This window comes from Aphelocoma coerulescens, chromosome 13, assembly GCF_041296385.1.
Source record: "Aphelocoma coerulescens isolate FSJ_1873_10779 chromosome 13, UR_Acoe_1.0, whole genome shotgun sequence".
Classification (NCBI taxonomy): domain Eukaryota; kingdom Metazoa; phylum Chordata; class Aves; order Passeriformes; family Corvidae; genus Aphelocoma; species Aphelocoma coerulescens.
The window spans coordinates 13,689,571-13,833,749 of NC_091027.1; positions in this window are offsets into that span (position 1 = coordinate 13,689,571).

Genomic DNA, 144,179 nt, shown 5'->3' on the forward strand with positions numbered 1-144,179 from the left:
TTCTGAATCTTTTAAGACAATCCAGCTTATTGTGATCCTCTGTCCATTCTCCCTTCTCAAGAGATAATAGTGGGCTCACTACAATGGCTTCAGAGAGACTGTTACATAAAGTATGAGTGGCTTTATGTAATGGCTTCAGCATTCTGGTCTGTAACATCATCCCTCAAGGCCATTGCAAACACATGGGTTGGGGAGAGGCTCTTACCTGCTTCAGTTTCTAATTTTTTTTGTCTTCTTTAATTCATTTTTTGTACTTTGCCCAGTTAGCCATGTTTCCAGTCACAGGTTAATGCTTTATTTGTGTTTTTGTACACTTCAATCAAATGTCCTGTCCTTTATGTCTGATACTTTATATTTCTCAGTGTCACTTTACCTGTGGGAGTTTTTTGTAAGCTGTTTAACACTTTGGATCCAGGTTTGCCATTACTTTTATGTTCTGTTTAATCTCAGTTTTCCTATTTGCTTCGCTAGCAAACACAGCTTAATTTGTCAGGTCTGTTTTTCCTCTGTTGTTCTGACCTATGAGTGCAGAGGTGATCTTGACTGCAGCTCAGTCTCTACTCCAAAGTAAGCATTGCTGGATTCCTAACTCAGTTTTGTTCCTGTTGCTGGTAGCTCTCCTCCCATTAGTTTTGTTACTTTCCTGTGGATTTGAATTAAACCCATACATTTTAAAACCTGTAACATTCTAAATAGACTTTATTTTAAACATCCAAAGAGCTTAGCTTTTCCAGTGCTTCTCTAGTTTTCCATGTATAGCTGTTGGACTAATTAAAAATACTATTTCTAAGTGGAAGTGTGATCTGCCTACTTACAAAACACAATGTCAAAGCACACTGTGGTATAAATGTACAGCACTAGATCCAATTTTGGTAGTGTGATTAAATATATTTAAGGGAATATATGAGTCCTTATTTTTAACTTTTTTTGCATCAAATTTCTAAAATTATTGCACTTATATTGATAAGATTGCACTTTCAGTGCAGTAAGTGAAAAAAGGAATATGTGACGATGTATTTTACATACATTTAATGGGAGAAGCTAAAGTGTGAATGAGTTTATTTGCTGCAACTTGTGAAAGCAGAATGGTATAGAAGAAAAAAAGGAAAACGCCTTACTTAGGAAGATAATTCTTTGAAGGGATTACATTTTAAAGAGGAGAATATGTAACATAATACAGAAGGATTAAAAAATGCTGCATGAAAGGTAGCTTTGCATGCCTATTTCCACATATATGCCTGGGCAAAGTGAATGAATTTAAAGGTAACCCTGTGCTACAAAGCAGTTAATTGTGGAGGCTGGATAAATGGGGAAATACTAACTACTTTTAAATTCATAGATTGATAAGTGGGTTTTGAAGTTTACAGTTTCCAAAAGGGAAGTAATTTTGGAAACAGTCTTGTGTAAGGCAGGTATTACAGACCTTAAGTGGATGTCTGGATGGCATGTCTGTGCACACTGCAGAGTGTGGGTTGTCTGCGTTTGCTGAAGCCTCAAGAAAGAATTGACTGAGTGTACTGGTTTGAAGGCAAACCACTGGGAGGAAGTAACTCCACACAAATATCTTGCCAGAGACTCCAAGACAGAACTATAATTTAAAAGGAAAATTAAAATGAAGGCAATAGTACAGAAACACTGGTTTAAACTGACAAAGTCAGAATACAGCCTGACACCCTGTTGGTTTGGGTGGTGGTAGCAGTCCAATTAAATGGTGGCTACAGTCCTGTTGGAATGATGGATGTGGTTTTGTCAAAGCAGTGGTCCTGTAGAAAGATCTGGTCCTTCTCTGGAGGCCCAGTGATGCTTATCGAGCTCTTGTCCTCTGGGAATCCAGTGGTAGTGCTCTCATGGTGTTCCAGACCTCAGATTATATAAAGGTAGGAATGTTCAGTTCCTCCCCCTGGGCGAGGCATCTCACAATGGGATGATGTAATTCTGTGAGTCAGTCTGTGAGACTTTGATGGCTCATTAGTGGAAAGGGCCCCCTCAGGGTGGCTGCTGCTTCCCTGGAGGGAGTTACCAGGGCTGAGTCATGGAGAAGATAAGGAACGCGGCCCCAGCCATTTTAACAGCTTTTGTAGATGGTTGTAGAATACATACTTTGGTTACACCTTACACTGTAACCCAAACACTGACTACATGCACTTCAATGCAGTTGTATCACCTTACCAACAGACAAATAACTTAGTCTATATAAAATAATAAAATTATTTAACTATGAAAAGGATACAAAATTGTTGCTGTTAAACCTGAAGTAACTTCTATACATGTTTCTTCTCTGTGCTTGTTGTTTAGCTGCTTTGTTTCAGGAAAAAGAATTCTAAAGTGCTATAGATATCTAATTGTTATTTAATCAGGAGGTAATCAGCAATCTGAACTTCATGACCTTGACTTTTGATGGAAAATTTTATTGTCAGGTTTTATGTAGAAGTTCAGATATCACTAAGAAAACCACATGCAGTGGAGCTTTAGAATACCCTTTTCAAGTGCTTGTTTCCAAGCTATTGCTTACCAGGTAGCTTTTCCTGCCATCAACACCTTCACAATGTTTTTGTTTGTTGCTTTTCTTTGCATCATTTATCTATTTTAAAAAATCATGTGTGGCAGGAGGCCACCTGTAAAACTTTAAAACATTAAGATGATGTGATAGGGACCTCACTCCTGAAATTTTAGGTAACATGTGCAATGGTAACATATTTCATACATAATTTTGACTATTGTCCCTCTCCTTTCTGTTACTTTCCTTTCTCAGGGAAACGTAGCTTTCTGTAAGTGCTTGTGTGTCAGAGAAACTGTAATGTCTGGTAGGAATAGTCGTTTTGTTGGTACAAGAATAGAATAGCCAGGAATAAACTCCTAGCCTAAAGTAAAAGATTTGTTACAGGTACCAGAAAAGGCACCGTGTACCAAGGTACGGAGAAAACAACAAACATTAGGAAAAAGAAGGTCATTTTTGTTCGTCATTTTGTGGTGTGAAGGATTATATTCTGAAGGCTTTGTGTAATGCAGTAAGATGCTTTTATTGTTTATTTGTCATATTTGGTGCTGCTGGAGACTGCACACTGCTATAATTTGGGAGCCTTTTATAATTTGAGACTGTTTCTCATGGATAATTGTTCTTTGTAAGGAGTCTACTTCTTTGAATGTTATGTACAGCTTCACACTCTTCCTTTCAGCATCTGCTGTTTGGGGTTTTTTTTAACTACATGCCCCTTCCCACTTGAATCACTGTGGAATGCAGAATATTCCAAGGTTTCTTTGGAATAAATTTCCAACTTATATCTAATGATATTGTGGACTTGTTTTATTTTATTTTGTAGCTATAAAATAATCTTAACTCTTCTGGCTTGTGAGGTTTATAACCTCATATGATTCCTTGTTGCTGTTATCTATAAATGCTTCTCAAAAGTTTAAGGATCATAAGTCTTATTAAATAAACATGCACAGAATCTATTTTATTTAATTGGCAAGCTGTCTAGGTGGCTTAAAACTGTAGATGCTGTGTTTCTCAGTATGTCTGTAACGACAATGAGAGAAAAATGAAACTCCACAGTATTTAATCTATTTTTTTATATGGGCTCTGCCTGCAGTTATAAGAAAAGCTTCATCTTGGGGGTAAAACATATCTAAGGAAATACTGGCTCTGTAGATCATTCTTTAAAGAATTTAAAATACCACTGAGAAATATGAAAACTAATTCAAAATATGACATTATCTATGGTTTAACATGGGAACTTTGTGATGGGAATTTCCCTTTAGCAGGATAATTTAAGTTTTTTCAAATAAATTAATCCTGTGGGAATTTCTGTTAATTATAACTATATTTTTGTATCATTATATTAATTGCTGGATCAAATATAAATATTTAGAATAATGTTAGTCTTAATATTGTTTTATTTTCCTTAAAATTGTGTAGCTTTTTATTATTATTTTCATGTGTACAGTATTATGAATATTCTGGAAGCTTGATGTTCATGCACACACTTATTCAGCAAAGATTTTGTGTGCTGATAAGGTAGTCTAGGTCAAAGTAACATGGAGAGCTTACCCATTTAAAACTGATCTGTATCTGAATTACCTCATGGGCTGACCTAGAGCTTGCTTCGGAGCTTGTTTGAATACGGCTGCATTTGTGGTGAAATAAAAAGCTATGAGGTTTGGGTTTTACTTAATTTTTTCCTGAATAAATCCAAAGAAATTGTGTGATGTTTCCTCTGCATGTTGGGCATGGAGAAGTGGAAGGCAAACTAAAAAGGGCTTTTAAGGAGCCAGTCAAATCTGCAGCAGTGAGGCTCTCCATCCTTTCGCTTGTGCTGGTAGCATAGACTGCACTGAGACTTGGAATTGAGGAAGAACTACAGGATTGTTTCGCTCAACTGTTGATGCAATTGTAAACATGGAATGGGAAAAATTAAAATGCAAGTTAGTATCTTTTAACTTGAAAAGAGGGGCATATTGTGCTCTTTATTTTATTTTGGGGGTTTGTGCACTGGATTTTTATTTTTATATATATGTACATGTATATATGGGGTTTTTTTTAGCAACAACTAAATATTTTTTGCATTTCTGTAAATTTGGGAAATTTGGAACTTAAACTTTTGCATTTCAAGATATGTAAAGTGCTACATGTCTGTCTTGACAGTGAAATTATTGGAAATTATTAACAGTCATGTTAAAGACTTTTTCCCCTTTTAGAGTGTTGGTGGAATTTTGAAGGGGGGTTGGCATAGCTGATTTAAGTTATTCTTGCAACACTTACTGCTTATGTAGTTATTTATCAGGCCATCTTTTTAACAGGAGGTGCAAACAGTGGTTGAAAACAGCCCTAAACACAGGCAAATTGTAATAGACATTTTCTAGAATAAAAATTTTATATAAATTTAAAAAAAAATATGGGAAAATATAGAAAAATACAAAGAGAGGTGCCTTGCTCTGTTCTTGTCAGTACTTTCTTGCTATTTCTGGGTTTTGTTTGTTTGCAGTGTTTAATTTATTGATTATTTTTACAGGATGGTCTTGCAAAAATTTGAACAAACAGGGGCAGTGAGTCATAGTCTGGAGCAGCAACATTTCTCAGGCAGTTTGCTCTAATTAGAAATGTACTGTCTATTTATTTTACTTCTTTAATATATATTGTAACCGAAGGTGTAGGGTTGTGGTGTCTGCCCCTGGTTCCCTACGCTGTGAGCTGAGTTTTACCCATCTGCAGCTGCTGCTGTGATTTTGCTTCCTCAGGGTGCTGTCAGTGCACCAGATTACATTGTTCCTCCTCCCAGCAAGTAACAGACCAAGTGACCCTTGTAATCCTGGTCTTAGGACGAGATAAATCAGTCTTTGGTGGTTTTCTAATTGCTCCACTGGTGCCCAGTGTTAACCACCCCACCCGTTCATCACTTAAGAGCTCTCCTGTGGCTGATGGAACTTTCCTGCCTAGTTCAGCATTCGGAGTTGCTCCTCTCTTTCTGTAAGTCCAGATTTGGCTCAAACTTTGTGAGATGCATAAATGTACTTTTTTAAAATAGTTCCTTCTGTCTTCTGTGTCTCAAGAGCTTTACTTTCCACAGAGTTTAAACTGTATTACACTTTCATGCAGATATTTTAGAGGAAAAAAAAGCTGTGTCTCTGTAGGAGCTATGAGCAGCTCATTTAGGTGGCCTCTGTCAAGAGCAGACACATCTCATTGTCTGGTTGGACTGAGAGCTCTGCAGAGCAGAAATCTCCTCGGGTTCTATCTATCTCTGCAATATCTTTTCTGTGATAAATAAGCTAATTTACCCAATGATATGAAGCTAAGCCAAAGCCGCCGCCCCCCCAAACAACAGCCCCTACACTTCATTTGAGAGAGATGGGTGGGATTAGTGGAGTTGTGACCTCATATAATATTGGTTTGTAAGGTCAGTTCTTATCACCAAAAGCAGATTTGTTCCATGCTTTGCAGCTGCACTGGATAAAAGATTCATAGTTTTATTACTTCATAATTTGGCAATTTCTCTATCTCCTTCCTGCTGAGGGTTAATGGTCATCTGATGTGTCCAAGGTCACAGAAACTTCAATTGCATATATTCAGGGCTGGTGTGTGTGTGTATATATGTATGTATATATGTATGTATATATGTGTATATATATATTTCTGGATGATTCTTTCTCATAAATTTGGAATAGATGGTAATCACTGATCTGTGAAATTCTATATGCATCTGTGACTATAGTTTTATAAATAAAAATTCCTCACCAGGGGAGTTACATTATAGTAAAGTGGTGACTTGTACCATGTGCCAAGAAATAGCCTGGTGTATGCAAATTAGTTCTCCCAGAACATATTAATTTTCAACTCCTTTGACATTATTCATGTTATTTCACAGAAAACACTTCAGAATCTGAGCTGGTATTTTTTTCCTTGAACATATAGCTGAAGGGGCAATAATTTAAGATAAATATAATTTTTCTTGAAGTGGACATAATGCAACTCAGCTGTTAATGAGCAGATCTTTTATAAAAAAATATTTTTAAAAATCCAAAGGAAAATGAATATTAATGTAAAAAGTTAAGGACCAAGAAAGGAATTAGAGAAAACTAACTGTATAGAATGTGAACATGATTTAAAAAGAAGGGTTTCAGGAGGAAAAGAAAAATTCTTTTTATATCATGTGGCCTGATGTGCAGTGAAAGGGATTAAATTGAATATTGATTTTTGGAAAGGTATGACTATGCTGTTAAAATTATAAAGAAAAAAAACCCAAAACACTATACAAGAAAACAATGAGAGAATTGATCCCCAAGGAAAGTTGCAACTGAGGGCCATATTCCAGTTGCCATGTCCTCAAGGGAGAGTCATGGATTCTCTAAGTGGCAGAAATGCTTTGGGGTGATGATGGCAATCAAATAAAAGGTATCCAAGTAATTGATAGTGAGGGTGAGAATGTGAAGCTAATGATGAAGAATTCTCACCTAAAAAACCCTCAGCAGTAATAAAGAACTGATGTCCAGTGTGATGAAGGATGAAATGCAAGGTAGTAAAGAGTGTAGAGAGATGAGGTCATTTTTTCAAGATGGCCAAAAATAAGATAGATGAAAGAATTAATCCCTCATAATTAAAGTTGTGCAGATTACTTGACTAGGCTGAAGCTTAAGCAGTTGAAGTGATTCTTTTCAAAAACATAATTGAGCTTTGAAGGTGTTACAGAGAACTAACTGGCTAATGAGATTTGTACTGGCCATGTCATGGAGTCTCAAAAATGTTTCAAAGAAGGAGATCTGCTTTCTTCACATATATAGAGAGATAGTTTAGCTTCTTCATTCCAAGTGGGAGATTTGGTCTAGATATGCATTAGTCAAGGTTTATGTAATAGTGTCTTTTCACTTCTAGGAGTGAGAAATCCACTTTATAAGGATAAGAAGGGAAGATGGGATTTGAGTGCTAGAAAGTGGAAGAGTGATGAAATAAAATATGTGGCCAAATATGCAGTCCTATGTCTCTTCTACATACATCTCTGTCATCAGAATTCATAGGTATGTGATGAGGAATTAAAAAAGAAAAAAAAAGGATTTTTTTGCTAATTTATATTGCTTTTCAAAAGCCTTTTCTTGAAAGGACTGAACAGCTTGGATCTTTCCTGTGTCACGCACAAAGTACAGGTCATCAGCTACTGTTTTGCTTTCTTGGCACAAGAAATTATTGTGTCCTCCTGCTGTACTATGGTTGAAGTGCAGCTTTTGTTTCAGTGTCTTCTCCCTTTCAAGATATTTATATCCACATCAGTTGTATTTTCAGCCAGCTGTAGGTTAAAAAAAGGAGTTTGCAACACTTAACTTTTCTTTTTATAGACTGTTATGAGGCAGAAGTTGCTTTTGGTTCAGTAGACCAGAAGAGAGTGTATTAGGGAGCATGGTTTTACCATTGAGACTAGATCTATATTCTGTTCTTCCCAGTGGGAATACTTCATGGAAGAACAGAGAGACAGTTTTTCAGACCGTTTTCAAAGACCTGTTAAAAACCCCACCCAAAGCAACTCTGAAATTGCCCCAGATTCCAAGTCAGAGTATCAACTCTACCAGATAAGACTCTCATCAGTGTTCATGTATTTATTCATACAGTAATGATTTTCTCTGGGTGCTTTGTTACCATCTCACCCTGTCGTACAAAGTATCAGGGAACATCAGAAATCCTTGGTGGCATAAGGAAGGAAGATGCTGGTATGTCTAAATGCAGGTGCTCACACATTATTGCACCTCACCCCAACTTGTCAATTCTGTGCACAAATGAACATGTTCTTGTTTTGAGGACACATTCTAGTAGTGTGAAAGGCAGATAACAGTTTGTAGCTGCAAGTGGAGAAACTAGATGTGGTCATGGCTATGAAGTGTTGCAAAGCCCAGGAATGGACTGTACTGTTGTGCTTATGGATTTCCCTTCAGAAACCTAGAGAATAGAAAGTACTATTACCTTCACAAACCTACAGAATAAAAAGTACTATTGCTTCGCTCATCAGCTGCTGGCAAGCAAGTGTTCAGTAGCAGATACCCTGGAAATTCAATTGAATAGATTTAAGAGTGGGATTTGGAAGCCACTATGGACAATACCAATAAGTTAATATCTGTGTAGTTGTGAAAAGTGGAAAAAATATGTTGTGGCATAAATCAAGAGACAATAACGCATTTTGTCTCCTTGCTATCCATCCAAGTTTTGCTTGACAAATAATGCTGCTTGTTTCTCTGTGTTGCTTTTGGCATTCTACCTTTTGCCTGTTTGGTGGCTGTACTGATTCTGCTTCTAAAGCTTATTGCTATCTGCAGTATTTGATAACTTCAGTGTTTTCCTCACGGGCTCCAGATAGTTTGTTTTACTTTGTTATTAAATAAATTATGTCAGCTCTGCCAGTGCAAAATCTTAAATAGAAGCAGGGTTCTTTGATTCCTCTGAGGTTGCTATAAAGAGCAGCAAGATAAACTGCATTCCTCTGGATGTGTTCATTTCATGTTGCTTAGCTTTGTGTAAAATGCTTTGACTCCACTGTTCTCAGGCATGGGTAAGTTTTTAGGTATTAGTTATCCCATCATGAAAACAAGTTTTCCTTTGACAGCAAAAGTAGTCTTAGAACTGCTCATCCATTTCAACACTTGCTCCATGGACAGCCATCATATAATATGAGGCTGTCCTTTATTTCTTAGAGGGAACAGAAAGAAACCCTTTTACTATATTGAATTCTTGAGTTATGAATAATGCTGCTTTCCCTAATGGAAAAGTGAATTAGTTGGTTTGCAATTTTAACTATGTAGCTATATTACTATTAAAGATTAAAATGCCTTAAAAGTAGAAATAACCTAGTGATGATACCTTGATGCTTCTTAATACAGATTGTCTTCCTTACCTGGGGAGTGTTTGCATCCTTCATTCTGCTGTTCCTGGCCACCTGTCTGGTCCTGTGGTGCTCCCAGCATCCATCAGACCTGAGCATGGGCTGGGTTAGCCAAAATCTGAGCAGGATGGGCCTTTTTTATTGTCTTTGTGGAACTTCAGATTAGAGAGCATGTAGAGCATAGTTCTGTGTTCAGAGCAGAGCGCAGTCCAAGAACCAGTGGGATTGTTTTTCCTTCGAGCAGTGAAAGCACAGCATCTTCTGCCCTGCTCCTTGTTGTCTTTCCTTTTCCAGTATATTTAGGGTTTGCATAAGGACAGTAAATCATGTGCCTTTACACGTGCTAAGGAACATCTTTGAAGATTACAGGTAATCATGTGGGTTCTTTACTGTCTTATAACATACCCTGTATACAGGCAAAAAGTGCAGAGTGCAGGGGGAAAAAAAAAGCAGCAAATACTGCAGCATATGTTGTTTCTGTTACATCAACACTAAGGCTAAGGATTAAAAAAATGTAAGTGGAACATGAGATCTGTCATGTGAAGCAGTAACTGCAAAGAAAGACACTTCTGTCTAGATCATAATGTGGCAAACTTGTAGCAATTTAAATATTTATAGTAGTTTAAAGAATGACAGCTAATGCTTAAGTCTTGCTACAGCTGTCACAAATTATATTCCCTGGGTGTTTATTGTTCTTGGGGTTTCTTTTGTTTGCTTGTTCTTAAATGATGTTTTTTGAGTCTCACATTCTGGAAGAGAATTCAATCAAATTAGATAACATAAATTTAAGTATAGAATCACTTTCTATTTTCTGTTGGTATTACAAAATTGTATTCTAACTGTCCTGTGAAGCCTTTGCTTTAGAAACTCAGCCTTTCTGAGTTTTTAAAGAAGTTTCTTCAGAATTTCTCTGAGGAAATGTATCCCTTCCCCCTCTCTGTTCTCTGAATTGTATTTAAACAATCCTGCCTACTGACTGGAAAAGCAAATTTGCTTTGTCCTTTATGAGCTGTATTTATCCTTCATGAATATCCAAGAAATTCAGCAGGGATTTGGCCAAGAAAGTTGAATCATTCCTCCCAGAGAAGAAATTTGTAAATCTGGGAGGGTGGTACTTCTTGTACAAGATCTAAAAGCAGCTTTCAGAATTTGCTAGAGAGGCTTGTGTAGCTTTAAGTAAGGAGATTATGTAAAATGCTGACTAAAGCTGAGAGCTTGCAAAGGCTCTGCCTAGCAGAAAATTAATAAATAGCTTTTGAGTTCTCCCAGGGCAAGGACTTCTCACTATGACATATTCTGGTTTCCTTGTTTGGCCATTAGTCAACCCAACTTTCCTCATTTCATCTGTGTCAGTCCTGTGCTCATCTTTCACTAATACATTAATGATGTGCTTTCTTTTGGCTTGAATAATTTTTTCTGGGTATTCATTTTATTCTCAAAGCACTAGAGCAGAACATCCTTACCCTTATATCAATCCCACTTAATGAAAAATAAAAGTATTTGAAATTGTATTTAGATGTTAATTTGAAAATTTATATGAAAGCAACCACTAATGATGGGTTGGGTTTGCTTTGCATTTTTTCTTGGGATGCTTTTACTGTTTGAAAAACTGATTGTATTTTTTATCTCAATACAAGGAGATAATAAAAACGAAATCAACTTGAAGTAAAAAAGTTGGAGGATAAACTGAAGGATTTTCCCAAGGGGCATAAATTGCAGAGATCCCATTCTATTTCTTTGCTTTAAAAGATCATTTCGGACTTCAGGGAGTATGATTTGAATAAACAACTGCATGCTAGCTTTGAGGATTTTTGTCCCATAACTTCACTGATATGTTTGAGTAGGATCAATGAACAGGTGATGACCTGGGATACCTCAGTTTATACCTGCTTTGCACTGTGAGGATCTGATTCCCACATTTCATTACTATATTTTAGATATCTTGTTAATAAGGTACTGTACAAACTTCTGTTTTGTTGAATGCAGTGGCTTGAAAAACATACTGACTACAAAAATCAAATTGGGCCCAATTCTGTCTTCAATAAAGCTTAAAAAAAGAAAAGTTCTCTTGAAGTAAATGGGTATCATAAGCATTCTCCATTCATTATTGAATGCAGTATGTTAGAGAAGCATAGATATAAGAACTACCTTTTGATCATACTTCTTGAATAGCAGCTTAGTTTGAGTGTACAGTCCCTTTTTTATTAGCTTTCCTGACAAACATCAAAGAAACTAATGTTTCTATAAACTTCTGTTTGTAGAAAGTGTATAGAAAGCATCCCTTATTAATTCAGAGCCACTGAATCAGTTGTCATAGAGAGCAGCTGTGAATTCTGATAATTGCCTAATTAATCTAATGATACATTTTTCCTATCATGATCCATCTAATACATTTCTGCATGGATTTAAATTCTGCAGCTGAGTTGTTTTGATGCTGGTTTTGGATAGTGACTTTTAAAATTGAAATATGCCTAGGTGCATTAATAAAGCTGAGGAGGTAAAAGCCATTTTCCAATAACTCAATTATTCTCAGTAAATGTATGGTAATAAATGGTCTCAAGGATGTGGGGGGTTTATTATTCATCTGGTAGATTTCTAATTAACTGCCAGAACTTGGTTAACTGGTATTTCTCCTCTCCATCGTTTTTCTACCTGGGTAGAGAATATACTGGAGTACTGAAATGGGAGGTGGCAGTCTTGGGAAATTAAGTATTCTTCCAGCTCCAAGGGTGGCCAAACTACATAGTGCTGTTTTGGGATAATTAGCCTACTTTGTATAGTTATTCTGATATATTTTTCCTAAGCTTTGATTCCAGGCAGTTCTGTAGTCACGCAAATCACAAAACAGAGCCTCAAATGTATCTCCCCAAAAGAGCTCAGAACAAATTAGTCTGCCAAGCATACATGTGTGGATAATCAATTAAACTAATATAGTCTTGATTTAAAACAAAACAAATAATTAAACACATACAGCATGTTACTGCTAAAATACAGGCTAAAGGAAAACAGTGCAGTTAAAATACACTACCAATAGATAGCTACTGTCATTTTGTAGAGTTCATTTGATACCAATTTCAATTTTATTATCGGGTCTGTGAGCAGTAGAAAATTTCACAGACTAAAAGGGAATTGGGAAACAGTTGGCAGCAATTTGGAATTTCCTTTTTTTTCTTTTTGCAAAATTCCTTTTTTTTCTCTATACGGTCTGTAAACCTTTGAGTGGAACCAAATATTATATAGTAGATCCCCTTGTTTGAGGGAAAAAAATTACTAGCCATGCTCTATCCAGAGAATTTACAAAAAAGAATGATTTTACACATTGAGCAGACTCCGTCACTTGAAAAGGTTTTCAATTCCCCATAGTACCAGTGTTACAACATTTGTTTCATTTCAACATAAGCAGTGTCTTTCTGAGAAGACACATAGCTTTGGAATCTGTAATCTCATATGCTATTTGAGTCTTTTCACCTTGTCCACTGTTAGTCAATCTCTGCTGACAGATTTTGTGACTTATGCCATATATTAATTTGGAAAATACCTTACTACAGCAGAGGTTAGGATGATAGAGAGACTGACAGGAGAAAAGGCATGTTTGGGGACAGGGAATCCAAGACCCCAGTTTTGGATTGTTCTCTTTCAATTAACCCCTTGTGCTTCAGGTGTTTGGAATTTAAGCAAATGTGATGGGTATTTAATAATAATTTCAACTTGTACTGCAATTTAATTTTTTTTTAGCTTGCATTAAATTCAGATGAAATGTAAGTTAGATTAATCTTAGCTTGTACAATTATGGTAGAAAAGTTGAAAGTGGTATCTTTCAATATAGTGATTAAAGAGCAGGAAACTGGCATAATACTTCAATGATACTGAATTGTAAAAAGATTGACTCATCTAAGTGGCTAGAGGCAATGAAAAAAATCCATATGCAACTCACTCCTACTGTTTCTGTGGAAATGAATGGAGTTGTTTCTATGACAAGAGCAAATGCTGATAAAAATTTTCTTTTTCCAAGAAGAATAAGTCATTTGTTTCATGAAGGATTTTCCATGCTAAATTACTGTTCATGCCATATAGTACTCTACTTTATAGCTAAGATACAAATATGCTAAAATTATTTTGTGTTGTTAAATGATGGAAGCTGTTAAGCCATAATGACAAGATTGGTTTAAGCAACTGGTACTTTAGTGAAATGAGAATATTTTGGAGTAGAGTAGTCTGCAGTCAAGATTACATCATACTATTTCCTTCTTTGTCACCAAAGAGCTATAAATGTGTTAGGTCTGAATGATTTCAATGAAGCAATGAAGCTTCTATTAAATTTCTATAACATAACCAGCAGTAGTGGTTCGGTTTTGCAGGTTTTCTGAAGGGAAGCAGAATATGCTTATAACTAAATGCAACTACAAAGCTGCACTTCACTGTCACAGTTTTCTTCCCCTTAAAAATAGTTTGTAAGGTATGTTGAAGGCTATGGTGCATTTTGGCCCCTCCCAACATTTTTTTGTGTGAAGTTTCCAACAATTATCTACCAACTTCGATTTCAAAACACAAAGCTGATTTTTCTGTACTTTAACTTCCTGACTTGTTTATTCAGAGTATATACTCACAGGAGAATGGTTTTGTTGGTTTTTTTTTTTCACTTTATCTTCCAAAGGGTGTAGTTTAATGATGTGCTGAACTTGGTATAACTGTAAAATATTTCTGTTGTTGTAATGCTTAAAATTTGAAAAAGACCAAAATTTTATCTATAGTGAGGCTGTTGACTTTTTCACCACTTTGGGAATCTTTTCTCCTCTTTTAAGGAGGAGGAAAATAAAATGCTTTTTTAGTCTTAAGTAATCTTTTTTTCTGCATCTTGCATGGTAGATGAGTAGGTCTTTGGGCTTTTTAAAACTTTTTTTGCTGTATTTGGTAACATGCTCAGTTAGCATTGTCCTCTTTGTGATTTCTGATGCATCTGGGTTAAGGTTGCCTAGCTTATTTTAGCTAAGTGCTCTTAAAAGGAGCAGCAAAAGGAACTCTCTAGGGCTTTTTCAAACAATCTAAAAACCTGTACTCAGTACAGCTCCTGAAATCCCATTCCTTATTTGACCATGGGTCAGAAAACTCTTGGCCTTAAAAACTCAAGTGGCTTCTGTAATTGAAGTCAGTGCAGTCTGCAACAACCCCCTTAATTCAGGTATTAAAATAACACCTTACTGTTTATATTAATAATAAAATGCTGTATTTAATATATTTATTCGTTGATTTCTGAACTTTAGAAAGTAATTTCACTCAGTTTTTCAGGATTACTCTTTGTCCAGAGCTACATTGCTAGGAATGTTTATTGAATCTATTTCTTACATGGAAACAAAAAATTCTATTTCCCCAGTTGTTTCCAGATGCTGTACTTTAATAAGAAGGCTGCTTACCATGTCAGCTAAACTAAATTTGACACTAGAAAACTCTTTCTTCTTCTTTGTCAGGCAGAACATGGCATTGGAGAAAATTTAAAACTTATCTTGAATGAGATTGAAGAATTAGTTATTAGCTATATTTTGGAGCTCTGAGCAAAAACATACAGAGAGCAATATAAATGGAGCTGTTCAGAGAATAATCTGTTCTCTGCAGGAACAAAGACATGCAGGGAGTTGTCCAAGGAAGAAACTGCTGATTGAAGTGTTGGCTGATAATCACTTTTGTGTATGCTTAAGTTATGCCACTAAAACTCCTTTCTGTTCAAAACCATCTGCAGGGATTGTATATTTGTAAACAAATACAGATTAAGATAATTTATTAATTCTTTGTCTGCCATCCACTCATTATTTCTACTAGAAGTATCCACTTCTAAGCTCCCAACCATGTTAACCTCTGAGCACTGAGACAACATTTTAATTGGCTTACAAGTATGATTTGGCTTTTATCCTTATATAAAACACGAGTGTTTTGAAATCTGATTCATGCCAGGAAGTGTAGTACCCACATGCTTTCAGGATTAAGTACGGTGTGTTAACTTCACTGAGTGCAGATGTGCACGGAGTCCTGTAAATTAGGCACACTCCTTATTCCAGGCACCGTGGACAAAAACTTCCACAGGGACAGGACAAGAAGCTGCTGTGAAAAGTTATTCAGGTTATCTGTGCCAGCTCTTTGCAGTAGTGAACATGCTTAATGCTCCCAAGTGAACGGCCAAGCTTTACAATTGCAGAGGCAGTAAGTACTCTGGGCTTAGCAATTAGCACAGGAAAGTAAGGCTGTATTTTATGTGAAAAGACAGATGAAAGGTTGGTTAATTGAACTTCTCCTAAGTGCCAAACATAGAGCAGCACAGAGAGGCATCCTGTCAATACGTTTAACACTATCAGAGAAAAAAAGTAGAGAACATCCTTGCTACCAATTACCTGTTAAGCTGGAGCACTGCATCTACCAAATCTGTCTAGGTCTCTATGAATTAGAGCTGAATGGTTTTATTAGACCTATGTCTAGAGTTGAAAAGATTAGGTGCTTTACATATGAACTAGAAAAAAATGGTTGCAGCAAAAAAAAAAAAATCTTAGTAAGGTTTTTGTCTGTTTCCTTTGCTTTCTTAAATGGAATCAGTTTTCTGTACTTTCTTTTCCTTTCAGTCTAGGCTCATTATATAGCTTTTATTTCCTAATCCTCAATGTTATTAGAAACTTTTTTTTGAATATCTATTTAAATATACTTGTCTATCTAACAGATTTTTGTAATAAAGCCTACAGCCATAAATATCCCACTACTCTTTTTAATGTGAAAAAAAAAAAAATTCTTCCAGTGTATCATGATGTATATATAATGTGTGTGTAAATAATCTGGATAATGCTGATAGTCAGGAGGTGTATATATATTACAAAAAAGGTCTATACTGCTGTATGAACCCTGCCCACACAGGCTCCCTATTCCGTGTCAGCTCACACCCGTTCCCCACCTAAGAGCATGAGACTGTGCATTTCAGAGGTAAAGACAGTTCCTGAAAATTACCCACTGGAGGTGGGGAAGTCCCTCCAAGAGCCTCCAGTTCAAGAGCTTTGTGTTGTTCCAGTCCACAGAGCTTGAACAGAAAATTATAAAATTGGCAGAAAAGGCATCTCCCAAGGTCTGTTGGGATGAAAAATACTGACATGAGACAGGGTTGGATGGGAAAGCTCTGACTTTCCTGGTGTATCCCCAACCTAAGGTAGCAGAACTGGGTAATGAAGAGCCTGTGGCTTATTGAACTGTGAATCTCCATCTGTAGTGAAGTGACACGGGAGAGTTGATGTCACTTGCCTGCAAGCTTTGAGCAGCAGGAATTCTGTTTCTTCCCTTCCCAGGATCTCTGAAAAATGAAAATTCAATTCATTACAAGCTGCTGGTTCCAATACATGTAGGAGATTCAAAGCAAGTTCGAGTAATAACTCTAGAAAAATAATCAGAACCTTGTGATTAGATGCACATGAAATTAGGTCTTTTTTTGGTACTCATTTCCTACAAATCAAAAGACTGCTCTGAAAAATACTTTGTTTTGTGTTAAGATTACACTGTAATTTTATGTTCTCATTTTGACATTTAATTTCATGCTTCCTATTTTTTTAATATTTGAAAGTCTTTGTGCTTTCTTGCCCATACTTTCCTCAGTATGTATTACAGTCCATACAACCAATACAACTCATACAACCAATTGAAAACTCTCTGTGTGACTGAGGATATATTTACTTGAAGTTGTAATGCTAATGTATCCTAAGCAAGAAAAAGCACAACAGTCATACCCTTCAGATTCTTAGGTCTGTACTTGACTATTTAGGTTGTTAGTGGTACTGCGGGGGGGAAAAAAAAGAAAATCAATGGCATTAAAAAAGTTTGCTCGGGGTACAAGCAGCAAGTTCTATGAAGATGATTTTGGTACTGCCAGTATTTTTCAGTTTTTCATCTCTTAAATCCTACTGTGTATTGTTAAAATAAAAATACATTGGGGTTTTTTCCCCCATGAAGCAGATATGACTGCTGGCAGTCTGCAGCAGTGATAGAGGATAAGAGAATATACTGAGTGTGCAGAGGCTATGGATCCACTTCTTCCACGTGGGAAATCAATCAGGTGTTAGATGCTCTGTGATACCTTGTATGTCATTTGTGTTTTGCCTGGAGAGCACTATGACACGTGCATAATCTCAATAAAATATCATCTCTGGAACTCGGCTCATGCACTGCACCACCAGTCTTGGTGCCAGTGGGCAAACAATGAACTGCTGAATCTATCACCAATTCCTACATTACAGGGGCCACCTTCACAGGTAATGCGTGTGCTTTGCATGTAGAATTAGCAAATTAGTACCCGTGCAATGACTACTGACACGTTCATGCCTCTTTCTGGGGTTGTTACCAGAGGATTTGTGCTACTGTCCCGCTCCCGGCTCTGCACTGTGTGCACGCACAAACGCGCATGGCTTCGGTAAAAGGTCGGCGGCAGAGAGGCAGGAAGGGTCTTTGCACGGGTTCCCACGGGAGCTTTTATCGCCTCCACACTGGTCAGAGGCAAAAGACCGAGAGCAATGGAGAACTCAGGGGTTGGGGGGGGGCGGGGCAGAGGCGGGACTAGGGAATGAGAACCAATGGAGGACCTGGGAGCGGTGATGGGCAAGGGCCAACAGCCAACCACGAACACAGAACTGGGGTAGATTATCGTAACAAAACCATGCACCCCGGGAGAAGCGTTTCTGGGCACCCTAACCTGGGGGGTTCTTGTGGTACTAGGGACTTGTCTTACTGAGAACTCTTTGTCCCTTGTAACTGGGACAGATTCACCGGTCACCACAGGTTTGCAATCTCTTTCAGTTGCAGTGCGTCTGAAAATTAAATAATCTCTGTATTTTGTCATCCGTCTTGCTTGGGAGCCATACACATAATATTCTTCTTTGCTGATAGATAAATACTCTTTGATTTTCAGGGCTTGCATTCATTTTTCAGTATGCACATATATTTCACAACACTATCCTCACCAGACATATGTGCTGAAACTCGTGCTCTAAACTTCACTGACACAGCAACATCTCCAGAAACCAGTTCAATAAAAAGTTCCTTTCCCAAATTAACCACTATGTTTTGAAGGTGCAGGTGGTTCAAGGGGATTGCTTGGAAAGCATAGTGTTCGTGCTCTCTCCTGCCCTCCTGTGGGAATACTGTCTCCATCCTCTCCTGCTTGCCTTCAATTTTATTTCTCAATACCTCTTTTAACACAGCAGATACTCTCTCTAAAATACCTTTTGAAAGCTAATGGAAGGATCACCAATGGAATGAGAAGATGTTAGCTTTATCAGACATCCAGTTGACTTTAAAGAGAGAAAATAGCAATGGTGTGGATGGTGGCTGTGAAACTGCTGCCAGACCAAGTGGTTTTGGTTTGAGACAGTGTTTTACTCTATGAGCTGGATGAGTAAGAAGGCTAGTCTGCAGTGCTGTCATCAAACTCCTTTTCCCTTTACATTGCAACTCATCCCATAAAGTACAACTGGTACTGCATAACAAATGCAGTTATTTAATGTTCTGTAATAGTAGTTTTGAGTTGTGGGAAAGGTACCTTCAGATCAGCTCAGCTGGTTAGAGCATGGTGATAATAACCACAGTTGTGGGGTAGATCCCTGTATGGGCCATTCAGTTAAGGGCTGGAGTTAATGATCCTTATGGGTCCCTTCCAACTCAGAGTATTCCGTGATCTCTCAATTTTTCCTTTGTGCAAGCTCAGTTTCTTCCAAATCATGTACAAGGACTAGGTAGCAACTGCACATACTTTACAGCATCTTATATAATTAGGACTTGTACTTATCAGTGTGAAGATCCCCAGTCAGAGGATGACTTTAGCACTGTGCTTTACTTGATTGCGGTGAAGGGAAGTGAGAGGGAGTTGTGTTAAGAAACATACTCCCATTCCAGTTTAACTTTAATTACAGATAATGTTGAACAGCCAGGGGTTTTGTATTAGGCTTGATTTACTTGGTTTGTTCATTATCAACAAAGTGTTACTCTCTGTTCTGGGGCTGGGAGGAGATGCAGAGGGGATTGAAGCAATTTCCTGCATGCAAACTTTTTCTTTAACTACTTTTTTTTTTTTTTTTTCATTATGTGTAGCAGGCACTGGTTTGACATCAAATATATTCAGCTTACTGTGATGTGTGGTTTCAATATATACACTACTCCAGTGGGCCCTATTTGTACATGATGTCATCACAAATTATGGCAACTGAGTGTGGCTCCAGTCAGTCTGTGCCAAATGAGGAGGTAGATAAATTTCCAAAGACCATATTGGATAGATTTTTTATCAGCCATGATTTTATGTCAGTGTTGGCCACTGAAATCTGTGTTGAAGTGAATGATAAGTTTCAGTATTTATTTTGGAAAAGGGTTACCAAAATAAAATGTAATCTGAAATTACAAACAGCTTTTCTCTGCTGTCTGAGTGCTATGGACTGGTTGTGTTATCATTTTAAGAAACTGTTCTGTGTTCTTGCCTGTGGAGCTTTGGCTGAGGGTGTGTTCTTATGGAGAAGGCTGGGTTGACTTCTTTATTGCTTTGTTTCTTTCTCATGGTGATGCTTATAGAATTTTTTATTATCAATCATTGTGGGTTTAAATATTAAATTATAGGGATTTTGCTGAGACTTGAGAGGCTGTTAAATACCTGAGGTAGTAATAGGATATGTGAGCTTGTAGGTGTGCACTGTTGTCAAGACAGACAGCAAATGCCGATACAGACTGTTAGAAAACTGATTGTGTTGTGGTTTGCTATATTTTTTTTCCTTAAGGGAGAAAACACTTCTTAAGTGGACACTTTCCTTCAAAATGAAGCTGTTAGATTAATATACAGACATTGTTTCATAAATACTGAAAACTGGAAAAGGTTCCCTCTATGGCCAGCTAATGGAAAAGACTGAAAACAGCAAATATCTCTTCCTCCCCTGATTATTCTTCTGTACTGAAGCTGGCTCCTGAGCTTCTAGAATAAAGCAGCCCATGTACTCAGAAAAATAAAGTGCTATTGATGTGCCTCATCTCTGTAAGGTTAAGGTGGAAATGAGGCTTTTTGTAGGTTGGGGTTTTTTAATTACTTCATTGTGTTCATTATAGGGACTGACCAATATTTGCTTCAAAGGATATACATCAGGCTAAGAAGTGTCTTTATTCTGTGCTCATACTGTTGTTTGTATAGCTGAATGTCTGCTCTACACCAGGAAGCTCACAAAATTAATTTACTTTTCCTGTTATGACCTACTGTGCAAGGTTGTGCGATATTGTCAAGTGGCTTGTGTACAATTTTTATTCATCCAGGCTCATCCCTTACACTGTATACTAATAAAATCAAAAGATTTCACTGTGGGAGACCACAGTCTATTGGGCAGTTTTGAAATGGTAGCTCACTGAAAAAAAATAAAACTTAAGACTTGGTGATAAAAAGCAAAAAATACTGTTGGCCTGATTGACAGGGAGGTGAATGATTAGAGAGCTGGAATGAGACAAAACTCTTCCTATGTATTCTGAATGAAACCTAAGGCAGAGAGGTCCAGCAGAAACCTCTGACACCACATATGGGTTTCCATCACAGGAACTTGCCCGGAAATGTTCTTGCCATTTGAACATGCGCAAGTACCACTCTCCCCTTCCTCAGGAATGAAGGCAAATTCAGCCTAAAGAGTCCTGCATGCTGACAGATGATGTTAGAAGGCAGGTTGATTGTGTATAATAGAAGAATGTGAAGATGCCATTTGTTACAATGACTTTCTCTTTATTTCTCCTTTTTATGTTTGGAACCATTTGCAGGTAGTAAAAGCATGTTAACATGATAAACACTTGTTTTGGCCTATCCATGATACTCCAAGTGACTGCTTAGTGCCATTCTGTGTACTTCCCAATGGAATAGCCCTGGTCAGCTCTCACACTGTCTCCTGATGTGTTTGTCCTCCTCTGTGAGGACTGGAAATAGTCCATGGGTCTGCTACTGTGGCTCTGGCCTCACTGACCATGATGATTGTAAATGCAGTTCAGGAGGCTGCACAACTGTAAAAAACCCGTTGACTCAATATGTGTCTCTAGGAAAATCCATCACTCCCTGTAGGCTTATTATCAGTCAACACACGCTGCTAGCAGAAAGAAAGATGATATTTCTAGTAGCTAAAAAGCAGGTTTATTTCTTTAAAGTCTACCGTGTCATTAAATTTAAAATACCCCTATCTAATCATAAGTGTGTATGTTGTAACAACTGCTTCTGTCTTTCTGCTAAGAACAGTGGGAATCTGGGATAGGATGCTCCCAGGTCACTGTTCAAGGACCTGTCTTACATAGGTGCACAACACAGTTCTCACAAATGATAAAGCTCCAACTTCCCTGAGAGCTGTTCTTCCCTACAGCAATTGCCATGGATATCAAGTAGTTGGTCTGCAATAAACTCTGCTTTTGAATGTCAAGCTGTTTAAATGCTATATAACCATCATTTGGGAGGTAACAAACTTTCTTTCATAAGTATCAATTGTGACATGTTAATTTTGAAAGTGATAATAACCACCGAGTGAGTGTGTAAATTATCAATTTGCAGACGCAGTTTTTGCAGTTAAGACAATTGTTCAAAGCCAAAATAGCAGATGAATTAGCAGATATTTAAGCCCTCAGTTAAATGCTACATGGTTCTATTTTTTGTTTAAGGAAATATGCTTTTAGTGCTTATAGCTCCAGAGACTATTCAGCTTTATATTGTTTGGGTTTTTTGTAAATCTTACTAATAAAGGAGTTTGGGTTGTTTAACATATTCTCGGGAATCTGTGCTTCAAACTTTGCCCTCCAGTTGGGATTACAGTATCAGTAATTGCTGCCTCATGTTAACATTTATTTAAAGCTGCTGATTTAACATTTAAAAATTCTGAGGTTAATGGATCTGTATTCACAGATCCATTAACCTCAATAAAAACAAATGGGACCTTTAGTGAACTAAAATAAGTGCAGATCAAGGATACACTTTCACTAATACTTACTGATAGCATTTAGATTGTACTGTTAAAATGTCAGGTCATAAAAAGGGCTAGTAATGTACTAATATTCAAGGTGAATTTCAGTGTTTCAGTCTCTCATGTGACCCAAGATAGGATAGTTTAAGATTAAGCAAGTTCAGTGTTCTAATTGCAGGATATTCTGGGTGGATTGCTCTATAAATGGTGTATTATTTGGGCTGAGCTGGGTTTGCATAAGAATGAATTTGGTTTAAATACATATTCATCTAATGAGCATATTTGTCTAATTATTATAGTGTAATTAAATTACAAACATTTATCTTATGATATAGAAAAATTGAGTTCTAGCTTGCAGCACAGAAGAAAACTCTAATATTTAAGAAATTAATTAATAAATAATCCAATATATCTTCTTAGAGTTTCTTTCATTTAGTCCTCATATTTAATCTAACATTGCCATAAAAAAAAAAAAAATGGAGATCTAGAAACATGGTTTAGAAAGTAAGGTCTCTTCCCCAGTTCATCTCCTGCATTGTAATACAGCAAATTGGCTTTTACAGTAGGTGTATACAGAAATACGAAGTGTAAATCCTGACTGGAATTCACTGACACAGACATATTTGCTTTTGTGGGAATGAGTTGATTCTGCAATAAACATGTGATTATATCTCTGTTCATCTTTAGATCTTGTTTATCAAAATTATGTTTTCTGTCAAGGTCTTAAATATGTATTAGATACACTAGTGCACCATTCAGGAAGCTGTAAATTGCTCAGTGCTAACTCCACACTTGTACTTGAAGAGCAAGATCATAAAATACAGACAAATGTGTGTTTGTGCTCTGTCCTGTGTATAGTGAAAGACTGCTTGTACCGGTTAATAAAGTAGCTTATATACTAAAAAGATATTGTTATTTTAATCATGCAGAAAGGACAGATGGGAAATCACCCAGCAGAGAACTTTGAAGAGTCATATATTAGGGAGTTTAGAGCTATGTTAAGCTGAACCCAGAGTAGATGGGTCAATATAAAGGCAATTTAGTTATATGGGCATGCAAAGTTTTAGTGGATGGTTATTAAAAATTGTAATATTTTCTACATGGCAAACACTCAGAGGAAGAAAGTGCAAAGGCACCTAAGTCTTTAGAAGCCAAAGTCCCATAAAAAATCCACATTATGAACATTCTTCAAAAGAGCTTTACTGGTTTCATTTGCTGTATCAAATAAGAATGTGATGTATTCTTCCATGGTACACCATAAATAAAAATGGGTTTGAATGCTTTTTTCAGAAAATCAAGTTAAAAATGAGAAGAACTAAGAGGGCAGTTTGAGTCCAGTTCCAAGAATGTGCTACTTTTACTTCAGGTTTCTTCTAATACTATTAAAGTCTTCACAGTATTACACAGGCAGAACTGTAACTTAAACTGGGATTCTCCTAGAGTTTGTTACAATTCAAAGCAACCCACTATTTATGTTTGTGCTTTCTAATATGAATACTGATGATCCTGTATAAATCACAACAAACAAGTATGTATTAAAATCTAGTAAGAAAGAAAACGAAAAAAAAAAAAAACCTCAGTGACAAGTCCACAGAGTAACAGCTTTCCAAGGTGTAAGTGTGGAACAAACCTGACTATAGTTGTCAAACAAAAGAGGTGAATAGCTTAGATCTACCACCATAATATGTGTTTAGATAAATAGAGCCCAACACTATTTAAGTAAAACAGAGAAAAGCCATTTTTAAGGTACTTCTCTATATAGCAAAATAGACAATGTCAGTTTTCTGCTATTGTGATTTCATTTCAACTTGGCTACACATCAGGTAGATTGGATTCTCATGTTGGAAACCAGGATGCATTACTCTGTGAATTAGAATGAATTAGGAACACTCCAGTGCCCTGTTGTCCTGTCATATTTCTGCCATTCTAAGAATAGTCTTGTGAGAATTTAATATTACATCTAGGACAACACTTGAAGCAAAATTTAATGGAGTTTTTAATCTGTTAAATTTTAGCAGTAGTAATATTAAGGGGGGTTTAGCAGTGGAAATACTTTTGTTATCTCTGAAAATTGCACTTAAATCATTCTCCACTTTGGCTGATGTGAATGAACTTCAGAAATGTTTTCTTTAATCAATATTAGGTGGCATTAAAATCTTCACTGCACTCTCAAATCTTCTTGAAATGTAGAAGTTTTTTTTCTTATTACCAGGGTATTCTTGTATTTCTGTTGAGCTGGATATCCAGCTTCCAGGTTCTTTTATAAATGCCATTCTAAAGTCTTAATTGAGGAGCCATCAGCGGTTTCCAAATCTATTGTTAGAGCTATATTATCCCTAAGAATATTTGAGGCATCAGCTAAATCTTCTTCATTAGCTTGGAATCAAGCCTCATGAGTATCTACTTTGCGTTTAAAATTCAGTCTTCTTACACATACCTCTTTATTTAATGATATGGCCATAACAAGGACTTTTTGAAAAGACCGTTATAGAGTGCCCATGCTGTGGAATTTTAGCCAGAATGGTGAACTGTTTAAAGAGAAGGGATGCTTTCTGGCAGGTAGCCTGCAGTGTTTTCTCCCTGGATCTTTATCTAGGCTGTAGCCAAGTTTATGCTGTTTCATTTTCCAGGAGTCTTTCCTGTGACCTGAATCTGCTAATGACACAAGGCAGCAGGGTAATATACTTAACCTTCCTCCTTTGGTACTCTTCTATTAATGGACTGTACTGATGAGAAGATCTGTTATTGATTATTGTATATTGGCCCAGTTCAGCTAAGTGCTTCAGCACTCCTCTGACTTTGAGAGGAAAACTGTATTAAGTACCATTAGAGTATTGGCACAGCCAGATTGAGGTACAGTCTGAGAATCATAGTGAACTGCTTTTTTTTAAATAAATTTAAGAGTGAAAGAAGACAAACATTAGTCTTTCATCTTACAAAATGTGTGAATCATTAATTTGGGGATCTCTCCAGGTTACCCTGTGTTACATGTATATAGTCTATTTTAAGATAGAATGAAGGAATTTACTTCTGGTGCTGCATTTACATTTGGTGCTATGTGTCAATGATTCTCAGAATGGTTAAGATTTGAAGGGACCACTGAGGTCATCTAGTCCAACCTCCCTGCTCAAGCACACCTTCATTTATTTCATGTTAAAAATAATGATAAGACTGGGAGATACTTTACATTAAAAAGAAAAAAAAACAGCTGAAATCTCTTATTATTCCTATTAGTCTATAGCAAAGCATAATAGAGAAGGAACAGCCACGCTTTCTTCCATGTGTCTGAATAAGTGAAACTTGAAAGTGTAATTCCACAAAATGTAAATAATCATTATTAATATAGGCTGGTAAAGAATTTGTCATTTGTGAAACAGATGGATATTAGAAATAAGTGTATCTGCCCCATATAATGCTTTAAGAGATCTAGCTTTTTTTTCATTCAAAATGAGGGTCTCCTTGCTTGTCTCTGACTCATAATCCACCAAAAGGTGGGAACTCCAAAAAAAGTGGATGTGCAACTCTTTCTGAAAATGCCTGTTTCCCTTTTTTAGTTTCATTCAATTCAGACTGTGCATATTCAAATAAATTGAAAGCAATCTTTGCTTTGTGCAAACGAGCGACCAGAGAGTCCCATTTGTCTGACTCCCAAAGCAGCCTGTAGTTCCCATTTGTCCCACTGGTGCTGGTGCTGTACTGCCTGTGAGGTGTGGCCATATCTCTGGGGCACCAGCATCGCCATGAACTGCTCTCTGTGGCCTTGTGTGTAGAGTTTTTAGATAGATTAAACAACTTTGGAAGCCCAGCAGAAAGCTTTGAATGCTCCTCTGCACACCTGGCAGCGGCATCGTCAGCATGAAAACAGGACAGTGGTGCCTGCAGAGACTTTGGAGCCCCTCTGGGAGTGTTCACCACAGCAGCTGGAGCTTGTCAGGGAATTGCTGCTCTTGGTATTTGGAGATTCGCTTCTTTTGGCATCGCCTGGTTAGGTTTAGTTCTCTTATTGGGTTTGAAGGGCTTTCTAGTTTGAAGGGCCCATCTCCAAGCAGCACCTTCCCAGCTATTTCATTGAATGGGAGCTTGGGTTTGCAATAACTGAGGCTTCATTTAGGACCCATGTATTTTATTCTCTTTATTTACCTGTTGTTTTGGATTGTAATGACTGTAATTGAAGCACCTAATTCCAAAAGAGGTTATTAAGTAAATAAATTAATCAGATTGCATTTCATGATAATATAATCAAGATGATATTTCCCTAGTAAAGTATTACCATTTTATAAATAGTTCAAGATATCTGACTGTTTACATATATATTCATGAATATATTAACATTCAGGAAAAGTATTGCAACAGAATTCTAAAGTAGTCTATTTTAAATTCTTATTTTTTTTTAATTTGTGTAGCATAACAATAACACATTATTTTACATACTTTTATTTGTCTTCCACAACACATGAATGCACTGTAAACAGTTACAGAAAAGTGAAAGTATGTTCTTTAAAAAAGCCTCTTTTGATATTATATCTTCTGGGGTTTGTATTTCACAGCTCACTGAACATCCTGGGCTTCACTATCTTATGTAAAGAGAATAGCAGATTATAAGCTTATTACCATTTCAGTTTTTATGATCTCACAAACAAGCTCAGCAGCCTTCCTTCCTACCCTCGACAAGTTGTGGTAACTAAACAAAATTAAGCTTGTAATTCATCCCCTTGTATATAAAATACTTCAGAAGAAATAACTGTATTAGCCTTCTCTCTGCCATACAACATAAGCAGAACAGAAGATTGGGTAGAATGTAAATGACATCCTAATCATGAAAAAAAAAAACCAAGAAAAACTGAAATTCAGTGCTGGTTCTTCCCCCATATAATAAGAGCAATTCATTGTCAAAACTGAATGCTGACACGTTGAGAACAATTAAGCAATAGAAGCAGTTGGTTATGGTAGACATTATATTAGAAGGCTTTTCAGACATGACTGGCTAAGTGTGTACTGACATAGAGGAGTAGTGGTATCCCTGATCTGTCTTGGTTAAAATGCATAACTGTCCTCATTTTAATCTGACAAGAGGATATGGCTCTTCAGCTTCAGCTGGGAAGAATCAGGATGGCTTCTCCAAAGTCACCAGCTGAATTGACTGTAAACAGAGCAGCTAGGTACGTACACCCACTGACAATTTTTCCCTAGTATCTCTTTTCCATAAACAAGGAGAACACAGCACTGTTTGGAGAAATGTAAACCACAGCTGTAAACAGGGTGCAGTTATTATTATCTTTTGCTCATAACAGTCTGAGTGCCATCTTATTCTTCCCAGTGTTGGTAAGGAGACACACTGGATAGTTGGTGCTGGTAATGTTTGCAAATCTTTCTTTGGTAATTCATCCTCAGATGCGTTATTTGACATAAGCTGAGCAGCTCAAGGAACCAGAGACAGATAGGTTTTCGTGGGAAACACCTCTGTTCTGGAATTGAAGAACAAGGCTGACTGTGAAGACCTTCAGGCCAGCAGTGCCTCACATGTTTGTTCAGCTTTTACTGCTAAATGAGCTAAAACACTAAACATGGCTTTACACAAACCTGTATTAAAATGTATTTCTTGTGGAAAATCTGTGTGAAAATGCTGAGCAGGGGCTGTTTCAGTGTTCTCTATGTAGAAGATTCTCAGAAATTTCAAATGAACTCTACTTGATTTTTATCTCAATGGTAATTCTTTGACTCTTTCTAAGCAGCAGAGGGTAACCTGATTACAAAGGCCCAGCTGTCCTGAAATATGAATGCTGCTGAAGAGATGATATACAATTAGGGCTCGTCTCCTGGATGGGAGAATGAATGAAGAATATTATAGCTAGCCTTTGTCTTATTTGAATAATGAAGAAAAGAAAAAAAAAAACAGCCAAAGAAAACCAAAACCAAACAAACAAAAAAAAGGCAAAACCAAACCACCACTGAATTTGTGAATTCACAGTGTTTCACCATAGATAATGGACAGTGAAGAATTGTGGGTTTTTAAAGATAACTAGATATTTAAAATTACCCCAAAACTCTATCTACTAAAATGTATTAATTATCTATCTAGCTATGCAAGTACGTAGATGCTTAAGCCCATGGAATTTTGTGGAAATTAATAGCTAGGAATTTTGAAAATTTTACTCATCTGGTAGCTGTCTGATTGCATCATAATATTCAAAGATGAAAAGTATATTAAATAATCGCAGGCTAAATTTTAAATGAAAGCTAATTGTTTCCAATACTTCTCTTTTTTTTTTCATTTCAGTTGCTTTTTGTTATATTATGTAGACTGTTGTTTTTATAATAGTCAAATAATGTAAAAGTTAAAATGCCCGGTAGTGTCACACATTTACAGAGAAATCTGGAGTTCAGGATTCTCTCTCCCCTTTAAAGAACTTTCAGTCATTCCAGTAGTAGAGAAATTATTTTAATATTGACCTAAAACCTCAAAAAATAAAAAAGCTGGGACAACACCAAGCAATTAACCCTGGGACACTTCCATTCTGATGAGCATTCTGCATAGGACAGGTACTTCTCCCCTTCTAATCCACACATCTTGTGTGCTGCATCCTTCACATATTTTCAGTCCTTTCAGTGCAGCTGATGTGGAGTGAACATTCAATCCATTTTGCTATTACCTTTATGAAAGCTACAGTGCACCTTGAGAAGAGCATGTCTGACCCAATTTGATCTTTCATTTCTAACACCATTGCTTGCTGACTTTCTAAAGGATACTCAAGAAAGGCTTATTAGCAGATGTTATCACTGGAATCACCTTTTCTGAAATAAGGAATGACAGGACCATCTGTTCATTTGTTGCTTGATAACCTAAGCTTCCGTGTTGTCCTGGAAATCCTGCTGATAGATCTATCTCCATGTGGTCACATAGCATTGATCTGTTTGGAGTGGATTTTTGTGGAGCAGAACAGAAAAAAACGGAAAACAGAAATGCTATTTTAAAGAGCAAATAGCAAAGGCTCCTGTAGGACATGGGTAGAATTTTCAGTGGAACATAAGTGAAATAATACCACAAATCCCATTGCCCTGAAATGAGGGACAGTGAAGCAGTGAACCTGTACCTGATGCTTATGGAAATTATATCTCATATTGGTTTCTATAGCTGGAGGATGTGTGCACTGCTGATTAGTGAAGAACTTAAGTGCTGCTCATAAGTGTAGAGGAAAACAAGCAGTGAGGCTTAGAAATTCTCTGAAAATACAAAACAAATGACGAAATCTCTTTAGGGAAGTAATTGACCTTTTTAAATTATAAGCTCTAGAGGAGAAAGATTTAAGAGTACTAATTTGCAGTGAGCCAGGTGTGACAGCTTAAGTGATACTGTTTTACTGATATGGTGTGTGAAGTCTAAGCAGTCTATAATGTTTAATAATGGATATATAACAGACATCTTAATAATCCATGATGTCTAGAAAAAAGTAAGTGTTGTTTAAAATTACTGCAATGTCCTTTGTAGTTATCTAAATCTTCAGTGACTCGCACAGTCATTGATTATAGTTGTATACAGTTTTGATCAAAAGTCACTTAAAATAGTTCTATACAGTTTTCACTTTTAAAAAAGTGACAAATTACATCTACTTGATATGACTGACAGGTTTATGTTAATTTTTTCAGCAGAGTACAAAGTGATATAAAAGTAGCTCATGAACAGAGATGCTTTGTTGGATGTTTATTGTTTGGGGAGGATTTATATTGCCAATGAGGGAGTTGTGTGGACTTTTCCCTTTTTACTGAGTCAAGGAACTCTGGGTTAATCCATCAAAGACAACAAATGACAACTAGTCTAACAGAGCTTCAGTTGTTTCTTCAAGGAAGCGGAAAGGGAAGTAAGGAAGAACTGAAATCTGGGGATAAACTCCAGATAGAATATGTATTGGTCTTAAGAGTATAGCAGTTCAGTAGTTGGAATCAGAGAAAAAATATCCTGTGGGATATAATATTGATACAAGTTGATAAATTTCAGGTTTTCTTTCATCTGATCACTTATGCATTTTTAAACATGGTGTTGGGGAGCATATTAATAGATGTACAAGCCCTCAATACATTTTCCAAGCTATTCAAAAAGTAGCAAAATTCCATCGAAGTGGAGCTACACAGGCTAAGCTGGCGATGCACAAATCCTTGTGGGAGAGCAGTGCCCCAGGGTTTGCATTTTAAGCAAGAAAACCGTCTGGCAGAGTGGGGAGAGTGCCTGAACTCTTAATAGTCCATGCAAGATATAGCACAAAAGCAACTACACGCTACTGCTTTTGGGGCATTACAGCTCATTTTGGATTCCTTCATTAAATGCTGACTTAGTGTAAGAAGGTTGTTCAGAACCCAACCTGTAACAGGGGAAAAAAGTCTGTCTTAAGGTTTTTTTTTTTCATTCCACTGTTTGCTCCAGAGAGATACTTTAAATGATTGTGAATGCACATAGCTGAAGCTATACAAACATGGAGGTGTTGGGGATATGGCCATGTGCATAGTGAACACACAGAATGTATCTGAAGGTAAGAGACCTGTGTTACAATTAATTATTTTACAGGTTAATTTTTGTAACACGTGACCGAAGGAGTATCTGCTTGGCCTGCTTATGACTAATTAGTACGATTAACTCTTGTTTTAAAATGTTGCCTGAAAATACACAACAGTATGCATAGAGACTTGTAATGAAATTCTGAGAGGAAAGTTAACTCAGTTCTTCATCTAGGATTCTTCTCAGTACTCGTGTCAGGGCAGAGGGAGAGGAAGGAAATTTCTTTGTCCAGTAGGAGTTTCTTTTCTGCCTGGGCTTTAAAATTGCACTTTAAATCCTGCATTTGTTTCTTTGTTTTCTGTAAGCTTTTTAAATTATCAGCCAATAAATATGAATGGCAGTATTCAAGTTCGCTTACTGCAGGATATGCAGAGCTAATGAGTCCCCTTCTCTTACAGGGTCCTGTGGGAAAGCAAAAGAGTCATCATGAAATAAACAACTGTGCATCAGGTTGTGTAAATATGCTACCTGTTCTGTTTCTCCAAACAGTGAATCTCTAAAAATAAATACAATAAATTGTTTTCATTACAGCTATTATCACTGTATAACTATCCAGTCTGTCAGGTTTTATTTGTACATTTCTAGTTAAAGCATTTGAAGGTGTTCTCTGCCCTCTTTAAAAATCAAGATTGGCAAAGTTAGTCTCTATTTCCAGTTCTTCAGAACAGGGTACACTTCGTGGGGTTTTTAGTTTGGTTGGGTTTGGGTTTTTTCCTAATGAAAAAAAAAAAAGGTTTTGAAGGAAGTCTTTCAAAAAATGGGCATATTTCCCAGGTTAGACATTTAGTTTGTACTTCATGTGTGTCATAAATAGTATCTTATAGCTATAAAGGTGATGAATGCAAGGAAAAACTTCTGTGAAAGTGCTTTATTGTATGAACTGTCATAGCTTGTTTTTAATCTTTCAACATTTCCAGTTTTCATTTGCTATGATTGGGGAAATAAGCTTTAAGAGAAGCACTGCCATTCTGTGAGGAATACTATATCCAGTCTGCATTACTCCCAAGAAAAAAAGCTTTCTCATTTGTTACACTCTTAGTTTGTCATACTTTGGATCTCCTTCTCTGAGTGTGTCTTGTGCTCTTACTGCCATGATAAGAGTTGGGGATGTTGGGGTTTTGTTGTTTAGTTCAGGCTGTGCTCATTTGCTTTGCCTGTGTATCCTTGAGCTTAATGCTCCTATTTAATTTTAAATTCTTGTGGCAATGTCAGCTAATAGCATTAGCTAAAAGCATGAGCAAATGGATTTATTTGATGTCCTCCTGTAGAATGGAGGAACAATATCTCCAAAAAGCAACAGTTGTCATGTACAACATCTGCTTCTTTGTAAACTTCTGACACGTGACTCATAGTTGGAGCTAGATTTACTGCACTGCAGCAGGTAGGAAATTAAAAGTAGTATTTGGAGGAAAGGATAAGTTTTCATGGTTTCTATTTCAGAAAAAAACTTTTGAAATATGTAGGAATATCCCTTTTGAATACTTGTAATTAAAATACTTCTATATTTTGATTGAGGCAACTTTGTATTAAATTAAGATAATCTGCAGTATTAGAAATAATCTGGAAATGAAAATTAAGTTTTCTAAATCACTCAGATGATTTTAATTTTTATTTTTTAGTTTTCTTATTTCTTCTCTGAATTCAAGGTGAAGAAGTGTTTGATATGTCAGAAATCTTCAGAGACAGAAAAATATTTCTTTTTGGCCTTTATTAATAAACATGATAATTTCCAGCGCTGAACATAAGATATAATGTGGCTGAAAATACTGTGGCAAGCAACATCAAAGAAAGCTTGTTACACAGCAATTACTTTCAGTTAAAATGATCTCTGCATATCTACTTTTCAGTTAATATGCTGTTTTGCAAAGTATCAGCATGTAAATGGTTTCTCTAAACTGACCTGGAATTTCTAGTAAGATGCAAAGAACATTAGGATAACTCCCTTGATTAATCCTCATTTTAAGGATGAAGAATTCCTACAGTTAGTAGGATAAAATTATATCAGCCATATATATACAGCCAACAGAGCCTTGCCAAATGCCTTGCCTGGCCTTTAATGCAGAACTGAGAATGCAGGAATATGAGCAAAACTTGTTTAGAGGAAGATGTCCAAGTGTCACCGAAATGATAGCTTGGGGTTTGGGTGTACTTACCTGTGCCCTGTCCCACAGGTGGCTGTAGATGGCAGGCCATGGTTGGGTCTCTACATAGATTTCTTTTTCAAGGTTTATATCAAAATGTTGGAGGTGATAGATTGGAAGGAAGCGTGTGATACATTTATGTTATGCTCTGTTGCTTATCTGTCTGCGAATGTCAGAAAAGTGCAGTCCTCTCTATGGAATTAAGTTCTTAGGGTCTTCTCCCACCAGAGCAATGTCTGTGTGTGTCCATGGGTGCTGAGCATTCCTGCTGGAGCAGGGAGTACAGGCAGGCCATGGCAGGCAGTCCCATCCCCTGGCCCCTTAGCCAGGATAACAGACCAGGGATGTGTTCCCCACCCTTGTGCTCTAAAGCAGGAATTGTCCATGGACACTGTCTTAGCATAAATTCAAGCCTTTTGCCTTGGCTGTGAGACATGTGAATGTGGTTTCATGGAGTCCAAGTGTATGTTCAAAATACATTGTTCCATCACTTCTGTGAGTGCCCAGAAAGCTTTTTGGTTTGATGTCATAAACCTTCCATGGGCAAAAAGGTGTATAATTCATATCAGTAAGAAGGGGATGATGTTTAACAGTAATAAACTCAGCAGTACAGTATTCTGCTTGTTTTCTGACAAAGTAACCTGCCATGCTTTATATTAGAGGACAATGCTTCTCTGTTTTGACAGACTGGTAGGTGAATGCCTTTTGCTCAAAACCTGGCATATTCTTTCTGCACATGGACTGTACACATGCTACACGTTTATTTACTGTCATTGTTCCACTCAGCTTTGCTTTTTTTTTTGTACAGGTTGTTTCCCATGTTGTTGTTTGTCAATCCAATTTTGGATTTTCTTGATTTATCTGGTTTCATTTTATTTCTTTATGTATTTGGAGAAGAACTCCTCAAACAGAATGGGGTACTTTCCTAGCAGTACTAAAGCTTTTAATTGCCACTTTATTTGTAAAATAGCTTTCTTGCCTTCAGTTCTGTGAGGGCTAATATTGTAAAAATAGTGTATGCTGTTGTTGCTGGGAGTATTTTATTTACCAAAGTGTTCTGAGGCAAATCTGCCTTCACTCATACAGGAATCCTATTAGGTGACTCAGGTGTGCATCCCCAGCTTTGTCCATCTGAGCTCTTGGATTCCTTAACAGTCTGAAAAATAAGACAGTGAGCATCTTACTGAATTTAAGAAAAAGAATTTACCTTTGAATAGTTTCTGTGGCTCACTGAAACCAGACAAAAATCCTATCTTCTGCAGTATCTGTAACCACAACTAAAACACAGGGCAGCTTTGTCCTCAGGTTTTGAAATGAGCAATGTCCTTAATTCATTTACTCATAAGGGAATTGTGTTTTTAAGTCTGTAAATTGTGCTGTTAATTGACTGCACAGAAAATACGCAGTTAATGCCATTTTTTCAACAAACTGAATGACTCTATCTACTGTCCCTTCTTTTATTACAAATAGCAGGCACCATAAATTCAGTGTTGGGCTGTGGAACAGTGGCTATCAAGTACAGCACTAGAGCACACAGCAAAGGTCAAGGAGACTTCGAAATCATGTTCTTGCTTTTCACATTTAATTTTTCATTTGGAGCTTTAAAAGGCATTTCAGACAGTAGGTATTCTCAGGGGCTTGTTGGATTCCTCAGCTGGTTTAATAGCGATCGTGACTCTTGTAGAAGTGTGGCACTGAGAGAATTAGTGAACTCATCAGAGGGAAGGAAGGAATGATCAATTATTCACCACACGCCACCAACTACAAGAACCATGACTGCCTCTTGTCTTTCTCCTTTTCTTTCTTGTGCACATGCACACACTCAGCTTATGCTATTTGTGCAATTACATTATTTTCATTCAAACAATCTCTAGAGAAACTTGTTTATTTGAGTATGCTGGAATGTTCATCATTAGGGTGTTGCATCAAGTGTTCTTGACATTCACTGCTCTGTGCCTCCTGCATCTTCTTCTTTAATTATTTTAATATTTAGAATAAATAAAACAGAAAAGATCTGGCTGATTTACCTAGATAAAACAGAATGCATAGAGACATTTCATAATTAAATCAGTCATGGATTATTTTTGGACTATGTTTATTCCTTTCTTCCTAAACTTTTGTGCTTGAACCTGGGTTTCAAGGGGAGGAGTCTAACAGCCTTCAGGTTTTTACATGTAAGAAAGACTTTTGTTCTGCATCTCTAAATATTCATAATGCACACAAAAGAAGATTACTGGGTTCTTTATTCACTTTGAAATGTTAGTAAGAATATTTTTTCAAAACTCAGAAGTTGTAACAAAAAATTCATTAATCCTTGATCATGGCTTTATATGCTAGAGGGATATTAGTGTTAAAATAGCATATATGCTCTTTTAAATATTCAAGATCACAGCATCTTTGAAATAATTTTGATTTTTTTAAGTTTGATTATCATAAAATTGCACTAGGATATTTCAAAAGTACATTAGTCTGCAAAATCAATAAATTGCTGATAGTTGCAAAGAGCTTGTAGATTCTGCCAAAGTTTCATGAGAAGCTAGAAAATGAGAGACAAGAACTCTTGCTGGGATTTAGAACTGAGAGAAACCTGAAGGCAGAGCCAGAGGATGGAATTGATCCTTCTTTTCTTGGCTATATGCAGGAATGTCCATTTAAGTCTTTATTATAGAGTGAGTTCTATATGAGCTCCTGAGTCAATAGGGTAGAATATTTCAGCTGTTGATGAGAATATCATGGAGGAGAGCCCTATAGAATGAGCAGTGCAGAAAATGCCATCATGATGAGCTTAACAGAGTTGTTTGAAAAGCAAAGCTCCAAAATTTTGGCTGGCTGTGACAATGCATATATATTTAAATCTTCATTACTAATACTCATTGTGTAACCTTGTTACTACATTCAAGGTAGTTTGCAAGTATTGAACAGGTCCTTTGTGTGTAAATATACTCCCCTCTGTGACAGCCCCACATGCAGCTTCAGCCATGCCACTTGCTCTGCTCCCCACACAGCCATGTGCTGGATGTATTCTCAGCTGTCAGTGTGCTCCTGACCTCTTCAAGAAGCATTCAGGGCTTTTCATATTTCAGCTTTAAACTCTTGTCTGTTTTGCTTTTACACAGTTTTATATTCAGGTGCTCATAACAGATGTGCAGAAGTGCAGGCTGGGTGTGGCTGTACCCGGTGCCAGCCCTGCTGGTTGTTGGCCCTATGGCTGCAGGGAGTAGAGGAAAAAACGATCACTGCGGAATGGTTCCAAGCCCAGCAGCACAAAGTTACTAAATCTGATAAACTTCAAACTCTCTCAATAGCTAAGACAGAAAGCTGAAGTGCAGTGTCTCAGGCAGAGATTATATTCTGTATTTATGTTCAATGTGATCATCAGATACAACATTGTCTTGGTTTGAAAGACAGGTGTCTGCCAAGGAAGGCAGGAGTCTCCCCTGAAATGAAAAAGAAAATGCAATCCCCTTCCCTCCGAATTACTACAATTTTGAAATTAAGGGGCTTTCAGGCAAAGGTATGAGGAATAGAAATAACAGTTCTTTACTTTTATATATATATATAAATAACAAGGCAAACAAACACTGATTCAAACTGACAGAGTCAGGACACAACCTGACACCCTGTTAGTCAGGGTGGTGGTAGCAGTCTGGTAGAATGGTGGCTGCCATCCTCCTGAAGTGATGGATGTGGTTCTGTTGAAGCAGGGATCCTGTAGAAGGGCCTGCTCTTCCTCAGAAGGTCCAGTAGTAGCTACATAGCTCCCCTCCTGTGGGAATCCAGTGGAAAGGGTGTCTGTGGTGTTGGGAATCCCAGATTATATCCAGGATGGAATGCTTGGTTCCTCCTTCAGGGTGGAGCATCTCACAATGAGATGATGAGTCATGAGGCCAAGTGTTGATTAGGCTCATTAACAGAAGATAGTCCAGAGGGAGTTATCTCTGAGTCATGCAGCAGGACAATGATGGGCCATTAACAGAAGATAGCCCAGGGGGAGGAGGCAATGAAACACTGCCCCACCTGATTTCAAGAGCTCATGAGGATGGTAATAGAATACACTGCAACCCAGGACTAACACAGGTATGACCTTCTCTGTGAAGAAACATCTAAAGCCCTGTTAGAGCTGAAGAGCTGATGCAGGACTAAGTGCCTAAAAGTGCTGTTTCACAGCCTGTGGTTTACCCTGCATACTCCTGGTCTTTTCTGAAATGGTTGTGAAGTGGACATGCCTGGCTCTCATTTGTGTGATTTTATCACAGGAAGAAAACATGTTTTGTTTGTGGGTTTTTCTGTTTTGAGGGTTTTTTTGTTTTATTTTCTTTCCCTTGCTGTCAACTGCATGGAATATCTTAGTTTTACTTGCCTTTTTTTTAAGCCAATGTTCTTTTGTAGATAGTTTTTATATCCTTTTATTACTTGAATAATAAATCTGAATACCAAAACCCCAATTAGTTTTGCATTATCAGGTTATATTAAAGTCTAAAATTAAAAATATTTACCTGCAATAACAAGAATTGCATGTTGCTTGTGCATGTACTTCAGCCACTTTGCTTGGAGGTTCTGTTTATGTACCAAGGCTGTCACAGTTTCATGTCATCTGTAACAGCTGGGCATTACAGCACTGGCCATTTTTTGCCCCTAAGTGCTGAAAAACCTCAAGATTCCAAAACAAATAATGAGACTGATCTTAATCCACTAAATACATCCTATCACCTCTTTTGAGGTAATTACTCAGACTTGTTTGCAAAAACAGAATTAAAATATTGAATTGATATTCTCATCTCAGAAGCCCTGTAACTTAAGAGTGCGACTGGTAGAGTCAGGTTGTAAGGAAGTTCAAAAGCAGTGGCTTCTGGGGGTGCCAAATGTGCTGTTATTAAAAACTGGCAAAAAGCATCATTTATTTCCATTTTACACAGTAGGTCAGGGAAACATTAATCAAGTGTCTTGACAGGAAATCTGTCTCGAATCTAGAGAATAAAATACCATCCTGCTTACTCTTGGTCCCATGCCTTCAGTTGTAGAGCAGTCTGCTGTTGTTGACGTCAGGGACAGTTCTTGAATTGAGGTAAAAATATGCCACACATTTGCTGTAACATTTGTTTAAAGGCTAGCTGGGAATGAGTAGAGAGGAGTGTTTGTCATCACATCTCTCATCAATGTATTGCTGTTTCTGATTTGATGTAAGATTAATTTCTAGCATTTGTTGACAGCTCTGTGGTTTCCACAACAGAGTGAAATATAGATATTAACATAAAATGTTCGTTGTGTGGTAACATTCTTAGGAGCTGTGACAGTTTATTACAGCTTGTGACTATTATTAATAATATTATTCTAAAAGCAGAGATCCCAGTGTTTGTATTTTTCAGTCTATGCCATGCTTAGTAAGAGATGTCAGGGATAAATTTATTTCTGACCTTGATTTGTCTGGATCACTAACTGTTGCTTTAAAATGCCCCAGGTAGTATTTACCATACAGAGAAATAAAGAAAAGCATTGGGATGCTACTGCGTCAGAATTGTGGAATTCCCTTGGCATAGAGCACTTAATGGGTCACAGCAGTGAGCTCTATGCTGTAAGCTATCATAGACATCAGCAGGTGATATTTTTGTTCTTTGCTTCTGCTCTGCAGTGCTGAAACAAGAATCTCTCATGTGATGCTAATATTGAAGAGTTAAAACTGATCTAATTAGTTTTATTCTGAAAAATATATGCTTTAGAACCTGTTCTACACGTTTACACCACCTCTTGGAGATAAATGAGAAAACACAGTACAGCTTCAAAAAATAACTTCTGATGTAATTTCCCTCTTAAAAAGACACAAGATTTTCTCTTTATCTCTTACACCTTCTCCAGTGATGTCAGGGGAATCTGAATACTCAGGGATGTTAATTTATATTGGTATTATTGACTGATTTGCAAGTGCTGGAAGCTGTGTTCTAAAACTTAACTGTCAGCCAGGAAGATTTTAACCATTTCAGTAATTGTAAGGAAAAAAAGGTAGTAAAATGTACATCTTTTATTGAAAGAAAGATGCAAGACTAGGAAAGATGTACTAAAGCAGCACATCTTCATGTAGGAGTGGGGCTCAGGACTGCAGCTCTGCAGGACCAACACCATGTGGACTTTTTCAGGCTGGAGATATGGTTTAAAATAATTAGGAATGTTAAAATGGAGATGAAATATGAAGAAAAGGAAACCATTATCCTATAAATCCTTTTGGTGCTCCTGTAGCAAGTAGGAAACCCCAACTGAAAATATGCTTGGTTTGTTTCCATATTTAACCCAAATTACCCTTTGCAGGGGAATTCTTTTTAACATTCAATTCCTCATGTCACTTTTTAGCTTCTGTAGGTCTTATTTTCCCCCACTACATAAATTGCAGCAGGTGCACAGAATTGAAGACATTACAATTAAATGTAATCAAATATTTTAGGCACTAATGAATAGCTCCAGAAAAACAAGTCAAAAGGAAAAAAAAAAGAAAAAAAAAAAAAAGGCTTTAAGTGAGTGAATTTTCGAACAACCCAAGGCATCATAGGGCCAATTAAGGGAGTCAGACACCAGGACACATACTGGCATTAATTATCTTTGAGTTTAGGGAAATAAAAAATAAAAGCAACAATTATCATAATAAATTTCCCCACACACTGCTTGTAAGTTGTGCTAATCTGCAGCACACCTGGGTTTCTGGGATTGAAAGTGAAGGCTCAGTCAGTTGGTAAGGACCTCACATCAAGGCTCGTGGGCTGTGCTGGGCTTTGCCAGAGCCTGGATCCCAGGTCCAGCTTCCCGTTATCCCAGGGACATTGGAAATTCAGCACTGCAGACCCTGTGCTGGCTGGAAATGCAGAGTCCATCCTAGTGAGAATGTCATCGCTCTGTCCCTCCTCTCTCTCACTCTCATTTTATTACACACCTAATGAAAATTTCACAATGGGAGTATCAGTCTCAATCTACTCTAAATACCTGTGGGTCCCTCTAAGTTTCCTTCCTCTAAGCTAAGTAGGAGCCAAACTAAATGAGCAAATGTTTCATGCATGTCATAAATTTCTTGAAACATGCAGATGCAAGAAAAAGTGGGATACTCACTGAGCTAGAGGAAAAATTTTTGAAAGGTATTAAAAAAATTGATCTTCCTCTGACTGATATTTGAACCAGCTGCAAGGTATTCTCACTGAAAATACAGGAAAATGGGGTAATATATTTTGGGCTGTTGGTTTTATGTCAGCATTAGATAAAATTAGTGTCTGTCGTGGTTTTCTTTGAAGCATTGTCTGGTTGGTTGGTTCCATCTGGAAGGTAAATGTTGATCACTCCAACTTCCACACACCATAAACTAGAAAACAAATGAGGAAGGTTGGGTTTAAATTTGTAAGTAATGTATATATTTTTTAATATCTTGATTATTCTAGGTTAAAGGAGGAAAAAAGTCAATATGCATTATTTCCTTTCCCTTTGTATCTGCTAATCAAATTTTTGTGCCTGTAGTGAAAGTCCTCTGTGAAATCCTTTATGTTTAGAAGGTATTTTGCATACCATGGACAGGATAGGAGGATGGAGGGGGGACCTCAGGGATAATCTGGTTCAACCTTTCTTGGCAAAAGCACTCCAAAAACATGGTCTAGATAAGATGGCCCAGCACCCTGCCCAGCTGAATCTTAAATGTCTCCAATATTGGGGAACCTATTGCTTTCCTGGGGAGATTGTGCCAATGGCTGATTGTTTTCATTGGGAAACGTTTCCTTCTTATGTGCAATCAGAATCTCCCCAGAAATAACTTGTATCCATTACCACTCTTCTTTTCCATGTGACTCCTTGTAAAAAAGAGATTCTTCAGGGTTCTTTGATAATTCTGGTAAAAATTCACTATGATCTTTTCTCAGAGCACCCATCTGTAGCAAACACATGGGACAGCATTCAAAAAAATGTAATATTTTCATAACTTAATGTCAGCTAAATGACTGCGTTTCCATTTGCTGTCTGGAACTAGTTCTTTCAATTACTTCAATTTATAAAAAATAAAAGGTTTCACATCTTTACAAAACCTTTTAAAAATTTCAAAGTCAAACCCCACAGCTTTAAACATAATATACTACTGTGCTTCAGATGTATATTTTAAACTGTATAGGATGTCCTTTTCATAATATAAGAAACATCTGCTGTTTGCTTGTGCATGTATTTTAGAGAATTTAAAAACTAATCCTTTTTCCACAATGGTTATAGAATCCAATTATTTTGCAAACTGCCACATAACATTTTCTTCCCATAACATTTGCTTCATACCTTAATAATCCTTAATATGAAACTTGCTTAGATTTCTTTTGGAAGCTTCCCAATCTCTTAAAATGGCATTTCAAACAGATTAGTCTAAAGGAGACAACATGTCTCCAAAGATCAGCATGGAATCCTGTGAATCTCTCCTAAAGAACAGAAAGATGTTGGACAGTTTCTGCAGGCTTCTGAAAGGTTTGGAAGAAAAATTCTATAGGAAAGAGTGTTTCCTCAGCAGCAAAAAGAAATAAAACAGGAAGAGGATTCAGTCTTGGTTTTTTCCCTCTAGTGCATTGGTGCACTCAATCAAGAATGATTCCCAACATTCCCAATTCCTGTTAGCAAGATTCTTGTTTATACCCATCCTTTGATTACACTTCAGTCCTAAGTTCAATAATTTCTTGAGGTTTAAGAAATATTTGATTATAAAATCTCTGTACAATTTTAAAGAACATAACCCATGTGGATGTTTTAAAATAAAAGCACAAGGGTTAAATTAAAATGTTCAAATTTTGAAAGGGTTGTTTTGTTTTCCTCTTCCTTTTCTAGGTCTTAAGAAAATTAAAATGTAGATTTTATGCTGGTAAGAGTAAGGCCAAGCTCTAGTCCTCACCTCCCTGTTGTAAGATACTAACATGGTAAATAATACTGACCTTACCAAAATATTTTAAAATTAACCGAACAGTTATTAGAATTCCTATCTTTGATCTTGTCCACTTCGTATCAAGACCCAGAATTACTATCTAAGTAGGGTTTGTACTTATATGTGAGGTTTCATTTTCTTCCCACACACACTGATTAAAAAAAAATTACCACCATCTCCCCCAGTTATGATTACAGGTATATCAATTCTTACCCTGTCTCCTGGAGAGGCATTTTTTGCAGCTCTACACCACCCCTGCAACTCATTACCAAATAAAAGCCCATAAGCTCTTTATATGGAGGTGCAAGATTATGATCACTCTTTTATTCTTGACAGAATTAGTGTTTGAGTGCTGGTATTGATAGATATGATGTTGCAGAGGATTTTCAGTTGAGAAATCTTTATTAGTAGTGTATCCAAACATAATGAAAAATCATGAACTTAGCTTCATGCTGTTTGCTTTCTTCTGGATCTCTCTAAAGCTTAAGCAAAGTTTTTATGCCTGAGCAAACAGAGTTTTTCAGACCAGGCTGGTTCTAAGAGTGAGGTAGCAGCTCAGGAACAAGAGCTTTTCACTTGCTGATGGTTCCCTGCCCCAGCTCTGTGACATGTGCTGGGTGTCTGTCAAAATGTGGTGCCACCACATCCTGCCTGATGACTTCAATGTGGATCTTGGGTCCCACAGGGACATGTTCGAGAATCAAAGTCCTTTTGTTCCCAGGAACACTCATCAGTGTGAGGTAGAGGCTGATGTTTAAGGAGTGCTCTAATGATGACCTGAATTAAGGTGGTTTTTCCACAGGATATTTCAGTGCATTCATGTGTAAATCACAAAAGCTGAGTTTGGTTGGGTTCAAGGTCTCACAAGCTCTCTGTGCTCAGAACCGTCTTAGTAAAGTTTCATGAACTTTAATTTTTTGTTTTCAAACTAGCTGTAGTCTTTCAAATCAAGGATGTGACCAGTTAACACCTGAGGCTGTAATATTTTTTTTCCTCCATAATTTCTAGGCTCTTTATATTGGAAAGTTATTGACCTAGTCTGGGGATCAAAACCAGGTGAAGTGGATCCCTGTTGGAAGGCAACCACAGGCTCACACAGCATAAAAGAAATAAAGGTTTGAGGGCAGGGGGTGTATCATGCATCACAGTATCATGTTCCCCCATAACTGTAAAAATTATCTATTGAGTTAATAACAAAAATAACCTATTAACTAAAACCAAAACAACAAAAAAAGGATGCTTTGTGGATTCTGTACCTCTTACTCCCCTGCTGTGGTTTATTTTTTAGTTAACAATACTGAGAATGCTTTTGATCATTCCTTTAATGTGCATTGCTTAGGGTTTAATGGGAAATCTGAATTAAGGACATTGAAACCTATGCAGGCCTGAGCTGCATATCCATGAATTGCATACATAACAAATTGTATGCAAAACTCATTCCTGCGCACAGTAGAGCATTCTAACCGTTGGCACCAATGAAATAGATAGGTGGAAATGTCCTTTTCCATATAAACTTGTCTTTACACTTAAAAGTATTTTCACAGTTACTTGCAGGTTGCTCTGTAGCACTCTGACTAGCACTTCTCACATATATACGAGTGGGTTTAAAATAGAGAGCATAAGGGGAGAAAGAGAACTCTTGAAATACAGGGAAAAAAACCCTTTTAATAAAATGAGAAATCAACTTTTAGAAAAGGGCAGAAGGGAACAGAAAGGTCTGGCAAATAACAGAATAAGAGCAATCTTAAAATTTTTTATATGAAACTGCACCTAATTCATTTCAAGTAAGTGTCTCAAAGCGTCCTTTTAAAATATCACCAACTGCTACAATCGAATACTGTCATTTTATTGTAGTAACTGTAAGTTTACTTATTTCATAATTGGCTTGGCTAGGGAGCTCACCTGGAGGGATTTTACCAGCAGCCATTCTTATCAATTTTTTAATAAATCCCAGATTGAGTAAAGTAAATAATGAATGGTGTAATGCTTGGTAAGTCAATATTTAATTTAATATAGATTCTGGGAAGCTCACATTTTACATGCAGATATTACTATGGTTCTTTCTTAAGGAAAAAAAAATAGATTTTGTTTACAAAAGGTAAAGGAGTAGAATTTGTAGGGTTATTCTTGTAAAATTTAGTTCATATTAGTGTTTCATAGCTTCAGACTAATAGAGTACATGATGGAGGTGTGCTGACTGCAAAAAACACCAATTATTTTTCTGAATCTCAAGATCTGTTCAATTGGTATCAGTTCCTACAGGTCCATTCAGCAAGTGGAAGGATATATTCAGCCACAGGGTAACTTCAGTAGGATTTAAGCACAGGTTTAAATACCATTCCAGATAGAGAGAAGCTTAAGATAAGTTTTAGTTGAAGTTGTTTTAAAATTAGTAATTTTGCTGAAATTGTTTTCAGTTTAATGTTCTCAAGTTGTTTGTTTATGGGCATTTGTGAATACTGTCAAGGGACATAATTTCCCCTTTCACCAATATCTTTAAAATATTTCACATAAAAAAATTTGTGCTGAAGAAACGGTTTTTTGCAAACAACATCTTTCAAATGGTGTTCCTTATTTATTTATTGTCATAATAACTTGACTGTAAGGACTTTTTTGAGTTTTGAAATTATAAAAGGCAATAAATATCAGTCTAAATCTATCAGAGCTGCAGGTCTCTGATAATTAGTGCATCATCATAATTAGTATCTTATCATCTGAGTGCTTCAAAGGAGAAAAAAACAACAAAAACCTAAGAAACACTATACAAAGGCTACAGACTGAAGAGCTGACGTCTCGTAGTAGAGAGATTTATGTGGTCTATCATAAAAAATTTGGCTTTTCTACAGTTATTAATCACCCTCATCTGTTCCTAATGTTTCCACATGACACCATTGACTATAGTAAAGAAGCTGCTCCAGATGAAAATTAGCACTGGTTAAAAAATGAACATCCATAAGAAGAGCAAGGATAACTTCAGCTTTTTTTTTTTTTCTGTTTTGAGATCTATTTTCTAGAAATCTGTTGTTCAGAAGGGTAAATAAGAGTAAACTTTAACAAGGGTGTCCCCCTGCCTACCTGGGTGACAGTCCCCACCAGGGGGAGGAAGGGGTTACAAAAAGCTGTCAGCATCCTGAAGCCTTTGTTAGGAGGGATGTGAGAAAGTTAGTGAGGAAGGTTTCCTTCTTCTTTCTTTTGGAAACCCTTTGATATTGGCAGTTCCTTCCTTCCCAGTTTTAGGGTGAATTTGGTTTGTTTTTATAAAATACAATCTCATGTATTTTTTTTTTTTACTTTCCATTGGTTCCATTGTTCATTTTGTTTACTTTGTTTCCTTTGAAACTGGTTTCATGGGAACCAAAGAATGTTGTCCTCACAGACTGATCCTTATGATCTGTGCTAATGTCCTGGGGCCTGTGTTTGTGCTGCCTGAGTCCTCTTCCACAACAGACTTTTGCTGGAATGATGGTTCATTCACTCCATGGTGAATAACTACCTGTCATAGCTATAAATTAAAACTAACTAAAACTAATTCAAGGAGCAATTACCTAATTGCTAGACAATTGCTGCTAGAGCTAAACAAGGCCAGGCAAGACCCAGGACTGTCTGGATGATACAAAGCTTGTAATCAGAGAAAAGGTATGTCTTCTCTTTCGAATAGAGCCACTCATTTGTTCTTGGAATGTTTTCTTTTTTTTATAATGGAAGCATGGAGCCAAAATGTATGTGTAAGTCCATTAAACAAAAGATGTAAGTTGGGACCACTACTGTTGCTAAACTCTGGCAAATCTTGACTTGTAAATAGTAGCTGCTGGTGTTTTATAAAGGCAGAATATAATTACAGTAAAAATCTTTTATAACATATGAGACATTCAACCATAGTTATCTCAAAGCTCAATCCTCTAAAATGTAAATTCTATTTTTATTTCCTTGATAATGAGACCCTATGTTTCAAAACAGGATATAATCTTGGCTTCCCATTTTTTAATTGCCTAAGCACAGTTTGTCTATACCTTAAAATATGGCAAAAGCAGCAAGGTGACATTGATGACTTTTCCTGGTCTTAAAATCAAGAGTCATACACGGTTAGAAGGGGAAAAGGGATTTTACCTTGGTATTTATTTTAAGGATCCTTAGGTGCACACATCCAGGTCATATACATTGAGATGCACCCCACTGAGTCTGAGTGTGAGAGTGTGAGAGTGTGTGTGTGTGTGTGTGTGTGTGTGTGTGTGTGTGTGTGTCTCCCTCCAACATTGGGCATAACATTATAGGTTTTACTAATTAGCATATCTATCAAAGATTCCCCAATGAGAGGCTCAAGTGAGCCCCCCTCCCCAAGGAGCCTTCCCCTGGATGGTTCTATCTTGGTTTACAGAATGTGTTCTGGAGAGGACCTTGGGCTCTGGGGCACACTGATCCCTAGCTACGAAGCTTTTAAAACATTTAGTCTCTTAGCTTGACAAACAAGTCCAAGACTGTAGGCAAAAAGCACTGAGAATACAGAAGTTGTAAAAAGGTATAACAGGGGTATAAAAGAAAAGGCAAAAATCTTCATGGCATCAACATTACTAAAGTTCTTTCATTTTAACAAAACAAGTTTTGTTTCCTTACTGATCCCTTAAAATACTGTTATTAAGCATTGGGAGGTGAAGATATCAGATGAAATAGCAGGAAGTCCTGAAGTCCTTCAGAGGGTACAGTCTGTAGGAGGCCTCACACAGATACAATCTCCTACAGAATAAAGCTTTTGCTCTCAACGGGTAAATCAGTCACTTTGTTTCAGTGTTAACCAAAATCCTGCAGGTGTTTTAGTATCATTATCCCCCACAAAGAGACCAGGACACAGTTAAATATAGAAGTTAGTGAAGTTAGTGTAAACCATTGGTTTTAGACACAAGGGCAGGAAGAACACCTAAGTTCGTCCTTACCTTTGATACAAAAATACTTTGTATACTTTTTCTTTTGATATATTTGCTCATACCCAGAGGAACCTATCAAGTTAACTCTTTCCAAGTTTGAAGCAGTTGCAACATGACAAGATGCTACTGCCTACAAAGGGCCCAGCTACTTAGGCTTTGGATAGGCAGGGTACGTAAAGGCTGGAAATGGGAAAGAAGCCTGTGCTTACACCAACCTAAGGCACTGTGGAACTTCTGGGAAAGCTGATCATCACTGGATAGAAAACACAGCAGCAACCCTGCTGAGTGGAGAGCCTCGGGGAATATCTCATTGGAAATGCTGAACAGTGTCTTAGAGATTCCCTTTGTTTGGACATTGTCCATTCCAGTCCATGTGTCAAAAAGCCTGACTTTGTAGTGGAAGGACATCAGTTTTTTGTTAGAAAGTTTGAATTGACTCCTTTAGTTAGGTTCATGTTCTTCTGATCTGTAGGGAATCTTTAATTTGACTGGCGCTCCAGTTTCAAGAGGTTGGTAAAACATCCCCTCACAAAAGCTGGGATTAGGATGTTCTTGGGGATGGGTGACATGGGGCCCTGAGTCCTTTTAGCACAGCTGTTTTGTGGCTGTGTTCTACACAGCAAACAAGAATGGTTCCTTTATTCACAGATGAAGACTTTGATATTGCTTGATTTAGATGCAAATATTCACATAAGTAAATATTCCTATGATTAACTGGTTAGGGACCTTGATTCTACCTTGAATATGATGGCAAATGATATTTTGTAAAATATGTTTCTAAAATTATTTTTAATGTCCTTGTCTTCTGATAAACTTTGAATGACCAGATTATTCATTATGATTATCACCTACATGGGATTGTTGTCAGAAGAGCCAGAAGATAAAGTAGTTACAAGACCATACTTTCTCCATTAATTTTCATGCCAGATGAATGATTAAAATGTTGTGTAATACCAGAAAGCTTTATTGACCAGGAAAATTTATGATACTGTATTTAATTTCATTTTTAGGGTGTGTTTTTTTGTTTTGTTTTTACCCCCAATCTTTATGAAAATTAGTAACTGCTCTATTTTACTTCTTACTTATTCACAGGGCAGTTTTCCATTGCACTTAACACCTTCTGAAGGGAAAGCAGGTTTACACCAACATAGTGTTAGGACTGGCCTAGGGGCAGCAGAGTTTATTTCAGCCAATTAAAATGACAATTACTGTTAGAGACACTAATAGGAACACCCTTTTGCTCATTAGTTCTACAGCCCAGATGGTATGGTTAAAACATCTCCAAATTATTGCACTGTCCACCCTCTAGAAGATTTTTTACCAAAAATATGGCACAAAACTCCTTCAATTTACATGATGGTTTTTGCAGTTTCTTTGCCTAAAAATGGCATGTTAATACAATCACTGCTGGAAGCTATATTATCTGATGTAAAATAAGATAAAGTTGACTGGTCTCTTTGCATTATTATATACATGTTATATGGAGTTTTTATATAAATTTTCAGATTACGCACAAAACTATGTTGACCCAGCTAAGCATGGCTACAGCTTAAACACTGAATGTAAATAACAGCACATTTGCCAAATATGATGATTGAAGTTTGCATCAAATGTGTTAGAACACATTTACAATATTATTGTTTCATTTTAGTGCATACCTTGTCTGAGCTGTGCACTTGTGTAATTTATTGGGCCTGTTAAAACTGCTTTTGTTTGTGTGTCCCTGTTAAATTTCTTCACAGGCTTGGTTATGTTGAAGCCAGTTAGAGTAATTTCAAACACTTGCATATGTTTCAAGAAACAAAAAGAAAAATATTTCTTAGAGTCTGATCTTAATAAGTCAGAAAAAACTTCATTAAGAAAAGGGAAGATGTTTATTTTTCCTTGAGATCCACAGATTCCAAAGAACAGTTTAAAACTACTCATGTGTTGATCTTTATTATGATGGTTTCATGCAGTCCCTGTTTCATCCATGTCTGTTGCTGTCTTGGTTTTACGGGCCAGGGACAAAATTGGTGCTGTCTGTGGGTAGGCAAACAGGCCTAGGGACCAGAAAGACATAGTACCTGAAACCAGAGAGACATTATTACCTCAAACATGGTGACTACTTTCCCCCAATACAAAGTAATGAAAACCAAATTGTAATAATTATCACAGGTTTATTTTTTTTTCCACTTTCTCCAGCCCCACACTGGGTACCAAATTATTTGTCTTGGTCTGAGACAAATTTGGAAGAAATGTCTCAAAAGAATGTATCCTCTAAGAGAAAGCAGATTTCAGTGGCCCCTCCCCCAGAAGGTTTGGAAAGAAATTCCTTGGAGGAAAGTGAAAAAAACCTATTTATTTAACAATCAGGATGCACGCAGGCACGAGAGGGAAGAAAAAAAATGAATAATGTTAGATAATAAAACCTCTCGCTGTGGAGAAAACCTGGTTAGATTCAGAGTCCTTTCTGTAGGTGTGGCTCTCTCCTCTCTGGAGCTGGGGTGAGGCGTGGGCCCCTCTGGGCCACAGTGTGGGGTCTCCCGGTGGTGTTCTGGTGTTGCTGAACACTTCCAGGAGAAGAAGAAAAAGCCACAATCCCTGGTAAAAGTTCTTGCCTCAGCAAGCAGGCTAGCTAAAAACCGAAAGATCGCACCTCTCTGCCCTGCCGCAGAGCCGAGAGCTGGGGCGAGAGCGAGCGAGTTATCTGTGGTTTTGAACACAGGCCGCCAGAGAATTGCACGGCTTCCCCCCTTTCCCAGACCTGGCTTGAAAGGCACAGAACTCGTGTCTGGCATAGGGTAGACAATAGGGGATACAGCATCATAAAGGCACCCCAAGACAGTGGTGGAGTGCAGCAAAGAGAAATCTGAACATCTTGTCACAACTCTGCCAACTTCTCTATCTTAGCAATTTCTCCTACTAAAAAGCACTGTCAGGACAGGTAATACATGGCTGGCTTCTGTACCTCCAGGTTACTGTTCCGTGATGCCAGGGACATTTTAAGCTCTAAATGCATTTACTTTAGGATGCTTTAGAAAATTTGTTAGTACAGGTCTACTTGGAGTTCAAGCTTGTAATCAGCAATAAATATTGTTTTAACGCTGCTTTCCAAAAATTCACTAAGTGTGATTTACTAATGCACTTACGTATGTCACATTAAATTCATGTCTCATATATAAATGCTATTTGTCATCCGGTTATCCTGGTTCACAGTTGTTTTCTTCAGCTCTACTGATGGTTTCTTAACGTGTAGCCAAGAAGTCTTGTAGCACTGCATATCTCACAATGGCTCAAGACAACTGGAATTGTAGTATATTCTGTTAACAAAAGGACAATGGTATACGGCCTTGGTGTATTCTTGTCCCCATTTATGTTATGCTAAGATAGCATTGGTGGCAGTCTTTTCAAGCAATACATATTTAAATTATCTTAAATATAGAGGATTTGTACAAAAGATCCCTATCCTTTTCCTTGATACGGTTTAGACAAGAAACAAAATTAACACTCACACTTGGAATTGTATGAGCAAAGAAATAAATTAATAGGTGGTCTCAGGATTCATACTATTCCTATTTCTGCATTTATATGGAAGGAAATTCCTGCCATGTGTGGCAACATGATCTATTTGTCAAATAGAGAAGTAGTTATTCATTCACATAGGCAGATACATCAGGGTTTTTTTTCTCTGATAACTCAAAAAGGGGGAAAAAAAGCTCAAAGCAGGATAGTACTTATTCCTTGTATGAGTTTGACTTAGATCACAAGTCAGAATGGTTTTCCTGTTCTCTGGAACAAATGAGCAACCTTGTGAATGTCAATAATCTTACCCATTCCAATGCAAATATCCTTCTGATAGTCTCATCTTACTGGGTGTGTGAAATCTATGACCTTCAATCTTACATGTTCACATGATTTTAATTTCGGTAGCAGTTCATAGAAACGTGGTCACCAATCTGCGTGAACATTCACAGGGTATTTACAGGTGCTTTTAACCTGAGCAGCTGTGAATGCAGCAAAGCAGCAGCTTCCCTGTGAGCAACTGAAAGGAGCAGCACCCCTGCCCAGAGGGAAACGCTGCCTCCTGGCTCCCTGCTTAGCACAAATCTCCTGCTTATTCTGCAGTTCTCTGGTCTGCTACTGCAGAAGAGCATTGCTGAGATTTAAGATGATATTTGAAAGAAGTAGAGAGGCTGGATACACTCTCTGGAAGGGAAGAAGGAATGATGTAGAAAATAAAGAAGAGGCACAGGCATAATACTCTAATTAGCCTTGTCCTGCTTCTACCAAGCTGTTCTTACATCTGAGCCATCTGCTTGAATAATTTGAATCACCTCCTTGTTACTGGACAGAGTTAAGAAAAAAATCCCCCTCATTTCTTAGGAGTTTTCATGCCTATTGGTTTGCCTCATTTGCAACTCATTTGCAACATCCTTTCAGAGTACCACTGAAGCTCACCCAGACAAGTCAGTTTAAGCTGAATTTTTACAGTGACTATGGATTTTTATTTAGTTATTTGCAGCATTAGCATTGTTGTGTTCTAAATGGTCTTCCATGTAGATCAATTTTGAAATTATGTGATAAAAATTTCTGAATGACCACATTGGTCCTTCAACATCTCTCATATTGAAAACCACAGCCACAGAACTTCTTTTTTGATCAAGAGCTTTGCTTTGATCAACATCCAGTTCTGGATTTTAAAATATCTGGAGTTTGTGAGTATACAGTGCCACTCAATAAATGGCTGGAGAGGTTAAGCACTTGCAGTATTAAAAGTGTACATTTCAAAATGGAATTTCTGATACTTAGGCTTGTAAAAATTGTTTAGTCTTTGATGGCTGGACCAAGAAGTCTCCATTATTAAATTTGTTTTCCACAAATGATTAAAACTAAACTACCTAAATAAAGGAATGAGATACTGTAAAACTCATCCAGGTGGTATCCATCATTTATATATTTAATATCTGATCCCAGATACCAGAATAACTTCAGTGCTGTTGGTAGTAGCTCTTAATCCTTTCAGTAGATCTGGAGCTTCTTTTCCACTCTGCCCCTTGGTGAAGCACAGTGGCCTTCTTTCCGATTGCAGTGATTTGAAATCACTGAATTTTTGGGACCCAGACGACTGAATTTTAATTAAAAGGTGTAAGGGGTTTCTCTTCCTTTTCAAAATCCTTATTGACTGTCTAATGTTGAATATGGTCCACAGTCTGCCAGGCTTCCCAGGTGAAGGTATTGTAAACTGAAAATATATTTTTGCACTCTGTCAGCTTCCCTCTTTCTCTGCCATTAAATCTTCATAAATTTTCAATGTATTGTGGAAGTTTCAAAAGAGGGGGGAGCTCCCACTCCTGCAAAATTTATAGTCTGGTAGCTAAAGGAATTGGCATGATAATTATGCTCCACTCCCTTATTTTTTCTGCTTTTGTTTCCTTTTCTTTCCTTTTAATTTTTTTTTTTTATTTTTTTTTTTCAAATCTGGGAATTTCTGGATTCCATGCCTTTGGCACTCATAAGTTTACTGTGTCAGCCTGTCAAACTGAAGCTGGTGACCTAGACGTGTTGCTACAGCTGTAAATTCTTGCTGTAGATAAACTGCTAGCCTTTTCTTTTATCAACAACGAACAAAAGCAGGAACAGCCAAAAAGAAAAAAAAAGAAAACAAACCAGAAAAGGTGAGAGTGTGTGTGATACAATTTGAGTATACAAATTTGGCATAGGAAATGACCAAACCTTCAGCTTATCTCAGGAGTTCAGTTATTTTCCACTCTTTCAATAGAAAAATAACTAAGCCTGAGCGAGGTAAATATGTTTATAATGTAGTACTGGTTTGACTACTTTTCTGTACACCCTTGTTTATGCAATTGTCAGGCACTGACATCCTTGAATTTCTAATATTCTCTTGTATCCTATGGATCTATTCTCTGTGTGTCATTAAAAGGCACACTAGCAGACATTTCTCTCTATATTCTTCCTCATAAATACGTGAATTTGTTAACACTGGTAACATTCAGAAATGCTAATAACATTGAGCTTTCTCCACCTCTGCAGCTACTGCTTTCATCTGATATTTGTATCTGATTTAATTTAAATGCAACTATTGTGTTCATAGAAAGGAGACTTAACATTTCTTAGTGGGCTGTTAGGTTGCATTTTTCTACCAAACCTCTGAAGATCATATTCGTCTGTGCTTTCTTTGTGGTAATCATGGATATGCTGCTGTATACTGTCCCCATAATCGACTGTGTGTTTGACTCATGTTACTGTAAAATGGAGACCATTTTTAAGGCAGAGAATCTTTTTGTGACATCGATTTCTTGAGGATGCATTCCCCTCTTTTGAGGGAGAGAGGGCAGTGATCCAGGGTGTAGTATTTGGTACTTAAGGCTCTGTGTAGCGCCAACACAAGCAAGAGTCCAGGGAAGTATTAGGAAAAACTTTCCTTTTTTGCACATGCAGAAAAAGTTGCATTGAGGGGTTAGCAGCCACCGGGAGCTGGCAGAAGGGGGTTTTACCCCTCGCGTGCCGACACAAAGAAGCCCGGAGGTCAACGCTGGAATCCCTCTGGAAGGCAGCACTCAATAAAAAGGGGCAGAGCTCCCCACCCAAAAGGGGCTGTGTCTTCCTGTCGCTGTTAAGCAGGCACGCAGGCAAAGGCAAAGAAGAAAGAGAGGGGACTCTCCGTATGTGTTCCAGCAGGTTTATTCCTGTGAAAAGGCAGGGATGTGTTGGGGTCTCCTCCCCCGCCATGTAGCCCTGAGGGCACAGACACACGGGGTTTCCCTGCCCCTGGTCAGCCTCGTTCCCCATTGGTTGGTTTGTGTTCCCCTGCGCGGGCAAAGCAGCTCGGGTCCTGTGACTGGAGCAGAGTCTCTCGGCAGAGCCCGGCCATGCGGCTGGAGAAATAAACATCTCTGAAACATCTAGCAAGAATCCGTCCGTATGTATATATTTCTTTTCCATGGGACTCCTGGTTTGATATAGGCGTGTTGCAGTATCCCCACTGCAACATATTGGTGGAGATTTGAGGGCAGAACGATCCCCGATCCCTAAGCGACTTTGTGTGAGTAAACCCTGGAAACTTTGGATTCTTCTTCTTGGTTTTGTTTTGCTATTCCAAATCTAAACAATGGAGGAACCGTGGGAAGACTCTTGGCTTTCAGAGCCTCATATGGACATTTATCTTAAACTTAAAATGATTCTTGAACAACGATTTGTAAATTTTAGCTTGATTCAAGCTCAGAAAGAACTGAAACACTTCCTGGCATGGTTGTTTAAGGACTTTTTCTATGTTTCTTGGGATCTAATTCTTACCAAGAGCTTTTGGAAGACCGTTTGGACCCAGTTAATATTTGAGTCAAAATATATGCCGATGGAAGAATATTTTCGTGAATATTATTTAATAACCGAGACTGTTGAGCAATGTCAGCTGTGTCCTGGTGAAGGGAAGCCTGGCTCAGGGACCGTGCGACCCAGGCCACGTGCACCGAGCGCTCTGCGAGCAGCAGCGAGACAATTCCCGTGCGCGGGCGGAGCCACGCGGGCCGCAGTGTCAGTGGCGGAGCGAGGTGCGGCAGGAGCGGCACGGCCCGGCAGTGCCCGCCCGGCCCCACGCAGCGCGTGGTGGAGCGAGCCCCGTGAGCGCCCGAACGAGAGGGGCGGCGCGCGGGCGGCGGCCGGCGGCGGTGGAGCGGAGCTGTGCCCAGCCGAAACGCACGCTGGAGCAGGGCACGGGGGGGTCATCGCTTGGGGGCCTGGCCGAGATGCAGCGCCTGGCAGTGGCAACGCAGCTGCGACCAGAGGAGGCGACGCACGGAGAACGGAGCGGCGCGGCCCGGCCCGGCCCGCGCGGCCCCAAACACGACCCTGGGAAAAGCGCGCCGAAACCAGCAGCGCCGATAATTCCAACACAGGAGCGACCGAAAGAGAGAGCAAAGACACAGCGAGACAGAAAACAGCAGCCACTCAGAAAAAGGAAAAGACCATAGTAGCTAAGATCTTAGGGATAGTGAAATGGTATAATGTTAAACAAAATTATGGTTTTATAACAAGATGTGATAACCAGCAAGACATATTCGTGCATAGAACTGCTATTAAAAAGAATAACCCTGAAAAATGCATCCCAAGCTTAGGAGATGGAGAGGTGGTGGAATTCAAAATCATACAAGGTAGAAAAGGGTTACAAGCATCGCAGGTCACTGGGCCTGATGGTGTTCCTGTGAAAGGCAGTATATATGCAAAAAATCGTAGTCATGTTAGACAATATCTCCATTGTAAACCCCCCCTACAGTCTCCCCTTCCTAATCCCACCTTTCCCTTCTACCCTATGTCCTATTACCCCCAGTGTATTCCCAATCCGTTTTTTCATCCATGGTTCCCCTCACAAAACCCTGCCTTTGCCAATTGTTTCCCCTGCAATTCCTCTCAGATGCCGATGGGGGGATGAAAAGGGGGAGGGAAGAGATTGAACCCTCTCCTGCCTCAGTTTCCCCACAGGCATGTCCAGAGAGTTCTGTCTCCCTTCTGTCAGCCCTAAGATGTTCCACAGAATCTGTTTAGACATTTAAAGACTCAGGAGGGTGGCTTGTTTTGTTTTGAAGCAGTTCTTGTTATGTTTATCCAATTGTCTTCATTCTCCTTTTATTAAAATAAAACGGGTGAGATGTTGGGGGTCTCCTCCCCCGCCATGTAGCCCTGAGGGCACAGACACACGGGGTTTCCCTGCCCCTGGTCAGCCTCGTTCCCCATTGGTTGGTTTGTGTTCCCCTGCGCGGGCAAAGCAGCTCGGGTCCTGTGACTGGAGCAGAGTCTCTCGGCAGAGCCCGGCCATGCGGCTGGAGAAATAAACATCTCTGAAACATCTAGCAAGAATCCGTCCGTATGTATATATTTCTTTTCCACGGGACTCCTGGTTTGATATAGGCGTGTTGCAGTATCCCCACTGCAACAGGGATGAAGAGCCAGATTGGTAGGAGGGCCCAGGGATTTTTTACTGGGTACAGAATAGGCAGAGAAAGGGATCACAGCCAATGGGATAGGGGCAAGTAGGCAGGGTTGACAGCAAGGGAACCAATGGGAACAACACATAGGCGGGACTTAGGGAAGGATCCAATGGGGCGTCGAGGAACGAAGAACTTTCTAGAACTGATACATATTAAACAAGGGAAATGAATATACATAACCTCATACATCAAACAGAGAAGGGAATCATTAACTGATTAGGGGAAAACATGCAAAAGGCAGAACAAGGGAGTCGTGGGTTGTTACCATGACTGTGAGTTACATGCTAAACTTGGGTTGCTGACCCCCACAGCTGGTTGTCTGAGTTCTCCTCAGGAGACAGAGTGGCTGGAGCCACTTGCACCGCCACAGTGCATAAAAGCCTGTAATGTATTTTTCATGTGGATGTGGGATCAGTGATCAGTTTGAGTACTCTGATTTGCCCAGTTAATATGTCTGCTCAGCATTACAACAGGGCTTTTCTGCAATATTAACAGTTCAGAAAAGTTTGTGATCAGATTTCTTGGTCACTGTTAGGAGAGATAAGAAGCTAGATGTGCTGCTAGTTGGAACTGTGGCAGAAAAAAATCTACACTGTAATTTAAATATACTGTAATCACAATTGTAGTTTCTATTATGTAACTTGTCAGTGTAATGATTATGGAATGAAAATAAAATAATAATATGAAAAAAAACCCAAACCAGCCAGGGAGCATTCCCGTAACATTCATGCTAAATGAGTGGTTTAGCTCTGTAAAGCTGTTTTTACTCCATGAGTTCTGATGATCCCAGTAGTTGGTACTCTTCATTTTGAGACGTGTGAAGTAATGTGCTAATGTGAGGGTAGAAGTTCATCATGCATGGCTTAAAAAATTGTGATGTGAGGAATTTAGCTTTTTCATAATTCAGAGGATTAGATTTCAATTTAAGTTGTGAAGTGTTTTGGAAATAGGTATCAATGTTGTTGGAGTTAACATCATGGTTTGCACCACTGATGTGCTGAGCACGTTAGAATTGCTGAAGATAAAATGTTTGATAGGAATCTACCTCAACATGTGGTTGCTCTGGTACAAACTGGTTTTTATCTAAATAAAGAGATAAACCTTTTGAATACCTCTACGACAGTTAGCACATCTCCATTAAAGTCACTATGCTGCATGTGTTTACAGAAGGTCTGGAAAGATGTTTCCTAGCTTTATAACTTTCCAGTGGTATGCCTTGGCCTTGGAAAGTTTTCAGAAAAAAAAGGGAAAATATTTTAATCTCTCTTTCCAAATCTGAAGTTACATGAACAGTGACAGAGCAAGACTACGATCTGGCACTGTCCACTTAAATATGTATGATCAAGGTTTACATGTGATTCATGGCATTATCAGAAGTAGTTACATATGAAAGTTGGAATTAATTCAGAAAGCAAAAAGCTTGGTGCCCAAATCATTTAAATGGACTTGTGTGAAAGGTGCTGTACTTCTTAAATCCCTGTATAAAGAATATGAAGGAGTGTAAGCCAGACATCTGTATGATCAAGCTGTTTTCCAATTGCAAAATACTTTTTTCAGAAGCTGAGCCAAACATCTTTGATAGTTTTTTAAAGAAGATATTTGGGGTTTTTTCTAACATTTTCTCTTTAAGATAAATTCACTAAGGGGGTGGGATACATTGCTTTGAGGTTAGTCCATGCTTATTATAAATGTATCAGCAGCCTCAGGGAAAGCAACCAATCCATAGCAATTGAGTGTCTAGAGGCAGCAAGATGGGGAGATGATGTAATTAGTACTGCATAATGAGTCACATGATGGAAAAAAAATCCTTACTTTACACTATTTTGCCTAAGAGGACATTGTGGTTGTGTATGCTTATTGTATTTTTCCATTTTTTCTTTATTTCATGCTTATGTATCTGATCAATTGAATGAATTAATCTAATTATTGGTATGTGGCTTAATCACCATCCCAGGCCCTCTGTCAGGGGGCTTTTTGGGCTAATTGATAGACAAGTTTGTTTTGGATTTACTGGAAAGGCGTACTTGTTTTTATTTGTGTCTTTGTTGTCTTTGGATTGAAATTTATTGTATGGTACTTTTTAATAGCCTAGCATTTATTACTGTGATTTCCCCAGGAGACTAAGCTAACAACTTCATAGTATGCAAGGTCCAGGTAGGTTTTGGGGGACGACAACACTCCATGTAAAATTCCATATATGGTTCATTTTCAAAAGAAATTACATTCTATCTACACATTACACTGTGTAGCTTGGAATTCACTGGAAGAAGATTTTTGACCATTTACTGGGTTGAATTTTATTGTACAAAGATAAAAACAATATTTTAAACAATGATTTGGGCAATATGAACACACTGTAAAATGTGGCAGGGAGTTGATATTTTCCAGAGAAGTACCTATATTGTGGATTAGATGGGTGGAGGAGAGTCCTGGGCCATCTGATGGAAGCCTGCCTACTTTTTTCTGGAGTAGCTTTAGTGTGTTTATAGCATCTGTTTTTAGTAAATGGTGCACTGTGTGGAAGTGTAATCCTGCTAGTCCATAACACAATATGAGAAACTGAGTTATCTCCAGGGGTAGTTCCTTCCTGTAAGCAGCGTCTCATGGATGGACACGTGGGGTTGTTGAATCCACACGTTCCTCCTGTGCAAAGCTTTGCCACCCTTTGGACATTGGTAACAGAGCCAGCAGTGCAGGTTCCAAAGCTCCATGTGCATTGCAGAAGCTACGTTGAAATAAATATGAGAAGATTATGTATATTATAATATTGGAATGTTTGTATTACCATATGGATATTTAAAATAAGCGTTTAGGTATTCCCTCAGATCATTGTGCGACAGAAAACCTTTTAAAATTGCACCCTAAAAAGAGTATTTAACTTCGAAGAGCAGCCTGCAATGTTACACTAGTGTGTCAGTTTGAGACAAATTTGGAATGAATGTCCTGAGATGAACATCTCCTCTAATGGAAGGCAGGTTCTGGCAGCCGCTTCCCCACAGGTTCAAAAGGATTTTTTTGGAGGAAAGTGAAAAAAAAGACTGTTTATTTAACAAGCAAGGTGCACATAGGCACAAGGAAGAAAAAGTGAATAATGTTAGCTAATAAAACCTCTCGCTGTGGAGAAGACCTGGTAGATTCAGCGTCCTTTCTGTAGGTGTGGCTCTGCTCTCTCAGGAGCTGGGGTGCGGCGTGGGCCCCTCTGCGCTGCGGTGTGGGTCCTCCCGGTGCTGGTGTTCTGGACCGGAGCAAAGCTGAACAGTTCCAGGAGAAGAAGAAGCCACAGTCCCAGGAAAACTTCTTGCCTCAGCTAATGAGCGAGAAGCTAGCTAAAAAGCAAAGGAATGCAACTGTCTTCCCTGCTGCAGAGCTGGGAGCTGGGGAGAGAGTGAGCAAGTTATCTGTGTTTTTTTGAACACAGCAGCCAAAGGAATTCCACCGCCTTCCTCCCTCCCCCCCCAATCTGGCTTTAGGCACAGGACTCACGTCTGGCATAGGGCAGATGATAGGGGATACAGCATCATAAAGCCACCCCAAGACAACTAGATATTCCCAGAAAGGCTTTTCTTTATGGGTTTATAAATCACAATATATTAGGAGTGAAATACAGGGCACCTATCACAGAACACCAGGTGTGCACTGTAATGAGTCTCGGAGAGGCCACACATTTTAGCCACTAGATGAGATATTCATACATGCTACTGTCAGAAAATACCAAACACTTTTTCTTGCAACATGCTTTCTGTGACCCTAACTTTCTGACTGAAAAATAGAAGTCAAATTGAAAATTTAGACAATAAATCTAGTGATTTATTTTTAATTTTGGTGTTTCCTTGTCTTTTCATTTAGATGTAATCACTGCAATGGCAGACTGAGGGCAAAGGAAATTAAACCAGTTGGGTGAATTAGCTCAGCAAGGGATGGTTCACAGGAGAGTCTTTATCTACTCTTTCCACAGACTGTGTGTGCATAATTGCAGGTAAGGGCACTGGCTACATTTTCTTCAATAGAAGAATTATAATAGAAATTATAATTAAAGGTCTGATACTATACTCATGACTAGATATTTGGATCAAAATTGTACATGCACTAGCTTGAAGCGTGTTCTATAAACGTATTTGATTAAATTTATATTTTATTACATCCCTTCAGGGGTATGATTATGCAGCCAAAATTACTCAGTTAATTTTAAAATTATGCTTTTAAAAACTGGCTATTTTTATTAAGTATTTCAGACTTTGAGTGCACTGTTTTTTATATTGAGGTATTGTTCAAAGGAAAGTTCATATATGCATATCTCTCCATATTACAGTACTATGCTTGTAAAATTTATCAGATTAATATATATGTATGTACCATAGCATGAATTTGAGGTACCGAAGACCTTTTGAAAGGCCATAGAATCAAGCACCTAATTGCTGTCTGTGACAACAGTAATCTCATGTAAATGTCTTAGTGCTGTGTGTCACAGTGAGAATGGAGACATTTATTACTCTGCACATAATGCTGTGCCAGATTTTGTGATAGATAATAAAAGAAAATCTTATTTGTCACTGCTGCAAATACTCCGGAGGAGGACTAATGTTTTTGCAAAATACCTTAATTCAGATCATTCCTAGCTAAAACCAGCATAGAATGCAGAAGTTAATCAGTGGCCCTATAAAGGTGCATTTTATAATAGTTTAATCTAGAACCCAGTGTGCAGATTTTGAAGAGTGTTTTGCTTACAGTGAAGAAATGCATATGAGGATTTAGCAGACAATATGGCTGGATAGTTTTCTGCTACAACATATTGGTGAGGCCTTTGGACCTAAAAAAGAAAACACGATAATAAATAGCAGGTGACATTTTTCAGTATGAGCCATCAGCTTACATTTCCAACACACAAGGCTCTACTTCTGCATGTATAGCAAGCACATAAGTGTTTTTTGAAAACCCTGGAAATATTCTCTAATTTTTCTTGTGCATAAAATATATTTCTTCTTTATAGAAGTCCCTGACAGAATTTAGAATAGATAACAATGAATTAGAAAGTTTACAGAATTAAGGGATAATATATTTAATGTACAATATATTTGATGTCAATAGAAGAAAATAATTGTGTTGATTTAAAATCATAATTGGACCAGTAATCCACATCTTGAGTTGAACCAATACTGGATCAGCCAGAGAAAGATCTGTACTTTTGCATATTCTAAATATTTTTGTGAAACCTGTTACTTCTGTTGAAGAACTCTTACACCCTCATATTGCTAATGAATTATATACTATGATAGGAGTTTCAGTGTGTATCTTGTTTTATCTTGTTTTCATAGGTTTTCTGTGCAGGGATTTAATAAAGCCTTGATTTCATGTGTCTTCTAAGATATTTCACAGAACATACTGGAAGAATTTGATGGTATACCTAAAAAGTGGAATTTGTTGTATTTAAAACTACATTTAAAAATGAAAAAGAATAGGATTCCAGCCTGAAAGTAAGGATTCTGCACAATCCGGGTTATCCCTAGGCCTGGTAAATTCAGTTTCTGTTAATTGGGTGTATGTAAGGGTGTGTATGGCAGGTGGGAGCCCTCCCAGAACACAGTTGCTGTTTTCTGAAGCCGAATCTTTGCAATGCCCCTGCGTTGAGAGATGTTTTCCGTTGGAGCACCCCCTTGCTGGTCTCCGTATTCTCTTTGTGAATATCTAACAAGTGGAGAGAAGCTGGAGTTTTTTTTCCTTCAGTAATCAGCGAGGACAAAACCAAAAGGAATTTAGCAGGATGAAAACAGCAAGGCCTGAGTATAGATGAGAAGTAGATGAGAAGGTTTCCCAAGTCTTTTGTTCATCATCAGAAGCATTCTAAGTGATCTTTTGATATGAGAACCTTAAAATATATCAGAAATGCCTGCATTGCTTTTCTGAGATCCTCATTCCACAGATCTAGCTAGTGTTTTACTTGGTATACTTTTCCTCAAAGATTAGGGGGGCAGATAAAATTCTGGTTCTTTCTAGTCAAGGGAGTCCTGTTTTGTTTGGGTTTTTTTCTGTTTTTAGCTGTGAATGGTAATTGTAAGATTGATATAACAATGTCTGTTGATAAATAGTGCTGTAATTTTAACCCTTAAGGTATGTCCAAATTTAGAAAATGAAGAGACTTTACCATGCATTAAAGCATTTCTGGTTGAACAGTATATGTGAAATTCCTAAAAAAAAGCATGGCATCATATAAAAACAACTTTAAAAATTGGGATGTTAATTTTGAATATATATATATATATATATATATATATATAAACCTCTTGTGCTTTCTCTGTACAAGTGGAATTGCATTCATAGCACTATTAACAGCATTGTCTGATTACCCAGTTTGTAGATGTCTCTCTAAAATACACATGTTTTTATCTTTGCATTCTCAGGGCTAATATCAAGGATATTATAGAGCTACAATTTTATTAGTTCACAGTCTCACAAACATTATACTACCTCAATAAACAAGGAAGATTGGAAACTAGTACTAAAGAATGAATAGTAAGAAAATAAGAGTTCTGATGCCCTATATTCTGGAGTTAATTATGCAAGCCAGCTCCTGTTGTTACAGATGGAAGGTTATAATGTCTAGATTCAGAGATGTGTAGGTGCCTAACTCCCATTGAATTCAAATGAGAATTAGGTTCCTAACTACCTTTCTGAGTCTGGGATAAAGTGATTTCAGCAGCATTCAGTGCTGTTAGTGTGGAATTTCTGCCTGCTTCAGTGCAATTATTTTTCATTTACTCTGTCCTAGTAACAATAAAACTCTGGCTGCAGAGTTAATTTGTTGACTATAAATGGTCTTTGATTTTACTCTTTTGAAAGAGAAATCTTGCAAAAGAAACCCTGTTGAGAAAGTGTATTTGTATCTGAAGGAAAAACATTCTTCTCCAAGTTGCATCCCTGTGCCTTGCTTGGATTGCTTGCAGCAATTTCAACCATTACTGCAGAGTCTGACTTAGAATGCAGAGGGAGCAATGTGTCTATATATTAGTAAGGCCTTTCATTAAATCTTTACTTTTAAAAATAATTGGTTCTTTTAATCTATAATGGAACATGGACTTACAGGCTGTCTGTGATTAAAATTAAACCTTATTTGTCTTTTAATATGGTGCTATGTTCATCTGTAATTGAGTAGGGATCGATGCCAGCCGTGTGATGGGCAATAAGCTTATCCAACATGACGGAGATAGATTTCAGGGAAGACAGACTTTGCTGTTTCTATGTACAAGTGGGATGGGTAGACCATATCAGCAACATTTAATTATTCTGTAGGTAATTATTCATTTGAGGGACACAACTTTTCCTATTGGAGTAGAAGGAAGACTAATACAATTACCATTTGGATAAGTACACTGTTTGCACTGGTAGCTGGGAAGTCATAATGAGATTTTCATTACATTTGAATAAAGAAATGTTTTATGTAATAATAAAGGCTCAGTCTAATGTTTAGTATAACAACACTGACTTGGAGGAAAAGAAAAATAAACAAAAAAAATGAAACCAAATGATAGATCAGTAGCATGGGTTCACTGGTTTTTTTTCTCTTTTTGTTAAGATACTTTGCTCTTGTGGAATCATACAACAATTTAGTTTGAGAAGGACCTCTGGAGGTTAAGTAGTCTAACCCCTTTGTTAGAGTTGTTCTCTTCAAACCAGGATGTTCAGGGCTTGTCCAGTTGAGTCACACAGAATCACAGTCTTGAACACCTTCAGTGATGGAGATTCTGTGTCCTATTTGGGCATATTTGACCCCCCTCATGGTAACACAAAATAATTTTCTCCTAATATCTAATCAGGATTTCCATGTTCCAACAGGTTTCCTTTGCCTGTCAGTCTGTTGCTGTGCACCTCTCAGACTGCAGGAAGTTGCAGAGAGCTATAATGTGTCTCCTTAGTGCCCTCTTCTTAATGCTGAGCAAATCTTCCTCTTGCTGCCTTTGTTGTATTCCATATTCCCTCTTCCCACCTATCTTGGTGGTCTCCACTGGACTCATTCCATTGTGCCAGTATCTTTTATTGGCAAAGCCTTTGCTAAACTTCAGTGATTTCCCATCAAGCCATGTCTCCAGTCTGTCCCAATCCCTCAGTATAGTAGCCCTGTCCCCAACATATCTACTGCTGCCCCTCGATTTGTTGACATCCACAATTTTGCTGAGAGTGCACTTTGTCTTCTCATGCACCTGCATTAATGAGGGCAATTCCCAGTGTTAGTCCCCACACTGATCCCTGAGAGACACCACTGTGTACAGATTGTCAGCTGGACTTTCAAGCACTGTGGCAGTCCAGTCAATTCTCTGCCTGCCTTGTTGTCCGCATCTCCAGCTGTCATTCACCAATTGGATGACAAGACAGCTATGGGAGACTGTGCCAAAAGCCTTCCTAGGCTATCCTTCAGCACCCTCAGACATATCTCACGTCTTCCCATGAATCTATGCATGTCCAAGTAGGCTGAGCAATCTATAAATTTCTCTTCCCCTGCTGTGGATACTGCTTCACTCCCACAGGAAAAAATTGGAAGGATCTTCTGCCTTCAAAGCTGAAAGGAAATTAATGAATCCTCCCAAATGTTATGCAGGCTTTCATAATGAATATGTTTCCATTCTGCTTGAACAGTCTTACTTGAAAATGTGTTTTTATATATGAACTATTGTTCAGGAAAACTAGACTTCTTTCACTGCGTTTTCTGTGTCTCTTGCACCATAAGCAATTTTTAGCTTTATGCTGCTTGCTAAGCTATAAATATTAATATACTACCAGTGATACTAGAGGAGATACTTAATTTTATTAGGAATGGCTGTGAACTGGAAGGGCTATGACCAGAGCAGGTATTATTTAACTATTTAAATTTTCATCACCTTATTTTTAGAGAGCAAATAATGGTGATTCTCTCTCTCTCTTTTTTTTCCCATGGGATGTTTAAATAGTGGTATTACAATGGACAAGATGTTAAACCAAATGACTTTTTGTCTTGGCTTGGACAGATTATGCTTGTTCAAAGTTTTCCTTTTCTGTTCCTTTATTTCTGAGTATCTTTCAGCTACAGTCTACCGAATATATCTCTCTCTGCCTATCTAACAGCAATATCCATTGAGGTTACATTTATCATTTCCTTGGTTAGTGCAGTGTGGTATTTGATCTTCATAACTTCTTAGCCTTTCCTAGAGATGATAATAAAAAATCTGTTCAAATTAAGAAACAAAAGTCACTAGGACTTCTGCTAATTTAAAATTTTTAGGGTAGCACTAATAGTAAGTATAAGTACTTGTTGTGGTTTAACCCCTGCCAGCAAATCAGCCACACAGAGCTGTCCCCCCAGAGGGATGGGGGAGAGAATCAGACAGATAAAAGTGTACATACTCACAGCGTGAGATAATGGCAATTTAACAGGTTAAGCAAAAGCCACATGCAAGCAAAGCAAAATAAGGAATTAATTCCCCACTTCCCATGGGCAGACAGGTGTTCAGCCATTCCCAGGAAAGTAGGGATCCATCACGTACAACAGTTACTTGGGAAGACAAACACCATCCTTTAGAAGATCCCCCCAAGCCCTTGCTTCCTTGTTATTTCCCCTAGTTTATACACTGAGCATGATTCCATGCAGTCTGGGGTATCCCTGTGGTCACTCAGGGTCAGCTGTCCCAGCTGTGTCCCCCCCAGCTCCATGGGCACCCCCAGGCTCCTCGCTCCTGGCGTGGGGTGAGGAGCAGGAAAGGCCTTGACTCTGTGTGAGCCCTGCTCAGCAGTAAGGAAAACATCCCTGTGATAGCAAACAATTTCCAGCACAAATCCAAAACACAGCCCCTAACATTTACTGTGAAGAAAAATAACTCTACCCCAGCCAAAACCAGCAAAGTAACTTTCTATTCTGGAGTATCATTAACATGAACTGTGGTTTATTTTATCTTGGTCTGGTAGGACTTGTCACTCTAATCAATACAATAGTTTGATCCTAAAATAAAAAAGTAAGAAATTTAATTTTCCATGATGATATTATCATAACCTACTTCATAAAGCAATCAGATGCTCCAATGGACTCCCTATGAAGACATTTTTTTAATAGCTGACATAAGTAGCTTAACTTACTTTATTGTGTTGTTAAGAAAAATACAAATAAATCGCATAAACACTATTTTTTCCCTCACCTGTTTCACTCAATTCTCCAGATCAGTAACTAGCCTCCAAATACATACAAGGACATCCATATGCCTCACCCAGGGGAATGTATTTAGCAATTTATAAAGATTCTCACATTCATCCTTTAGTCCAATTCATTTATTGCTTATCAATTGGAGGCCTTTTTTGAATTTCCTCTGTGGTATTTTCACACGTAGAACCTTAAACCAGCAAGAGTGAGGTTAAAATGAAGCTGTTCTAAGGTATTAATAAAAAGTGTTCTTAACAAAATCATTGATCATACTTCTAGATCTCATGACTGTATGTGAGAATAAGTGCAATTCTGTTGCTCATACCTAACCTAAGTTTGGCTATGCACTGGGCAAGAGAGCTTTTCTAAACAAGTGAAACCACGTTCGTTTCATGTGCTTTTTCAAGGTTTACATAGGTTATAGATACACTACAGAAGTTTAAATATGTAACCAGCTGCCATCAGAACGAGTTTTAACGAAGTTTCTGCTGCAGCTATTTAGCTGGCAAAGCCTAGTGCTTAGAGCAAGCAGTTAATTTCTTGCAGAAAATCCATACATAATGCCCTCCAAATTTGTTCTCACTGCAGAGAGTGAGGACCTTTACAAGAGTCAGATTCTAATCCAATTACAATCCACTGCCATATTTTTCACAGTAACCATATTTTTATGACATCTGCATGCTCTGTTTTTTGGTGAGTGTTAAATCAGGTTAAATCTGAGTTTGAATACCTCTGCATACTGTGAGTGTAAAACATTTCCAATACCTGCTTCACCTACCTAGTGGCAAGTTCTTTTTTTGTCCTCATTACAGCTAAACACCATCAGTATAGCAGCTTGTTTCAGTAAAAGCCTTAGTGCAACAACAGTCTTTGTTTTAGTCTCTATTTTAGGAGTTGTTGGTTAGCAAAAGGAGCTGGCACTGGATTCAAGGAATATTCTGAAATAGCTTTTGAACTTTTGACACAAAGGGTGTTGCCAGATCATCTGCCAAAGATGTCACCCCTGATGTAGTAAAGCCTACTGAATACATAGATATGAGAGTTTCCTCCAAAAAAGTAATTTCCATTTTCCAATAATGATATGACACTATGCAGTACATTTTAGAGGATTGTTTTACTTCTTCAGTGGTCCCACTCACATAACGTTTGGCAGCTTCTTCCTCATCATACTTGACTCATACAACAAAGACTTGCTCAGGAATGAAGTGTCTATCACTTAGTATTCATTCATTCATTCTAGTCATGCAATTTTACTTATTCATGCAGTTTCCATAACATCCAAGTGATAGATTGCACATAATTTACACTGATAAATTATGCATAGCTGTGACTTCTGAAAACTCGTAGTTCAGGTCAGTACTTTTAAGTTGTAGCTTGAGAGTTACAGCGATTCAAATTCTAAATATTTTTTTCCCATTTTGTTTTATCTGTTACATAAAATGAGGGCAGTCTAACAGAAGATGATGGATGATAAAATAATAATTAATGTAGAAAAATGTTATGAATTTAAGAGCTTGTACTTTGACCAAGATAGGTTCTTCGAGAGCAGTGAGGAATGCTTGCTTTCCAAGACTTGCCAAAAACCATAGCGAATTGTTTATGAATTGTTAAACATAACCTATATTTTGTATTAAGACATTTATATTAAGACAAGTTCCTAAATGGCACATCTAAAAGGTATTACAAGGAAAGAGGAGCTGTCATTTCAGTGCACAAATTCTTCTGACAACCATCAAGTATATTCTAGCTACAGGTGAAATATTTTTGCGTGTTCTTGTCTTGCATTCATGGAGGTTTTCTGTAAACCTCATAATTGGATTTAATTTGTTTTCAAAAAAGATCTCTATGAACGAGTCTCAGCTGCTCACCATGGCTAAGACTAATGGAAAAAATGAAAATTAAATTCTTAGAGCAGTATGGGATAACATCAGAACCTTTATCTTCTTTAAACTAATAACTAGCAGAAATTGATCAGTTAAAACTAATTAGTTCTACCAAGTAAAATTAATCAGTTATCAAAGAAGAGGGAAAATAAAAACTAAAACATTCAGAATTTTTTCTTTTCCTTTATGAGTAAATGCATTGATCCTAAATCCTGTGTTCTTACAATGCATTTGTAGCTGCAAAAACAGGAATGATGCACTGATGCTGTCCAACTAATATTTCTAAAGAGAAATGTACCATTTCCCACTTAGATTTTTAAGTAATTGTGAAAATTTTGGTACTCTTAACTTCAAGAGCTGTATTCACTCCTGATAATAAATCAATTCACAAAAATTTATCAATCTGTGTTTGCAAAAGAAACTTATATTCTACTAGAAATTTTAATCATGGGTATGGACCATACTGATGACCTGTTTCCTGAGAAAATGCTCAAATATTTCCTACCAGAATTATGGTTACAGAGCAAATTACCCAAAATGCAGTGTAATAATGCAGAAAGGTTTGGGGCTTTTAAAGTTGTGTAGATGTTTTGTCAGTGTTTATTGTTTGTATCCTATTAAAAACTTATAAAAGCTTTATACTTTGAAATAACAGTTTCTCCCCTCCAAAATTTTTTAGTATTATTATCTTAACAGAAAAAAAAGCCCAAAAGTTAAAATAACACCATAATTATTTCACATGATTTTGGAATGAAGTATGGAATATTTAAAATTCCCAAACAGCTGTGGTGCCTTTGGCAGTGCCAATGGCTGTGTTATTTATTTAATAAACAGGATCTAGAAGTAGAATGTTTGGACAAATGTCCAGCATCCATTGGTGTGGGTTATTTTTTTCTTTTTACATCATTCTTTCACTTGGAGGTGAGGCAAGATAACCCAGCTGTCCATCCACTGTGGAGATTGGCTTTTACTGATTTGCCTTTTGGGTGCTATTTATCATGTTATGATAGAGCTTCTTTCAAAATGGATAGAAAATAATATCAATTGTAAGGGTTTTTTATGTGGCAATAGAAACTGTCCTGCTAGTGGAGATTTGTCCCAGGGAATTCAGAGCAGTGGCATTGCTGAGTGGCCTCTCTCAGCTGTAACACATGGGCCAAGTATTTCCACACTGGAAGGACCTGTGCTTGGCAGCAGTCCTTCACTTCACCTACACACAAATCAGAGCTGCTCTGAACTCCTTCCTGTAATGGTAATTGATCCGTTTGTAGTGGTGTGAATGTCATTATTCCACCTTAGAGGCACTGGGGTAATCTCCAAAGTAATACAAGGAGTGGTTACTAGATAGCAGCAATGTCTTCTTGCATTTGTTTATACAATTTATATATATATATAATTTTTTTTTGTGAGAAAGCAAAGAATAGTTATCAGTATCATACTTTGAGCAAGAATATGCTGGTAAGAGTCTACAGTAAAAGGCTAAAATTACTCTGTCTTCAAGCAGTTGTATTTGCTGAAAGATACAGTGATTTCATGCTGAATCATGGTTTAATTTTTTGGTGAGTTTTATTTTTCTTTTTTTCCTAAAAATGCTCATAGTGGTATCATGCTCTGAAAAAAGTGTCACAGCAAATGTACAAATGCATATAAATGAGGAAAGAAAATTTCAGGAACTCTCCTACAAACCAGATAATTAGTTCCAAAGTTTTCCATTACTTTTAAATGTCTTATTTGTCCATAGTACAAATTAAAAATATTGTTTAATAATTTAAGGTAGGAGTAAATTGGTACTAATTTATTGTTATTAAGTTAAATCCTATAGAATTAATTATTTTCTAGAAGTCATCAAGCGCCAATCATTATACTTATTTACCACAACAGCTGATTCCATTTCTTACAAGAATAATTACCCCCTGTTCAGCATGCTTTAAATAATACTAAAAAAAAACCACCCCCAGAAGATGAAGTTCCCTTTATTGACAATGATAATACTTATTTGTTTATGCCTTTATTGACAATGATAATACCTAGTTGTTTGTGCCTAACATCAGTGAGCTCAGCCTTCATAAATTATATCTGTTAACAGTATGAAAATACAGCCTCATGATTTTCTTGAGACTTACAGCATGAAGAAAAAAAATCAAAACAAACACAAAACAAATAACAACTTTTGCTTATTAATTTTTAGAATTTAATACAATTTGACTATGTAGATCTGTTTAGAAAAGGTCTAGTTACTTAAGAAAATAATCACTGGAGCATTTTTGCTACTGCACTGCATCCACCAAGGACAGGGAGTGTTTTAGAAAACTCATTAGTGAAACCATCTGTTCCTCTCTCCTTCTGAGCTCTGCAACTTTGTGTGACTTCTCTACTTGCAAAATGTCTGTTCTCATCTCGAAGAGCACTATCAGACTGAAGAAATCTTTCCAAGGATCAGAGATGATGGATATTTCCACAGGGTTCATTCTTGCACAGAAATGCCTTGTAAAATAGCTTAAAACCTCATCAGTCTGTCTGAAACCTGTCAACTTAGCATTGGAGTCCATTTAAATTTCAGAAATCCTTGGGAGTTATTGACCCATTATAAGTGCCTGGCCATTTTATAGCCCCATGAAAAGATCAATGGTGCTGCAGTATTAGGTGGCTTCAGGCTTTGGGTTTTGGGTTGGTTTTTTTTTTTTGTTCGTTTGTTTGTTTTTTGGGGGTTGGGGTTTTTTTCTCATTTATTAATTTGCTTGTTTATTTTTATTTTAGAGGGTTGTGGGTTTTTTTCTGAGGTTGTTCTGCCAGCTGTCTTTCCTAGTCTGTGACACTGTTGGCCTGGGGTGAAAGAGGTGGGTGAGTCCCTGTCTCATGATCAGTATTATTTGTGGACTCTTAAGATCATGTAGAGATTAGTAAAAATTGATTTAGCGAAAGAGGGGTGTTATTACTGTCTTGGTATGCTTCCTAAAAGCATTTATGCAGCAGGAATGAGTGGTGTGTATCTCCACCTGGTAGTTAAAGCCAAAGAAGAGAAACTTAATTGAGCATATTGCAACATTATAAGTAACTGATTGTGTAACTGAAGCCATTTGTCATTCTATGAGTTAATGTAGTTTTGGTCTGAACAGCTCAGGGAGAAGAAGAAGAAAATTTTGGAGGAAAATAGTCATTGGTTGTTATAAGCTGCTGAAAAAGACCTGTGGGAACAAGAAATTTAACTCCTTGTGCTGAAGCTCAGTCTGACAAAGCACAGGAAATACTCGTCTAGGCACTCGGCTGTAAAACTGGTTCTCTTGCCTTTTACCAGAGAAGCACATTCTGTGATACTGAAGGATTGCTAAATGGATTTAATGGATTCCTTTAAGTGTCTTAGGATAAACCTCATGCCCAGAAGGCAAACAGTTCACTCCCCCTCTTTTGTTTTTTCTCTCTATATATGACAACATGTCACTGTATTGATTGTGAAGAAGTGCATTTGTTTGGTTAGTTTTATTTAGTGCTTGACCAAATTTCCAGTTAGATATGTTGTATTAGCAGCTCTTGGAGAGATAACACTTGACTTGCTTTTAAGTTTGCTAAAGTAGCAGCAGCTGTTGGGCCATGTAACATACTTGGAAGGTGAGTCACTTGCCTTTATGAGATTCATTCCTCTACAACATGAATGAAGCAAAGGCAAGTGTGTGAATGTGCCTCAGAAAGGAGAATACCTAAAACTTTCTGTGTTGTTCTTATTTATGTAGAGGTAAAAATTTGCATAACATGCTTTTTGAAAGCACCCTTGTAAAATTCACAGCGAAGCATGACTTATGACTTCTACTGTTCAGGAGTGAATAAATAAAGGTCTTCAGTGAAAATATTTGACATTATGATGTTACCATATGCAGTGATCAAGTCCCTTGCCATCTGTATCTCAATATAGAAATATTTCTTCATCTCCATGATGAGAGCTGGTACAAGAACAGGTGAGAATGTGTGTGATTCCATGGAATCATAATCCCCTGTTCTGCACGTTTGTAGAACTGGTCAACATTTCTGAGTTTGCAAACCCCTTGCCTGAGAAAGAGGAAATGCTTTACAAAGAAGTAAAAGTAACTTTTCTCCATCCTTTGGCTACTTTACCAGTAAATATTTTATACTCAGTTCAGTGTCATTCAGCTTTCAGTCTTTGTGGTTTGCTGTGTTAAAAACATGGGTATATGGCACACCGCGGTCTCAGGCTTTTGAAATGTAATGGATAATTTTAGATCATTTGTAGTGAAAATTAAATTTGTCAAATCCTGTTGTGGTTCTAGGATTAGAAAATATGCTGTAGATAGGCTTAGCACTAGTCCTGATGTAATCACATTAAAACATTACTATCTCATTATACCACATGAGTCACAAGACTAGATTAATATTTGTAAATTTTTGATCTACAGACTGTGCTTAACTAACACAAACACTGAAGTCACATTGCAAAGTATTGGACAGGGTTGTTAACTGCCTGATTTTGCTAATATTCTTTCTAAGTATTTACATATCAAAAAGCATATGACTACTAAATTATAATACTATGATTACTTCCATAAATATTGCCCATTTTTAGGTTAGAAGAACATAATCATTTTAGTTCTGTATTTGTTAAAGTTGAGTCCTGACTATGAGGTATACAGTTCTATCCTGATCCTTTCTTTAGGTATCAGTGAGGTCTGGATTTTATGATTTGTGTAATTGGAGTCAAAATATCTTGTTTCTTGAAGATCACTTTCATAATATATTCCCAACAGTGTCACATATTTAATAAAGTAAGATGTGTTCTTATGAATTAGTGATCTGTCAAAATTTCTGGCTGTTTTGGTAAGCAAGATTTCATCATAGAAAACAATACAAGTAGAAGTACTAAGGATTTGTGTTTTATTTTAATTGGAATTTTGATTTTGAGTTTGTATATGTTCAATTTGATTTGAAACATGGCAGGATTTTTATCTTTGTGTGCTTTTTTTCTGGATTGTTGACAAATAGATATGTGCACAAAAACATTCTCTAGAATGGATTCTTCCATGGAAACTTGAGAGTCCATTGTTACATTGTGCATAACATTGCAGATTTTTTAACTAATATCATTAATTTCTTAAATAATACTTAGTGATATATTTGCTGACTGCTTGCTAAACATAATTCATCGTTTGAAACGGAATTTATAGTTAATAGTGAGTAATTAAAAGCACAGTATCTGGTCTCTGTGTATCCAGCCACCCCATAGGTTACAGCAATGTCAGCTCTTTGTATGAACTAACTTCAAAGCATTTTAAAAAAAGGTTTCAATTTGTTTCCCTTTTTATATAACTAATTCTCTTATAATCATCTTCCTTTCTCAGACCACGATACTTTCTCCACTACCCCTTGTTCAGCTGTTGTTTCTGATTTAGTGTTATTTCTGTGTGTATAGGTCTGTTTTCATAGCAGAAGTCTTGCACAATATCATGATTATTTCAGATATTCAGGGGAAAAGAAATAGCATATATAGGCAAGAGACAATAAGGAAGATATTTGATATTTAACTTACCTTGCTCTACCTGGTTTCAGTGGCTTTCCCTGCTAGAGAGGATGTTCTGGGTGGGAAAAAGAAGGGTTCTAACACAGAGTAGGAACCTTTAAAATTACTGTATTCACAAGGTCTTCTGTTTGGCTTATGCGCATCCAGTACCTGAATGCATCCATTTGAATACTGTCACAAGTCAAAATTTAAATATAACTAACTAACTAAAATAATGGTAGTAGAATTATTCCAAAGTCTTTCCCAAAATAACTAAAGAAAAGTGAAAGGTGATTCAACTTAGGCAAGCTGCAGTCTTCTCACAGATGCTGTGTGAGTAGAATAAGAAAAAATTATTGAGGAAATTATTCACTGTGAATTGTTTTCATAGTTCTAATGATGGGATAATCATCCAGTGGAGTATTTTGAGTTAATGTTGGAACAGCCTCATTTGATTAATCTACGCTTTTTTTCTGTCAGTATTTACTAGAGGAGAAAATGCTTTTCGTTTATATAAGGAATGTGGTGGGTCAATCACTGCACACTGTCATTTGCCCTAGATTAAGGAAATTAAGTTTTGTATTCTAGGTATGATAATTCCTGGAGGGTTAATTGAAAAAAAAAAAATCAAGCTGTCTGCACCATTTATTCTATGATATTGTATGATAGTACAAAAAATACACACAGAAACCTGTGCTGTGGATTTTTCTACCCTTCTTCAAACCAAGTTTGAGTATATGTACACAGCAGAAATGACTGTAATTAATGCCTATTTAGCTATCTTTAATTATCTGGCTTGGGCAAGACGTGAAATCTCACTAAATAAAATGCTGCATGGACTAATGATCTGAGCTGTGCATTGCCGTGTCTAGATCACTTTCAGGATCATTTTTTAAAGCTAGACAAGGTCTCATGGTCTATTTTATGGACTGTGATCACAATAATTTCCCCTAAACTCATCTCATGCTGCTGAACTTTTTGATAGGGATTTTTTTTTTCTCTTTTACTATAGGCACAAGTCAGTTTTAATTACTTAAAACTGAGGTTGCTTGAAACAATTTTTATGTAAGGATTTTCAAAACAGAAAAGCAAGTTATTTTTGCTAAGAGAAGAAGACATAACTTCCATTTCATTCTCCCTCTTTGATTCAAACTTCCAGAAGCATGATTTTTCTACAGTTTCAATGTGAATTATTTGGATACTGCTATTTACATTGGAACAGTGTAGGTGAATGGAAAAGTCTTTGAGCCATTTTCAGTTCTACCTGCCCAGCATGTCATTAGGTCAAGAATTATGGAGGGTTAATTTTGGTTGGCAAGATTAAGCTAGTAATTTTTATCAAGGTTCTATTATAGAACCTAGTAATAAAAGAAGAAAAAAAGAAAAAAAGACAATTGGGCTCAGGGATTTGTGCTTCTTGCTCCATCCCAATATAAGTATAACCAATTGTCTTAGAGCAAGCTTCCAAGAGAAACCTTTCTTTCAGGTGAAGGGTTGGAAAGACAGGATTCTCCTAGGAGTGAATTTTTTACCACTGGAGAAAATTCTGAAAAATGAATTTGATAACACAGTCACTGGTAAGTCCTTAGCTACATTTGCATTGTCAGGCTGCTGTTGTCAAATAAGCATTCACACTGTTTAAAGTCATTCATTACCACAGAGATTCTCCTAACAGTCCAAGACCACATTTACGCCAAACAGCAACAGACTAGAAGAGTAATCTTGTCTTGGGTTTTTTTATGCCTTCACTTTACTTCAAATTTAGTGCTTACTTAATGGAAGTCTTCCCACAGTTCAAGCAATTTGCAAATCTTTAGTTTGTTTGTTTGTGTGTTTGTTTTTTTAAATAAATTCTTTGTTATATGTGGTGTTTCCATCTACCATTTCCTATTACATCAACCATCCACTGGGAAATGTTGAAACACCTTTTCCTGTTATTCTTTCCAAGACTTTTCTGGTGTGCATCAAATGTGGAGGTCCTTTCAAAAATGTAGTGATCCCTTTGCACAACTTGGCAGAAAAATGCCACTCGAGAACAGGTGAAGGAGTGCATGATCGGGGGACTTCAGAAACGTGTGGGAGAGAAACACTGTGAGTGACATGCCTGAAGGGAAAGTGAGCAGTGACTGACTGAAAAGACTATCATGACCAAGCAAAATCAATTCCTGTTCAATACTGCTGGAGCTGGAGATTGGGTTTTCCCCCCATCCCACAGTTTTCACTGTTGTTGCTGATGTTTGAGGATCATTACTGCATAGAAACAAATAGTGACATCAAAGAGTGAGGAAGAAGTTGTTATGGAGACACCTTAAGCTGGATTTTTGTTGTTTTCTCTGCAGAGTAAGATATGTAAGACTTTTGAACAAAGAAACTATTTGGGATCTTACGTCATACAGTAGTTTCAAGGCCCTTGGATAGCTCTTCTCTTTGTACAGTAAACCTCCAAGATTACTGGTAGTGGTGTTATTAATGTAAACATTTATCCTCTGGTAGCTAGAACCATTCTAGTCCTCTGCCTCAACTTACTGTTAGCTTCTCCCACCTTGTCCTGATTGTTACATCATCCTCCATCTCAAGCAGTCATTTGCTGACATGTATTGGACTGACAGAGTTCTGGCTTTAAACACAGGACTAATAAAGGACTGCACACACTGTATTCAGGAATGTACTGGGAAATAAAACTTCTAAAAAACCCCTACCCAAATCACTATCCGTTGAAGTATGATTGAGTATACTCAACCACAATATCTGGCTCGTGTTCCAACTCTGCTCTCTAATACTTATTAAAGAGACACCCCTCACTCCCAAAGATATGAAAATGACCAAACTGTGAATCACTTCGACCTGTCAGAGGTATAGAGCTGCAAAAAACTTCTCAATAACACAATTTTTTTTTCTTTGGTTGGCTGCTTTTTTTTTTACAGTTTTCTAGATCTAAGCTCTGCTGTGAAATTCATGAAGACTTAAAAGACATTCCACTTTTATTCAAGAAATCATGCACTTTTTAAGTAGTGTTGGAAATCTGTTCCCTGTATTGTTTCTTTCTATATTTTTATTAACATAAACTTAAATAAGGGCTGTATCAAACAAGTTTGAACCTCAGAGAGCTATGATTGTGACATGATGTGATGGACCTTTGACCATGCTCATTCAAGGTAACAAAAGCTCTTAACAAATATTTAAGTGTAAGATAGTATAATAAAGATGAGGCAAAACAACAGAAGAGTAGAAATAAATACTCCTGAGTAAGTAATCTAATCCTTCACGCTACATGGACACACAAGTGTAGAAAAAGAATAGGAAATATTTAGTGCTTGTGAGTTTACAGGTTGTAAATACTCACAGATGCTATCTGACCAGCTGCTGGATCAAGAACCTGAGTCACTGGTAAGGAAAAAACTCTGTGCCAAATTCAGCCTTGGTGTCCTTGGTAGGGCTGGGATGGAGATGAAATGATCTCTCCCTTGAGTGTTGTACTGGCCCCACCAGGTAAATCTGAGAGATGTGGAAGCTGGAGTGCAGGTTAGAACTGACCTTTCCCTGATTAATTACCAGCTCCTGAACTTCATTATGTTTCATTCACCATTCTCCATTATTAATTCCCTGTACAACATGGTTGAATGCATATGTACCTGTCAGTCTTATTTTGTAAGAATTAATTAATAGGAGATGCATGTGTGAATTTTAACATTTTTGCTACTGTTTTCCATATATATTTTACTTTGCACTGGGCAATTCTGGCTTGGAATACCCTTCCATATATGGTGTACTGTATAATGATGTATTCCCTGTCAATCCAAATTAAACCTCCCCTGCACATATATATCTACATATGAAAAAAGGGAAAAATTAAAATGTAACACTTATTAGAAATTTACACAAGAGGGTTTTTAAAATTATTTTTCCACATAAATTGAGTTCAAATTAAATGTCAAATATAATTTGGTGCTAGAAGTTTGAAATATATGATAGTCCTTAGAGAAAATCTAAGCACTCAGTCCTCCCAGCCAAATTGTTATTTGCATAATAGTGAGCTATAAGGTTATATATCATTATATGGCAGAATGCCAGACCATAATCTGCACAGTAAAACTACTGAAAAGCTCAATCTGAAAAGCATTCATCTTACAAAGGAGTTTGCCTCTTCTATAAAATATGAAGCATATTGACTTTTTTTTCCTTGAGCAAACAGAACACTGCAATCTATTTCCAGCATTCTTCTCATTTGGCTGTGGTAGACACAAATGTAAAATGAATGTTGACATATTTGTTTAACACCCCTGAACAGATTAAACTGCTTTAGAACTTCTTCAGTAATCAGCCTTGAAAAATATAAACTAACACTCACATCCCTGGATAAATTAAATTGTTTCCAAAATTCTTCATTAATCAGCCAAGGAAAGTTATATTAAAAAAAACCCCCAAACCGGCATACTTTGTCAGATATGCTGGATTCACCTTCTGATAATATTAACCAATTTCACCATGGGGGTATCTTTAGTCATATACATATGTAGTTAGGACACTATTTTTAAATGTCATTATCTAAAAGATCTTCTTAATTCCTGAAAATTTTACCAAGATGCTCTGAATGAATCAATTCAGAAATAGCTAATATCTGTGATTGGGGGTGAGAGGCAGGGGGGTTGTTTGTTTGTTTGAGGCTTTGGGGGGATTATTTTTTATTTTTATTTTCGTAATCTGTCTCATGCTTATTTGACACAAAGAATTCTTCAGGAACCATAGTAGGAATTGCCCTTGGACACATAATTATATTCATGTAATATAGTTATTCCCATTTCAGTACAGCTATTTTTTTTCATGCATTTAAAAAAATAACCTATCGGCAGAATAATAAATTCACAAACATGGGCAATTTTGTCAATCATGACTGTTTAGGGCCAAAGTGCTTTGAACTTACTCTAGGCGTTGATCATGCTGATATTTAGAGTTTACCTGAAGACAGACATATTTTGTACATGCAACACACATTGGACTCAATTGTCTTTTTAACAATTCAACACAAGACTAATTTTTAAAGACAGAATTCTCTCCTCGTACCCTAAAAAACTTTGAAATGTAATGTTTCAGGTACTGGGCATTAATGTAGCTAAGAATGAAGGCAGTGCAGCACGTATCTCATCCTGGCAAGTCACTGTGGCCAGAAGTTATTGGTATTTCTCAAAAATGAACTCACTTGTTTTTTAAACCACAATAATCTGATACAACACCTACTGAAATCCAAAGGCAGTTTAAACTCTAACCGAGCATTGGGACTTCTGGGGTGTACAAAATATGCAGAAACTTTGCATCAGTTCATTAGGTATGTCAAAAAATTTTTAGCCCCAAGTACATCATAGTTGGAAATTTTTCTTTACAGGTCATTTAGATAATTTTTCTTAATTGATATGAAGATTTATGCATTTTTAGGATTTGTAATTTTTTTTTTTTTTCCCAAACATCATAACAGGCAAATTTTAAAGATATTCTAAGATAGTAAAGCTTGTATAAATTCAAAACAGTAATCCCCTAAACAAAACCAAGAAATTGTATGAAAATTATAGAATCCAAAAATATATAATTACATTTAAGACAAAACCATGAGAGGTTATTTGAATAAGTTCAGCACAATTCCTTGTTTGTAAGTATTGCCTTGAGCTCAACTTTCAGAATTTTACAGAGATTTGTAATATCTCTAAGCATTGGCCATTTTTTTACTGCATTCACTTTAAAGGTTAATACAAAATTTTTACATTAAAATCATTAAAGTCTAAATTTCATTAGGAAATAGAATTAAAACATAAAAATATTTTCTCATAAAAAATTACTTATGCTTTGTATTCTTCTAAATATTAAAGAAATGATTCAAAGGTGAAATGTCTGCATGCATGTGTCTTCTAGAGAATCAGGGCCTTGTTCTTGTGAGGCAAGACTCACAAATCTTCCTAGGAAGGATTCTTCTTTATTAGCATTAATTAAAATAAACAAACTACTCTTCTGCACTGCCAGTGAAATAAATTTTAGTATTAAGATAAAAAATTATCACATCTCATAATATTTTACTGATTTTTCAGTCTCAAAGGTGCAAAAGTGGTTTATTATATTTATAAATGCCTTTTGTAAATGGTGCATAGATATGTTAAGGCACCTTGGAACTGCTGTAGAATGCAACAAATTAAATTATAAAGGAGAAATAGCACATTAATAAGACAAGGTACATGAATGTATCTAGGAAATAGCTTAACAAGGGAAGGTATCTCAAACTGATCTTTGAACTGAAAATTTGAACCAAACTTTTTAACCTCACTGGTAGATTACATTTAGAAAAGTCAAGTTCTTGTTTTGCACCAAATTATGTTCTCACCATAATAAAACAATAAAATGCACTACACATGCACAAATGAATGGAATAATAGACACATTCTGGCCTTGGTCAAAGCAGAAGCAGCACTCTGCAGAGGGCCTGTTCTGAAGTGGCTTTTGGATAAAAACTAAATTCTCATTAAGTAGTATTTTTCAGGTCATTTGTTCTAAGCAAGTGGGACTATGGGTTTCTAGGAGCTTTGTCTTGCACAAAATAAATTTCCCAGTAACTCTCATGTCATATTCCTATTTTGACACAGTGTAAAAAATTTAAAAAAACAATTTATTCTTATCTCAGCTCTGAACCCTGGTCATCTTACGTAATCCAATATCTTACATAAATTTAACTCTTTAGTAATTTCCATTCCTTTTTTACTTGGGTGTTACGTATGCCAGTTTCCTACTTTTCCTCAAAGGCCTCTTATTCCCTCTTTGTTCAAGGAGACAGTTCTGAATACACTTCAAATATATGTTTAAGCTCTGTAATTTAAATATTCATAGAGTATATGCACATAACTCCTTTTCAGAAGAGAGAGGTAAGGTGATGAATTCTCAAATTCAAATCACTTTTTTATAAATGCTACTAGTAATCCAGAGGCCAAAACTAAACAACTTGAATAACTACAGCTAAGAGTTTGAATTTGTGAGCTCAGTGAGTGGTCAGTATTTTAGTGCAAAATATTCCCAAACAAAAGCATCACTCAGGAAATTAGATATGTAATATATGCATCCAAACCTGCTAGGTTCCTAAGTGCCCTTTGCCTGCTACAGAATACCAATGCTCTCCCATGTATCAGAATTCTGGATGCAAACTGAGTGTTGTGACAGTGCCCTCAGAGGAGACAGAGTCAGTGCTGCTGGGGAGGCCACCAGGGATCTCAGAGCCAGTGTGACCAGCACAGTGTGAGCTTCCCATCTCCCTGCCTGGCATCTCTCTAAATCACTGCTTGCCATTACCAGGAACAATCTGGTGATCCAGCAATGTCCTGTCAGTACAAGAGAATTCCCCTGTGAACTCCAGACTTTTAGTATTATTATTATAATTACAATCCTGAAGTAAAACAAACAAACAAACAAACAAAAACAAACAAACATTTAAAAACAGCTTTCATAGTTGAACCTCTGTGAAATACACAGGTGCCAACTGGTACAGGATGCTGGTACAGATGTGACTATCACTTGTAAAGTAGATGAATGTCAGAGTTCATTATATGACTGTTAAATTTCCGTGAACTTTCTTTCAATAATCAATTCTAATCCTTCAGATTTGGAATGTCTGTCCTATTAGATCTAAATTAAATGCACCTCTGTGAACTTTCATTAAAAGCTTTTGTTTTACCTTTTCCCCATTTGAGATGTGGTAACAGTAACAACTGATAATTCTTACTGCCACTGGGTGCACAGGGTCTGGTTCACCCCATCCTTATAATTGCTGTTGTTTTAAAATGAGAACTTCTGCTAAAGAAAACAGTGATCAAGCCCAAATCCCAACATTTCTAATATATGCTGCCCCAGTAGGAGTTTTTTCTTTGAATTTCTAATTAAAAACCTTTCAGCAAAAGACAGCGTGAGTCTGAAGCTGTCAGGTCTCCCCTTGTCCTTGATGCATACGGGGGGGGGGGAACAATAAAAAAAGCCAGAGAGAGGATTTTACTTTTAAAGAAGCTCCATTTTCTTGAGACATTTGTATTCAGATATTACTCTCTCTTTCTCATGGGAGCACAGCTCTACTCTTCAAATGAAAAAGAAATAATAAAACACATCAGGAAAAGTGGACCTCAGACCTACTCTTTCTCTCCTTCTCTTGGACTGTTATTTCCATATAGAAAGCTACTCTAATGGGACACTTGTAAATGGCAGGGAATTTAGCCCTTGTGGAGTCTTCTCCAGAAATTGGATTTTTGCTTAAGCAAACAGCAAACCATGCAGCGGGGAAAAAGCTATTTATTTGCCTGCCTGTTGAAGAGCCTCACAAAAATACAATTCAGTCTGCTGTGATCAGGGAAGTCAGTCTAGTATGCACTGAAAAAAGAATCCTTTTGCCTCACTTGGATGTTGAAACAGTCTTTTAAGTGCAGTTAAAATTAATCAGTTCAAATTTTAAAATTTATTTAAAACAGGAATCATGTAATCCAGCAGTTGTCATTGAGAACAGATTTCACTAATGACTATCAAAAGCTCATTTTTTTTGTTTGTGCTTCTAGGTATCTGTCTAGTTTAGGGAGAAACTAAAACTCCAGGCAAATGGAAAGAAAACCATGATGTTTTCTTCTTGTTTAGACTTCCCTTTATAATGTTTCAAAGCCCTGATGCCATCAATATGAGCTGTTGCCTCTGATTTGGACACTTTGTGCCCTTTTAATCTGTGCCAATTAATTGATTTTTTAGTAGGAAATAGTCCAGCACAGACATGAATCAATTCCCTCAGCTGAACATGGGTACATGTTCATTGACAGCCAAAGTTCTTCTGTCCAGGACAGTCTATGTGCCTATCACTTCCCAAAGCCAGATCCTACTTACATGAAAATTTCCTGCAGAGATGAATCTGCTCAAATTGCCATAATTCTGTTGTATATGAGTGGAATCCAAGTTATATGAAATCTCATTTGTCTTCTATAACCTTTTGTTTATTATTTAAAATTTTCTAAGCCTACTTATTGTAAGTTCTATGTGATAATCTAATTTTTTAGTGGCCCTAAGCTATATTTTCAAAAAGTCAGTTGTTCCACATATTATTTTAATTTCAAAAACATTATGACAAAAGAGCTATTTTGTCCTTTTTTTCATATTAATAATTAATGCTCATGGATTTTGTTTCAAAAGCTGATTTACAGAGTGAGTGATAAAAATCTCATTTTCTCTCCAAATCTCAGTTGCATTCCACTTGTATGTATTCCTACAGCAATAAAAGTCCATGACAAGCTTTATGGAGTTATTTGAGTTGGAAGTAGGAAACAGTTTAATGGGGAGGAAGGATGGCAGGAGGAGGATGGAAATGGCAGAGAATTCTTAGAGTGAATGGCTCTATTGTGATATTTGAGTGCTGCTTCAATTAGGGCTAAGTGAATACTCACAACAAGGGAAACTGGCTTTTACAGTTTTAACTGGGAGGCAGGTGGTGATTAATTCTTTGGCATCTTTCTGTTCAGTCAGATATAGAATTGACTCAAGTGCTTTATAGAAAACAAAACAGCTCAGTGAATTATGCTTCGTCTCCGTTATGGAGTGAAAAAATGTCATTAACAGAACTCCAGAGTGAAAGTCACAGTCTTTGAGAGTTCTCTAAGCACTCAGTTCATGTTCATTCAGGAATTATTCACACGCTGGGGATGAACACGTCCATTAAATTGTGGTCTTGAAACTTTAAGCAGTGTGTGATTTCATGATGATATTTTTCAATTACACATAATGGGATAGATGTGAACTCTCATATCTCTTCACCTTTGTAGTATTTATAGATATGCTTCCCATAAATTGAACCATTCACAATTACATACAAAAATTTATTTCACTAACTCTAGATATGCTTCTTTGTAGTCATTAATATACTTCCTTGGACCTGATTCTAACTACTGGGTTTGCTTTAAGAGTTCCTGTTTTGTATTAATGCCATTGTGTTTAGGCTGCATATAAATGTAGTGGGAAAATATCTTATGATCACAGTTCTCTGTGTATTTTGAATGTTGAGAATGTGTATGGTATGTTTATCAGTCTTTGTATTGACATAATTAATACCTGTATGTATGGAATAATCTGTAAGTGGAAAAGTCTTTGTGCAGCAGTGGCTGCAAAATCACAGTTGCTTGGTAAATGTCAAATCAGTGGCTGCCCATAAGAAGGGAAAACAAAGTACTTTGGACTAAATAGCTGAATCTTGGTGGGTTTAAGTGGTGAGGTGCATTACTACAAACAGACCTGAGAGAAGTCTGGGTAGTTCATGGTGGTGTTGTGTCTGCTGAGGATGTCCAGTGGCTCTAAAGCCCAGGGTGACTGTTTTCTCTGAGTTTCCAGCTGACCAGGGCAGGAGCAATGAGCTCCTCACCTTCACCAGCAGTGGCTCTTTGGCTCTGGTTTCACGGGCAGCAGCACAGGCTGAATGTTTGCAGAATGTTTACTGAACTGCAGGGTGAATTCTGTTGCAATAAATGTAATGCTTGAAAGGTAAAAAAAGTTGTGAGAACCAGTTTTTTAAAACACAGTAAACTGCTGTAAAATTAAAGTGAGAAAAGCTCAATTTTCTTAAGCAAAAGTAATTTCAAAATTCTGTTTCTCTGTCTCTGTGGAAACCTCTATGCTGACTTTGTGATATGTCTTTATTATGATACATAGTTTATATATAAAAACATCATTTAAAAAAAATCATTTTGGGGTGTTTTTAATTAACATATTCAGATAATTGAAACATTTCCTCTGCTTGTCCCAGATATCTTATATGTTAATACCAAAAATTTTTCTTCTAATAACATTAACTATAATTGAGTGTAAATGCATATGAATTCTCAATGGCACTGGGGGTAAAAATGCTCCAAAGGGACAGAAAATGTCTGCATTTTGTATTTTAGGGGAACAGCAGTGCAATTACTGTACAGCCCTCACTTACCAACCATTTTAACCTCAGTTTAATGTGTGTGGCAGCTCTCCCAGAATGACCTTGATGCTGTAGTGAATGTTTTGCATTTTTTATCAGGCTCACACAGATACAAAGAAATGTAATCCCATTTAATGGGATATTATACCCAAACCTTATTTAACATTTTATAAATTGTATTTATATAAAAGTTCCATCTATTTACAGTATATTAAGTAAAATCCCTTTAGCTGGGCCAGAACACTTTCTGTAGTGTGCTGAGCATCTGATCCCTTATTAGTTTGTACATGGAGAGATGCTATTTAAAATCTTACAAACTCCCTTGAAGTAAATTGTGCCCTCCAGCTAAAACCTGACACAGTGCAAATAACACATACAGAATTCTGTACAGTCTTCAGTGGCAAACTGCTGTTTCTGAGATCCCTCAGTGGCATCCCCAGCCTCAGTTGTATGAGCCAAACTTGTGTGCATTGGTACCTTTGAAAACTTCAAATGCTCTACAATGCTATGAGGGCAATGGAGGAGCTGATCTCAAAGTCCACTATTAAAACTTCCCTCAAGGACATTTTCATTAGAACTTTGTACATGGACAGTTCAAAAGACTTGGTTATTGATTTTTGCTCAGAAGTCTTCTCTCCTTGTTTTGTTCAACATTTTGAGAGAATTTCAAACCCCACAAACTGGGCAGCAGAAGATTCCAGCTAGGATTTTATGCTGTTCATTTGATTTCTTCAGGCCACATCCTTCCTGTGTCCTTGTCAACACTACAAGGAGAGGAGCTGTCTTAGAACATTTCCTAAAAGGCAGAAGCAATTTCACAGTAATCTAAAAAAAATCTGACCTTTCCACATACAGAAAATCTCTCTTAAGTAAATAACCTTTTTAGCTGTAAAATTTTGCTGAGACATTCATTTATCAAAAACATAGATAAAAATCACTCCATGTTTATCTCCTCACCATTAAAAAATTGCATTAAAAAGAAACAACCACCAATGGAAGTAAACTGTAGTAAAATATCTCTAGCAAACAAAATAATTTTTTTTTTAAAAATAGAACTGCTGATTTACAGTTTGTGATGTTGGAAGATGAGCAATTAATTATTACCATCTGCACTTCCTGTCCTTACTCCTATTATCATTTTCATGGACACTGTGTAATGAGGTTCATTTAGCCTCAGCTGCATTTCCAGGATATATAGTAGCTCAAAATTAATAGGATTTATGAAGAAGTTAATGAATGAGCAGTGTAATTATTTCTGTTTAAAGAAAAGCATGATCTACTTGATCTTTATGAAAGGTATTTCAGGTCTTTTAATTGCTCAGTGCTTGCATCCTACATTAATGGTTGACAAGGCTGATGTTCTCTCTTCTTTCACTTGATTTCACTGAACACATTTTGATATAACAAAAAATTCAAGATAAATACCTTTTCTGAGATGGGACTAACCACCCTTCTGTTGTTAAGAGGTTTCTTAGAGACTTTTGCAGCTATTTTTTGTCTTTTCATGTATCCTACTCTGTTCTATTTTATTCTACTTTCATCTATATCAACCTTCTTTATAAGACTTCTGAATTCCTAAGCTCTAAGGCTTCAGAAGAACATTTAAATAAGTACTTTCCATCACAAAGTGTATCTCTTAGTCACCAAGACAAGTAAGCAGAGTCAATTTCCTGAATGTACTTAAATCGTTATTCTCCAGACAGAACATGTCCACACACAGATAAGTTAGCCAAAATATAAACCTAATATACTATAAAGGATATTCAGTTTATTAAAAATAATATTTTAATTATCCTGTTGTTCTATGTGTTTGAACACCTCTGTCAAATCAATGGCATTTCATCTAAGGAAGAGGAGCTTGTCATGTCTTTCAGATTTCAGGATTTCAGCATTTTCTAATGTTTCATTATTAGAACATTTCTTTGCAGAGTTTGGTTTCTGTTTTGGCTATAGTGTAAAAATGAGAGATCATTTGGAAAATGAAATTTGAATACTCCTCACAGTGTTACCAGGTTCATAGATGCCCAACTTAGTAGCTTGTACTAAATAGATTACCATTCTCATTTAATTTTGAATGTTCTGCTACCAATCTATTCTTTTAATATTTTTATAAAGAATCTTTTAAAAGGTTGTATAAAGCTATTGTTTCTCAAATCTCAACTAGGATACAGTCTCTCAAGCACGAGAGGAAAACACAGTGTATATAGAGGGATCTTCAGCCCCAGCGGTGATACTGAAGTTATTTTGCCAAGGCTCACAGAGGAGATCAAAAGACACTGATCTGTTAAAAGACAGATCCTAAATAAGTTGATGTATTTGTACAATAACAAGAGGGAGCTTACGATATGTTAGTGAAAAAGCTAGCAAGCCATGAAGTCTGATTCCGAGGCAGATACAGCATGAGAGCTTTGTGAAAACCTGAGCTGCAGATCTGCACTGCACAAAATTGAGGTCAATCACACACATTTTGCAGTTGGGGCCACTTGAATCTGAAATACAAAACAGTGAAATCCTCTTTTTGTTCCCACTTTCAGAAATAAGCTCCAAGATTTCCTCCTTGTCTTTGGTTTTGTAGCAGTGTTTCAGTGGCTCGTTACACAGTCCTTGCTTTCCTGTTCTGGCAGAGGGGTTCTCTGGAGTGGTTGGAAGAGAGGCCAGCTGGGAAGGTCTGTTCTCCAGGCATCCTTTCAGATAGCAGTTGAGGATGTTTTCCTGTTCCTCTGAGTATTCAGTGGGTCCTTCCTAGCTGGCATTTTACCTCAATTGGTGGCATCAATTGCCTCAGCAACATTGTGTAAAGCTGGTGCTTACACTTGAATCCCCAGTGTGTATTTTCTTTTTTAAGTGACCATGCCTATGAAGCTCGGCATACAAAGTTTTTTAAGGTTTTTTTCTGTATTAAGATAGTGCTCAGGAGGTTGACCTAATTCAGAGAGTTAATGCAGACTTCTTCCTACCTTCTAAATAAAAGCATTTTATTTAAATTTTTATTTATTTATATTTGTTTTATTTTATTTTATTTAAAAGGTTGCAGTATGGAGGGTAGTTCATTCACATGAACATCCCCATTAGTTGCAATAAGTTCTATTTCACAGAATCACAGACTATTCTGTGTTGAAAGGGCCCTGCTAGGATTATCAAAGTTCGACTCCTGACCCTGCACAGGACAGCTCAAGAGTCACATCTTGTGTCTGAGAGTGTTGTCCAAATGCTTGGTTCTGTCTATTTGTCAAAGTTCTGGCCTGTTGATGAAAAAACAAACCAAAAAACAAAATCAGCTTGGGGCACTTCACAATTTTATAATTTTATCATTAATATACAGGAATTACGTTTTCTCCCTGTACAACTCACTGTTCCATCTCAGATTGAAATCTCCTTGCAAAACTGAGCAACTTTTCAAAAATGTACTTTTTTTTTTTCCTTTGGTTTTCCCCCCAAGAACTGGTGAAAGACAAATAAAGGCTTATGTCCAAAATTCTAGCTCTTCTGCAAATAATTAAATTACTTATCTTTTCAGAAATGCTGGTACCAATACCTTCAAGGAATAAACTGTTCATATTTATTACTGAAGGTAAATATCTCTAAATTTTAGACTTGTCTTTGTATTTCCAAGGCGTTGGAAATTTCTGTTTTCCATGTTAAAAGTGAAGACAAATATTCTAGTTATCCAGGAAAGTGATAAATTTACAGTTATGGCATTTTCATTTATTAGAGTGCAGTGTTAGGAACTGTAAAATACCCTGTACTGTTCTTTCCCACTGTTACCAGTCTTGTGCTCTTGGTAAACACAGAGGTGGCTTTACAAAAGGTTATTTCTTTTACTTCTCATGCTCATAGATAGTTGTGAAAGTTTATGAGAGCAGGCTTTCTGTGGAGGCTGTGGAATGAGCAGACTTAACAGGACAATGGTTGATGGACTCTTGGCACTCCATTAAGACCATCTATGCTCCAAGCAGATCCATGCCCATTTAACCTTTCTAATATACCTTATCCTTACACAGATATAGAATGTCATGGAGGTAGTTTTTCTGTGTGGAAGGACGTTGGAATGAAAATATTTTGTTGAACTTAATCCAGTTGCAGTCATGATGAATTTTAGGTCCTCCCCAATGATCTGGAGAGCTTTCTCTTAGTCTCTGATCAAGTAATTCTGAAATGTTTTGTCTAAATATTGTACTTTATTGTGCACATTAGCATGGTTTGGATATAGCATACACCCTCCCATGCATATGAACATACACATCTCTTCTGTTAAAGATGAGAAGAGTTGAAAAAACCTCATCCCACAAGAAAAGCCCATCCATCAGGTGACAGCTTGTGCAGAGAGCTGTGAACTCATCAAAGCAGCAACAAATGGCTGTAAAAATACCGTATGATTCTTCTTCCTGCCTCCTCGGTGGGAACAGAACTGATGCAGAATGATTGGGCTGCAAACCAAGAATGTGAGTAAACAAATTCCATTTCCATTTGGAACTCTGATTTGAGAAAATACTGTCAGGAAGAATCAAGTGTGGGAGAATGAAACAGAATTCTTTAGAAGGGAAAAAGGGCAACCTACAAAGAAAACAAAAGAGGTAAACAGCAAAAACAGAGATGCAAAAATTGAGAGTATTAAGTGACATGATCCACTACTTTATTGAAATGCTTTCTTACCAGTTTAACTCAACTGAATTCCATAAAGCTGAACTGGCAAAATGTTAGTGATTTTTAAGGAGTTGCAGTAAAATTAAACTACTCAAGCAATTTAAACAAATGAGTTAAAAGCTTGCTAACAATAGGGGTGTCCTAAGGGAAATAAGAATTGCTCTCAACAGGAAAGAAGTGTCAAATTAGTTTTATTTGGTTTAATATTATCCTCCTTCAGCATTCCAGATAGTGAAAATACTAGGAACTAGTTTGTTCCCTTGTTTCAAAAGATTTTATTTCATCTTATAAGTCAATGAAAAAATTCCATTGACTGCACAGGCTCAGATAAAAGAGGGGATGATGAGCAGATATTTCTCCCTTCACTTACTGGGTGAGCAAATAAGCTCTATACAGTCGTCCACTGTTTGCTAATGCTGCTGATTTGTTTACTTCACAAATTGGCTTCTAAAGCCTGACAGTGCTTCATTGCTGCATCTCAATTCAAACACGTTATCAGGATCTTCACCTACAGATTCCATTTGCATCAGTTCATGAGACCTTTTTGGCTATTCTCTACCTAATTTCAGGTTTTAACTATTAGTTCTTAGTTATGTAGTTTCTGAAGTGTTTAGGAAAACATATTCTTTTATACTGTCTTAAATCTGGACAGAGGTCTAAGCTGCAGTATTTGGACTGTATGCTGTTCTTTATTACATAACTTATTCCAGCAATTGTCCTTGATATTGATCAAAGCAGTCCAGCATTTGAAGGAGCAAGAAGTGTTTTCATGTGGCATTGCACAGAGAATTTGCATGCACGTGAAATATGAGAAAGCAGGGATGTGATGGGATAGCTAGAACTGAAAAAGGGTTGTCTCTTTGAAGGAATGTATTTAAGTTTTGGACATTTGACCATGTGTGTCTTTTATTCCATTCACCAACCTGAACATTTTTGATGGTGCCTAAAACAAGACAAGAGGCAATGGGCACAAACTGAAACAGAAGAGGTTCCCTCTGAACAGAAGGAAAAACTTTTTAACTGAGGGTGACTGAGCACAGGTTGCCTGGAGAGGTTATGGAGTCTCCATCTTTGGAGATATTCAAGAGCCATCTGGACACTATCCTGGTCAGATTAATCTAGCTGGCCCTCTTTGAGCAGAGACATGGGGAAATGATGATTTCCAGATGTCTCTGCCAACCTTGACCATTTTGTGATTCTGTAAATAATACTATTCATACTTTCATAGTACTTCTGTTTATATTTTGCAACTTAGAAGCAAGCTTGATAATTCTTTAATGATGAAAGTGCTACATATAGTGATCCATCCTACCTTAAATCTACAGAGAAGAAAACATCCATAAAGACAATTTTCTGCTTTGCAAAAATTATTTAAGATTGTTAAGCATCACTGTGTAGATGAGGAAATTCAGATGAAAAGCATGATTTGCTCAATCTTCCTGACAGTGACAGGAACACCACCAGCCTGCCACTGGTTTGCTGGCTTAAATGGAAAGTGGTGATTTCAGGGACTGCTCTGTACACAGTTTAAACAAGTTGGAGTGCTTTGGAACACATTTGCAACCTTCACTCAGTCCCCTGGTTCTTAAGGTGTTAGTGGACTCTTAACCTTGTGTTCATGCAGTACTCTATGTGTGTTCTTATCACCTTGCCCTTAGAACTATCTTACTAGCTCCTAAATTACCAATCTTTTGGTGAATGAGTTGATTCTGTACCTTTTGATCTCCTAATTTTCTCATCTATCTTCTGTTTCCACCTTATCCTTTAAAATTTGTACTGTTGCTTCTCTCCTTTGATCCTGTAGTATTTTTTGTGACATTATCTTACCTTCAACCCCTTTCCATGAACTATTTGGCCCAATTTGCTCTCCTGTTTAATCCATTGTGTTCAGTTCCTTCCATTTCATGCTGTGTGACAAACAGTTCTTAGCAGTCACCTGTTATATCACACACTATTCTAGTGTGAGTGCAGATAACCCTTTCTATTAGCAAAAACTTGATATAAAGAGCCCAAATTTGATGGAGTCGAAGCAGCTCACATGAATACCAGCAAATTGAGTCCCTCATTTTCTGAAATGACAGCTCTTTTTTTCTAACAAAAATACTGACTCTGAGACCAGTAAGAGAAGCACTTCTCAGAGACATTGTGAAAGCTTAAAAACTTAATAGTTTTCTAAACAGTATCACAGTAAAACAACAGTTTGATTATAGTGGTAAGACTCAGTATGAGTCTCCCTATGTTTGTAGAAGTGTTAAGAAATGTCCCATTGACAACATTTCAGATTGGCTTCAAGATCAGAAGAATGTGATTTTTTTCTTTGCCCTCTGGTAAAGAGGGCAGAAGGAATGATGATTTCCAGATTCCTTTATAAGTTTCCTAGATGAACTTATTTAAATTAAAAAATAAAAAAGGCAAAATATTTGTGCATTTAATCTAATATTCACTAGCTGTTGACATAATCGTTCCCTGTGCAATCATATACAATTTCAATTAATAGTTTTAATTAAGTGCTGTTTTAACCTTCAATCTTCTTTTCCACTTTTGCTGTTACAGACCTCAATGATGAACTGTTCTTAGCTCTCTATTATTTTCCTTTCTCCTCCATTTAAATTTTTGCTGATGAATTTTTCTATTTGCCTTTAATACCATCTTCTTTTTATGCTCATTTTGTCCTTTTGTTAGTGACAGGCCATACCACCAGTCCTGTTCTTGTTCTTTAAATGGCTTTTTAAAAATTTTTGCTGTTTTATTTCTACACCTTTGTTTATTTTCAAACATGCTTCAAATATATGTATTTCTTTCAATGACATTCAAATGTGTGTTTATTGTGTACAAAATTATAGCAAAATGGGATTTTTTTTTTATTTTTTTTTTTTGCTACAAACCTGCAATTTCAGCCTAAGAAGAGCTGCTAATCTCTTTTTCTTAAAAAAACAATGGTACATTTGTTCAATCCAAAATCTGGGCATCACTGTGTGACTGGTCGATTTTGAATTGCTGAACAACTCTAGCACATTTGAAAGAAAAGAAATAAAGAAATCAAAGACATTAAGCTTAAGAAATATTTGTGAAAATTAAGCTTCCCACTTGAGACACCCCCTGCATGCCCCTGTGGTGGAGCGCAGTGCCACGCTGTCCCCTGCTTGCCAGGAGCGAATTCACGTGAGGGACTGATTTTGGAAGCCACACTTCGTTAGCTCTCGTGATCACACAAGTGCTTATAAGACGTTTGAGCAGCACATAAATCCACAGATAAATATTTCCTTGTGAGCAGGGCAGAGGGAAAGCCCCTGCTCCCAGGAATAGCCGTGCTTGCTGTGCACGGCTCTGCACAACCGCAGTGAATGCAGACAAACCCAGCGCACAGGAGGAGCAAACAAATACTTGTCCCCTGCTGTTTCCTTAATAGCTTTTATTAGTGGTCAGAGATGGCAGCACTAACATTCTTTTCTCATCAGAAGAAATTGTTCTAATCTTCTCAATAGGGACCGTGAATGTACAGTTCATTTGCCAAGCTGAGCAACAAAACAACTTTTTTTCTTTCCAATGGAATCATTCCCATCACAGTACATTCATTCTTTTTCCTCCATAACACTAAATTAAGGAAATTTTTCTGGTGGTTTTTTTTTTGTTTGTTTGGGTTTTTTTTTTTGGGGGGGGGGGAGGAATCTTAGATTTTGGCTTTTTTTTTCTGGCAATTCACACTAACTTTTTGGCTTTTTTTCACAGTTTCAGAACTCAAATACAACTTCTGCACAAATGTGATTTGATGTTCTTTAAGGTAAAAGCAGGATGTTTAATTTAGCAAGAAATTTGTGTTCTTATAATGCATTCTAGGATAGACATCTTACAACATCACCAACTTTCTGGATCATATCCACTGTTTTCACTTAGTTGCATGTCATGTAAGAACTTCTGCAATATTGAAAATTGTTCTTTGTGGTTTTTACCTTTCATTTCTTCATCTGCCTTACAAAGGCAATTTTTTATCTGGTCCTCACTTCCATAAATTTTTTAATACGCTTATCCTTACAACTCTCTTCACAGTTAGTGAAATTACAGTAGCCCCATTTTATATGCTGTACCCATCTAGAAAAGAGAACTGCAAAGGGTGTAAAGAAGTCAAGAAGTTGTCTCCTCCATCTCCCTGCGGTAACACAAGATTATCTAAGTCTGTGTTAAATGTGACAAAGAGTATTTGTCTCACTTGGCCTTTAAAACCTTCAATGTGTTCAAATTGCTCATTTGTTTCTCCTAAGCTACGGGACTTAGGCTTCCTGAACTAGATACTGTATTTCATATAAGTTATGCAGTTTGTCAGTCTTCTGTATGCCAAGCTGGTCTTTTAACATGTTTGTGGTCCCTCTCAGTTTGCTGAAAGCTTTCAAGAAGAATTCTTCCTGTTCTCTCAGTCAGCTAGAAAAAGATATTTGCACTCATCTACTCAGTTCTACTCCATGCCCGTCTCTCTTTACAACCAAGCTCTAGGTACGGTTTTTCAACCAGTTCTGCCCTCAACTTCTCACAATTTCCTGTATCTGCAGTTTACTTCTGAAATGGCATATGAGATAGTGTGGCAAGACTTAATAAAGGAGAATATATGATATTTACTGTGTGTTTCCTATGCAGACAGTTTTCTCACAGAAGGTAATTACCTCTCAAAATTTACTTAAGCAGCTTCGTTCTTTCTCCTCTGCTGCTGAACTTCCACTTTCTTTTTCCCAGGTGGTGTTTCTGAGCTAACAACCCCCTTTATACTCAAACAACCGTAGAAAACCTGTGAGCACTTGTAGAAGGGCACAGAAGCAAGAAAGAGGCAAAAAAAAAAAAAAATCCCTTCTGTCTGGGGACATAAAATGGAAGCTTATGTGTACCCTTTGTGAAAATGTTCTATGTAAGTCACAGGGAAGCAGTCCAAGCTGCCTAAGCTTCCATGGGCTTGAGACAGAGTGCACAGTGGCTGTACAGCGACCATGATGTTGAACTGGTTCCATTCAGTTGGTGTTCTTAGACTACAGAGATAAGTTGTCCATTAAACTCAAAGCCTTTCTAGCTTTTCTAGTGGCACAATTAGAGCTACCAATATTGCCAGGAAAATGTGTAAAATAGAGTAGAAATGTGGGCTGGATATTGGACTCTTGCTCTTTTATTCTGTGTGTCATTTAGTGACACCATATTTTCTTTTATTTTCTGGTGAGCTTGTCATCACAGGGTTTTTGAAGTGAAAGCGGTCAGTCTTCTGGCTTGATGTCCTTTTCCATCTTTTATCATTTTTGATGCCAGTCTCACAAGCATAAGCACATTTGACAGAAGAACACATCCTTAGACTGTAGCTGGATTGTGCCTAGACAGCACAGACTAGGGATTATAAGAATTATTGCTAACAGAAGTGCTATATATTTCCCACTTTGCTTTTGGGATTAATACAGTGATGAACTTATTTTCCATTTGATGAATGAGAAGATTAATTTATAAGCAGTATGGCTGGAATCCTTTTTCAACAAAATATCGGGAATGGTAACATGCCCACTTAGCATTATTCACTACTGACAACTTGAACTTTGAATTTCAAGTTCAGCTATAATTTTTCACTAAATTAGTTAGCTGAAAACCTGTGTGATATTTAAATATTATTACTGTTTTAATGAGTTACAAAACACGATGGTCAGACATGTGACAGAAATCTTTAAAAATAAACTTAAAAACTTTTAAAAATATACGAAAGGGAGGACATTGGTAAAGTCTGTCAATAAATAAAACACTGATTTAAACAACCCTGGGACTCATTTGTCTTTCTGGACACTTAATAAGGTCTACACATTGGAACAGAACTAACAGTGAACTGCTAGTGACATGTTTCCAAGTTACTCTCTGTAGTATTAATAGACAGTTGATTCACTGAACTAAAATTTAGAGTGGGGTTTGAAATCTTTTCAACCAGAAAGTGGTGGAATGGCTTTTCCCTCTAAACATAATTTACAACAAAATAAAGCTAGTTTCTTTTTTTCTAACGTTGAATGTTGTGATAGGTATGATTTGCAAATTCCATTCAGGCTTCTATTTCTCTTAAATAAATTCCAAAAGCAGAAATAGCAAAACAAAATTTCCTGGTTTGATTTAATTTTTCCATTGCCATATTCTGTAAAAAATTGGTGTAACTTTTTACAGATAACAGACTTACTTTAGACTATGAAATTTATATTTCGTCTACTTTTGGCTAAATTATTGAAGTCACAACAACTTCTTGCTGTTCTTCAGAAGTTACCCAAGACAATAATATGAACCCATTCTGTAAATCTGCATATGAAACTTCCCAGATTTTGGACTTTCTCTTGGGACAAAATGCTAAAAAATTTGATAGCTGCAGTTTGATAAAAGCATTTTCTGTTTTTAATATTTTTTTTGTCTTCTGGATAAATATATTCTTGATGTCTCTTTTAAAACTATTAACTGTCTTCTCATCTGGCATCCTGATATAATAACCAGAACGAAATAAATCCTACACAGGAATCCACACTGTGTCTAAATCCAGACAGTGCCCTGCAGTCACTCACAGAAATTGGTGCAGTCCTAACAATGTCCAGACCTGTACCAATTTTGAATTAAAATTCTGAATGATAATGTAAACCCAGCTGAAATAAGAACTTGTCCTTATAAAGTCTTTTTTAATTCTCAGTGTTTTTTCTTGTATAATTAGAGAAAATTTAACTCTGTTATGACTGAATGCTTATAGATTTAGCATATGTGTGCTATTAGATTTTTTTTTTCATTTTTAAAATCTATTTAATTAATAAAGTATGGGGGGGAAAAGGTAGTCTCTCCAGATGTAGTATAGATTTAAATATACGAGATACTGCCATATCCAGAAGTGTCGTGCATGATCTGCAGATGGCAGAATATTTATTATAAGGTTCTCTGTTGCAGAAGGAAGGGCTGTGTGTTGGGATCTGTTGTCTCCAAACCTTGCTCCAGGTTTAGATTACTGGGTAGCCCTGCATTGGTCAGATCACTGCAGGATTTTTCAATCAATGCTTAGGAACTGATTGTTGTTTCAAAATACCACTTGCTCTTTTTCAGCATGATAGTGATAGAGAGGTGAGCCTTTCTTTTTTCTCTGTCAGCTGCAAATAGAACACATTTCCTTGATTCTACTAAGTTTGCATTGCTCTCTTTCACTTTCTTTCCATGTATTCTGAATGCTCAGCCATCAGCAAAGTGTAAATTGGAAGTGCAGGCTTGGTTTTCATTTGCAATATATCCTAAGGTGTTCTATTTAGAAAAAACAGTTGATTTCTTTGCCCTGACCTCTTTGTCTGGACAGGAACTTAATTTGAAAAGACATAAAAGTTCAGTGAAGGAAAGAAAAAGGGTTTAGCCAAGAGGTCTCCCTGTCATAAGGTTTACATTTTCTTTTCATGCTTTCTTATTCAAAATTGGAGACCTATTTGGTATTTATAAAGTTTTAGTTTGCATTTGTAATGAAAAAGAAGTTAATTAATGAGATTATTGCCAACTCTTCCATTTTCCCCAGCCTCTATTACATCCAGAATGTTGACCATCATCATAGTGCTTCAATAGTAAAACCAAAAAAAAGCTGGTACTACAGATCAGTTCAGGTGATGCTCAATGAAATGCTGCCTTCTGCAAGGGCTGCATATTGGCAGGCAGGATAATTGCAGAAAACAATTTTCCTTTTAGAAAATAGGATAATTTGAGAAAAAAAATTAGCAAACAACACACACAAAACAAAACAAAAAGCCTGAAATTACTATGGTATTGAATATTTGTCAAGCTGTTTATAAACAGTTCATACAGAGGTTTCAAAGGCAATCTCAGCCCACTCCCAGATTGGCCAGTGAATCAGTGTTTTGTTTAAAAGAATAAGTGATTAGCTTGAAACTTTAGTGTTTCAGTTTTGTGTTATTAGTAAGCAGGCAAAAATTTATTTTTAGAAAAATCCCTTGTTAGTGATAGGAATAATCTGTGCTAGAATTTCTTGTTCAACTTAAAATTATCGTGATAACTGGCAATATTTATGTAACATAGTGTAGCATTTAGTTTTAGGAAGGCATGAGCATCACAAAACATTTAAAATGGGAGAAATACAGTAACAAGAAATTTTAGTTACTTGTAATGACACATCAGCCAGTGGATTGCATATATACCTTTCAAGAATACCTTTGATAATTTACTTTTCCTCCTTTGAGGCAAATAGCTTTTTGTCCTCACAACACGTGAAGGACTGAGAAGCCAAATGTCCATTTTTCTGTGGAAAATAAGCAAAGCAACTAAAGAAGAAAAATAAATCTATCTCCAAATCTTTTTGCATAATTCTAACCAACTTCAAAGTCCTGGAAATACAGAAAAACTGTAATAAATCTAGTGTAGTGATTGGAAGTGCATTGTGCAGCACGGCATGAGATCTGAGGGTAATTTAAATAAGGTTAATATCGTAGTTGTTAAAACAGCATGTGAAAGTTGTTTGCTGTAGCTTATGTCCTGTTTTCATTCTCATTCCATGCCAAGCCAATTCTCCTGATGAGCATAACTGAGAAGTTATTTGTGCCAGTATTCACAATTTTTATAACAGAAACTAAGTGCCAGTTCTTCTTGAATATGAGGAGAAATAATTCATAATGCCTTTGTCAGATTATTGGAATACATACATATGTATTATAGCAGCAAGTGTAGCTGCAAAAATTGAAAAATTGTCGTAAGTACCGAGAGACTCATAAATGTCAGGAAGAAAATTCAATTGTCTCCACCATTCAGATTTGAGAAAACCCACAGCAAATTTGCCACCATGCCTATAGATCAAAGGGTGTCCTTGTCATTTTTCAGAACTAATCACGGGATCTTGACACACTTCTAAAATAATTCTATGAAAAGAGAGAAACTTTGCCAAAATTCTATACTGAAACGTTACAAGATTGAATTCCAGGTTTAACTGTCATTACAGAGAACTTGAGTAGAATTTAACTATGTCAGTAGATCAATTGTCTGATTGGCTTGACGGTGCATGGCCAGTATTGTGATAACAAGAAGTCTGTCCCAGAAAGTTACAATGGAAAAGTGAGAAGACAAGATTAGGAGGCTAAGGTAAAATAAATACTGTAACTGGGATAAACAGAATTCTAGACCTAGAGGAGTCTTCTGGGTTGTTTTGGTGTGGTGTGGTTTTTGGTGTAATAATGAGAGGTGCTGCAGCACAGGGAGGGAAACTTTGAAGAAGAATAATATATAAAGGGAACAATGTTAGAGAAAAGAGAATATATAAAATTACCTTAAGATAGTCAATTGAGAGAAAATAAAAAGAGCAATCAGATAGTCTTTGCAAGAGAAAGTTCATTCAGAACCAGAGAAATTTCTCTTTACAGCCAAACATTTGTAAATTATAAACCTATTGATAGGAAAAATAATATGTATTTTTCTTGAATACCACAAATAACAAGCTATGGTATGTCAACAGCATGTAATCATTAACATTTTTCTTATCATTAAATTAAAATTATTTTCCTTAAGTAATTAATCAATTAATTTTGAAGCAAGACACAGTCCTGAAAATGGAAGTCTTTTATAGATAGCTTATGATCACAACTAGAGGTAAAACATAGTGATTTCTCTATTTACTGGATTATTGGCTGAGCACTTGGTTCAGCAAAACACATTAATTCATTCTTTACTTGAAATTTCAGGGGGTGTTTTGGTGTTTTCTGGTTTATTTTGCTTTTGAGAGACAGAGAGAGAGCAAGAACATCTTTGTTGTCTGTGACCCAGTAAATGAAATGGGCAGGACACAAAACAGCTCCATGCTATTTGCATCCTGAATCTGAAGCACTGTGTATTGTTCTTTGTACGAATAGCAAATGAAAAAAGATCACAGTTATTGTTAGAATTATCATTAGATGTTTCTCATCTGTTGGATTTCACAGCTGTAGCCTTAGTGTTTTCTTTTTCTCTTGTGTTTTTAGGAATAAGAATGATACTCACTACAACTCCCACTTCTTTGGGTTCTAAGCCTTGCTTATCTTTACTGTGTTACTGATATTTTCCCCCCATGACTATACAAAGATGTTCACATTCATAATGAAAGGATAATTATAAACTTCACACAGAATTTTGGTTTCTAAGGCTAAGTATTTTCTGAGCCAGGAGGTACTGTGAGTGCTTTATGATTACATTTACCAAGAGCATGACAACATACACTTCAGTGTATTCAAAGGAAAACATAATCAGGTAGCCAAAGGAGGACAATTATCTTTCATACTAATTGGCAAGTTCCTTTTAACCTTTAATTAACTGTGAATTTTCAATAGGTCTGAATACTCTTGTTAGGTTTCTTGCTGGTAGAAGGTCATGGAAATATCTTTTCTCTTGATTGCACAGATGCAGTATAAATAAAATATAGGTGCATATACAATATATAAGGTCGTAATCCTCATCTGCACTTTGAAGTGCATAAAGTATGAAAATCTTACACTGCTGAAAGCACCGGTGCTGCCAGGAGTTTTTACTTGTATCTTCAAAAGAAAATTCAAATGGATTTTGCATTCACAGTTTGTTTCTCTTGGCACATTTTTGATACAATCAGCAGCAGTTACTTGAAAGGCTCAGTACTGATTAGCATAGAGCCTAATATGCTTTCTTTAGATGCCGTCCTAGAGAATATTCCCTGCAGAGCAGAGGTTAAGATGCACAGAAGAAACAAAACGCTGTTCTCCTGAGTGCTGAGTTATTCAGCATTCTAGAGACTGCTTCCTTTAAGGCATGCTACTTCCTTTTGGTGGGTGGTTCATTAGCAAAACCACTCAAAATGCTACATTTTCAAAAGATTTCTACCATATTATCTCTGCAACCAGGTATTTCACAGTGCAGTGTGTTCATATATATTTGTCATGTAGACTGATGTATTCTACAGCCATAAATAAAACATCTAGGAAATAGTGGCTAGGAAAAGGTGGTAGAAAAGAAATGGTTTGGATCAAAACCCCTTGTGACCACATTTTGCATATGTACAGGCAGTAGTAACAAGCAAGAGCTCAGACCATTCCAGTCATATGGGTTACACTGATTTGTTTCCTGATTGAATAGAACAGGTAACAAAGCAATCTGCATTATGCATGGCATGAGTAGCTTCTCCTTTCCAGCCTCGGGCAGCTTCCAGCTAAAAGGCAATGGGGAATCCTGGCACTGGTTTTGAGTCTGCAGTATCCACCTTGCCTTGTGGTCAACTTCTGCTCTTTGTTGTGCTTTTTGCTTTCACATTATGTCTCATTATGCAGCTGACTGCATTTAACTATCTCTGTTATAGGTAAATACTGCTAGAACTAATTTTTGTGTACTTTTAAACTTCTTCCCTAGTCAAATGCTACCTCTGAGACGCCTTGTTTCTTGTTTGAAGCATCATTCACGTATGTATTTCTTGTTGTCTTGCACCAAATAGTCTGCAGTATCCCAGCAGAGCAATCGGGTGACCAGAGCTTTGCATTAGTGGATTTTCTGATTATGTGAGGCATAAGGAAGAAAGAGAGTATGTGCAGTCTGTTACCCAAATTGCTGTTTTTAATAGAATCACCCAGACATCTGGGGGCAAGAGTGATTGTGCTGTGTGAAACGTAGCAGAATGCTATTCTGCAAAAGAAAAATTAGAAGTCAGGATAACCTTGGCTTCCTTTTGTCTTTCTAAGCACATCCAAAGTCTTACCTCTTCTTACTTTGGTATCAGGTACTGTGTGCATAACCTAGTAGAATTAACTGATGAGGACTTTTCACCTCACTATATATGATAAAAACTTATTTTCGTAGAGAAAGAATGTTTGCTAGGCAGTACAAGAACTCACTGGCAAACTGCATCCTAAATTGCTGTTGTGGAACAAGTGGGACTACATTCCTACTGTGTGCTGAATTACATCAGTGGCAGTGGTAACAATAGTTTTAAGGAATGAAGACTTTTGTAGGATATTCTGGTTTTGCAAAGTATCACAATATCTCTATAAATTGAAGGATTTTTCCTTTTTTTTTTTTTTTTTTTAAATTCTGTTAATGCCTTATCAAAAATGACAGAAACAAAAGATTTTAAATAAAATATGTTTGTGACAACATTTGATCTTCTTACCTGTGTAGTGTAAAAGAAAGACATAGGCCATAGCAAATCTGGTATTACTGACTGTATGTTACTTTTTTTAAAAGTGTAACTTACTGAGAAAATCATAATGGACTGTTTCTTATCAGTCAGTCTTCTCTTCCTTTGGAATCAAGGCTATTTTTTGGAACGTATTTAGTGTACTAAGGAACAAAAGGCTCACAGAGGTCATCTGTGGAATCTGTATCTTAGACCTGCTTAAATAAAGTGATGTCACCTGATGCTGTTTGTCATCTTCATCATGCCAGCAGCATTCACAAAGGTAACAGATGTGGAGTAGTCCCAGCAGAGACATATGCTGGGATATAAAGAAAAAAGTGATTCTATCCAGAGAAATACAACCTGTTACAAAATTGCATACTGAGTAAATTAGATCTTTGCTCATAGGTGAGTGAAACACTATGCCTTGCAAATATTGTATCTTCTCAGCAGTGGATTAGGAAGGAACAGTCATTCTCACTGGAACCCTGGAGAGGGGAAAATAAAACATTTTCAGAAATTGCTAAATTTGCTTTCCTGAATTTCATGTGATATGACAGGCCAGATGATTTTGGCTGTTCTCACATTGATGATTGTCTTTTCTTACAAGTAGTTCCACTAAAATATAAGATTATTCACTTAGGCAACAAGCATTTTCAAAATTCCAGATAGACATAGGAAGAATTTGTCACCACTTAGCAGCATTATTTTATGGTCTTTCCTTTAAAAAGTGTAAGATGCTTCAGCATTCTGACTACTGAGTTGTAACAAATATGAACCTCTTTATCAGTAGTTGTACTTCTTTTTCAAACTAATAGGTTTTCAAGAAAAACAGAGAGATAGTGAACAAAATACTCCTGCCATGTCCAAGATAGTGTGTAGGCTGATTCCTGTGGTGGTTCAGTGTGTGGCTGGAAGACCTCTGCACTGGCCTTGAGGGAAAAGATTTGCCTAACCTTAGTGTCAGCTTGTGTGGGTGTACTAATTGTATTGCTTTGCTGCATTTGAAAGGCTCAAACTACAGCTGGAATACACAGCACACTCACTTTTTCCCTAGACATTTAGCAAAATAGGACTGTATAGAACAGATTCATTCACTTCCAAGAACAGGAATATCTGCCCCTTATTAATTTCTTGCTAGGAAATAGAGCATACTTCCTTGAGGGACTGATAAGCTCTGTTTCTAATGATAAATACTGTTTCGATAGATCTGAGAACTAAGAACTTTGTTTATAACCTAGACTAGTGATATCATTATTTTACATGGCAAAAATTAGGTCAAATTTTTTACTTTCTTCTCAGATAAAAAATTTCAAATGGTAAAAATCATGATTTTATCTCAAAAGCAGTTGTACCTATGAAATCAAAGTCCATAAGCAATGTGTAATACAGCCTAAAGTAAAGAACTGGATCTAATTTAGCAGTTAGACTGATCTCATAACATCTTATTGAGGGGAAAAAGAAAAGAAACCCTTAAAAATTAAGGATCCACTTTTTAAAATGTTGCTTTACCTTTCCCTTTTAGAGAAGTGATTATACTTTTGCTGCAGGAAGCATCAAACACCAGGGCAGAAAACACCAGGAGGCTGGGTTTGCTTTTCTTCTGGTCTATGTTTAAGGGTTTGAGTGTTGTGAACTAATCAAGTGATCATTAGAGCTGTTTTCTTTTGATGTCACTCTGAAACACAGGCTGAGAGTGCTGCAAAATGCAGGTGCAATCTGAAAATTAATGAATTATAAGGATTGGCAGTGACGGTTTGTGAGGCTTTGTTTGTTTGTTATGCCTGTGTTCAGCTGCTTTGTTACAGCTTCTGTCTCAGAAGCATTCTCCCTCATTGTTTCGTTTTCAAAGAATCCTCTCAGTCAAAGTAGAACTTCCTCAGTTTTCTTTGGAAGGAGCCCACTTTTGTTATGTAAAAGTAGCTATTGTCCTGGAGGAAAAGATTATTTAAAGATGCTAATTGCTAGATGGGAAGCATCTTTATTTTTGCAAAGTACATTTTCTTCTTCACAGGTGTTTCTTACACATGAAGGTGAAACTAGACCACTTTTCCCCTTTACTTGAATCTCACATGGTTGATCAAGTCTAGGACATAAATCACTGTATTTTTGTATTTCTATTCTATTCTATATCATCAGCTCCAGAAAGCTAAGAAGTACAATTTCAAACCCTAGAACTTGTTACAAAAAGCCAAGTCTGGTTGTTTGCTTTTATGTCGTAAGGCTGCCACTGTAAAGGCCCCCAGTGGAGAGTGTCAATGCAGGGAGAGGGGCACAAGGGACATTTCCCCAAACAGACCCTGAACCAGTCTCTGGCTCTGACAGTACTCTCAAACTCTCACCACTGTAACTATGCAAAACTTCTTTTTGAAAAGGTGCCAAGTTATTCCTACAGTCTGAGGATTTTACTGACCATTACTTAAGCACACCAGGAAATGGAATTCATGACCTTTTTCTTTATTATCCCATCTCCCCTGGTGCTTTAACCCACAGAACCCTTCTTTTTCTGCAGACTTACAAGCACTAGGACCACTTGTCAGCAGCTGAGCTTGGCAGACAGTCACTGAAGTTTTCACCCAAACTCAATATTATGCTTGTAATAAGCAAACACAAACCACAGAAGTCGTTGCAGGAAATAAGATGTTGACATGTTCAATTTCTGATAAAACGAGCTGTTTATTTATAAAGAAGACCAACAATATTTGGAGGAAACTGAGAGTTACTCTATATTTTGAAGGTTATGAAGTTCTGCTAAATTCTCCTTAGCTCAAAGGTAGACAGAAAAGTCACCAGCATTGGCAAATGGCTTTTTCTTCTCCTTCACTGAGAACTTGGAGAAACAGACATGATTCGTTCTTCTGCTTTCATTGCACCCTCATCTTTGGGCTTTTGTCTTTTGCTTATGCAGGGAAGAAAAAACAGGTTTGCAAACTACAGCTTTGGTACAAATAGTCAGGAAAATGAATTAAATGTATTTTATAACATATACCTACTGTAGTCAGTAATACTGATTATTCAAAGCAAAGTATAAGCATCTTAGATAAAACAGGTGAATAAATCCAAGAATATGAGAGCAGACAGTTTACTGAACCTGACTATCTTCCATACCTGTTTGATGCAGCTTTGTGGTGTTCTGTAGTATAAGTGGCTTGCTCCTTTTGTGGTTTTTTTCTTTTTTTCCCCCAAGAGTAAGAAATATTAGGACACTGTACAGTGTTGTTTTCAAACAGTATTTTCTGAAGTTTACTGCATTTCAAGGTTGTGCATTATTCCAACTTTACCTGAGCCTCCAAGTGCATCCTCTCACTTGGAATTCCTGATCAAGGGTAAACATGATTTCATTTCTTTTCTTACAGGTTTGCCTGTCACAGGTGATAGAATATAAATGTTATTTGTCAGCAGTGCACAGGAACTTGATAACAGTGTTGAACAGTTAAAGGGGGTTAGTCACAGTTTAGTTTGGTCTCACTTTCCATTTGTAACTGTAGTAAATCTCCCAACAAAGGCCTGTGATGGCGGAATATCATAAAAGTTTAGAAGATTTTTTTGTATAAAGACCAAAAACAAAGAGACTTCAGGTGCTATGACTCTCTCTAGAGTTTCCTTTTTATATTTCATTTATCCCTATCTAGGGGCAATTTTGAACCAACACAAGGGACACTATTTTCCTGCAATGTTTTCTCACTGTCATTACACAGCCCAAAAACCTTGTCAGGTGGTTTGATCAACTGAACTACACTTCTTTTGAGGGTGTTATTAATATATTTTCCTATATCTTGTTGACCTAATGGTATTTATCTAAGTACTTTGAATGATTTTTTCCCCTCCCACCATCAATTTGGATTGTAAGTGCTTTGGTGCCGGAACTGCCTGTGTCTATATGTTTGTATAATGCCTATACATTAGAGCAGAGGCCATTATATATTATCTAGGCATTTCTCAGCCTCAGCTGACTTGCCAGGAGAGTGCAAAGCTGTGAGCTTATTCTCTTAAACAAGTACTTGCAAACATATATTCAAAAAGTTTAAATCAGGCTAAGGTATGGTAGAAATGTTAGGGGGTTTATGCCATCGTTCTTCTCTAATTGTGAATTACAAACACTTTGTTGGGAAGAATAAGCCTCCAAAATCTTATAAATGAAAAAATCTTCAGTAGGGTTGCCAAAAAAAAAAAAAAAAAAAAGCTTTCAGCTGTAGAGAATTTTACAAAGAAAATGAAAAGAAAATCCAGAGACAGGAGACCACAGTACTGCAGTCTTTGAACATATAATAGTGCTGGTGCCAGACTTCCCTACCTCTGAGTGCCAAACTGGCACTTGCTGTAATCCTCCCCTTTCCTAGCATTACACTCAGCAGTCAAAAAAACCTGGAATGAGTGGAAAGTGTTGATTTGTCTCTGGGGAAGTCAGATGCCAGCATTTAAAAAGAGGATAAGGAGGATGAAATTATATGGGAAAACAGAAGAAGAAAAAGGAAAGAGGAATAGAAAGGAGAGGGAAAGGAGAAACTGGAATAAAAACAGATACAAAGGAGTGCAAATGCATATGAAAAAGAGATGATAGAAAATAATATTTACTGTGGAAGTAAAAAAATTAAAGGTTTGCCATCAGTTCCTACTGCGCATAAAAAGTGCATTTTGTCTCAGAGTCATTTTCCATCCTGAGTACTCCTGCAGAAAGCAAAGATTCCCTTGCCAGAACTTCCCCCTTAAGTTATCCCTGAGGTGACCCAAGCAAAAGACTTGGCTTTTTTGTAAAACATCTGTCAGAATGATGTTTTACCAGGTGTCATTCACAGCTTTGAGAGTCAAAAAGAAAGAGTAAAACAAAAACAAGACACACACGCAAACAAAACAAAAATCCAAACAAAAATACCCTTGAATGAAAAAGATAGAGGTTGGTCCTATCTAAATATGATCACCAAAAGCAAATGGACTTGCAAGAACAGTCATGGTTGGGCGACAGTGATTGATTGTCCAAGGGCATGTGGTTAGTACAGCAAATAGCTCCCAGGAAAGGACAGACATAAATAGGATTTGTCCTGGGGTGAAATGTTACTGTTTAGTGGGACAGGTGAAAACCTTCTGAAAGAACATCTCACATCTCATGTTACTCCACTCCATGTCTCAGCGCTCACACTTGTATGCAAACAGCCCAAGTATGAGTTCACAGAAACTTTATGGAGTATCTGCTATTATTTTGCTGGGTAATAAATTCACTTATCAGTCTTTTTTCCTTCCTGAGTGGTCAAAGCTTGTTTCTGAAAAAAAGGGAAATATTTCTATTATATACCAAAATAAATGTAGGGGGAATATATTTCCTGAGTTTCTCAAAAAGTGTGATGTTATTCCTAGAAAAACCATATTTTATGTTCTGCAATAATCAGACTGCAAGATGCAGTGCATTTTTATATTCTTCATTCATAATAATTCAGAATTCAACCATCTCCCTACTACTAGGTAAAGGATATTTTACATATTTTAACACCCTCACTGTCTGTGGGTGAAACTGTGGAATGTTTTTGGAGTCATCAAACTGATACTCAAAATAAGAATGAAAATGTTGAATAATATGTACATATATATTTTTAATATAATTATTACTGACACAGGTTCATTGGTCACTTCAGCATGTTGTTGGAGGAAAAAAAGATTACTTCAGAAAATGCTAAAAATATATTTTCTGCTTCAGGTTGGCAATTTTTTTTTTTTTTTTTTTTTTTTTTTTAATTCAGAAATGGAAGATTTAAAAGAAACCCATAGAGTTCCTGAGGGGAAAAAAGTTATTCTAATAAAAATCAGTCTCTGTGCAGATAATGAGGATTTTGATCTGACTTTAATAATCAAATTAAGAAATCAGTGGGAAATTGTGTATCCACTGCCCTGTCCCTTGCAGAATCCTCCCCTGACTTTGAATAATGCTCTGGGTACCTGCCCAAGCATTTGTAATTTAAACTGATTTGGTGATTTTCTGTTACTTATTTTAGAAGAAAAGCTATCAGAAAAGCTTCACAAGGATGATCTAGGGAAGAAGGACAGCAGAGATGCATTGTGTATGTTGCTTGGAAGTGCTCAAATTCAGGAGCAGCTTGAGCTGAATATGATTACACATCTGGTGGGACAGGAGCTGCATGGTAGGAAATGTTAGTTTAATATATAGAATTAATAAGCATGTGCATAAGTACAATTTACAAGTGATAAAATAGTTCCTTCTGTGGTAGAAAGGGAAAAATATATTTTGAATATATTACTGCCAATTAATAAAGACAAACAATTTTTTTTAGTAAGTACAAATGAGATAGGTACGAAAATGACAGGAGACATTTTAAAATCAGAAGGTTCTAAGGCACATGAAAATTACGTTTCCTTGTGAAATAAGAAGATACCACAACTGCCTTTCCTCTTTAATTTCATTATTTCATTCCTTGTGGGCAAAATTCATGCAATTTACAGAAATGATAGGACTGTCTCTCAATGAAAGTTCTGAATTATTGCAAAGTACATAATGCAAGGTCAGGAATAGGAATTATTGCAAAAGGAGAGGGTAACTTGGTTTGAATAGCATTTGGTTGCAGGGAAAATCTGTTTTTTTAGTTAAGACTATACATTTTTATCTCAAGAAGATCACACAATCTCATCTGCTGTGGTATCTATTAGATTATACCTGGCATAGTTCTTAGTGCTCCATTGCATTACCTTCCCCTTTATGAAGTTTCTGTTCAAGAATCACTGCACTATGATATTTTGAAATCAAAAGTTTTAATTCTTGCCAGGTAGCTGTTATTGGAAAAGAGGAGGATGGAAGGGACAGGAAAAAATCTTCTTGCAGTTAGAGGTTTTCTGCAACTGTTCCATTTGACAAGGGAAGTCATTACAGGTGATTGAAGTAGTTCACTCTGGGCAGGAAATTTGTAATATTCCTGTCACTTTCTGCATGCAGATGACGAGCTGCTGCCAGCTGTACAGCACTGCTTGCTGCAGCTTCAGGGACTTCTGCAATGTCCATCCATTCAAACTGGTCCAAACCACTGAACTTACTCCCATCTCCAGCATTTGTAGAGCCAGACCAATTTGCCTTTATCACAACAGAGTTGCTGAAGGCTTTGTGAAATACAAGCTGTTTCTCATGTTTATTGATGGACTGATATTTGGGAAAGGACCAAAAAAATAATAGTAAAAAGGTACAGTTCATTTCCATTGGAATTGATTTTTTTCTTTCTTTCTTTCTTGCTTTTTACCTTCCAATTTTTCTTTTCCATTTTTGGGGGGATGGTAGGAGGATAAGGAGATGTGTAGTGCTCAGTTTCTAAATGTGAGACCTCTGGGAGAAGGAACTGAAGTAATTGAATCGGATTAGACAAGCCAGCAGAACAAAGTCACATTCCATGAGGTTTTTCCAGCACTGAGTAGATGAATAGTAATTATTTAAGGATTAGTGCAAGTCTAAGATGTGGTCCACTCTGAATACTCTTCACCATATATAAACAAAAGCAAGATGTAATATGTGCTATTTAAGCTTCTTTTTATCTATAATAGATTTCTTTTAAGGCTGCAAGAACTTGAAAAAATCCTGTATGGTGAGTAAGCACTCTTACTGTTTTTCAAAAAAGAATTAAACCCTATAAGATTAAATTCTAAAGAGATTCTAAAGAGAGCTTAATTAAAGGTATTTACTCTTGCTTTAAATTATGTCTACTCTCATTCTGGTGGCTTTTGGTCGTGGTTTTTTTGAAGTACATCACTGAAGTAAAGGGGGTTGGGTTTTTTATGGTTTATGGTGTCCCTTTTTTTTTGTAGTTTCTGAGCTCTTATGGATTCACAATTATATTCATTTTTGGCCACATCTTGAAAAGTGACTTGCAAAGCTAATTTTAAACTAGATTTGAACCCAATTTTTTAAATTTTTCTGTATCTTTAGTGTTGAAATAAGGGCGTTAGCCTATAGTCTTGACAGGCCTTTTAAAAAAAAGATGGGTTTTTCATTCCAAGTTCTATCTCCCAGTGCATTGTAAAGATGACTTTGGATGCATTATCTGAGGGTACCGCAAATATCAGAAGAATTATGCTTTACAACAGCTGTAGTTCCTGGGTGATTTTTCTGGAGAACCATGAAATAGCATAGTAGGAGATGAATAAAGATGAGAATATGGCTGTGATTCCTTGTTCCTACTTCATTTTTTGGAAATATTGCAAATAGTTTTCTATATTCAAGATTGGATTGCTTTTATTCCCAAAAGACCTCTTCTCTTGGTATTTTTGCCACATACTTCATTTAATATAGCTTTTGTTGTGGTTTCAGTTTCCCCCCTTTCTCTGTATCATAAGATAAATGGAATAAAGAGTAGATCAACCACCTGGTGACCACATTGTGGATTCACTGAGAATAACAGGAATTTATGGCTTAAGCAGAAGCAAAACATTTGTCTTCCTGAAAATTCATTCAGGCCCCGCTCATGGGAAATTCCACTGTTCTAACCTTTATATATCCTGTCATTTGGGCAATTTCAGGTGCTAGATCTAGATGCTGGAGAACACTATTCTTTTTTTTTAAAAAAAAACCTCTTTTAAAGCCTTATTCACTGGATTTGTTTCATTTTGACCCAGGTAATCTCCACAGTCCTTTCTATTGTTTGTAATTGCTCCATAGGATTGAATGTATTATGGGCTGTGACTTTTTAGAGGCTATGTTCCTAGAGAGTCTGAAGTTCTGTGAATACTTGATTTTATGGACCCTAGAGGGTTGCAGCCAAGGGATAAACATTTGGGCCAGGATTGATGGACAGTAGGTAAAATTAAGATTGGAGGGTTTGAAGACAAAACCAGAGACCAAGATACAGGACCAGGAGATTCAGTTGCTCAGACAAGATTTAAAGATTTAAAAGACCTTTTAGTATGAAGAAATGACAATGTTCCTTCCTAGAAAGCATAAAACTTCATCAGCCCATGAAAACCAGCTGCATTAATAGAGTGGGATGAAAAAGAGGGTGGCCTTCCTACACGGAGCTGAGGAAGGGCACTAGGCCAGCTTCTTACACTTGCAAGGTGGATGCTAAATTCAAGGTCTGCTGAGCTTTCGGTAAGCTGTGGGAAACATCTGTGCTTGTTGATAGACTGATAAGCCAAATGAGATCTGATGACTTCTGCTAGAAAAAAAACAGCCCTGCAATAAACAACATACAGAAGTGAAAAAATGACACACACACACTGAGAAATGTCAGTGGTATGATTTGGGTTTTATCTCAGTGCATACCTCAGCCAGCAAAAGAAGTACAATCACTCGGAGCTCAAAAGAGGCAAGATTTGCTGCTGTTATAACACAGCCAGGAGGGGCATTTCCTTGGACTGAAGGTAGGGTCATTGCCTGTCCCAGCAGAAGAACAGGCTCAATATGTTGCATTAGCAGCATGAAAAATACTATTACCACATCACAACCTTTCATTTGTGATCTCTTGGTGCCACTTCTGATGAGTGAAGGTCTAAGGCACAAAATATTTCCGCCAACTTGTCTTTGATCAAGAGATGTTTCTACTGTCTGTATGTATCAGACTTTTGCTATAATTGGCCTTACCAATTTTGTTCACACTTCAACTGTGAGGAATATGTAGCACACCAGTAACAGGCTGTCTTGTGTTGATAACAAGCTTTTTTAATAAATCACTCAACCTTCCTATAATAATAAGACTTTCTGCTGTGTTTTCCTCTCAAAAGTAAAGAGAAAAAATAATTCTGCCACCTGGATTGTCATTTTTTTGTCTGTCTCATTTTCATTCTTTTGTTGCATGACATGGTGCAATATAACAATAAGATAGAAAGGAAATCCGCTGGTTTCCTTTATTTTGCTTTTTTCATGGCACACTACTATTGTTCCAAAAGTCACAGAACCAAAGATATACTCAACTAGAGGACATGAGAAGAGAGATGAGGGTGTGCAGATATGACCAGAAAAGCAAACAAAACAATGCTAGGCAAAAACCAGAGGAACAAGCTGTTTAAATGTTCAACTTGCAGCTTTTTTTACTCGTAGTAAGGAGTAAGCTGTTGAAAATGTGCCAGTTTTAAGTTCTTGCAATTTATTAACTCAGCTTTAAATTTTAAGATTTTAAACAGTTACAAGGAGTCAGCTAAGGAAGATGTAAGAATATTCATATGAGGTTTTTCATTCAATTCAGTGGGCCTGGGATAAAACCCTGAGGTACTGGACTGACTAACAGGCCTTCTTTAAAGTCTAATGAGCTACGACGCCGTGCTTTTGTAGTGTGGGTGGCTCGGTATCTCCTTTCCTAACATTGAATTTTCACAGAGAATAGGGCTGAGAGGTTCCTGAAGACCAAAGAGATTGTCATATCCTCTATATATAATAAATGTAGGGTTGAAAGTGCTGTGGAATAGAAGGCATCCTAGTATGGAAAACAGGACAAGCTGTTCTGCCTAGGAAGCACAAGGTCAGCTTATGAAAACTGACAGCATTCCTAGAGTGGGATGGAAAAGAGGATGGCCTTGCTACAAGAAACTGAGGAAGGGCATTAGGCCAGCTTCTCATGCTTATCTCTGACCATCACAGACTTGAAATATAATCACTTTTGATTATAAACTTTCTGAATTTTCCTTCATGTTGAAGCTCAAGTTTATCATGCCCTCAAGCCAGGAAGAAGACCAGGTTACCTTCCTGAACAGCTGAACAAATGTTATCTGTACAATTCCACGTGTACCCAGCCTTCTGTAGTCAGAGATGTGTCTCTGTGGTCTCAACACTGTTTTTTTAACTAAAATTGAAATGTATTTTTTAAAGAAAATATGTACAAAAGTTGTATCACATAAGCACCAGAGCATCCAGATGAGGAAAATTTTGAAGGTTGGTCACATCTGGCATTATCTTGAAGTTAAGAACTGTATTTTCAAAGGCAGGAAGGCACTGGAATTTTGAGCATCTTCCAGACACATAAATCCAGAAAGAGAGGCTTTAAAAAAATCCCCCTAGGTGTTATTTGCCTGCTTAAAGAGCACTGAAAATCAAGCTTTAGAAAATATGGGCTGTGGATACATTCTAAATCTCTCTTTTCCTTTCAAATTACTTTTTCCATATCTTAGTAGATCTAGAATTACACAAAGTATGTGGCTACTACAATCTTAGATATAATGCTGAACACATTTCTTTATCTGTTGAATTTTAGTACTGGCCAGAAATAGAGTCAAATCTCTTCTTTTCCTGCACACAGTGTCTAACAAGTCCTGCTGTAGCAGCACCTTCCCATTGTTCAGCATGTGTGCACCTCACCTTTTACCAAGAGCTGCTCCTGCTTTCTCTCTTCCAAGTATGTCTGCATCATTCCCAATTAAAATTTTCATCCCTTCCCTAATCAAGATTATGCTCCACTTCCTTTCCTCATTTTAAAAAGGATGTGAAAGCTGTCTTTCAAATCATTTTATCTCAACTGCAAATAGTCGTTTCTTCTTGTCTCATGGAAAAGTTCATGCTCTGAATCTCTATAACAGAACACTGACAGCACAAGTGAGAAACCTGGTGCTGAGGCTGCCTTTGAAGAGATTGTTTTTATTTCTGTAGGGCTGCCTTCATTAGCTGTTGCTGGTCAGATGGTTGTTGTGATGCATTCAACTTCAAAATGCATGAGGAGAGTTTGCAAATTTTGCATTATCTGCAATCTCTGCTCTTCTGCACGGAGTAACCTTAAATACACTGAATTTCATATTAAAATGGTTGAAAGCACACTTATTCTTTATTATTATTTTATTCAGCACACTTACAAAAATGTACTAATATCCAATAACCCTTGGAAGATGCGATCTGTCTCTGTGAGTGAGAGAACTGAATAGTAACAATTTTTAAATAGAAAACCTATAATTCAGCCTACCTGATATCAAATCATACCAGACTGTTGCTCTTTAAGGAATATGCTACATCAGTAACAGCATTATTGGATGATAGGAAAAAGACTGTAATATTTAGTTAGGTTGCAACAACAAAGCACATTTGGGAATCATTTACTGGAGCTCAAAGAAGATGGATAAAAATCAATATTGCCTGTTGCCTACATAGCTATTTCATTCTCCAATTGCCAACAAGCAATAAATTGGTGCTAGAATTAGAATTCTGACATATCATTAATCAGAGGAATAAATATGAAACAGCTTGATGAACCTTGGTATAAGAAACACAATTTCAAATAAAAAGTCATCCCACATGTGTAATTTCTTGCTAGGGCTTTATATAAGTCAGCAAATTGTATCATAAATTTTGGCAAAAGGGACACTGGAGCTGTCAACTTAATTTTTTTTAAAGGGAAAAGCTCAAAAGACAATGTTAGTTCCGTGTCACACAGAGTAATCCTGCCTTTTCTAGTCTTTTATGGATTTAAATATTGTTTTTAGTAATGAGGGTGCAATCCTAGGAGAGTAGGTATGCACCTAATTTGGTACTTTAAAGTTACAGTATTTTACATCTGTTTTGATCCAGCCATCGAATCCATCTTTCTCCTGTGAATCCCCATAGCCATTCTTTTGCTCAGCCAGCTTAAGTCAGCATATTAATGAACTTAAATTAGTAATGAATTTGTTCCACTGAAGACAAACAGGAATTTTGCTGTCAACTTCTCCAGAGGCAAGGTTGGACTCATTTGTTGATGGTAGCCACACCTCAGCACAGGCATCTTTGGAGTTTGTGACAGCCTTCCAACACTTCCTTTCAAAAAGAAGAAGAACAAAATCTGTGTCTTGGCCAGCAGAATTAATTTTTTTTTTTTTTTTTTGCATTTGGGTTGTATTCATGTTCATTCTTCTTCTTGCCTCTTTGGATTTTCCCTTCTCTATTATGAGTAATGATCAGCACCTTTAGTTCCACAGTCTGATACTGAATAAAAAATGCTGTTACCCACCAAGTGCTGTGGTACTGTAGAACTTCCTGGACAAGAGCTTAGTACATCTCAAGAACAGGGGCCACTTATGATGATCCTTTCACTTTGTTCTTGCTGTAGATCAAGATGATTTGGTTTAACAACAGAAGCTGCAGTTCAAAATGACAGTGGAAAACCTTTTCATCTCTTCTGCTACTGGAAAAAAAAAAAAAACACCTTTCCTATGTTCCTTTCCTGGACACCACAGATTTTCACTCACTGTGCATCTAGAGTGACTCTGCTCTTCTGCCACATTTTGTGAGGAAAAGGGAGGAGAGCAGCAGCTGGGGGCAGGAAATGAGGAGTGCAGCCCAAATCCCACTCCTTTTCCTCCTGCTGCAGTGGGAGCCTGCTCAGACAGCACAGCTGAACTCTGCTGTGTGCAGGAAGGGCCAGGGCAGAGGTGGAGGCTTAGCAGGGTGAACACTGGGCAAGGAAGGAAGATTGCAGGCCATGAGGTTGGTACTGTAGGCGTTGTGATAACATAGCATCCCCATTTTCACATTTGTCTGCTGCACCTGCAGTACATTTTGGATGTGTAGAATTGCCATGTAGCTCCTGCAACAGTTTAATCTTCCAACATTACCTGCTCCCTGCTTGAAACAGGATGCCTTTTTTGTGTCCATAGCCTACAGGAGAGGAAGAAGGGGCAAGGATTGTGGCTGGTTCAAACTGGCTGTGTGCAGACTGTCCAGCCAGAAGTGTGTGTTGTCCTCAGCCAGTAGCCATTCTCTTAGTGGGGCTCTGCTTTTTTTGGCGGAAGAAAAGTCATGGTAGCTTGTTTCTAATTTAAAAACAAACCAAAGCCAATGCCATCACACTAGGGAAAAACAAGTCAGGAAATGTAAAATATTAGACAGACTGAGAAAATATGTTAGCAGTCATGTATACATCTTTCAGCCTAGGAAAAGGTAAATTTTCATTGTTATGAGACATTTTCATTAGTTACTTAGATCTACTACACCTTTATACTAATTGAAGATTTTTTTTTCTGCAAGTGGTATGTGGGAAAAAAGTATAGATAGTGCCAAGATCAAGTTTCTTGATGTGAAGATCTAGTGTAGAGGTAAAGCCCCCATAGTCACCTGCACTCAGGTGACTCTACCAACTACAGTCACTTGACAACATGCACATACCTGTGCAGCACCTGACCAGACAGTGGCTGTGGTCACCTGTCTGTAGTGGGTGATGTGCAGGTGTGTAGGTTGTCACCAGACTTCCTAAATCACACAAGGCCAGTGCTGTGACATAATTGTTCCCTATATTTCTCCCGCGGTGGGGCTGGTATCGAAGGGAGCGGATGTTGCCGGGGATGTGTCTGTTGTCAGGCTTAGCTGGGGTTTTCGGTCCCTCGCAGGGTTTTAATTGTGCCTCTCTTCTGGGGTGCCTTTAAGCCCAGCTATTTGTGTGTAAGCATTAACTCTGCCACAGTGCAGTGTCTCGATCTTTGTGTGGTTTTGAAATAATCCTATAATCCTTTTACATTCTAAGTTGTTACATAATGTGGACAGAGTAAAAGCACGATACGTACTTTTGTCCTGTGTTGCTGACACACTGAGCACTTAAACATCACACTGCTTTATTGGAAAATCAAGGCATTAAATAAGCAAAAAATTGCGTAAGTTTAAAATACATCCTTGTAATTACCTGCGTTCCAAGAACCAGATGTACCCCAAATGCTCATATTTGGTCTAACCAAAAAAGATGTTCCTCACTATTTGTGTCAAAGCAGGATGGAAAACAGGCTGGGGTAAACTGTACTACAGATAAAATAAGCATATTCTAGGCTGCCTGAATGCTCATTTTAAGTCTGAGTAACTCTGAGGTGTTATATGTGTGTGGTCCAGAATAATCTGAGTAATCTGCCTTTATGTTATGGTATATAAATATTTCTTGTGTTTTTTCATTAATAGACAAATAGTTCCATAAAGTGTCCGAATTAACCTTTTGGCTTCGGTAGCCAGTTTTCTCGTGTTTCCTATTTCACAAACTAGGTATGTGCTCACAGACACTTCCAGGGATAGAAGGAGAAGAGTGAGAACCAGTGAATGCTGTGAATCTTCTCAGTGTAACAGTTTCCAAAACACCTGCATTAATCAGGATTGAATGGATGTAGTGTGAAAATGGCTGGACTGCTCAGTCTTTCCATTTTATGTGATTAATACAGAAAAGCTGTTTGGGGAGGAAAAAAAAAAGAGACTATAATATCTTTTGAATTTCTAGTCTTGAATAAATTTTTGTTACTGACAGAAAGTCAAAGTATCAACAGATTCTGAAAAGTAAAACATATTAACTGTTTTTAAAAAGAGGGTTGTCTATTTGAGGAAGAACACCAGGTTTTCACCAGCATTTCCCTCCTACTTATGAGAGGTAGTGTTGAGCCTCTAATGCAAGAGTCAAGAAATCTAATCAAATGACTCAAAAGTGTGTGATCAACTTTACCTGATCACTCAAAAATCTTAAGATGCTGCATCTTAAACAGTTGTGTTTATAGGACTGTCTGCTCTTCTAACTGCCAAATAAATAAGGCAGATTCTGTGCAAAACCTTGCTTCACTGGCTTATCAATGACTTTAGTTTGGGCTAATTTGCCCAACTGAGAAACAAGCTGAATTAATCTTCTTGGATTTTTCATGCATTCAGTGTTAACATGGTTCAGCTGGTTCCAGAGTCCGAAATTGCCCATTGAAAGATACTTTATGTTGGTGATCAGAGAATTTCCACAAGAAGAAATGTGGATTTGACAATATTTCTTTTCCCAGTAAACATTAACTTCTGTTTGCAAAACAGGCTTTGTTTCTTTTTATCAACTTTTAAATAAAGTCTGTCAAAAGAGTATATGAGACCACTGGTCTGGGACAAATAGTTGTGAGAATTGATGAGATTCAGTAGCAGGGAACTGGTGGTTCTTAGACCTTGAAGAGCTTTGTTTCACCATCAGGTTTAAAGGGGAGTTTCTAACAGGAACAGAAGAGTAAATTTCACAATAACTAATTATTGGTGAAATACGTATGGATAAATCCATACTGCATGAATCTCTTTCAGACAAGGCACATGTGAAAAGCTGTTGTCTAAACACAAAAATCACACTAGTCTTGACTCTGTAATAAAAGCCATCTTAGATTTTGGAATTTGTTCTGATTAAATGTTAAATGGCAGCTCAGCTTAGATTTGTTCTGTTGACTACAGTATGGATAGAGTCCTAAACAGAAAGTCCTTACCCTTCCAGTATGAATTTCAGTCTGTTTGGACTGAGGGAAATATAGACTTTATTTAATTTTAATAAGAAATAAATGAACAACAAGTACATTATTGCTTAAGTTGAGAAATAGAGTAAGCAACTAGAATCATAAAATAATTTGGCTTGGAAGTGGTCTCAGTAGTTCATCTCGTCCAACCCTCACTCAGAGAAGGCCTAATCCACCCAGGTCATGATGAACAAGCAGGGGACCTGATTTACATCTTTTATTCTCACATGCAAGGTGAGAGATGTTAAGAGCTCATGCTAAATTTTTAACTATAGATCAGAAAAAGAAATATTTTATTTGAGCCATTTATTACTTTATACATCTACTTGCAATGAAAAACTAAAATAATTTGTGAGAATAAAAATCATTTCAAGATGTATTCAGAATGCAAGTAATCTTCCTCAAATTTAGTATTTGCTGGGGGGTTTTCCCCTTGTCTATTGGCCTCTCCAATGTGTTTTGCTTTTAAGATATTGGAGGATTAATCCAGCATATCTCTCTAGCTTTGCCCTCTGTGATCTCACTGGATAAACTTAGAATTAATTCCTCATACCCTTTCTGATAGAAGAGATAAGCCTTTAGATAAAATGTTATTTCAGTTGCTGTCTTATCCGGATGTTTGAGCTGCCAGTTAAATTGTAAATTAAAGGCACAAAACTCTGGATTATGGACTCCAGCTTCATTATTAACGAAAAAATATGCCCTTTTCACAGTTTGCCATTTTCTGCCTTCCAACAAACTCTCAGAAAATATGGTGAATCTTTTCCACTCTCCTGTTTAAACAAAACAAAGATACAGTGATACAATCCTCCCTTTGGAAGATGAAGCTTCTACCATAAATAATTGATTTGTGCCTGTTTTGTCCCCTTGAATGACCAGCCTATGCAAATGTGAAGTTACTTCTATAAGGCACTTCTTGCTTTGGAATAAAGAAAATCAGAATCATATTTCCCTCGTTATACCATTCAGCAAAATTTGTGTCCCAAATTTTAATGTGACAAACCCCTCCCCTTTGGCATTAACCTCTGATTGCAGCCTGTCAGTTTTGCCTCTTCCATTTACTCATTTTTCCACTCACACCATGGAGATTTGTCTCAGTCATCACTTCATATTTTTACATTAAGTCAATTAAATGGTTAAATAGCAACTGATCATACAATGTCTAAACCACCGATTTTATTGGGCATCCCTGTAAGGACAGCCATCCTTTATACAATGCTGCATGTTCTTACAGTTCTTATTTATGTGAAATCTTTGTACAGTTACATTTTAGATTTTAAGAGGGAAACGTCAAAAGAGAAGTGAATTATTTGTAAGATCCATGAGGTGTTGATTGTTTCAGATATAAGCTCTGGCTCTTTCTGTGGTGCTATTATTTCTGGGCATAACATATACAAGAGAAAAAACTTACAGATGTGAAAAAATATGTATTGACATTAAAAAAAAAAAAATCACAAAACCAAAACAAACAAAAAAAACCCAAAACAAAACAAAAATGCACCCAGGATAATATTTATCAACTTAATAGGTTTTCTGTTCAGTATAAGCATGATGGGTGGGCAGACCAGTTCAGTAGGGTTAGGAAGTGATCAGTCAAGAAAATGGGAGTTTTAACAATTCAGTGCTATGTGTGTATCTGCTTATTTTACCTCTTTACAAATGCTTATTTCTTCAAACCCTATTCCAGTTGTTCTTCAAAGGCAGTGCTCCCATGAGGCAGAATGCACACTGGCCTTCTCTGCTGGGCTAAAGCTGCCTCCCCTCAGTTCCCTCAAGCTGGACTATCATGTCAGCTTGCAGTCCTCAGCCTCAGAAATTGGTTCTGCTACATTCTGGTTAGATCCTGTGGTGCATCCCACATGTATTTGCATTTTTTATATCCTTTGTATGTTAACTGACCTTGCAAATGATGTTGTCACCCTTTGCTTGCAGAGGGCTGTATTCACTTACAGGTTGGGGCTGTATTTAGTGAAGTGCTTTAGGGCACTTTGGAATCGAAGGCATTATCAGTATATGCATTATTAATGTCAGCATAATAAAGTATAGGGCATATTGATGAATGTAACATGAACTGCATTATTAGGAAAGGGCTGTGAAAAGAATATGACAGAATAAAACCCAAAAGAAAATAGCCCTTGTCTACTGGACATAACCCTTTTACAGAGTTTCTGTTTCCTGTTACACAGCACATAACCACCTTGAGCCAAGGGGACTGTGGTTAGAAAGACTGAAGAGCCTTTATTCATTGTACAGGGCAAAAGGATACAGAGGTGTTGCTTCCTGTGTACAGAAAATGAGTATGCTGAAAGCAATTGCAGAAATGAATCTTGAAAATGAGGCTGTTTTGAGAAACAGTCAGAGTAAACAAAAGATACGAGGAGTACTTTAACAGTTTATCTTTTTTGGAAAGTAGTAATAGTTCTTAGGCAGTCAGGAGACCTATTTTCTATTCTCAACTATTACAAGTTCAGTGTCTCTATTAATTATCCTCTGTGCTCCATTTTAAAGGCTATGAAAAACATTTATCTACCTTCCTAAAGCTCCAAAGCATGCTGTGGTCTTTCAAACATTGCTTCTTTAGAGTGTTTTCACCTTCAGTGTTCAAAAATAACCAGTAGTATACATTATACCCATCTAAATAGAAAGATGAATTATTCTGTTTGTTAAGGCACAAACTTATGGGAGCCAAAGCTACACTTATGGGAGCCAAGGTTGTGCACATTGACACTCGTTCAGTGGCTGCTGCCAGGGTGGGTCCCCTCAGACACTCCTGCAGACTCCAGCCCTCAGGTTTTGTTCCTCACAGATTTCTCTCTTTCCCTCAGTTTTAATAAAGGCTCTCTCCAGCTGTCAAGTTATCCATGCAACTGAGGTGCATGAGATTTGCAAACTCTTCGGGTTCTTTTGACTTGTGTTGATCAATATTTCCTTCTTCTGGCATCTGCTTAAATCATAACTGTGGTAGGCTACCATACTTACTGCTTGCATACTAATCCCTTCTTAGATTTTATGCTCTCTATTTCTTTTTATTAAATGCAGATGCATGGATTCAAGGAGAAAAAGTTATTTTTTATTGTGGCCTCGCACCTCCAGATAATCAGCCACTTCGATGTGATCCATCCTTTTGATTATTATAGCTTACTAAACAGCATAAAATGATCCTGAGAGAGGATTTTTTTTCCATAGGTTAATGTCAGATGGCGTACAAATTCTGTTCTGGATTATCTTCTTAACACCTCTACTGTTTAGTAGAGATCCTAAGTTATTCATTCAGTGTTCTCAGAATTAGAACCAGATACTCTTACCAAAGATGAAGGGCTGGTGAGAAGGGATGTTGACTTTTTTGACTTTCTTTTATTATACTGCTCATAAGATTTTGATTTTCCACAAAAATAGAACCTTTCTACATAAGAGCAACTTGAACCGATAGGAAGAACCTTTACAAGACACAACGAGCTATGTCCACACTGGTTTTGGGGTTTTCTTTCTTCAGTTTAAGATTTTATATCAGGTACACCAGACAGCAGCTTTCAGCATGTCTTTTGTCCTCTCAGTTTTTTCGTTTTATTCCAGTAGCCGTAATTTACACAACAAGGGGTATCTCTTACTTATTGCATTCACCACTGAGATAGAAGGAAACTTTGTGATCAGAATACATCGAACAGTGAGATGCCTTGAGTTTGTTGCTAGAGGTCTTTGTCAAAGATGCTCTTTTGCTTTTAACATAAAAGTAGGTAGAAAAACTAAATAAAGTGACAGTGTACATCCCATGGGGAAGTATGAGTTGCTTCAGAATGAACAAAGCTAATATACTTAAGACCAAATCATGCAAAATCTTGTTTGTGCTCTATTAAAATTGCTGCATCGTGATTAGAAAGAATGTAGAGATTTAGGTAGGACTGAAAAAGCTGATTAATTAATCCTCTCTGTTATTATTGTTTTAGTAAAAAATTCAATTCCATTCATTCGAAATTCGAACTCACATCATTGGAACCTGTGCTTTCATATGAAACATGTAGTCCATAAGTTGGTCAGGTGGGATTCTGTTCACATTGTGTCTTAAAAAAGCTAATGTGTTACTGCCTTATTAATTACTGTCTTGTCCAACTAGTTTGTTCCTTCCAGGGGGATTGAATGGGAGAGTAACTGCTTGTCACTGTACTAAAAGCAACTGTCTAGCTTTTAAAAATTAATTAGATGGGGGTTTATGTGTCTTATTCCATCAAATATTTAGTTTCTTAAAAACTTTGGCTTCACAGTACCCTATTTTGTTGTACTCTGAGGATCAACTTGAAACATTGTATCATTGGTTAAGCAATAATATCAGATGACTGACATACCTTTGCTTGCAAAAAAAAAAAAAAGTAGACACTGAAAAATAAGTATCTGAATTCAGAAACTGCCTGAAATAAAGAACAAGTACTTCCTTTCTGGTATTCCCACTTAGTGAATATATAGCAGTAGAGCCTATTTCTGAGCCTGCTTTTATCCAATATAGTCCTATACTATGAAAGAGACCTGAGCAAGAAAATACGAAATCCCAGGTTTCACACACTCACCCTCATCTACTCTTCCCTCTCCCAAGTCACCTTTTATTCTTCCATTGTAACAGTCTTCTGTACAAATATCACTGTTCATCTCTGGTGGGTTTTCCTTGTCTCTGTAAACTGATGTGAGTGACCACCATCACCAGCTGATGCAGTACTGCCGGAAGAACCAATCAGGAATCATTGGGAAAGCCGTTTAAATGAACTCCACCTCTCTATAGCACATCTAGGAAATACCATGCCAGAAGCCATACTGGGCTTCTCCTTCACCTATTTATTTGGTTAAGAGCTGAGCTGGGATCCCACTGCCGTGGGATAATGGTATAAACTGCCATGGTTTTGGCAGAGCTGCTGGGCAAATGAGAAAGAAGCAGTTCCCCTCTTTCATGCTGTCTGTCTTCTCAAGGAAGAGCTAGATACTTCTTACTCCATGCAATTGGAAGTATGACTCTTGGATTAAATGTGCTGGCAAAAGCTGTAAAGAAAACTCATTTTTAAAAAGCCATACTGAATACAGAAGTTGATTAAAGAAGGAGGAAACCCAACCCTGGCAATCAAATTAAATTGATAATATGATACAAATTATTTCTCACCTTCCTGTAGGCAGCCAGCTTGATGCTTGCAGCATATTTGGATCTGTTTCAACTGTATAGCTGACAGATTATTTTTCCTCTTCTGGAATGTTTCCCCAAATGGGCAGCAGGTGAAATAAACATTGTCATTACAGGCACAGGAATCAAAGGGTGAGCTCCCAGCCTTGAGCCAGCCCAGCATTCCTGTCCTCTCCTTTTGGAGAGCCCAAAGCTCACATGCAATACTGCCAGGCTTATAAGGCACTGATGAATGTTTCATTTCTCTGTTACCTGGAGAAAACCGTAACATCTATGTGCACGAAGAGAGAAATAGACATTTAAATAAGCATTCAGAAAGGAGAACTCTTGCCCTCTTGTTTAAATGTGAACTTTTTTTGGAAAAAAAGCTATTTTTGTCCAGTTCTATACGCTTCAAATTGTCTTAAATATTCCTTGATGCTGGTTGTGGAGATCTGTAAAAATATCTTTGCTGTTGGTCAGGAAATATTTTTGCTTCTCTACAGAAAATGTGTGTGAAAAATATTGCAATCAATTTTATCTAAAGTAAATATTAAACCCTTTATTTCAAAGGGAAATGATAAGCAATTTCTGTTTTAATTTTAGCATTAGAAAATTAAAACCTGTATTTCAAGAATAAAATTACTTTAGAATGAACTTTGGGCAAAATCAATTTAAAGACTTCTAATGACTCTAATAGGTTTTGGACCAGGTCTGAAGATAAATTATGAACCTACCTTCTTCTTCTCTCTCCAGGAACTCATGAGATCTTATCATCAGAGTGTAAATCTCAAAGGAACAGCTTGCTGCTGCATTTATTTATCACCTCCTAAAGTTCATTGTAGTTCTTGGGGGAATCAGTTTAATTACAACAGTAAATACTGTTCTAAATTTTTTCACTTCATGATGAAAAAGTATGCAGCCATAATTACAGTCTGTGCATAGCATGCTTTGTCTCTGATTTACTTGTTTGCCAGAAAGCCATTTTCATGTGCTAATATTGCAGCAGTAACAGCGTCACATGGCCCACTTGAACAGTGAGTGCTCAGCACAAAGCTGAAGTCAGTGCAGAGCTTGCATTCTAAATAAACTCTGCAATCATTGTAATGATGAAAACATGAAATCGAGGTAACCAGAACTAGGTTTTCAAATGTCACCCATCTGCACTGGTGAGCACTCACTGCTTATGTCCTCCTCATGAGGATGACTTGCATTACACAGGGGAGGAAGGAAGGAGTGGAGAGGAGGGGTGAAAGATCTGTGACTTCTACAGACTCTATCTTTTTCAATAAAGTAGTCTGAAGGTTTCCCACCCACTTCCCTGAACACAGTTCATTGTGAAAAACAAAGACACCTCTTTGTTTTTCTCCTGCTTTTCATTGCAGTGCCACATGCTTACAGGGATGGCTTAAGCACTCAGCTGGAGGAGTTAGAATCCAGTCCTTCAGGAGTGGAGTGAGGCAACAGAGTTTTGGGGCAATGCATAATGGGTGGCTCTTGGAAAAAGAGGGCTGTGAGTCATAATTTGAAAATATGGGATTACAGGAGAGGTGGGCAGCCTTCTTTTATTCTGACTTTAATAACATCATGGGCAACTTACTCTTAGCACTTAATTGAAGCTCTCCTTCCTGCAGGAGTTTGAAAAGAGCTTACCAGGCTTGTGTGAATAAATGATTGTCTAACTGTCAAATAGCACAGACCACCTTGATTTTGCTGCTGCCAGGTCATCCAAAAGTGCCAGCGCTCTATAAAAGAATCAATCCTGTGAAAGCACTAGATGTCTGTTAATAGATTTTTTTCTCTCTCTCTCTCAAAGAGAATTGGTTTTCTGTTGGTCTAAGAGCTTTCTCCTGTATCCCCAACTATCATACTGATAAAATTAAAGCTACACTAATTCACAGAAAGGAAGTATAGCAACATATGAAGATGAAGGCTTTTCAAATTAAAGTTTAGATCCAATCATTTTAAGAACCAAAACATGTTATCTTAAGCAGTAGCTGGTAAGCTGACAGTCACATACAGGAGGAAATCTTGGCACCATCCCATCAAATCTCTGAGGTGTATCAGAGAGACAGACAAGAGAAAATATTTTTTCCTTAATAAGTCATAAGAGTTATTTAATCTGCTGTTCCATACAGAATGAAGTATTTTGGAATATATTTACCAAATAAGTATATTAATATATTTTGGTCCCTTAGTTGAGATGTAAATTAAATTCAGAGGTGAAGGAAAGTTTAAAAGTTTCTTGGTGTGAGGTTTCTAAGTGTCCTACTGAGAGCAGGTCTATAGTTACCATGCACAAAATATATAACACAGATTATTGTGCTCTTCTGATCTTTGTTGAAAATACTTCATGGAAATAAGTCACTTAAAATTAATTTATTTTGATTGTGAAAGACTTCATTTTCAGCAGGTGATACAGTATACATCTTTTCTAGGAAAGAAAAACTGGGAGAGATAACAATTCTGTGTGTTAACTTCGCATCATCCTTTCTGAAAAACATATTTGCAGTTTTAGAAAGCCAGTAAATTAAATCCCATGTCAAGACAAATGTATTGAAATATTTGAAAATATTTCTATGGAAGTCATTGAATATAAGTTTAGTAAATGTTTTGCATGTTTAGATTGAATTCATTAAGCATTTTAGATTTGGAGAAATATTTAATTTGCTGTCACAACATGTAGGACTAAAAGCGTGGGTTACTTAGAATCAGATTTTGGCAGAGAGGAGTAACATTTTTTAGGATATATGCTGTATCATTAATTTTGAATTAAATGTTTTTGGTTTGAGATACTTATTCAGATTTTTCCAATGATATTTTTAAAATAATGTCTAATTCTTTGCTTAAAATTGATGTAATTTTTTTGTTGATAAGTCCTAGAAAGAGTGAAAGAAACAATGTGTATGTTTCAGCCACTATTTTTAACATGGCAACCAAAATAGAATTTCTCTCTCTCTCTCTCTTTTTTTTTTTTTTTTTTTTTTTTAGCTCTGGTTCAGAATACCTCATTGGAAAGTATTAGAAAAAATGGATCTGATTAATTCCCATGTATTGTAAGATATAGATCTATATATCTATAATTACTTTTTTTTTTTTCTGATTTCAATCAAGGTACAGGCAGTTATAGGAGGATGTGATGATTATCCTGTTATTTATGCTCAAATGAGGCGCAGGAGTTTCCATGGTCCCTTGAGAGATCTTGATCTCATTTTCCTGCTGGATAAAATTCCTGTTTGACTGCATGAGCAATTCTGAGATTCACAGAGTCAATAGAACTCTGCTTCCCAAGGATATTCAGATCAACTTTCCCTTTTGGTTAATCCCTTAGGCGGAGAGCATGTCACTTGCAACATCTAGAGAGACAGACTGCTTTATAATCCAGCTGTGTGCATCGAGCTAGAGCTCTGCAGACTTGGAATTAAGAACGAGGGACACAGAGCACAGGTGTGTTTTAGGGTGTTTAGAACCATGTATTGGTATATTCTTAAGATAAATGGAAGAATCATGCCTCTGATTTTGATTTTCTCACCGAGGAGCACCAGATGTCATCAAGAGCCTACAGCAGAAGCCCTGTTTCCAAGTACATCACAGTCTATGAAGAAATAATTTCATATATCGTAATTAGAGGCCCATCTTGTCACATGCAAGTTCCAATTCATTTTCTGGTGCATGCATGTAGCTCATACATCCTAAATAAATCCTCTTCTGTCTTTTGATACTTTCTGATTACACAGAAATGCTCTCTTTTTTTCCCCATCTTCCTCTCCCCCAGTAAATGGCTCTAGGGCATGTTACTGCAGTGCATCATTCAGGGTAGGGGCTTCACCAAGCTGTAATCACTTTTTGGTCGCTGTTCTGCTGTATCTTCTTTGTTTATTTTCATTTTCAGTCTCCAGGCAGGTCAGTGAAGCTCTACCTAGATAGTCAGTTTTGAAAAGGATGCAAATGATCGTGTTTTAATAGGAGATGTGTTAATTGCAGGCTCTGGTAAATAACTATTTACAAAATCCCCTCTGTGTTTTCACCACATCAGGAATTAACGTGAAGTGAAAACTTTTGTGTATAAAATGCTTGGCTCATGATTGACACAGAGATTGAGTCAGAGAGATTGAAATAGCTCAGGAGTTATTGTCTATACAAGCAACTGTGTTAAAAAGAAATAAAAATATGAGCACTTGTAAAGAACAGGGACCTAGTTTTCTCTTCCTGTTTAAATTTGTAATCCTGCACTGAGCTTAGCTGTATTTAACAGCCTGAGAATTGGAATTAATGAGTAGTGCTGAACTCTTACAGGTAAATCCTCCAGAGCTGCCATGACTCTGCAAAGGCCTTAATTATGAGGGTTCTTTGGTTTGGGATTTTGTTTTTCTTGGTTTTCTTTTTTGTATTGCCACCAAACAACTTGACAAGAAAGCTTCCTAAAACCAAAGAACAAAAGTGTAGTCCTTTAGCTTGCCATTTCTTTGCTATTATTTTGAAGTTGGAATTTAAGCTTGTCAAGCATTCTTAACAAAAAAAACCGAGAGAGAATGGAGGATGTGTCATACCAGTTCAACGTTTTTGCTGTTTTCCCCAGCAAAGGCAAATTAGAAGGCAGATGGAAGTTTTAAAGAAAGCAGGTTTAAGGGTTGTGTGGGGGCTGTTTACAGTAATACACAGGGAAACCAGCTTTTTGTTCTCTCTAAATGAGGTATGTGAAAGTCAAGGCTGTGACTAAGACTGCACAGTTGGCTACAGCAAGAATGGCTTTTTGAATTTGATTTTCTTGGGATTGTTGCTCACTCCCATTTTTATCACCACAGCATCATTGTAATTTTTCTCAAAGGTTGGGTATGAGAACATAATGCTCTTTGTGGAGTAATTAGGGTGCTCATATAACACAAGCAAACATGCCTCACAGCTGGAAACCTCTCCTTTAGAAATTACTTAGAAGGAATTTTCTCTCAGAGCCTTATTGAATAGCTCAGTGTAACAGAGGAGAGATTCCCATCCCACACTGAAGGCTGTTTCTCAGCCATAGTGAGCAAGTGAATGACTACAGCCTTTAAAAGGAGATTTACTTCACTTTGCACTTCGAAATTTAAGTAGGATCTGCTGAGTAAAGATTAAGCCATATAAATTGAAGTGGTTGGATTTTGTGTGAGATGATTTCCGTGGTAGGACTTAGCCTGCTTTTACTTCACATTAGAAGATGTGCAATTAGAAGCACTAAAAGCTACTAAAGAGGGGGTTGGAAATAACATATATCACTCATATTTTCCCACAATGGGAAGATGGGATGTATTGTTTCCAGCTCTAACAATTCTCAGTGCCATTTTGCTGCTTTTCAGATGTATTATTTTACAGTGTTTGTGTCTTGTCCATCTAAAGCTTCCCACACTCATAAAAAAGCCTAATGCCATTTCTTTTTCAAACTTCTAAGTACAAGATGTCAAGGGTAAAGTCTGTAGCTAAAGGTGTTAGGACAAATCCACCCTGCAACTCTATCTTTGGGAGCTCCACGTTCATATGCCTGGTCCCTGTCTCATACTTTCTGTGTGCACACACACCTTTACAGTCAGGAGCCTCCTGTGTATTTATGTTGCTTAAGATTTTCCCAGAGAAAGGCTTTTATGACCTTTCTGTGAGAAGCTTGAGGAGTTCTGTTGTTTGCAGAAGACTTTTGAAATTGAGCCATGCAGTCAGAGCATTGCCTTTCTTTGTCCTGAGATTCCAGTCAGGTTTAGCTGAGGTATAAAGACAGAGTTATCAGAGAAATACTTGCACAACGTATAAGACCAGGTTCCTGTCATTGCCAAAGGAATGCACTGCTGGCAAAACCAGGGCTAAACTGAAGGAAATGGGACAGATCTCCCACTGGATCTCCTACAGTAATCTGAGCAGGTTGGTTGAGGGTGTGCTGCCCTCTGCACTTACAAAGTTCTGCTGAGCAGAAGCAGTAACTGAGGCCTCAGACAAACAAATACTATTATTTCTTCCTCCAGCTTTTAATATCATCAAGATTATATAGACCCAATAATAATATAGCAGTTTAAAATCCCATATAATTATATTATTGTCTCTGCTGGATTTGCTTTCAAATTAATTCTACTCAATGTTGTGGCAAATTAATTTTGGAAAGTCATTAGTAGCATCAAAGTAATCCCATTGTAAATCAGCTTGTTGCTGCTATATGAGCCAAAACCTCAAAATAATAATAAAAAAAAAAAGTTGTGGAGCCATTAGTAACAGTAGCTGAAGGGTTAATTAGCCTTTAATTGAGTTGTTACTTGACCAGACAAATTATAATCCTATTCAGTGTGTGCCATTTACACAAGTTTTCCCTGATTTTTTCCTAAGGTAATAGGCCTAGCAGTTAGCTGGCTGCTGCTCCTGCTATGCTTCGGCAGCTGTCATTTTGACATATTTTCTGCTTTCTTTAGAAGAGAGAGGTTGATTGAATGTGAGAAAAGTGGAACTTTGACAGGCTGTCAGAATCCCTTGCAGCACAAACCTACCTGCCAGCTAACTTGTTTCAGGTTTATTTCAAAGAAGGTTTCCAGCACACAAACTTTTATTACTAGCCCAAGAAGGTCTTAAATAGGTAGCTTCCATTTTCTCAAAAATCTAAATTACAGAATTTTGCCTTCAAATTGGTTTGAATTTCAGAAATTCCACATACGTCAGGGAAAGCAAAAGCAAGTTCTCTTTCCCCTGTCCATATGCAAAGGCCTAGGTGGATGAAAGACATGCTGTTCTTCATATTCTTTCTTTTTTATTTTTGTAGTAATCAGCTATTAGCCCTAAACTATGAGCAGCCTTCTGAAATTCTGAAGTCCATTCATTAAGTGGTCAGGAGTAAACATGCTGTAAATGATTATTCCTTAATAGGGGCTCAAGCTGGGAGGAGATGCATCTGTTGATGCTAATGGAACCAAGCTGTTATAATTAATAGCAGACAGCTACCCACGCAACACAGTCACCTCTTGACTCGTGTTTTCACTACCCAGCCAACCTGCCAGGGCAATCCCCACCGCGTGCTCAGAGCCAGAGGTGGTACTGCTGTCCTCACAGCACCCAGCTAAGGGCTTGGAAAGTCCCTCTGGGTGCTCTTTGCTTTCTGAGGTAGAAATGTGTGTTCCTGAGGCCTTCATCTGCATGGAACAGCTGCTGCCCTCTTGGCTCCTGTCTGAGTCACAGCCTGTAGGTGATGCCAGCATGGGCTGGTGGCCTTGGGCTGATTCAGTGTGTTCTCAGTGTTCTGATTATCTGTTCTTGCAGGTGTGACAGGGCTACTGCTCTACAGGGTTAAATTAGCCCTGGGAAATATTCACACAGTATCTTCTCGGCAGGGGATTTTCATTTCTTTGACCTGGAGTTTTCTGATAAATATGTCTCCACCTAAATCAATAAATACTTGTAGAAATCATTCACTCAATTCACAGATGAGTGGTCTTTATGAAAGCCAAAAAAAAATAGAAATAAAATGATCTAAAGAGATTTCTCATCATACTGATCATACTGAGAATTGTTTTTATATTGTCATTTTCACTTTGCTTGGTGGCTTGCATGAAAGAGGTTAGTAACAATATACAATATTTATGCATCTACATTATCAAGTGCCTTTTGAGGCACATCCATAACCTTTTACATGTGCCATCTTTGGTATTTGCATTTACCTATGTTTGCTGAATGCAAGTTCTTTTGTCAATGTGCAGTCAGTAATAGAGTGTTACCTATGAAAATCTCTTCTACAGGATGTACAGTGGTGAAATCAAACCTTACATTCTACTCTGGCCCATATGATAATGATCATATACCATCTCTTCTGGAACAGATATGTGCTGTTCTGTTGAAGAACTCATAAAGCTTTGTGACTGAAGGGTGTGCCTAGCCAGGGTCTCAGCTACCTAAAAGTCTCTGTCCCTCCTAATGATTTAAAGAGGTTTATGGAACTTTTTAAAACTAAATAGTTACAGAATGGTGTAAAAGACAAAGATTAGTGCAATTTAATTGACTGAGACACAAAGTGAGTTCTATGCCTGACAGATACACTGACGTAAAGGTGACAGCAAACACACACCACACTTAGCACCCCTCACCTTTGGAATCCAGTGGTTTTGCAGTACAATTATCCAACTTGTTCCTCACTAAAGCACTCGAACTTCCAAAAATGAGCACACATTATGCAGCACTGCCAGACACTATTAGTCAAACAGGTAAGGCACAGCAATGAGAAGTTTTCCTCAAGACAATTCAGAATGCTTTCAGCAAGTCATCTTGCCTGCCTTACTGCTTTTATCCACAGTCTTTACAACTCTACATAGCAATTAGTCACAAATTAAAACACTTGGATTATTCAAACTGTGGTTACCCAGTTAATCACTGGAAAACCAGAAATTACTTAGGAGTCCACTCTGTACTGGGATTCTTTTCCATGCAGACATTAACAGAAAAAGAGTGGGAATCTTTGAAGCCTGAGAGACAATTATGTGGTTTCATTGCTTGAAAGGAACAGTTCAGAAGCAAATTGTAGGGATTTCACTGTCAGAATAACTGAGACTTTTTATTTCATCTGGAGTGGAGAGAGTTTGCTGGAAATCTAATCAGAGTGTTAAGATCTAAAAGTTATGGTTGCTACCTTTAAAAGCAGAACGTGGCATTGGAAAGCAAGCTAGAAGTCCTGGCTCTAACTCCAGTCCAGTTTTTCTATCTGAAAGCAGGAACGTGATGGATTAAATGTTAATGGTTATTGTTTGCAAAGAACCTCTTAGATTTATACATTCACAGACTCTGACATTTCAGCCCAATTCAAGATTTCAAATAGTGCTGCTCTACAAAGATTTTATTAGAAAAATTAATAATTAAATTAATCCATGTTTTGCTTTTCCATAGGAAAGATTTTTCCTTTTTGGAGATATATGCTTGTGACATGTAAAAAGTCATTTCTAGAAATAGATTTTCATAGAACTTTGTTTTCCCTCATATTTCTTTACTTATTTGGCTACTCTTTTATCATTTTTACTTAATAAATTTAAGAGTTAGGCATGTAAAAACCAGATACATACTTTGAACAAGCATACAGTTTGCATTGCACATGAATCTATGTGTATGCAGAAAACCATGAGCTATTCTGTGTAGAATATTAAAGGCACTACAAGCAGTGTGGTAATCTGTGCAGAGTTTGTTTGAATGCTAATAAATCATGGAATCACTTTGTTTTCTTACCACTGGGACTTGCCATGTAGGAAATACTCACTTCAACACAGAGGAGTACCTTGTGCACAATTTTTCATACCTCCTCAAATCACTGGCATTTGGTTAAAGAGCAGACATCCTCAGTGGCAAAGGAAAAGGAGTTTTCAAAGCACATGCAGCATACTTATCCTCCCATCCCTCAATTTGATGATGATACTACTAATTGTTTAATTTTAATTTTATTACTCTTACAGTCATATCTATAAAAACTTTGTGGTTTTGGCTGAAAAGGACAAATGTTCATGTGGGTGTGAGCACACAAAGTACTCAAGCTTCTGATTGCAAGTTAATTGAAAATTAGATTGGGTATCTGTACATTGCATTGAGGTTTGTATGTTTATTTGTATATTAATACATGTGTTTGTGTATGTAGAAATATACACACACATATTTACAGGTAAATTTGCAAATATGCAAAATATTTATATATGTTTGTGTGTGTGCATTAATATATACATGTATATGCAGATATGGTTTTATTCCTGAAATCATGTACTGTATTCATACTTTTACCAGAATCTTCTCTAAGGCACTTTCTAAACTAAATGCATTTGAGGTAAGGAAGAGAATGGTCCTGCCAGGCAGTGTTTTGAAGTGGAAATGAGAAAGAGCTAATTTTCTTCACAACAGTAGGCACAACCAAAGACCTATCAATATAGTACAGGAGAGGCAGAGGAGGCAGAAACATGCTTTCATGTGAAATTGAAGTTGTCTAAGAATATCACTGTTGAAATCTTTAACATACTCCTCCTCTACAAAAAAAGTGAGGGAAAGTGACAAGCCTATCTTTTTCTTTTCCAGTTCAATGACAAAAATCTTCTTTAAACTGATTTTACTACAGGGTAGCCATCTTACTTTGGAACAAAAAATGCTCTTTGTCACATTGTCCCTCTACACCAAAGCATGAAAACACACAGACAAAACAACCCTCCTGGAAAAAATGTCCATAATTATTGTGGTAAACCACCCTTCTTTCCAGGCCAAGGGCCAGCCTTTTGAAGGTAGGACTATTATTTCTCAATAGAGCAGAAAAAGATTTCTAGAACACTGAAGTTGAAAATGCCAGGAGAACATTCTAGGTGGTCAGCACAGAGAGCCTGGAGGCAGGTTCACGTCAGCAGCTGCTTCACTGTCCTTTGTGCTTCACCAAGATCTGCTGGGAATTAAATCAATGCTTTGGAAGGGGAAACACACTGTTCAGTGTCCATCTGTGGCAGCACTTCAGCATCACCAGGGGCTGGAAGACCCTTGTCAAGTGTGAGGCTGAAACGGTAAAGTGGTATTTTCCAGCACAGTTTGTCCCTCATGGTAATGAAAGGAATTCTTTTCCTTTTTGAATTGAAGAGAATAAGCTAGAGAGAACAGGGATTAAAATGTACATCTTTGGTAACAGAGTAAACACATTTACATACCTCACTTATACACACCTATGAGCATCTACGTGATAGTATCTGTATGTTTGCAAAAGGAGATTAATTTGAAAGTATAGAAGAACAACTTTTTATAGCATTTCTTGTGGAGAAATCATTCTGGTGATGATTCTAATCACAATAAGCCTCTTTCACATATTTCATTTGTTCACCCCGAATGAGGGCCTGGTTAAATTCTAAGGCCATTTCAGATTTGACAGTGTGCCACAGAGTAGAGGAAAACAAGCAGCAAAGTCAAGGAAGCACACTTGTCATCCCTCCCCTCACAGGAAAGATTGTAGAGTAAACTTGGTTTCTCCTCCCTCATGGCCAATTTTCATGTTCTGTGCAGAACTCTCATACTGGTGTTGTATTTCAGTTTTCTCCAAGCACATACCATGCTGTTGTAATCCTAATTACACGCATTTTCAGTAAAATACCAAATTGTTAATTTTCCTAATTAGCTTTGATATTTTAGCTTCCAGACGATCTTTCAATCTTTCATGCATGTTTCAGTTTGGAAGTAATGTAGATCTATATTGCATATACATAAAACAATGTGTCTTTTTTTAATTTTTTGCTTGTTTCATACTTAGACGTGAACTTTTCGTTTAAATGATGCAAGCCTGATTTTCCTTTTTCTCACTTTTCTTTCTTTCTTAATGGGTACTAAGGAATAATTATTCTTTACAGAGTTGTTACAGGAATAATTACAATAATGATTGAAATTAAGAGTTGTGGTACAATGGTGTGAATGATACTTAGAGACTGTTACTCATTCACCTGGTTCAAGTTATTGATAATACTTATATAATAATTCTGACCTATATTCTCAGTAAACTTCTGCAACATTTTACTTTGAATCTTAACTCCCATAAAAGGAAGCATTTCACAAACACAGTAGTGTTGTCTGGAAAAAAAAACAAAAAACAAACAAACCCAAACAAAACAAACAAACAAAGCCACAAACAAAAACAACTTAAAAAAATCTCCTGAGTGTTGTGACCTCAGCCCAAGTAGGCAGTGGGTTACTGAAATCTTTTTGTTTATGGTGTATCTGAAAGGCTTTGCAGGAGCTGCTCAACTGTGGGTATTAAGGTCTACTTGCTTATCGTGTTGGCACTGCATTGAGGTAGATATGTAGACTTTATGCCAAATGAGCAGAATACTCAGGAGTGAGAGAATAGAAATTCTTTCAGTCATCTATCAAATAATATCATGGCTTATATCTATTTTTTGCTGTATGAAACACAATGTTTATAAGCTTCCCATTGTATACAGGTACACAAAATAAACAAAAACACTTTATTTAAAAAACAAAACAACACATTTGTATTAAAGAATGCATTTGTATTCGTTTCTACCAACTGATAGCATCTGGGTATTTTCTTTCAACTCCCCAAAATTAAGATGTTAGGCCTTTATTATATCCATCCCTTAGGCAGACAGAGCAGCCCTAGCTCACAGAGCTGCTGCTTTTACAGAAGCTATTCCATAATTCCATAATCCTGCCCTGGAGAGTGTCAGTGTAAATCTAGATTGGGAGGTGACAGCACTATGATGAGAAATAATAATCTACTTCTCTATTTTTTTAACTACCAAAATATTTCAGCTGGTGGGGGGGTCCGTGGCTCTGACCCAGGAAGAGGTGACTGGTCCGGAGAGATGGTCCCGGAAGGGATCGCCTTCCCGAGGCCCAGTGTCTTCCTCTCAGCTGCTGGCAAAGGAGGGCCCTTGCAGAGGCTATCAGCTCTTTAGTGATTATCAGCTCGTGATTCCAGCTCAGCTCTGCAGGGCATCCTCCAGGCCAAACCAGACCAGAGAGAGACGAGAGGGCCCGTGTGGCTGGTTCCGCACAGAGGTAGCTTTATTGTTGGTTCCCTCCGGCGAAGGGGAAGCCAGGGACGAGCTCTCCCCCCCACCGGCGAAGGGGCTTTCTTTTATAGGGATACAGGGGATCAGCAGGGGACCAATGGGTTACAGAGGGTCTGGGACAGACCAATGGGTTACAGAGGGTCTGGGACAGACCAATGGGTTACAGAGGGTCTGGGACGGACCAATGGGTTACAGAGGGTCTGGGACAGACCAATGGGTTACAGAGGGTCTGGGACGGACCAATGGGTTACAGAAAGATCTGCATAGTGTCTCTCAAAGGATTGTGGGTCCACTTTTCCTCGCCATGACCCAAGAAGCGGCTGCCCCTTTCAGGGAGTCCTGCTGGGCGATTGCAAAATCTCTTGTCTCAGCAGGGATCCCTCCAGGGCAAGGGCTGGGCATATCCCACACCAAAAGAGCAGAGATTTGTGTATTCCTGGTCAGCTGAGTTGCAGTGAAGATGTTTGTATTCTGCTGCTGGCTTGTCAAGCCATGTGATTTAATTTCTTCCCCAGAGACTTATCTTCAAAAGTTTAATAATACTTTTATCATAGAGACTTAATGTTATGATGTTGATGATAATAATAGTAAACCAAAAGAGATGTGAGGCATAATGGGTTAATGCTTCTTAAGCGTAGAGAAGGTCATAAAAGGAGAACACTGGAAATGTAAAGTACAAAATTGTTTTGTTATATTATTGTTATTATTATCTTAAACTAGGATAACCACAATATATATATGAGGCATGGAATTCTGTGTGAGGTGGCATTTTTACAGCATGTTCCTTACACAGATATTCTCACATTTTTACAGTATGTTCCTTACACAGAAATTCTTACATTCTATGTGTTCTTACACTTATGTCCTTAACCTGTAAATATTTAATTGCTGGGTAGTTCATTAATACATACAAATGTTATGTTTTCATATTGGTCCCAGATTTGTTATATTGCAAAATCGTGCCATCCTGGAATAAAACTCATAGTTTCTGCTTAAGATAAGCATGGCAAAACCAGTTGTGTTTCAAATTTCTTTGTGGGAATAAAAAGAAAGAGTTCAGTGCAACTCACTGAATCATAGCTGCATTAGCCACTTCCTGAATGACAAATTCAACCAAAATATTTCAGTGAAATATTTTAGCATGTATACAGCATCGATATTTTGATACACTGGCTTTATTCATTAGCCTCCCTTAATAAAATAACCATCCTCAGCAATTTTTTCTCATTAAACATGGCCAGAAAATTTCGGAAGGAAACAGTACTTTGTTTTCCATTGCTTGTGTTAAGCAAATAAAGTAGAAGTGATGTCTAGATAGCTAGATAGATAGATAGTGACCCATATTGTCAGCTACTATTTGAGTCCTGGGTGGAGGGGAGCACCTTTTGCAATGTGTCATTTATTGAGGATTTTATAAAAACACAAGTGTCACTACCTGAGTTCAGATTAGGAAACTCAACCTGTCAAGTGCCTGATTTTTACAAAACTCTCCTTTTGCCCTACAACCTGCATTTTCATGTGGCTTTATATTACTTTTTCAATCAATAAAACTTGAGAGCAGTGCCTCCTTGTTGAGATCTAAGGTTAAGTTCCACACACTTTTTCTAAACAGAATTCTACAAAAGGCTCCCTGAGGACAGCTATTGATTAGGGCTGTGATGTTCATCTCTATTACGTGGCATCGAGGGGACAAGTGTGCTAAACACCTGCAAGTGCAGCCAGGGAGGTATCCTAAGGGGAAGGGCAGCACCTGGAAATGGTGAACTCCCAACAACAGAAAGTGAGGTAAGAAACTTGTCTCTTGTTAGGAACAGCGGGAATGGTGTAGAGTTAAAGAAGAGGAAATGAAAGAAAAAGTTGTTGAGGATTGTTGTTGGGTAAGTAGTTACTGCAGCAGTGACAAAGCATGTGATGGAGCAGCAGACTGCAGGGCACAAGTGGAGCAGCTGCAGGTGCAGGGTGTGGCTGCTCGGCTGTGGGACCACGGCTGTGCCGTGTGACACTGGAGCAGGTTCACAACTCTCCCCCTTTTGCTTTGGTCATCATATAATGGGGTTTTGGTTCACATTATCAGTGCCACTCTGCCAAATGCTGTTGGAGGAATATTTTCCTAGATATCGTCGGTTGCCTGGACTCTGAACTATACTCTTCTTGTCTGATCAAAGAGCCCACCAATGTATAGGCTTCTGAGCAACTGCCCAAAAGGACGGAAGAAAACAAAACACTAGGAAGCTCAGGAGTCAGTGGGTCTTCCCTAATCACTTCTGCCCCTTTGGCCATGGCTGGAGGACAAAGGATGTACAGCTGCCAGTTTCTGTATATTAACTGTACTATATATACTGTGTTTCATTTTTACCTTGTTGGAATCTCTGGGAAAAGCTGACAGGATTATAAAATGGAAAAGCAAAGATTACACACACCCTGAATAATCAAATGGCTGGGTGTAGATTGCACTTTTAAATTTTCACCATATAAGTCTGTTTTAGAAAAAATATACAAGCTAGAAAAAGTGAAGCAGTCCCCAACTACTCATGTGCCAAATATCTTTTTTTTTTCTTTTTTTGCTTTGCTTTTGTAGCACTACACTAAGCACTTAAATTAACTTCAGTAAAAAACCTGTTGTCTTTTCCTCCTAAATACACTTCTTTTCCAAAAGCTAAAATGAGAAAATGCATGTGGATAAAGAGACAGAGTAAGAAAAAAATCCCAAGGAGATCTTCACCCTGTAGTCTTTGATATTGCAGCCCAGCATGTTAACATTAGGCCACTGCATCACATGGTGCAGAAGTGTGAGTTTAAAGGCCAGTGAACTTTACAGATTTTCCAGTCTTTCACAGTACAGAAGCACCTGTACTAAATATATTTGTGTTGATGATTCAATAGCCATCACAGGGTTCTTAATGACTGACCTGTGGTACCCGAGCTACTCAGTGGAAATGCAGTGGGGGCAATAATTTTGTTTGCCTTTACATTGAACAGACGTCTTTGCTGAAGGATGGACAGACTTTGAGTTTTGTGACAAATAATTTCAAATGTACACCACTTTTCTGAGGACAGCACCTCAAAACCTGGCTGAAAAGTCTGGATTCTGTTTCTGCAGGCTGGTGAAAGAGTGGCTTTGAGTAAGTGTAAGTGCCAACATTCAAATTAAAATGTTCATATTATAACTCTGTTTATCTGTGACTTTTTGTTCTCTGTAAACGGACAATGACTATGTTGGGAGCACTGCAAAGTACATTGTGTGTGTATGTATCTATGTAAAGCACATGAATGCATTTCCATTTTTCTCACAAGCATTTTTTTTTTTAAATATTTTGCATATTCAATCACCTCTGTCTTTACAATGACATCAGCAATGTGCTACAAAGACACTTCGGGGAAGGGAAAGTAGATTGTTAATACCAGTGTATCACCTGCCATCTGGACACACTTAACACATGGTGAGATGTAAAGATTCAGCCATTTGTGGAATTTGATCCCAGAGCTCACTTTCAATCAGGTAAAGTCATGTCTAGGCAGGCACAGATGTTGTATGTACATAATGCAGTTCATTTAATTTATTGCCTACTTGTCTTAGAATAAGGCTGTGCTGGGATTAGTGCAGAGCAGTGCTCTGCTAGGTGAACTGGTGACATTCTAGTTCAAAGGAGGGTGATCTGTGCCATCCCCAGTGCATGGCAGCATGTAGAGAACAGCTTCAGCAAGGTGATATACTCCCACTGATCATGGTCACAGGAATGCAATGGAACAGGGATTTTGCTTATCATCTACCCATTTTGTGCATTGTCCTAAAAAATCCATAGTAGTGTCATCAGACTTTTCCACAAGATAAATACAGAAATTCAGGTGATTCTTCCTGTGTATTGCAGACCAGTGTTGATATTTCCAATTCTTTCTGCCCATATCCTGCCTGTAGGCCCAGGGTGCACACCCTTTTCCTTTACTAGCTTTAGCAGATATGGTCCTGAACGTGTAGATGGAATTCTGTGTAACATGCACAGCTTTAACAAGTAGACAGTGGAAGAGTGCTGTAAAAAGTCCAAAATATAAGTACCTTCTAAGGTCTTTAGTGGAACAGTTTCTTTTATTTATATGAATACTTACATTTATGGAGGCAGCCATATTTAAAACACTCAAATTCCTCTGCAAATTCACTACATCCTCAAATGTATTTACTTGGGTCTTTTCCCTACTCAGAAATACCCACATTCTTTATTGTTTTTTCTTTGAGTAAAAATGTAACTCTTCTCCAAGTATGTTGTCTTTACAGATCTGTATTCTTGGAATACACATTCAGTTAGCAAAATGACCAGTGACATAGATTATAATGATATTGCCAGGCACCCTGACTGGTCCATAGATGTCCCTTTGTGATACTGCAGCATATGTCACTGCTGAGCAGAGCAGCATGTTTGTGTAGCAGTTCCCGTGCTCTGTCCTGAGCCTGTGTGTTTGTCACAATCCGCTAATGCAAGCGGGGGTCGTGATGGTTCGTTTATCGATCTCAGAGTGTAAAAGGACACAAGAGATTTCAGTTTTAATCAGAACAGTGCACCTTTATTAAGTGCCCACAACACAGTAATGCAATAGAAGAGAGAAAGAGAGAGAGATAAAGGAAAACACAGTAGAGAGGAAAAAAAAGAGGGGGCGGCAATAGCTACCAACGGATGAGACGAAGTCCTCGTGGTCTTCCACCAATAGATTCATCTTCTTTCCGTGGGGAGATCTCGGGCTCAATTATTTCAGAAAGTCCCTTTATAGTCCTTTTCAGAAGCGAGGGGCAACTGGCCAAGAGGTTGGGAAATCTACAGCTGTTGTTATGGGGTCCGTTGCTTTGGGAAACAGGCACAGGACAGACGTATAGGACAGGTGTACAGGAGAGGTGTACAGGACAGGTCATTCCTCTCCCCTTCAGCGCAGTCCTTCCCACCTGGGCAGCAAGAGCAGCGCATTCCATTGTTACCTGCACTCATTTCCTCAGGAATGTGTACCAGTTCCCAGTGGGCACACCTGCAGGCAACACTTGGCAGACACCCCACCTCAGCCAGGCCAGGACTGCTGTGTTCAGTCTCTGTCCTCGGCCATGATCGTGAGGCAGATGAGGGATCTTCGGCCCGTCTCTTACAGTGTTCTCAGTGAACACCATAATGCTCCACTCGCAGTTCACATGTGCAGGAAGATACAGGCTAAGAAAAGTGGAAGGATGTATTTTGGAAATGTCAATGCTGACCATTAACCTCCAGCTGCAGGATTAGGGTTGCACACCACGGGGTCATGGAATGAGAGCTGCGCTCATGCAGTAGTGACAGAGGAAAAGCAGGGAGGAAGCTCCCTGTCTCTGCAGGTGGAAGAGGGACAGTAGGAGAACTGCAAAAGGCTGGCAGAGGTAGACCAGTCGGTTTCTCCTCTCCATTGGCAGATGGCAGTAAAACATTTCAGTCAGTGCTGTCCATGCCCAATCTGGTTTTGTTCTAAGGGAGCTGAAATCCTCCCGAGCCCACCATCTGTCACCCACCCTGCCATACGCACGAGGAGGTAGGCATGTACATCCTCCAGGGAAAGATGGTGGCATCCATTTCCAGAACAGGGCTGCTATTCACCACAACTGGAGATACTGAAATGTGCTAAAAATTCAGTGTTCCCCATCTACACATAGCATCTCTGCTGTACATCCTGTAGCTCAGGAAAGAGAGCTGTCTACTGCTTGGCCATTTCATTGATCCCCAAAGGCTGGATGTTGTCTGGAATATGCCACTCAAAAGTTGACATTTAAAGTGTAAATTTAGCATTTGTCAAAATTTGCAGTCTGTATGTGATATCTTCCCTAGGAATATATTACTCTTAAAAAATTTTTACCTAATGCCAAAATACCCTTGGTTACCTCTAACAATAGCAAGCTTATCTTCCTTTCTATTTCTGAAGCTGTAGAAGGCCTTCACGTGTCTCTGCACAATAGGAGCATTGCATGTCCTTATTTCCCTGTTGAAGATGACATTCCTTTTTCTTGCCTTTGTTACAGATTCAGGCTGCCTTTCATATATTAGAAGCTCTGTAAACAAAGCAAGTGGTAGAGAGTTTTGTGCATTACACATTAAGATGTAGATAAGGTCAATAGCAAATGAAACAAGTTTGAAAGGTGTAATGGGGAAACAAGTTTCAAATATTACTTGGAGTGATGCTGGCTGATTGACAGTCAGCCACCAGGAAAAAAAACATTGTCTCTCAAACTCCTAGAAAATTAATGTATTTGTCCTTTTTCATACTTGTTTCAGATTTCATGGCTACCCATGCTGTCTTGCCCCACAGGATATTAAATAATAACAGTCTTCAGGCAGCAAAGAGAAGAACTAATTGTCATTATTCTTCTACTTCACCACTGCTGCTGTAATTGGAAGTTATCTCCGTATAATTGCATCTGTAGTGAATAGTAATTATAATTCTTATCATTAGCTTTTTCTTTTAATTAGTTTTTTCCCCTTATAAAATAATATTTTGTACTAGTTTTTGTCTGACTTAAGGACACAAAGATGGTCATTCTATTGGCACTGTTGTCACTATGTTGTTAATTGCAAAGGTGGATTTTGCACAGCTCACAGTAAACCTGTGACATGAGCAGTAAAATGGAGTCAAGGAACAGCTGGAGAACATGAGCTGTGAATAGGAGAGCAGAGCTTTCATTTTAATCCTTCCTTAGTCTGTACATAGAGTGCTGAACATAGGGGCTGAGTGTTACTACTGAGTAGAGCTTTGAAATTAATTTAGATCAGCCTGAGTCACTTAAAAGAACCAAAAAAGCAAGCTTGCCAGCTCTTACTCAAATCAAACAGATATGCTTTTTAAAAACCATATTTTTACATCAGCTTTTTGGCATATTTAAGAATGGGAGCAATCATTTTATCAACAGGGTGTAACCTATACAGAGTGAGTGCGGTGAAAAGATTCCCAAGCTCTCTCTGGAGTGTTTTGTCCCAGACAAGAGTAAAAGTCTCATCTCTTTTCCAATAGCTCCATTTTGTTACCAAAGAATGTTAATTTCATTTTTAAAATATTAATATTCTAGAATTATACAGCATGATGCAAAAGAGAGGTTGACTATGAAGTTTTATGAGCTTCCCTTCCTTATATATCATATAAGCATAAAGCTCTTATGAGTCTGCTCACAAACTGAGCAAATGCTGATAGCTTTAGCAAATAATAAAACATATTTTGACTGCCAATTTTAAATTTAATTTGAGCTGTAAATATTCATTAAATACTATATTACTGTATGTTTGTATGTTACCAGTATATTTTATAACATTCATTTGCAGCTCTAAACAGCAGTGTAAGATTGGGCTTGCAGCACCCAGTTGAGTGAATGCTGGTTATTTTGTAAATTATTTTTCTGATCTAATTTTTAGACTAGGCAGTAAGAGTATCTGTAGCTGAAAACATATGGTGAAAGGGTCTGCAGTGAACAATAAGCTCCATAAGCACATTCCATATAGACTGTGATTGACAATACTTGCAGAATCTAGTCCCACCGTACTTCCTGCTATATTGTTGCTCACACTAAAGCTACTATATGTAGGCTTTTCATCCTTTTTATTAACCATCACTTTGAATCAGATGTGCTAGAAATCTTTCCTTCTCCTCTTTTTTCAGCTTAGACTTAGTATTGTTCACATTCTTAAGACTTTGAAAATCCTAATTTTCGTCTGACACATATCTTCCCCCAGCTCCAAAATTTGGCATTATAATTTGATCAAAACTTCTTTTTATTAGCAGGGTGCACTATATATAGATAGAACATGTGTTTGACATTTTTATAGCAAAACACAGACCGTGTGTGTAGAAAATTGCATTATGAGTCAACTTACCTGTTTATTTACTTCTATTTTTTCCTTGAAAACGTAAAAGAATTGACAGATGCAGAAGTTTAATTAAGAGGAAGCTATTTTGGCTTTCTGTTCATAAAAGAGAAAAATATATGAGACTGCAAAACTTCTCTTGTCTTCCTTTGCTTTTTGAATTGGTGTGATTTAACCCTTATGTGAAAACTCTCTTTATCTCCAAACCCCTATTTATACATATAGAGATAAGTTTCCACTTGTCGGAGGAAATCTTGTGTGCCAAGATGCAGCCTTTAGGGAAGTTAACAATGAGTTATAAAGCCCCAAGGAACAAGGATTTATAACAGAAATGCTGACACAGTCTTAACTAAAGTGGTGCAAAAAGGCAAGGATACAATATAATTAAAACAACAGAAGCCCGGTACTGCTGTCTGTCAGTATCTGAGCAGGTCTCCTTGACAAGTTCTCTGATTTTTAGCTTTACAGCTTTAACAGCATCAACTGGGTTTTTTTGAGGGTGGTTTGTTGATTTGTTTTGTGGTTTTAGTTTTTTTTTTTTTTTCTTTTAACAGATGTATTAGAAGAGTTTTATAAAACTGCAGCAGAAGGCAGAACAGCAGTGAAATGATTGAAGATATGCATTTGAATCAGTTTGGTTTATAGGGATTACTTAGACTATATGAAAATCCATGAAGGTCATAATGACATTTATGTCATTCTAAAACTGATGTGTGCTGCCTTTTATTCCCTTTGTACACTGAACAATAAACAATTTAAAATGTACTGTTGAATTAAAAAGTAGTTGTCTTCAGCTTTTAGTGCAAAACAACTTCTAAGGAAACATATTATGTAATCAAAATTCACAACTTTTGGAGCTAAATAGCATTTTCAACTATGCTGCAATTTCACCAGAATTAAAACCAAATATCTACTCCAGCAAATTAGTTAATGTATAGTTTCTACAAGCAAACATTTATGGGGGAGTTTTAAGGATTTTTTAAAAAAATATTGAAGAGTCCCTTTTGCTGTCATTACTGACTGTAAGTCTAAGAGTCAGAAAAAGAAGTATCTTCCAGTCCATCCATGCCATCTACAAGCTTTCCCTTTAAAAGTATGACTTTTAAAAAATTAGTTATAAGCAGATCTATATTAAAAATTCATACATATATAATAAACAAATGCTACATTATCATTTTCAGTAGGTATCTGATTTCTAGTAGTCAAACACCTTGTCACAGGAGCTCCAAAATCAAATGTGTTGTATTCCTAAATTACCAAAATAAGAGCATACTCAATTTTAGCATTCACATGATCCATGGCTTTTGTGTTCTGCATTTAAACTTTCTGCCTCCTCCATCATTTTTCAGCTAGAAACAGAGGGGAGAAAATAAAGCTGAGATTTATAGATTTACAACTCAAAGAACTGCAGGCAACAGTGAAAATATACAA